Consider the following 119,002-nt stretch of genomic DNA (forward strand, 5'->3'; position numbering starts at 1 on the left):
GTTTCTGTTGAGAGAGAGGTGGGAAATGCAGTCAGTGTGTTACACTGGACCATAATAAGATCTGGGCCGGAGTTTCACATTCCACATGCGGAGCCCATTAGGAGTGAGGCAGGGCACACTGTTTCTATTTGATTCCCCTTCACACCAGACAGAGGGAGCAGAGGCTTCTCTCACATGATGGTCTTCCTTTTAGACAAATCCCCCAACAAAGCATCCAATATTGTTTCATTGTAAAATGTCTTTCCCCGCAGAAGGGAAAGGTGTGTGGGGATACAGATCCATCTGTCCTACCAATAAGAGTTTCACCATAAATACATTGTAGAGGAGGTAAAGGTATGGACATATCTTTAATAATGTCCTCCGACACATTGAGTAAATGTGCATCTACATAAGCTGGATACATTCAGATTTCTAAATTGATATTTACATTCAGATTTTGACTGGATAACAGAGCTAGTCAAACTGACACTGTGGTTTTCTAATAGCTCAACTAGTATAATCCCTGTGCTAGCCTTATTGGTCAATCAACCTCAGCAAAGTGGCAAACATAGATGAAATCTACTCAAGCTGCAAGAGGCCTAATGTGAAGTAGCCACTGAAGTGGAATGATGCCTATACAGGTTATAAGTGTTCTCTCTTGCTGTCTAGCTAGTTAGAGTGGACGCTGGTGGCCATCTCCCCGTGCTTGTTCTTGGCTCTGCAGATGTATCTTCCAAAGTCGATGGTCTCCAGGTCATCGACGGCCATGACGCTCTGGAAGACGCGGGTGGTGTGTCTCACAAGCTGAAGAGACGAAACACCAAGGTCAAGCATCACTGAGAAATGGTGACATCCAGTTTACCTGGCCAGGATAAGTCCATGTGAAGCTGACGTCCATCTCTGGCTCTCCCAGGACAGTACAGGTGATGTTGATGTTGTCTCCTCCCCTTGAAGAGGAAAGGGACGCTTCAATGGTAACGTATGATGGGCCACTAGGCACTGCCAACAGAGTTAAGGAAGGACAAACCACATTTATTATAGGATATCTATTGGACAAACAATGTTATTGACCAAGTGCTGTCCAGATGGCTACGTGGTTACAGCTGTCACTGACTGTTTTAGGATAGAACACATTTCTAGTGGACAGTAAGGATTGGAAACATACTTCCTTGGTCGACTTCCACCTAAACCTTAATACTGGTCTCTCCGCCTTCCTGTCAAAACTGAAGTGAGAGATTGATATCACCAGGGCCCAGTTTTTCAAAAGGTATCTGATCGGATTTCGGCAATCGGATAGGATTAAATGCATAGAAATAGAATGAATAGCATTGACTTGAATGGGATTCTATTTCTATGGATTTAATCCTATCCGATTGCCAAAATCCTATCAGATAACCTTTTAAAAACTGGGCCCTGAACCACAGTGTTTCCATTTCATAAATTCACCACTGATCCATCCCACTTAAAGCAGCCAAAATGGGTCCATGTTTCCACTGCCGTAGGCACAGGTCCACTTAAACAAAGTGTGCTCTTGTGTCATGGAGCAACTGCCTTTTATTTATCACCCTAATAATATCATGTAATTTTATTGGACTAAATGCAGTTTGTATGTGCTGCCCTGCCCTGATCCATTTAAATAATAGACAGTGCGTTTCCCTCAAAATATATGTGTCATGGAGCAACTGCCTTTTATTTATCACCCTAATAATATACTGTATTTTTATTGGACTAAATGCAGTTTGTATGTGCTGTCCTAACCTGATCAAATTAAATAATAGACAGTGCATTTCCCTGAAAATATAGGCAGTACATTCAGCCTTTGTTTTTAGTCGGTTCATTAAGTTGCATGGAAATACGAATCACTGATACATTTTGTTCATGTCTTTATATAGTGTACCAAGAGTTGTTCACTCGCTTACAGCCATACCATCCTGAATACACCCGATCTCGTCTGATCTCGGAATTTAAGCAGGATTGGGTCTGGTTAGTACTTGGATGGGAGACCGCCTGGTAATACCAGGTGCTGTAAGCTTTTTGTCCCAGTAGAGCGTGCTCTTGTGTCATGGAGCAACTGCCTTTTATTTATCACCCTAATAATATCATGTATTTTATTGGACTAAATGCAGTTTGTATGTGCTGCCCTGCCCTGATCAAATTAAATAATAGTCAGTGCGTTTCCCTCAAAATACATGTGTCTGTCTCGGTCTGCTTTTGCAAAGTGTCATGCTCTTTGGAATAAAACCAGCAGGTCAACCATGGCTCATGAAACAGTGGAACGTGAATGCAAGCTGCTGTTTCTCCGACCCAATCAGACACGCTGGAGCTCCCTGTTCCTCGCTGTAGAAAGGATTGTGCGCATTCACCGAGAGCAAGGAAACAAGCAATTCGCAATGTCTGCACAGCATTAAAGATAAAGATGTAAGTTGACAAAATTTATATTTTGTTTTAAAAGAATAATAAAAATTAATAAGCCTTGCTGATTAATGGATGAATCCACTTGTCTCAAGTAACTAAGTTTTCTTTGCATGGTGGTGTGACAATTGTGGATGACTTGAATGAAATAATTTAACTAATTTATTTTATTATTTTTTTATTTGTGTATTTAACAGCTACCCCCCCCCCCCCCAGGAGGACCATGTGGTCATGTTAACCCTGTACCCCCATTTCTACACAGTTTTGATTAGGTTTTAGTAATTTCAATGTCGATTTTAAGATTGTTTATCTCCCCAAAAAGCAAATAAAAAATACATAGAAGATAAATTAATACACATACTAAATACTCAAATCTCCAGCGGGGATGGAATGGGCCCCCTGGTCTAAAGCTACAGTCAGTCTGACATGCATCTGAGATTCGACAACCGGCAATTAAATTAGGTTCGTACATATGATAAAATTGACCATGCAGACTTTCGCTTTTCTGCAGCTATGGACTGTAGGAAGGTGGGGAAAAAAAACAATGTCTGTTAAACTTGCAATATGTAAATGTTTGTGCAACCTGACCAAATGCACATAGAAATCTGAGTTATAGATCTGTCGTTCTCATTGAAAGCAAGTCTAAGAAGCGGTAGAGATCTTCTATGTGCGCTTTTTCTATGCTCCCCGTAGATGGTACAATGGTTCTCTACACTATACTGGCTTGTTTTGTCATATAAACTGAAATTAGGCAAACTATTAGAATTTTAGCATCCAGGAAATGGCGGAGCGATTTCTGCATATTGCGCCTTTTCAAAGGTACAGGTATCTAAGTGTTGTGTTGTGGTCAGGTCTGGACGTGGCAGCGGTCACTAAGATGGTGATGGAGAACATCAGAGAGAGAGACACTGAGGAGTTCGCTCATCATGACCTCACCCCTGCACTGGACACTGGCACCTCAGTGGTACGAAACACACACACTGGCACCTCACCGCTACGAAGGAGAAACACCAACACCATGTGGTCATGTTAACCCTGTACCTCCCTACCCCCCCCCCCCCCAGGAGGACCATGTGGTCATGTTAACCCTGTACCTCCCTACCCCCCCCCCCCCCCCCCAGGAGGACCATGTGGTCATGTTAACCCTGTACCTCCCTACCCCCCCCCCCCCAGGAGGACCATGTGGTCATGTTAACCCTGTACCTCCCTACCCCCCCCCAGGAGGACCATGTGGTCATGTTAACCCTGTACCTCCCTACCCCCCCCCCCCAGGAGGACCATGTGGTCATGTTAACCCTGTACCTCCCTACCCCCCCCAGGAGGACCATGTGGTCATGTTAACCCTGTACCCCCCCCCCCCCCCCCCAGGAGGACCATGTGGTCATGTTAACCCTGTACCTCCCTACCCCCCCCCCAGGAGGACCATGTGGTCATGTTAACCCTGTACCTCCCTACCCCCCCCCAGGAGGACCATGTGGTCATGTTAACCCTGTACCTCCCTACCCCCCCCCCCCCCCCAGGAGGACCATGTGGTCATGTTAACCCTGTACCCCCCTACCCCCCCCCCCCAGGAGGACCATGTGGTCATGTTAACCCTGTACCTCCCTACCCCCCCCCCCCCAGGAGGACCATGTGGTCATGTTAACCCTGTACCTCCCTACCCCCCCCCAGGAGGACCATGTGGTCATGTTAACCCTGTACCTCCCTACCCCCCCCCCCCCAGGAGGACCATGTGGTCATGTTAACCCTGTACCTCCCTACCCCCCCCCCCCCAGGAGGACCATGTGGTCATGTTAACCCTGTACCTCCCTACCCCCCCCCCCCCCCAGGAGGACCATGTGGTCATGTTAACCCTGTACCTCCCTACCCCCCCCCCCAGGAGGACCATGTGGTCATGTTAACCCTGTACCTCCCTACCCCCCCCAGGAGGACCATGTGGTCATGTTAACCCTGTACCTCCCTACCCCCCCCCCCAGGAGGACCATGTGGTCATGTTAACCCTGTACCTCCCTACCCCCCCCCCCCCCAGGAGGACCATGTGGTCATGTTAACCCTGTACCTCCCTACCCCCCCCAGGAGGACCATGTGGTCATGTTAACCCTGTACCTCCCTACCCCCCCCCCCCCCCCAGGAGGACCATGTGGTCATGTTAACCCTGTACCCCCCTACCCCCCCCCCCCAGGAGGACCATGTGGTCATGTTAACCCTGTACCTCCCTACCCCCCCCCCCAGGAGGACCATGTGGTCATGTTAACCCTGTACCTCCCTACCCCCCCCCCCCAGGAGGACCATGTGGTCATGTTAACCCTGTACCTCCCTACCACCCCAGGAGGACCATGTGGTCATGTTAACCCTGTACCCCCTCCCCCCCCCCCAGGAGGACCATGTGGTCATGTTAACCCTGTACCCCCCCCCCCCCCAGGAGGACCATGTGGTCATGTTAACCCTGTACCTCCCTACCCCCCCCCCCCCCCAGGAGGACCATGTGGTCATGTTAACCCTGTACCCCCCTACCCCCCCCCCCCCCAGGAGGACCATGTGGTCATGTTAACCCTGTACCTCCCTACCCCCCCCCCCAGGAGGACCATGTGGTCATGTTAACCCTGTACCTCCCTACCCCCCCCCCCCCAGGAGGACCATGTGGTCATGTTAACCCTGTACCTCCCTACCCCCCCCAGGAGGACCATGTGGTCATGTTAACCCTGTACCTCCCTACCCCCCCCAGGAGGACCATGTGGTCATGTTAACCCTGTACCTCCCTACCCCCCCCCCCCCCAGGAGGACCATGTGGTCATGTTAACCCTGTACCTCCCTACCCCCCCCCCCCCCCCCAGGAGGACCATGTGGTCATGTTAACCCTGTACCTCCCTACCCCCCCCCCCCCCCCCAGGAGGACCATGTGGTCATGTTAACCCTGTACCTCCCTACCCCCCCCCCCCCAGGAGGACCATGTGGTCATGTTAACCCTGTACCTCCCTACCCCCCCCCCCCCCTCCAGGAGGACCATGTGGTCATGTTAACCCTGTACCTCCCTACCCCCCCCCCCCCCCCCCAGGAGGACCATGTGGTCATGTTAACCCTGTACCTCCCTACCCCCCCCCCCCCAGGAGGACCATGTGGTCATGTTAACCCTGTACCTCCCTACCCCCCCCCAGGAGGACCATGTGGTCATGTTAACCCTGTACCTCCCTACCCCCCCCCCCCCAGGAGGACCATGTGGTCATGTTAACCCTGTACCTCCCTACCCCCCCCCCCCCAGGAGGACCATGTGGTCATGTTAACCCTGTACCTCCCTACCCCCCCCCCCCCCCAGGAGGACCATGTGGTCATGTTAACCCTGTACCTCCCTACCCCCCCCCCCAGGAGGACCATGTGGTCATGTTAACCCTGTACCTCCCTACCCCCCCCAGGAGGACCATGTGGTCATGTTAACCCTGTACCTCCCTACCCCCCCCCCCCAGGAGGACCATGTGGTCATGTTAACCCTGTACCTCCCTACCCCCCCCCCCCCAGGAGGACCATGTGGTCATGTTAACCCTGTACCTCCCTACCCCCCCCAGGAGGACCATGTGGTCATGTTAACCCTGTACCTCCCTACCCCCCCCCCCCCCCCCCCCCCCCAGGAGGACCATGTGGTCATGTTAACCCTGTACCTCCCTACCCCCCCCCCCCAGGAGGACCATGTGGTCATGTTAACCCTGTACCCCCCCCCCCCCCCAGGAGGACCATGTGGTCATGTTAACCCTGTACCTCCCTACCCCCCCCAGGAGGACCATGTGGTCATGTTAACCCTGTACCTCCCTACCCCCCCCCCCCCCAGGAGGACCATGTGGTCATGTTAACCCTGTACCTCCCTACCCCCCCCCCCCCCCCAGGAGGACCATGTGGTCATGTTAACCCTGTACCCCCCTACCCCCCCCCCCCCCAGGAGGACCATGTGGTTATGTTAACCCTGTACCTCCCTACCCCCCCCCCCAGGAGGACCATGTGGTCATGTTAACCCTGTACCTCCCTACCCCCCCCCCCCAGGAGGACCATGTGGTCATGTTAACCCTGTACCTCCCTACCCCCCCCAGGAGGACCATGTGGTCATGTTAACCCTGTACCTCCCTACCCCCCCCAGGAGGACCATGTGGTCATGTTAACCCTGTACCCCCCTACCCCCCCCCCCCCAGGAGGACCATGTGGTCATGTTAACCCTGTACCTCCCTACCCCCCCCAGGAGGACCATGTGGTCATGTTAACCCTGTACCTCCCTACCCCCCCCAGGAGGACCACGTGGTCATGTTAACCCTGTACCTCCCTACCCCCCCCCCCCAGGAGGACCATGTGGTCATGTTAACCCTGTACCTCCCTCCCCCCCCCAGGAGGACCATGTGGTCATGTTAACCCTGTACCTCCCTACCCCCCCCAGGAGGACCATGTGGTCATGTTAACCCTGTACCTCCCCCCCCCCCCCCAGGAGGACCATGTGGTCATGTTAACCCTGTACCTCCCTACCCCCCCCAGGAGGACCATGTGGTCATGTTAACCCTGTACCTCCCTACCCCCCCCAGGAGGACCATGTGGTCATGTTAACCCTGTACCCCCCCCCCCCCCCCAGGAGGACCATGTGGTCATGTTAACCCTGTACCCCCCCCCCCCCCCCCCCCAGGAGGACCATGTGGTCATGTTAACCCTGTACCTCCCTACCCCCCCCCCAGGAGGACCATGTGGTCATGTTAACCCTGTACCCCCCCCCCCCCCCAGGAGGACCATGTGGTCATGTTAACCCTGTACCTCCCTACCCCCCCCAGGAGGACCATGTGGTCATGTTAACCCTGTACCTCCCTACCCCCCCCAGGAGGACCATGTGGTCATGTTAACCCTGTACCTCCCTACCCCCCCCAGGAGGACCATGTGGTCATGTTAACCCTGTACCTCCCTACCCCCCCCCCCCCCCCCAGGAGGACCATGTGGTCATGTTAACCCTGTACCTCCCTACCCCCCCCCCCCCAGGAGGACCATGTGGTCATGTTAACCCTGTACCTCCCCCCCCCCCCCCCAGGAGGACCATGTGGTCATGTTAACCCTGTACCTCCCTACCCCCCCCCCCCCAGGAGGACCATGTGGTCATGTTAACCCTGTACCTCCCCCCCCCCCAGGAGGACCATGTGGTCATGTTAACCCTGTACCTCCCTACCCCCCCCCCCCAGGAGGACCATGTGGTCATGTTAACCCTGTACCTCCCCCCCCCCCCCCAGGAGGACCATGTGGTCATGTTAACCCTGTACCTCCCTACCCCCCCCAGGAGGACCATGTGGTCATGTTAACCCTGTACCTCCCTACCCCCCCCCCCCAGGAGGACCATGTGGTCATGTTAACCCTGTACCTCCCTACCCCCCCCAGGAGGACCATGTGGTCATGTTAACCCTGTACCTCCCTACCCCCCCCAGGAGGACCATGTGGTCATGTTAACCCTGTACCTCCCTACCCCCCCCCCAGGAGGACCATGTGGTCATGTTAACCCTGTACCTCCCAACCCCCCCCCCAGGAGGACCATGTGGTCATGTTAACCCTGTACCTCCCTACCCCCCCCCCCCAGGAGGACCATGTGGTCATGTTAACCCTGTACCTCCCTACCCCCCCCAGGAGGACCATGTGGTCATGTTAACCCTGTACCTCCCTACCCCCCCCCCCCCAGGAGGACCATGTGGTCATGTTAACCCTGTACCTCCCTACCCCCCCCAGGAGGACCATGTGGTCATGTTAACCCTGTACCTCCCTACCCCCCCCAGGAGGACCATGTGGTCATGTTAACCCTGTACCTCCCTACCCCCCCCCCCAGGAGGACCATGTGGTCATGTTAACCCTGTACCTCCCTACCCCCCCCAGGAGGACCATGTGGTCATGTTAACCCTGTACCTCCCTACCCCCCCCAGGAGGACCATGTGGTCATGTTAACCCTGTACCTCCCTACCCCCCCCAGGAGGACCATGTGGTCATGTTAACCCTGTACCTCCCTACCCCCCCCAGGAGGACCATGTGGTCATGTTAACCCTGTACCTCCCTACCCCCCCCAGGAGGACCATGTGGTCATGTTAACCCTGTACCTCCCTACCCCCCCCCCCAGGAGGACCATGTGGTCATGTTAACCCTGTACCTCCCTACCCCCCCCAGGAGGACCATGTGGTCATGTTAACCCTGTACCTCCCTACCCCCCCCAGGAGGACCATGTGGTCATGTTAACCCTGTACCTCCCTACCCCCCCCAGGAGGACCATGTGGTCATGTTAACCCTGTACCTCCCTACCCCCCCCAGGAGGACCATGTGGTCATGTTAACCCTGTACCTCCCTACCCCCCCCAGGAGGACCATGTGGTCATGTTAACCCTGTACCCCCCCCCCCCCCCCAGGAGGACCATGTGGTCATGTTAACCCTGTACCTCCCTACCCCCCCCAGGAGGACCATGTGGTCATGTTAACCCTGTACCCCCCTACCCCCCCCAGGAGGACCATGTGGTCATGTTAACCCTGTACCTCCCTACCCCCCCCAGGAGGACCATGTGGTCATGTTAACCCTGTACCTCCCCCCCCCCCCCCCAGGAGGACCATGTGGTCATGTTAACCCTGTACCTCCCTACCCCCCCCAGGAGGACCATGTGGTCATGTTAACCCTGTACCTCCCTACCCCCCCCAGGAGGACCATGTGGTCATGTTAACCCTGTACCTCCCTACCCCCCCCAGGAGGACCATGTGGTCATGTTAACCCTGTACCCCCCCCCCCCCCCCCAGGAGGACCATGTGTACATGTTAACCCTGTACCCCCCCCCCCCCCCCCCCCAGGAGGACCATGTGGTCATGTTAACCCTGTACCTCCCTACCCCCCCCCCAGGAGGACCATGTGGTCATGTTAACCCTGTACCCCCCCCCCCCCAGGAGGACCATGTGGTCATGTTAACCCTGTACCTCCCTACCCCCCCCAGGAGGACCATGTGGTCATGTTAACCCTGTACCTCCCTACCCCCCCCAGGAGGACCATGTGGTCATGTTAACCCTGTACCTCCCTACCCCCCCCAGGAGGACCATGTGGTCATGTTAACCCTGTACCCCCCCCCCCCCCCCAGGAGGACCATGTGTACATGTTAACCCTGTACCCCCCCCCCCCCCCCCCCAGGAGGACCATGTGGTCATGTTAACCCTGTACCTCCCTACCCCCCCCCCAGGAGGACCATGTGGTCATGTTAACCCTGTACCCCCCCCCCCCCAGGAGGACCATGTGGTCATGTTAACCCTGCACCTCCCTACCCCCCCCAGGAGGACCATGTGGTCATGTTAACCCTGTACCTCCCTACCCCCCCCAGGAGGACCATGTGGTCATGTTAACCCTGTACCTCCCTACCCCCCCCCCCCAGGAGGACCATGTGGTCATGTTAACCCTGTACCTCCCTACCCCCCCCAGGAGGACCATGTGGTCATGTTAACCCTGTACCTCCCTACCCCCCCCCCCCCCCAGGAGGACCATGTGGTCATGTTAACCCTGTACCTCCCTACCCCCCCCCCCCCAGGAGGACCATGTGGTCATGTTAACCCTGTACCTCCCCCCCCCCCCCCAGGAGGACCATGTGGTCATGTTAACCCTGTACCTCCCTACCCCCCCCCCCCCCAGGAGGACCATGTGGTCATGTTAACCCTGTACCTCCCCCCCCCCCAGGAGGACCATGTGGTCATGTTAACCCTGTACCTCCCTACCCCCCCCCCCCCAGGAGGACCATGTGGTCATGTTAACCCTGTACCTCCCCCCCCCCCAGGAGGACCATGTGGTCATGTTAACCCTGTACCTCCCTACCCCCCCCCCCCCCAGGAGGACCATGTGGTCATGTTAACCCTGTACCTCCCCCCCCCCCCCCAGGAGGACCATGTGGTCATGTTAACCCTGTACCTCCCTACCCCCCCCAGGAGGACCATGTGGTCATGTTAACCCTGTACCTCCCTACCCCCCCCCCCCAGGAGGACCATGTGGTCATGTTAACCCTGTACCTCCCTACCCCCCCCAGGAGGACCATGTGGTCATGTTAACCCTGTACCTCCCTACCCCCCCCAGGAGGACCATGTGGTCATGTTAACCCTGTACCTCCCTACCCCCCCCAGGAGGACCATGTGGTCATGTTAACCCTGTACCTCCCTACCCCCCCCAGGAGGACCATGTGGTCATGTTAACCCTGTACCTCCCTACCCCCCCCCCCCAGGAGGACCATGTGGTCATGTTAACCCTGTACCTCCCTACCCCCCCAGGAGGACCATGTGGTCATGTTAACCCTGTACCTCCCTACCCCCCCCCCCCCCAGGAGGACCATGTGGTCATGTTAACCCTGTACCTCCCTACCCCCCCCCAGGAGGACCATGTGGTCATGTTAACCCTGTACCTCCCTACCCCCCCCCCCCCCCCAGGAGGACCATGTGGTCATGTTAACCCTGTACCTCCCTACCCCCCCCCAGGAGGACCATGTGGTCATGTTAACCCTGTACCTCCCTACCCCCCCCCAGGAGGACCATGTGGTCATGTTAACCCTGTACCTCCCTACCCCCCCCCCCAGGAGGACCATGTGGTCATGTTAACCCTGTACCTCCCACCCCCCCCAGGAGGACCATGTGGTCATGTTAACCCTGTACCTCCCTACCCCCCCCCCAGGAGGACCATGTGGTCATGTTAACCCTGTACCTCCCTACCCCCCCCAGGAGGACCATGTGGTCATGTTAACCCTGTACCTCCCTACCCCCCCCCCCCAGGAGGACCATGTGGTCATGTTAACCCTGTACCTCCCTACCCCCCCCAGGAGGACCATGTGGTCATGTTAACCCTGTACCTCCCTACCCCCCCCCAGGAGGACCATGTGGTCATGTTAACCCTGTACCTCCCTACCCCCCCCAGGAGGACCATGTGGTCATGTTAACCCTGTACCTCCCACCCCCCCAGGAGGACCATGTGGTCATGTTAACCCTGTACCTCCCTACCCCCCCCCCAGGAGGACCATGTGGTCATGTTAACCCTGTACCTCCCTACCCCCCCCCCCCCCAGGAGGACCATGTGGTCATGTTAACCCTGTACCTCCCTACCCCCCCCCCCCCCCCCAGGAGGACCATGTGGTCATGTTAACCCTGTACCTCCCTACCCCCCCCAGGAGGACCATGTGGTCATGTTAACCCTGTACCTCCCTACCCCCCCCAGGAGGACCATGTGGTCATGTTAACCCTGTACCTCCCTACCCCCCCCCCAGGAGGACCATGTGGTCATGTTAACCCTGTACCTCCCTACCCCCCCCCCCCAGGAGGACCATGTGGTCATGTTAACCCTGTACCTCCCTACCCCCCCCCCCCCAGGAGGACCATGTGGTCATGTTAACCCTGTACCTCCCTACCCCCCCCAGGAGGACCATGTGGTCATGTTAACCCTGTACCTCCCTACCCCCCCCAGGAGGACCATGTGGTCATGTTAACCCTGTACCTCCCTACCCCCCCCAGGAGGACCATGTGGTCATGTTAACCCTGTACCTCCCTACCCCCCCCAGGAGGACCATGTGGTCATGTTAACCCTGTACCTCCCTACCCCCCCCAGGAGGACCATGTGGTCATGTTAACCCTGTACCTCCCTACCCCCCCCAGGAGGACCATGTGGTCATGTTAACCCTGTACCTCCCTCCCCCCCCCCCCCCCAGGAGGACCATGTGGTCATGTTAACCCTGTACCTCCCTACCCCCCCCCCCCCCAGGAGGACCATGTGGTCATGTTAACCCTGTACCTCCCTACCCCCCCCAGGAGGACCATGTGGTCATGTTAACCCTGTACCCCCCCCCCCCCCCCCAGGAGGACCATGTGGTCATGTTAACCCTGTACCTCCCTACCCCCCCCCCCCCAGGAGGACCATGTGGTCATGTTAACCCTGTACCTCCCTACCCCCCCCAGGAGGACCATGTGGTCATGTTAACCCTGTACCTCCCTACCCCCCCCAGGAGGACCATGTGGTCATGTTAACCCTGTACCTCCCTACCCCCCCCCCCCAGGAGGACCATGTGGTCATGTTAACCCTGTACCCCCCCCCCCCCCCCCCCCAGGAGGACCATGTGGTCATGTTAACCCTGTACCTCCCTACCCCCCCCAGGAGGACCATGTGGTCATGTTAACCCTGTACCCCCCCCCCCCCCCCCCAGGAGGACCATGTGGTCATGTTAACCCTGTACCTCCCTACCCCCCCCCCCCCAGGAGGACCATGTGGTCATGTTAACCCTGTACCTCCCTACCCCCCCCCCCCCCAGGAGGACCATGTGGTCATGTTAACCCTGTACCTCCCTACCCCCCCCAGGAGGACCAGAGGAAGATTGATGTGATAGGCCCTTTTCACGTGACGTCAGACAACTTCCGTTCTGCCGCGATGCAGGTTATGTTTACATCCGGTGTCGCTTAGGAACGCTTAGCTAGTAGCACATCATTATGGAGTTCACCCAGTCCCTTTCACATCTGCCACCAATACGACTTAACGACGTAGAACGACTTGCTGACAAGTGGTCCCTTACTTCAAGATCGAAGCTTGATAAAGGCTACAAGTTCTTCGTTGAAGGTTACCTGTTTGATTATGAAGGTACGTGTTTATCTTTATTTAGCTTAAATTAGCCCTATGCTAGCGAAGGTTATGAGCTGACGAGTTTCTGTTTTGCAGCCTCTTTTTAATATTACTGCTGTTTGTATCGACCGTAAGATAAGAGTCAGTAATGTATTAATGGCTAATGCTGCGCCCTTTCTCCCAATCACTGTATTGAAACAGTCTCAAGTGTAGTTAACGGTGAGGTGACAGTGAGAGGGCGATGTTACAGGTCCATGAAGAAAAATGAGGAGGCTCATCGGCTTCAGGTTTCTCAGATAAACAGTTCTCTAACATTATGATAAGATAGGTTAAGATAGATAAGTTTTCTTTTTGTTGTGTTTTGCTGCGGTTGCAGATTTAATAAGAATGATTCCACAAAGTTCCACTGTGGATCAGTTTGTTTCTCAGTCTGAGCTCTGATTTTGTATCATTAAACTTAATACACAACGAAATTCTTACAAACCGATGTGGGTTGTTGACGGCAATAAAGACTGGGAAAGATTCTGTGATAACTCAAAATGTTCAAATTTTCGATAAGTGTTGGCACTACTTGTCAAAGGTTTCAGAACAGCCAATTTTTCTTAATTAAAAAAAGAAATTGGGTTTTGAAAATTGTGTACAGTAGTTTATAATGAAACGCAGAAAAAATGTTTTGTAAGTACAGCACTAATTGTTATGTCTCTATGAACAGGTTACACTAGACTCTGCAGAGGTTCCTGTGGTACTCAATCACATGTCATGTTCCTGCTCTGCTGGGAAAGCACTATGTAATCACATAGTAGCACTTCTTTTTCAAAGTGCTCACTATGTTACCATGGGCTTTAAGACAGTGCCATTGCCTCTGTCATGCACCAGCGCACTGCAGACCTGGCACCGGCCTAGGACACAGGTCAGATATTATTTGTTACACTGATGCAGAACTTTGCAGTTTGTATTGACTTTTGACAATGTATTGTTCATCATTATTATATCACAGGGAATTGTACCAGAGGCCACCAATGATATGGCGGTGTGTAAACCAGCGGCTAAGAAAAAAACAAGTGTCAGAGCTGGAGTGAAGTGCACACTGTACCGAGCCTATGATGGTGAGTCTGAATGAGCCCCCGCCTGTACTAGAGCACAAAGACTTTAGTGCATTTCTAAAATAATACAAACATAAAAGTGATTATTATTTGTTACTTTTTATATAGACTTTCAGTGGATATTTCTTTATTTGTATTAGAAGCATGTACGAGACTGGATGAGTGTGGTTGTCTTTTTTAGTGAAAAAGATAAGGTGGCATTTAATGAAATCTAAACTTGACATATCTCACTTTCATGCCAGGGCCTATTCCGGATCCTCACGTCATGGCCAGTGCTGAGAAACTGAAAGACATCCGTCCACAACCAGGGATTTGCAAATTGCTGCACGGGCTTGAGGGCCTTAATTTGGTGGACTCTAAATTTGGCCCTGTGCCATTTGGGTCTGTGCTTTCTTACCAGTGCCCTCTAGAATTAAGTAGAGATATTATTAAACACCCTGGTGCCAGTGAGTTTCCTCAGTTGCCTATTGAAGGTTACAACTTTAAATTTCCCATTGATTTTGAGCCCAACTACATACAACAATGTCATTTGGACAGCCTGATTGTGTCAGAGGAGATGTCTGCTGCTATTGAAGCAGAAACAAGAATGCAGTCAGAATGCCAGCTGTGGAGCCAGGTACGCAAACCCCGACTGACAGCCAGCAGATTCCGTGAAATATGCCATGTTCGTGGGGAGTTGTCTGCCAAGGCTTTGGCAACCCGCATTCTGAGAGGAACTCCTCAGACAGCTGCTATGAGAAGAGGGTTGGATCTGGAACCTGAGATACTGAGGCAATATTCTGATTTTTGTGATGTCTCTCTGAAACAATGCGGGGTCATCATCCACCCTGATTCACCTCACCTTGCAGCCAGCCCGGATGCTAAAGTCTTCTGCCCAACAGAAGCACCACCATTTGGTCTTGCTGAGGTTAAGAGTTGCGATGTTGAAAATGTTACCCAAGTTAAACACCTGATCACAGTTAAAGGCCAGGCCTGCCTTAAGAAGAGCCACAAATACTACTATCAGGTTCAAGGCCAACTCGCCTTAAGCGGACTTCAGTGGTGTGACTTCATTACAGATACCCGCACTGACTTCACAGTTGAGAGAATCTTTAGGGATGAGGAGATTATCCACTCAATGCGACAGAAGCTTGATCATTTCTATTATAACATCTACATGGATGTCTTCTTAAGTTATAAAACATAAGGCAGAATTTTATGTGTAAATAGTGTTAAGGTAAATGTGGAAGGTGAACCTTTGACATTTTTTTCTTTAACTGCAAATTAACTTGTCATATACTGTATATCTCCTATGTACTGAAACACACATTTTGAAAAGGATTGTGATGTAAATGTCGACATGTTTTTCTTTAACTGCAAATGAACTTAATTGTGTTATATACTGTATATCTATGTATTGAAATACAAATTTTGAAAAGGATTGCGATGTTGTAAATGCTCTTACCAAAATCAAAAAGGATTGGAAGCAGTTGCTTGCAAACATATATTTAATAGTTCCATCAGTGCCATGACACATAAGCACATAACATGGTTAATAGTTGGATATTTTTACAATATATCACATTAGGTTCATTAATAGCTATGAAAAAGTTATTACCCTTAACAAAAACATACAGTATAACATTAGATCAATTAAATTACCAACAAAGTTAATTCATATTTACATTTTTTTGTACATACAATACAGTAATATAAAAGTACTTCTATTTACAGCCCATCTAGCTTACTCAGGAAATATACAACTTCCAGTTGACAAAAACATCAGACTGGTTTGTCTCCTTTAATGTCAAGAGGTCCCTGATAGTTCGACATGAGGCAGCAGATGGCCCACAGCTGATTCACTGAACCCACTGTGGAAAGAGGAACAAGCCCATCCCAGATATGGTACTCCTTCACCCTCCGTATGGCCCTCTCGACTAAAATCCTCAGCCGGGCGATGGCCTGGGTCTTAAGAGTGTCCTCCCTGCTGAGCTGAGGAGATTTTTTCAGTGGAGGGATGACGAGTGTTGCCCCCACTTCTGACAACATCCTCTCGATCAGGAAACCCTTGTCCGCCATTAATTCATCTCCGGGCTGAAGTAAATGCAAGATCTGACATTTCCGTGTTATTTCCATGTCGGAGATGGAGCCTGTGTAGAGCTTTGATACAAATGTGATAACACCACATGGAGCTACACCAATCAGCCCTTTAAAGGTGGTGTGATTTTTGTAGCTCGAAAAGGTTTCTGACTGTAGTGAGAGGGAGGATGGTGTTTCACAGCGGATCTCGGTGCAGTCTACTATAACTCTCACCTGAGGGCAGTAGAGCTTGAACTTATCAGGCATTGTGGCCTGCACCTGCTCTCTTGTCATCCACACCGGCAGTGAGCCAAGAACCTGGTAAAGGTAGCTAGTCCATGTTAAAATGATGCGGCTAACTGTGGACAGGCTGACCTCAAAGATGGTAGACAATGTTTTCTCCTGAAGCCCAGCTGCAACACGACACAGAAACATAAATAGTTCATCAATAAGTGGAAGTTTTCGGTGAGGGCTAGGTGTCACATGTGCCGTTTGCTGTGCCTTAGACCAGTATACAAGCCGTGAAGCAGAGGGATAAACAGAATCCCAAAACACAGTGAAGACCTCCTTTGAGCTGAATCGTGTGTAGTAGCGATAGTCCTCATCTGTGACACAAAAATTAAAAAGGAGTGGATGCTGCTTCTTAACTGTCAGGTGCTGGATCTCAATTTCTAGGGACAACACTTGCAGCTCCAAATCTCGAATTCTTTGAGTAGCACTGTCCAGTTTACCTTAAGGGGAAGAAAAAGCATACATGTTGGTAGGTTAGTTATTACTCATCTATCCCATCCCATTTTCAATAAATAACACTGAAGAAGCTTCTAAGATGGATGAGGTTTAAAACGCCAAGTCTTTTCACAGAGAGACCAGTTACTCCAAATCGTAGTATAAAATAGTATTTTTACTTAACTGCCATATACTTTTACTTTTTTTGCCAAACAGATACATGGTTACTCTTATTTGTAATACTAACCAGGAGAAGGACGGCAGGCATAGTCGTGATCGTTTGTCACTGCAGGCAAAGCACCCTCTGTGCTGTCAGGCATCTCATGATCAGAATCATCCAGGACAGCAACACCAAGACGCTTTCTTGCTCGCTGGTAAACTGACTCCCGAGCTTGTGAGCCGCCTCCTATATGTGTGAAATTAACCATATGCTTGTCATGATACATTTTGGTAATCACTTTTCAGTCCCTAAAATGACAAAATGTAGCAGCTATATTGCATCAGGATTAAATTATTAAACATTTTGTACAAGTAATATATTATTGGATTACAGTAGTATTACGTTTAACGCTGTCTACCTATCCTTACCCCAATCATTCCAGTGGAATCTAGACGGCACTGATCCCTGTTTAATACGGATCCGTCCACTGGCCGATGTGTATCTATCCTCAGGGGGAAAGTGCTGACTGCAAACAAAGGTGCTCCCACGAAGAATCTTAAAACTTGGTCCCTCATCTCTCCTGATCGCCCTCACCCAACGGGCACGTATTTCTCCATCAACAGGGAAATCGTGAAAACTCAGATACGGGAATTTCTGTTTGTTGTTTGAACAAAATGGTACACTGCAATAGCATCTTCTCGAAGATTGTGCCATGCTTCGGTGTTGGATGGGATACTGTTGCGATACAGACACCGGGAGAAAAGAAACAGCTAAATTAACATTCAGCTTTGACCAGGAATCAATATTTATCTAGCTATCATGCACAACAGTATTTGAATAGGTGAGTTACTATACATTCATGAATAAACTAACTGCCTAACAAAGGGTTAGATAGCTAGCTAAGTAAACTTGTTACATTACAGCCAGGCAGCAATGTAACGCTACCTTTTAACGTTATCGGTATCTGGTACTAAGTTGTTGTTAGCTAACGTTAGCCCACTTTTAAGTAACTAAGGCAGTGAACAATTATGAATTAACAATAACGTTAGCAAGTTACAAACCATTGCATATACGTAAACATTATTACTCTTAACTTTACTAATTTAACTTAAACGTACCTTTTGGAATTTCTTCAAGTAGCTAGCTTGCTAGTTAGTGGTCAACAGTTGTATTTTCGTTGAGAAGTCTCAGGTTACGGGCGAACGGAAGTGAAGTTAACCTGCTACGCGGAAAGGCGGAAGTTAGATGACGTCATCGTGAAAAGGGCCTATTGATTGGCTGGTGTTTGACCCCGCCCAGAGAGCTGAGGCCCTCAAACAGAGCAACGCCATCATGAGGAAGTTCCTGGGTACGTTACACACACACTCACGGTTCTGAAACAGATCACATGCCCATACAAACATTGCATTGTATTGGCTACCTTTTGAAAATCTCCCTCTTTTTCAACCATGCTGTTGACCCATTGCTATCTCTCCTCTCTCTCTCATCTCCTCCAGCCTCTAAGAAACACGATGCAGCCAAGGAGGTGTTTGGTAAGGTCCCAGAGGACTCAATGAGGGAGATATACAGCCAGTGGGAGGAGCTAGGCCTGGACACGCCCCTTCCTGCAGAGGATGAGAACGCCATCAGGGAACACCTGTGTATCCGCGCTTACCTGGTGAGGGGACAAGCTCTCGCAGCACTGTGATTGACTCGTCTGTTTATTAAACGTTTTTAGAGGGGACTCCTGTAGTTGTATAAGGTGTGTGTGTGTGTTACCCCCCCCAGGAAGCTCATGAGGCGTTCAATGAGTGGTTCCATCACATGAACTCCCCCCCTCAGAAGCCCAGCCCCCCGGCCCAGGCCAAGTTCACTGAGAAGGTGGCCTTCGAGATGAAGGAGAAGGAGTACCAGGTACACAATACACTCTGATCCCAGATCAGTCTCTGTGTTACGGTAGAACTGGTGAGGAGTTTAATTAGTTAGAGTAGCTGATCCCAGATCAGTCTCTGTGTTACGGTAGAACTGGTGAGGAGTTTTAATTTGTTAGTGTAACTGGTCCTGGATCAGACGAAGAACGCTAATGCTAGCAACGCTATTATTTAGCGTAACAGCCTATTGACTAAATTTTAAAAAAAAAAGGTGTGTTAAAGTGTGACCTCCTCTCCTGTAGATGGAACACGACAACTGGACCGGCCGTCTGGAGGCTCTGACTGAAGACGTGAAGGAGAGAATCTACAACGTCCTGCTGTTTGTGGACGGGGGCTGGATGGTCGACGTCAGAGAGGTGTGTGTCTGTCTGTATCTGAGTATTACCGTTAGTGATTGGTGGCGTGAGGGGCTCAGCGCTAGGTTAGCGTTTGAGCCTGTATTAGCTCTGTCTCCAGTACAACTGTGTTATTTCTAGGTACACATTATTACTTCTACCACTTGTTCTATTCCAGGATACGGAGGAGGACCCAGAGAGAGGCCACCAGATGGTGCTGCTCCGTAGACTCTGTCTGCCCATTAGATTTAGATTTAGATTTTAGTCATTTAGCAGACGCTCTTATCCAGAGCGACTTACAGTTAGCACATACATTATTTTATCGAACCCACAACCCTGGCGTTGCAAACGCCATGCTCTACCAACTGAGCTACATCCCCTGCCGGCCATTCCCTCCCCTACCCTGGAAGACGCTGGGCCAATTGTGCGCCGCCCCATGGGTCTCCCGGTCGCGGCCGGCTACGACAGAGCCTGGATTCGAACCAGGATCTCTAGTGACACAGCTAGCACTGCGATGCAGTGCCTTAGACCACTGCCCATGATGTCCTTCCTGTTGCAGACAGTACTGCAGAGAACACAACGCCACCAGGAGAATCTCAGACTGGCTGATATCATCGCCTCAGACCAACACCGCCTCTATGAGGTCTGTACTGTTAGTCTAGAAATTATATTTCTATGGTCTGCGCTGGAGTCTGACCTGGGCTGAGGGCATCTCAATTCAGTCTACAGTGGCTTCATCCTCTCCCCTCTCTGTCTCCTTTCCTTTGTCTGCCACCATCTGCTTCTCAAGTCTACTGTGACTTCAAGGAAACACTATTGAGATTCACCTAATAGTCTAGTGTGGCTTCCTCTCTTCCACGTCATCTGACACCTGTCCAGTTCTTTCACATCAGTGCTGATGAAGCGTTATAGCTCAATACAATATCAACACCATCTCACAGCATTATAGCTCAATACAATATCAACACCATCTCACAGCATTATAGCTCAATACAATATCAACACCATCTCACAGCATTATAGCTCAATACAATATCAACACCATCTCACAGCATTATAGCTCAATACAATATCAACACCATCTCACAGCATTATAGCTCAATACAATATCAACACCATCTCACAGCATTATAGCTCAATACAATATCAACACCATCTCACAGCATTATAGCTCAATACAATATCAACACCATCTCACAGCATTATAGCTCAATACAATATCAACACCATCTCACAGCGTTATAGCTCAATACAACACCATCTCACAGCATTATAGCTCAATACAATATCAACACCATCTCACAGCGTTATAGCTCAATACAATACAACACCATCTCACAGCGTTATAGCTCAATACAATATCAACACCATCTCACAGCATTATAGCTCAATACAATATCAACACCATCTCACAGCGTTATAGCTCAATACAATATCAACACCATCTCACAGCATTATAGCTCAATACAATATCAACACCATCTCACAGCATTATAGCTCAATACAATACAACACCATCTCACAGCATTATAGCTCAATACAATATCAACACCATCTCACAGCGTTATAGCTCAATACAATACAACACCATCTCACAGCGTTATAGCTCAATACAATATCAACACCATCTCACAGCATTATAGCTCAATACAATATCAACACCATCTCACAGCGTTATAGCTCAATACAATATCAACACCATCTCACAGCATTATAGCTCAATACAATATCAACACCATCTCACAGCATTATAGCTCAATACAATACAACACCATCTCACAGCATTATAGCTCAATACAATATCAACACCATCTCACAGCATTATAGCTCAATACAATATCAACACCATCTCACAGCATTATAGCTCAATACAATATCAACACCATCTCACAGCATTATAGCTCAATACAATATCAACACCATCTCACAGCATTATAGCTCAATACAATATCAACACCATCTCACAGCATTATAGCTCAATACAATATCAACACCATCTCACAGCGTTATAGCTCAATACAATATCAACACCATCTCACAGCGTTATAGCTCAATACAATATCAACACCATCTCACAGTGTTATAGCTCAATACAACACCATCTCACAGCATTATAGCTCAATACAACACCATCTCACAGCATTATAGCTCAATACAATACAACACCATCTCACAGCATTATAGCTCAATACAATATCAACACCATCTCACAGCATTATAGCTCAATACAATATCAACACCATCTCACAGCATTATAGCTCAATACAATATCAACACCATCTCACAGCATTATAGCTCAATACAATATCAACACCATCTCACAGCATTATAGCTCAATACAATATCAACACCATCTCACAGCATTATAGCTCAATACAATATCAACACCATCTCACAGCGTTATAGCTCAATACAATATCAACACCATCTCACAGCGTTATAGCTCAATACAATATCAACACCATCTCACAGCATTATAGCTCAATACAACACCATCTCACAGCGTTATAGCTCAATACAACACCATCTCACAGCGTTATAGCTCAATACAACACCATCTCACAGCGTTATAGCTCAATACAACACCATCTCACAGCATTATAGCTCAATACAATATCAACACCATCTCACAGCATTATAGCTCAATACAACACCATCTCACAGCATTATAGCTCAATACAATATCAACACCATCTCACAGCATTATAGCTCAATACAATATCAACACCATCTCACAGCATTATAGCTCAATACAATATCAACATTTACATTACATTTTAGTCATTTAGCAGACGCTCTTATCCAGAGCGACTTACAGTTAGCACATACATTATTTTTATCGAACATATCAACACCATCTCACAGCATTATAGCTCAATACAATATCAACACCATCTCACAGCATTATAGCTCAATACAATACCAACACCATCTCACAGCATTATAGCTCAATACAATATCAACACCATCTCACAGCATTATAGCTCAATACAATATCAACACCATCTCACAGCATTATAGCTCAATACAATATCAACACCATCTCACAGCATTATAGCTCAATACAATATCAACACCATCTCACAGCATTATAGCTCAATACAACACCATCTCACAGCGTTATAGCTCAATACAATATCAACACCATCTCACAGCATTATAGCTCAATACAACACCATCTCACAGCATTATAGCTCAATACAATATCAACACCATCTCACAGCATTATAGCTCAATACAATATCAACACCATCTCACAGCATTATAGCTCAATACAATATCAACACCATCTCACAGCATTATAGCTCAATACAATATCAACACCATCTCACAGCATTATAGCTCAATACAACACCATCTCACAGCATTATAGCTCAATACAATATCAACACCATCTCACAGCATTATAGCTCAATACAATATCAACACCATCTCACAGCATTATAGCTCAATACAATATCAACACCATCTCACAGCATTATAGCTCAATACAATATCAACACCATCTCACAGCGTTATAGCTCAATACAATATCAACACCATCTCACAGCATTATAGCTCAATACAACACCATCTCACAGCATTATAGCTCAATACAATATCAACACCATCTCACAGCATTATAGCTCAATACAACACCATCTCACAGGTGTTGATATTGTATTGAGCTATAATGCTGTGAGATGGTGTTGATATTGTATTGAGCTATAATGCTGTGAGATGGTGTTGATATTGTATTGAGCTATAATGCTGTGAGATGGTGTTGATATTGTATTGAGCTATAATGCTGTGAGATGGTGTTGATATTGTATTGAGCTATAATGCTGTGAGATGGTGTTGATATTGTATTGAGCTATAATGCTGTGAGATGGTGTTGATATTGTATTGAGCTATAATGCTGTGAGATGGTGTTGTATTGAACTATAATGCTGTGAGATGGTGTTGATATTGTATTGAGCTATAACGCTGTGAGATGGTGTTGTATTGAGCTATAATGCTGTGAGATGGTGTTGATATTGTATTGAGCTATAATGCTGTGAGATGGTGTTGATATTGTATTGAGCTATAATGCTGTGAGATGGTGTTGATATTGTATTGAGCTATAATGCTGTGAGATGGTGTTGATATTGTATTGAGCTATAATGCTGTGAGATGGTGTTGGTATTGTATTGAGCTATAATGCTGTGAGATGGTGTTGATATTGTATTGAGCTATAATGCTGTGAGATGGTGTTGATATGTTCGATAAAAATAATGTATGTGCTAACTGTAAGTCGCTCTGGATAAGAGCGTCTGCTAAATGACTAAAATGTAATGTAAATGTTGATATTGTATTGAGCTATAATGCTGTGAGATGGTGTTGATATTGTATTGAGCTATAATGCTGTGAGATGGTGTTGATATTGTATTGAGCTATAATGCTGTGAGATGGTGTTGTATTGAGCTATAATGCTGTGAGATGGTGTTGATATTGTATTGAGCTATAATGCTGTGAGATGGTGTTGTATTGAGCTATAACGCTGTGAGATGGTGTTGTATTGAGCTATAACGCTGTGAGATGGTGTTGTATTGAGCTATAACGCTGTGAGATGGTGTTGTATTGAGCTATAATGCTGTGAGATGGTGTTGATATTGTATTGAGCTATAACGCTGTGAGATGGTGTTGATATTGTATTGAGCTATAACGCTGTGAGATGGTGTTGATATTGTATTGAGCTATAATGCTGTGAGATGGTGTTGATATTGTATTGAGCTATAATGCTGTGAGATGGTGTTGATATTGTATTGAGCTATAATGCTGTGAGATGGTGTTGATATTGTATTGAGCTATAATGCTGTGAGATGGTGTTGATATTGTATTGAGCTATAATGCTGTGAGATGGTGTTGATATTGTATTGAGCTATAAAGCTGTGAGATGGTGTTGTATTGTATTGAGCTATAATGCTGTGAGATGGTGTTGTATTGAGCTATAATGCTGTGAGATGGTGTTGTATTGAGCTATAACGCTGTGAGATGGTGTTGATATTGTATTGAGCTATAACGCTGTGAGATGGTGTTGATATTGTATTGAGCTATAACGCTGTGAGATGGTGTTGATATTGTATTGAGCTATAATGCTGTGAGATGGTGTTGATATTGTATTGAGCTATAATGCTGTGAGATGGTGTTGATATTGTATTGAGCTATAATGCTGTGAGATGGTGTTGATATTGTATTGAGCTATAATGCTGTGAGATGGTGTTGATATTGTATTGAGCTATAATGCTGTGAGATGGTGTTGATATTGTATTGCGCTATAATGCTGTGAGATGGTGTTGTATTGTATTGAGCTATAATGCTGTGAGATGGTGTTGATATTGTATTGAGCTATAATGCTGTGAGATGGTGTTGATATTGTATTGAGCTATAATGCTGTGAGATGGTGTTGATATTGTATTGAGCTATAATGCTGTGAGATGGTGTTGATATTGTATTGAGCTATAATGCTGTGAGATGGTGTTGATATTGTATTGAGCTATAATGCTGTGAGATGGTGTTGTATTGAGCTATAATGCTGTGAGATGGTGTTGATATTGTATTGAGCTATAACGCTGTGAGATGGTGTTGTATTGAGCTATAATGCTGTGAGATGGTGTTGATATTGTATTGAGCTATAATGCTGTGAGATGGTGTTGATATTGTATTGAGCTATAATGCTGTGAGATGGTGTTGATATTGTATTGAGCTATAATGCTGTGAGATGGTGTTGATATTGTATTGAGCTATAATGCTGTGAGATGGTGTTGGTATTGTATTGAGCTATAATGCTGTGAGATGGTGTTGATATTGTATTGAGCTATAATGCTGTGAGATGGTGTTGATATGTTCGATAAAAATAATGTATGTGCTAACTGTAAGTCGCTCTGGATAAGAGCGTCTGCTAAATGACTAAAATGTAATGTAAATGTTGATATTGTATTGAGCTATAATGCTGTGAGATGGTGTTGATATTGTATTGAGCTATAATGCTGTGAGATGGTGTTGATATTGTATTGAGCTATAATGCTGTGAGATGGTGTTGTATTGAGCTATAATGCTGTGAGATGGTGTTGATATTGTATTGAGCTATAATGCTGTGAGATGGTGTTGTATTGAGCTATAACGCTGTGAGATGGTGTTGTATTGAGCTATAACGCTGTGAGATGGTGTTGTATTGAGCTATAACGCTGTGAGATGGTGTTGTATTGAGCTATAATGCTGTGAGATGGTGTTGATATTGTATTGAGCTATAACGCTGTGAGATGGTGTTGATATTGTATTGAGCTATAACGCTGTGAGATGGTGTTGATATTGTATTGAGCTATAATGCTGTGAGATGGTGTTGATATTGTATTGAGCTATAATGCTGTGAGATGGTGTTGATATTGTATTGAGCTATAATGCTGTGAGATGGTGTTGATATTGTATTGAGCTATAATGCTGTGAGATGGTGTTGATATTGTATTGAGCTATAATGCTGTGAGATGGTGTTGATATTGTATTGAGCTATAATGCTGTGAGATGGTGTTGTATTGTATTGAGCTATAATGCTGTGAGATGGTGTTGTATTGAGCTATAATGCTGTGAGATGGTGTTGTATTGAGCTATAACACTGTGAGATGGTGTTGATATTGTATTGAGCTATAACGCTGTGAGATGGTGTTGATATTGTATTGAGCTATAATGCTGTGAGATGGTGTTGTATTGTATTGAGCTATAACGCTGTGAGATGGTGTTGATATTGTATTGAGCTATAATGCTGTGAGATGGTGTTGATATTGTATTGAGCTATAATGCTGTGAGATGGTGTTGATATTGTATTGAGCTATAATGCTGTGAGATGGTGTTGATATTGTATTGAGCTATAATGCTGTGAGATGGTGTTGATATTGTATTGAGCTATAATGCTGTGAGATGGTGTTGATATTGTATTGAGCTATAATGCTGTGAGATGGTGTTGTATTGTATTGAGCTATAATGCTGTGAGATGGTGTTGATATTGTATTGAGCTATAATGCTGTGAGATGGTGTTGATATTGTATTGAGCTATAACGCTGTGAGATGGTGTTGATATTGTATTGAGCTATAATGCTGTGAGATGGTGTTGATATTGTATTGAGCTATAACGCTGTGAGATGGTGTTGATATTGTATTGAGCTATAATGCTGTGAGATGGTGTTGTATTGTATTGAGCTATAATGCTGTGAGATGGTGTTGATATTGTATTGAGCTATAATGCTGTGAGATGGTGTTGATATTGTATTGAGCTATAACGCTGTGAGATGGTGTTGATATTGTATTGAGCTATAATGCTGTGAGATGGTGTTGATATTGTATTGAGCTATAACGCTGTGAGATGGTGTTGTATTGTATTGAGCTATAACGCTGTGAGATGGTGTTGATATTGTATTGAGCTATAATGCTGTGAGATGGTGTTGATATTGTATTGAGCTATAATGCTGTGAGATGGTGTTGAATTGAGCTATAATGCTGTGAGATGGTGTTGATATTGTATTGAGCTATAATGCTGTGAGATGGTGTTGTATTGAGCTATAATGCTGTGAGATGGTGTTGATATTGTATTGAGCTATAACGCTGTGAGATGGTGTTGATATTGTATTGAGCTATAACGCTGTGAGATGGTGTTGATATTGTATTGAGCTATAATGCTGTGAGATGGTGTTGATATTGTATTGAGCTATAATGCTGTGAGATGGTGTTGATATTGTATTGAGCTATAATGCTGTGAGATGGTGTTGATATTGTATTGAGCTATAATGCTGTGAGATGGTGTTGATATTGTATTGAGCTATAATGCTGTGAGATGGTGTTGATATTGTATTGAGCTATAATGCTGTGAGATGGTGTTGATATTGTATTGAGCTATAATGCTGTGAGATGGTGTTGATATTGTATTGAGCTATAATGCTGTGAGATGGTGTTGATATTGTATTGAGCTATAATGCTGTGAGATGGTGTTGATATTGTATTGAGCTATAATGCTGTGAGATGGTGTTGATATTGTATTGAGCTATAACGCTTCATCAGCACTGATGTGAAAGAACTGGACAGGTGTCAGATGACGTGGAAGAGAGGAAGCCACACTAGACTATTAGGTGAATCTCAATAGTGTTTCCTTGAAGTCACAGTAGACTTGAGAAGCAGATGGTGGCAGACAAAGGAAAGGAGACAGAGAGGGGAGAGGATGAAGCCACTGTAGACTGAATTGAGATGCCCTCAGCCCAGGTCAGACTCCAGCGCAGACCATAGAAATATAATTTCTAGACTAACAGTACAGACCTCATAGAGGCGGTGTTGGTCTGAGGCGATGATATCAGCCAGTCTGAGATTCTCCTGGTGGCGTTGTGTTCTCTGCAGTACTGTCTGCAACAGGAAGGACATCATGGGCAGTGGTCTAAGGCACTGCATCGCAGTGCTAGCTGTGTCACTAGAGATCCTGGTTCGAATCCAGGCTCTGTCGTAGCCGGCCGCGACCGGGAGACCCATGGGGCGGCGCACAATTGGCCCAGCGTCTTCCAGGGTAGGGGAGGGAATGGCCGGCAGGGGATGTAGCTCAGTTGGTAGAGCATGGCGTTTGCAACGCCAGGGTTGTGGGTTCGATAAAATAATGTATGTGCTAACTGTAAGTCGCTCTGGATAAGAGCGTCTGCTAAATGACTAAAATCTAAATCTAAATCTAATGGGCAGACAGAGTCTACGGAGCAGCACCATCTGGTGGCCTCTCTCTGGGTCCTCCTCCGTATCCTGGAATAGAACAAGTGGTAGAAGTAATAATGTGTACCTAGAAATAACACAGTTGTACTGGAGACAGAGCTAATACAGGCTCAAACGCTAACCTAGCGCTGAGCCCCTCACGCCACCAATCACTAACGGTAATACTCAGATACAGACAGACACACACCTCTCTGACGTCGACCATCCAGCCCCCGTCCACAAACAGCAGGACGTTGTAGATTCTCTCCTTCACGTCTTCAGTCAGAGCCTCCAGACGGCCGGTCCAGTTGTCGTGTTCCATCTACAGGAGAGGAGGTCACACTTTAACACACCTTTTTTTTTTTAAATTTAGTCAATAGGCTGTTACGCTAAATAATAGCGTTGCTAGCATTAGCGTTCTTCGTCTGATCCAGGACCAGTTACACTAACAAATTAAAACTCCTCACCAGTTCTACCGTAACACAGAGACTGATCTGGGATCAGCTACTCTAACTAATTAAACTCCTCACCAGTTCTACCGTAACACAGAGACTGATCTGGGATCAGAGTGTATTGTGTACCTGGTACTCCTTCTCCTTCATCTCGAAGGCCACCTTCTCAGTGAACTTGGCCTGGGCCGGGGGGCTGGGCTTCTGAGGGGGGGAGTTCATGTGATGGAACCACTCATTGAACGCCTCATGAGCTTCCTGGGGGGGGTAACACACACACACACCTTATACAACTACAGGAGTCCCCTCTAAAAACGTTTAATAAACAGACGAGTCAATCACAGTGCTGCGAGAGCTTGTCCCCTCACCAGGTAAGCGCGGATACACAGGTGTTCCCTGATGGCGTTCTCATCCTCTGCAGGAAGGGGCGTGTCCAGGCCTAGCTCCTCCCACTGGCTGTATATCTCCCTCATTGAGTCCTCTGGGACCTTACCAAACACCTCCTTGGCTGCATCGTGTTTCTTAGAGGCTGGAGGAGATGAGAGAGAGAGGAGAGATAGCAATGGGTCAACAGCATGGTTGAAAAAGAGGGAGATTTTCAAAAGGTAGCCAATACAATGCAATGTTTGTATGGGCATGTGATCTGTTTCAGAACCGTGAGTGTGTGTGTAACGTACCCAGGAACTTCCTCATGATGGCGTTGCTCTGTTTGAGGGCCTCAGCTCTCTGGGCGGGGTCAAACACCAGCCAATCAATAGGCCCTTTTCACGATGACGTCATCTAACTTCCGCCTTTCCGCGTAGCAGGTTAACTTCACTTCCGTTCGCCCGTAACCTGAGACTTCTCAACGAAAATACAACTGTTGACCACTAACTAGCAAGCTAGCTACTTGAAGAAATTCCAAAAGGTACGTTTAAGTTAAATTAGTAAAGTTAAGAGTAATAATGTTTACGTATATGCAATGGTTTGTAACTTGCTAACGTTATTGTTAATTCATAATTGTTCACTGCCTTAGTTACTTAAAAGTGGGCTAACGTTAGCTAACAACAACTTAGTACCAGATACCGATAACGTTAAAAGGTAGCGTTACATTGCTGCCTGGCTGTAATGTAACAAGTTTACTTAGCTAGCTATCTAACCCTTTGTTAGGCAGTTAGTTTATTCATGAATGTATAGTAACTCACCTATTCAAATACTGTTGTGCATGATAGCTAGATAAATATTGATTCCTGGTCAAAGCTGAATGTTAATTTAGCTGTTTCTTTTCTCCCGGTGTCTGTATCGCAACAGTATCCCATCCAACACCGAAGCATGGCACAATCTTCGAGAAGATGCTATTGCAGTGTACCATTTTGTTCAAACAACAAACAGAAATTCCCGTATCTGAGTTTTCACGATTTCCCTGTTGATGGAGAAATACGTGCCCGTTGGGTGAGGGCGATCAGGAGAGATGAGGGACCAAGTTTTAAGATTCTTCGTGGGAGCACCTTTGTTTGCAGTCAGCACTTTCCCCCTGAGGATAGATACACATCGGCCAGTGGACGGATCCGTATTAAACAGGGATCAGTGCCGTCTAGATTCCACTGGAATGATTGGGGTAAGGATAGGTAGCCAGCGTTAAACGTAATACTACTGTAATCCAATAATATATTACTTGTACAAAATGTTTAATAATTTAATCCTGATGCAATATAGCTGCTACATTTTGTCATTTTAGGGACTGAAAAGTGATTACCAAAATGTATCATGACAAGCATATGGTTAATTTCACACATATAGGAGGCGGCTCACAAGCTCGGGAGTCAGTTTACCAGCGAGCAAGAAAGCGTCTTGGTGTTGCTGTCCTGGATGATTCTGATCATGAGATGCCTGACAGCACAGAGGGTGCTTTGCCTGCAGTGACAAACGATCACGACTATGCCTGCCGTCCTTCTCCTGGTTAGTATTACAAATAAGAGTAACCATGTATCTGTTTGGCAAAAAAAGTAAAAGTATATGGCAGTTAAGTAAAAATACTATTTTATACTACGATTTGGAGTAACTGGTCTCTCTGTGAAAAGACTTGGCGTTTTAAACCTCATCCATCTTAGAAGCTTCTTCAGTGTTATTTATTGAAAATGGGATGGGATATATGAGTAATAACTAACCTACCAACATGTATGCTTTTTCTTCCCCTTAAGGTAAACTGGACAGTGCTACTCAAAGAATTCGAGATTTGGAGCTGCAAGTGTTGTCCCTAGAAATTGAGATCCAGCACCTGACAGTTAAGAAGCAGCATCCACTCCTTTTTAATTTTTGTGTCACAGATGAGGACTATCGCTACTACACACGATTCAGCTCAAAGGAGGTCTTCACTGTGTTTTGGGATTCTGTTTATCCCTCTGCTTCACGGCTTGTATACTGGTCTAAGGCACAGCAAACGGCACATGTGACACCTAGCCCTCACCGAAAACTTCCACTTATTGATGAACTATTTATGTTTCTGTGTCGTGTTGCAGCTGGGCTTCAGGAGAAAACATTGTCTACCATCTTTGAGGTCAGCCTGTCCACAGTTAGCCGCATCATTTTAACATGGACTAGCTACCTTTACCAGGTTCTTGGCTCACTGCCGGTGTGGATGACAAGAGAGCAGGTGCAGGCCACAATGCCTGATAAGTTCAAGCTCTACTGCCCTCAGGTGAGAGTTATAGTAGACTGCACCGAGATCCGCTGTGAAACACCATCCTCCCTCTCACTACAGTCAGAAACCTTTTCGAGCTACAAAAATCACACCACCTTTAAAGGGCTGATTGGTGTAGCTCCATGTGGTGTTATCACATTTGTATCAAAGCTCTACACAGGCTCCATCTCCGACATGGAAATAACACGGAAATGTCAGATCTTGCATTTACTTCAGCCCGGAGATGAATTAATGGCGGACAAGGGTTTCCTGATCGAGAGGATGTTGTCAGAAGTGGGGGCAACACTCGTCATCCCTCCACTGAAAAAATCTCCTCAGCTCAGCAGGGAGGACACTCTTAAGACCCAGGCCATCGCCCGGCTGAGGATTTTAGTCGAGAGGGCCATACGGAGGGTGAAGGAGTACCATATCTGGGATGGGCTTGTTCCTCTTTCCACAGTGGGTTCAGTGAATCAGCTGTGGGCCATCTGCTGCCTCATGTCGAACTATCAGGGACCTCTTGACATTAAAGGAGACAAACCAGTCTGATGTTTTTGTCAACTGGAAGTTGTATATTTCCTGAGTAAGCTAGATGGGCTGTAAATAGAAGTACTTTTATATTACTGTATTGTATGTACAAAAAAATGTAAATATGAATTAACTTTGTTGGTAATTTAATTGATCTAATGTTATACTGTATGTTTTTGTTAAGGGTAATAACTTTTTCATAGCTATTAATGAACCTAATGTGATATATTGTAAAAATATCCAACTATTAACCATGTTATGTGCTTATGTGTCATGGCACTGATGGAACTATTAAATATATGTTTGCAAGCAACTGCTTCCAATCCTTTTTGATTTTGGTAAGAGCATTTACAACATCGCAATCCTTTTCAAAATGTGTATTTCAATACATAGATATACAGTATATAACACAATTAAGTTCATTTGCAGTTAAAGAAAAACATGTCGACATTTACATCACAATCCTTTTCAAAATGTGTGTTTCAGTACATAGGAGATATACAGTATATGACAAGTTAATTTGCAGTTAAAGAAAAAAATGTCAAAGGTTCACCTTCCACATTTACCTTAACACTATTTACACAAAATTCTGCCTTATGTTTTATAACTTAAGAAGACATCCATGTAGATGTTATAATAGAAATGATCAATCTTCTGTCGCATTGAGTGGATAATCTCCTCATCCCTAAAGATTCTCTCAACTGTGAAGTCAGTGCGGGTATCTGTAATGAAGTCACACCACTGAAGTCCGCTTAAGGCGAGTTGGCCTTGAACCTGATAGTAGTATTTGTGGCTCTTCTTAAGGCAGGCCTGGCCTTTAACTGTGATCAGGTGTTTAACTTGGGTAACATTTTCAACATCGCAACTCTTAACCTCAGCAAGACCAAATGGTGGTGCTTCTGTTGGGCAGAAGACTTTAGCATCCGGGCTGGCTGCAAGGTGAGGTGAATCAGGGTGGATGATGACCCCGCATTGTTTCAGAGAGACATCACAAAAATCAGAATATTGCCTCAGTATCTCAGGTTCCAGATCCAACCCTCTTCTCATAGCAGCTGTCTGAGGAGTTCCTCTCAGAATGCGGGTTGCCAAAGCCAGAAATTTAAAGTTGTAACCTTCAATAGGCAACTGAGGAAACTCACTGGCACCAGGGTGTTTAATAATATCTCTACTTAATTCTAGAGGGCACTGGTAAGAAAGCACAGACCCAAATGGCACAGGGCCAAATTTAGTGTCCACCAAATTAAGGCCCTCAAGCCCGTGCAGCAATTTGCAAATCCCTGGTTGTGGACGGATGTCTTTCAGTTTCTCAGCACTGGCCATGACGTGAGGATCCGGAATAGGCCCTGGCATGAAAGTGAGATATGTCAAGTTTAGATTTCATTAAATGCCACCTTATCTTTTTCACTAAAAAAGACAACCACACTCATCCAGTCTCGTACATGCTTCTAATACAAATAAAAAAATATCCACTGAAAGTCTATATAAAAAGTAACAAATAATAATCACTTTTATGTTTGTATTATTTTAGAAATGCACTAAAGTCTTTGTGCTCTAGTACAGGTGGGGGCTCATTCAGACTCACCATCATAGGCTCGGTACAGTGTGCACTTCACTCCAGCTCTGACACTTGTTTTTTTCTTAGCCGCTGGTTTACACACCGCCATATCATTGGTGGCCTCTGGTACAATTCCCTGTGATATAATAATGATGAACAATACATTGTCAAAAGTCAATACAAACTGCAAAGTTCTGCATCAGTGTAACAAATAATATCTGACCTGTGTCCTAGGCCGGTGCCAGGTCTGCAGTGCGCTGGTGCATGACAGAGGCAATGGCACTGTCTTAAAGCCCATGGTAACATAGTGAGCACTTTGAAAAAGAAGTGCTACTATGTGATTACATAGTGCTTTCCCAGCAGAGCAGGAACATGACATGTGATTGAGTACCACAGGAACCTCTGCAGAGTCTAGTGTAACCTGTTCATAGAGACATAACAATTAGTGCTGTACTTACAAAACATTTTTTCTGCGTTTCATTATAAACTACTGTACACAATTTTCAAAACCCAATTTCTTTTTTTAATTAAGAAAAATTGGCTGTTCTGAAACCTTTGACAAGTAGTGCCAACACTTATCGAAAATTTGAACATTTTGAGTTATCACAGAATCTTTCCCAGTCTTTATTGCCGTCAACAACCCACATCGGTTTGTAAGAATTTCGTTGTGTATTAAGTTTAATGATACAAAATCAGAGCTCAGACTGAGAAACAAACTGATCCACAGTGGAACTTTGTGGAATCATTCTTATTAAATCTGCAACCGCAGCAAAACACAACAAAAAGAAAACTTATCTATCTTAACCTATCTTATCATAATGTTAGAGAACTGTTTATCTGAGAAACCTGAAGCCGATGAGCCTCCTCATTTTTCTTCATGGACCTGTAACATCGCCCTCTCACTGTCACCTCACCGTTAACTACACTTGAGACTGTTTCAATACAGTGATTGGGAGAAAGGGCGCAGCATTAGCCATTAATACATTACTGACTCTTATCTTACGGTCGATACAAACAGCAGTAATATTAAAAAGAGGCTGCAAAACAGAAACTCGTCAGCTCATAACCTTCGCTAGCATAGGGCTAATTTAAGCTAAATAAAGATAAACACGTACCTTCATAATCAAACAGGTAACCTTCAACGAAGAACTTGTAGCCTTTATCAAGCTTCGATCTTGAAGTAAGGGACCACTTGTCAGCAAGTCGTTCTACGTCGTTAAGTCGTATTGGTGGCAGATGTGAAAGGGACTGGGTGAACTCCATAATGATGTGCTACTAGCTAAGCGTTCCTAAGCGACACCGGATGTAAACATAACCTGCATCGCGGCAGAACGGAAGTTGTCTGACGTCACGTGAAAAGGGCCCATTGGAGGGTTCCATCTACTAAAGATGCGCGGGAAAAAATATGTTATGTCAAGAAGGTCTTTGTTTTGCTAACGTTAGCGGCCTTGTGAACATTAGCTATATATATATTTATTTATTTTCTCCGATAGCTGAGTGTACACGGACAGAAATGGACTCCAAATACCCACATCTGGTAACTATGTATTTTCGTTGTAACTAACTAGCTAGCTAAGGAACGAAGAAGCTACGTTTTGCTAGCAAACAAACGTTACATAATAATGTACCGTATGCAGTGAAAAACTAGCTAACGTTAGCTACCTGACTGACTTTAGTTAGCTAACTTGTTAGCTATCCCAGCTGACAATCACTCATGCAAAATGTCAATCTATCTTTTTCACAGGCGAGACCTCAGAAGAAGCTCCGTAAAGTGAGGTAAGAAACCTCTTCTAGGGAACTTGGTATAGTGATAAATAGTAATGGCAAACTTTTGTAGGCACTAACTCTGCCATGGTTCGTTCGTTGGACAAAGCCTATGAGGAAAATAAATGCGTTTTTGGATTAACGCCGAAAATCAGGTCTGTGTTAAACACAAGTTTAGGAGATATAATACGTTTGGTTCTATGAGATAATCTTCATCAGCTGACGTCACTTTTTGTGAGTTACATTGAATTTATGTAATCATTAAAATCACGATGGCTTCGTAATTAATACAGCTAATGTTCGCATAGAATGAAACGTATAAAATCTCCTAAACCTGTGTTAACCTCAGACCGTAGTGCCTGGACACAGCCCTTAGCCGTGGTATATTGGCCAAATACCACAAACCCCAGAGGTGCCTTATTGCTATTATAAACTGTTTACCAACGTAATTAGAGCAGTACAAATCTGTTTTGGCTGTACCCATGTTATACGGTCTGATATCACGGTTTTCAGGCAATCAGCATTCAGGGCTCAAACCACCCAGTTTATAATGGAGTTAGGTATCTATCTAGCACCTATGTGAAGTTGGCCACAATAAGGATGAGCCACAATAGTGGAATTTAATTGAATGTGATGCAAATGTATACAAATAGTGGACTAGATAATGCTTGACAAGGTTGGAATGTTATATAAATTCAACAAAAATATAACATTTTGTTAATTTGACAAAAATAAATAAATCAGTTGAAATTGCACTGGATGCATTAGACTTAAGAATTGCATTGGGGGCATACTGACGTCTACATTTATATTGCACTATACAGTCTTACCCCATTTCATGGATCAACAATCCTTAGGTATCAGTCTACTCAGTGACACACAACTATCAGTGTCGTCGCTCTTATTTCCGGGCTTTGACTGTGGGAAATCACCTCCCTGTCAGCTTATTGTGCATATTGACAAGTACATTTTTAGTATTTATTAGGATCCCCAATTAGCTGTTGTCAAGGCAGCGGCTACTCTTCCTGGGTTCCAAATGTTCTTACGTTACACCCTTATTCTAAAATGTATTAAATGTTTTAGTCATCCATCTACACACAATACCCCATAATGAGAAAGCGAAAACAGGTTTTTATAAATTTTTGCAAATGTATTACAAATAAAAAAACAGAAATACATTATTTACATAAGTATTCAGACCCTTTGCTATGAGACTTGAAATTTAGCTCAGGTGCATCCTGTTACCATTGATCATCCTTGAGATGTTTCTTCAACTTGATTGGAGTCCACCTGTGGTATATTCAATTGATTGGACGTGATCTGGAAAGGCACAGACCTGTCTATATAAGGTCCCACAGTTGACAGTGCATGTCAGAGCAAAAACCAAGCCATGAGGTCGAAGGAATTGTCCATAGAGCTCAGAGACGGGATTGTTTCTAGGCACAGATCTGGGGAAGGGTAACAATACATTTCTGCAGCATTGAAGGTCCCTACGAACACAGTGGCCTCAATCATTCTTAAATGGAAGAAGTTTTAAAACACCAAGACTCTTCCTAGAGCTGGCCGCCCGGCCAAACTGAACAATCGGGGGAGAAGGGCCTTGGTCAGGGAGGTGACCAAGAACCCGATGGTCACTCTGACAGAGCTCTAGAGTTCCTCTGTGGAGATGGGAGAACCTTCCAGAAGGGCAACCATCTTTGCAGCACTCCAATAATCAGGCCTTTATGGTAGTGGCCAGACGGAAGCCACTCTTCTGTAAAAGGCACATGACAGCCCGCTTGGAGTTTGCCAAAAGGCACCTAAAGGACTCTGTCCATGAGAAACAAGATTCTCTGGTCTGATGAAACCACGATTCAATTCTTTGGCCTGAATGCGAAGTGTCACGTCTGGAGAAAAACTGGCACCATCTCTACGGTGAAGCAAGGTGGTGGCAGCATCATGCGGTGGGGATGTTTTTCTGCTGCAAGGACTGGGAGACTATTCAGGATTGAGGGAAATATGAACGGAGCAAAGTGCAGAGAGATCCTTGATGAAAACCTGCTCCAGAGCGCTCAGGACCTCAGACTGGGGAGAAGGTTCACCTTCCAACAGGACAACGACCCCAAGCACACAGCCAAGACAATGCAGGAGTGGCTTCGGAACAAGTCTCTGAATGTCCTTGAGTGGCCCAGCCAGAGCCTGGACTTGAACCCGATCGAACATCTCTGGAGACCTGACAGAGCTTGAAAGGATCTGCAGAGAAGAATGGGAGAAACTCCCCAAATACAGGTATGCCAAGCTTGTAGCGTCATACCCAAGAAGACTTGAGGCTGTAATCGCTGCCAAATGTGCTTCAACAAAGTACTGAGTAAAGGGTCTGAATACTTAAGTAAATTATAAATTGGTGTTCTTTTATAAATTTGCTGTTTTTGCTTTGTCATTATGGGGTGTTGTTTGTAGATTGATGAGGATTTGTATTTATTTAATACATTTTATAATAAACGTAACAATGTGGAAAAAGGAAAGGGGTCTGTATACTCTCTGATTGCACTTCATACTGTAACACTACATTTACAATTGATCCATTCAACAAACGCTCCCATCCAGAGAGACCCACAGCTAGTGCCTTCATCTTAAGAGACAACCACATATCATAGTCGTATCCCAAACACATATCACAGTCGTATCCAAACCACATCTCAAATCATTTCTGTGTCTCTCTTCAGTCCCTGTCGTGCCTTAAGGAGTACAGCCTTACCTATGGATTGTGGATCAATGAAATGGTCCAGTTGTGTTCTGTGGGTGTCACTGAGTAGATTGATACCCCATTTCATGGATCTACAACAGGGGTGTCAAACTCATTTTAGCTCAGGGGCCACATGGAGGAAAATCTATTCCCAAGTGGGCCGGACCGGAAAAATCATAGTATATATATAACTTAAAAACAACAACTTCAGATTGTTTTCTTTGTTTTAATACCATCAACATACAACATAAAGCTGGAGCCTGAGGACAGTGTGTCCAAAATAGTACAAGTACAACATCACTATTAATCATAAAACACGTCAAGTTTATTTGAAAATTCTAAAGAAAAAGAACAAACAATGCCTCAGTGATTAACAGAACTGTTTCACAGATGACAGAACTATATCAGGGTGTCATTTCTCAGGCAGAAATGTAGATAAAAATAATGAAATCCTGTTCCCCAAACAAGTGCAAGAACCACAGAGTCAAGAATAGGTTAAATATAAAAATAAAATAAAATCATGCTGTCATAATACTGCGTGACAACTTTGTTGCGCCCTTGCAGCTGTTTGTTCAAGTTATTCAGGTGCTCTGTAACATCCACCATAAATGCAAGGTCCGGCATCCATTCTGCGGAATGAAATTCTAACACTGGTTTGCCCTTTTCTTCCATGAACTGTTCAATTTCTTCTCGTAAATCAAAGAAACGCCTCAGCACAGCACCCCACAACGGCTTAACCATCTTACCTCAGTGTGGAATGGCAGGCCATAGATGTGGTCTTTCTCTCTGAGAAGGCTGTCAAACTGACGGTGATTCAGGCTTCTGGATCGGATGAAATTAACAGTTTGGATGACCACCTTCATGACGTTATCCATCTTTAATGACTTGCAACACAAAGCCTCCTGGTGCAAAATACAGTGAAAAGTCAAAAAATCACGTCCTCCATTTGCAGATTGCACTTTCTCTCGGAACTTTGTCACAACGCCTGCTTTTTTTCCCGATCATTGAGGGCGCACCATCTGTAGCCAGGCTGACAGCGTGGGACCAGTCCACTCCGACCCTGTCCAGCGCGCCGACGAGTGCGGTAAAAATATCAGCTGCTGTCGTTGTATCTGTCATCGGCACCAACTCCACGAACTCCTCGTGACGGTCAACAGTTGTGCAACATCTGTAATGTCCGTGCTTTCATCAATTGCAACCGAAAACGCAATAAATGACTTTACTTTTTGCTTCAACTGGCTGTCCAAATCCACTGAAAGATCGGAAATCCTGTCTGCAACTGTGTTTCTTGTCAGGCTGATATTTGCAAAAGCCTGCCGCTTTTCAGGGCACACAATCTCCGCTGCCTTCATCATGCATGTTTTTACAAATTCACCCTCACTAAATGGTTTTGAAGCCACTGCGATTTCATTAGCAATGAGGTAGCTAGCTTTCACTGCAGCGTCACTGATGTCTCGGCTGTGAGTAAACACAGACTGCTGTTTCTTCAGACCCGCCAACAGTTCATTCACCTTCTCTCATCTCCGCTGTCCTTGAAAGTTGTCATATTTGTCGGCATGAAGACTCACATAGTGGCGACGAAGGTTATATTCTTTCAGCACTGCAACATGCTCTGAACACACCAAACATACAGCTTTCCCATTCAATTCCGTGAATAAATAGGATGACAATTTTTCTTGGAACACTCTGCACTCTGTGTCCACTTCTCTCTTTTTTGACAGAGACATATTGGGGCAATGAGGGTGCCAAAGCACATAATGTTAAAAGTAGAAGCCGTAATAAATATCGCGGGCAAAACAAAGTAGCTCATTTGCTGCAAGTGCTTGACCTACTTGCTCTGCCCCGGTATAAACAGTTTGCTTGCTTAACACAATTGCTATTGCGCCATCCAGTGGATGCAATTGGAACAGCAGCTTATTTTATTGAAAAATTGCAGCGCATTTTTATACTTTACAAATTATTATTTATTATAAATATTTTTTTTCGAAATCATCTCGCGGGCCGGACATTTGACACCCCTGATCTACAATCTGTAGGAAAGGCAGTACACCTGCAGTACAGTGAAATATAATTATGCCCCCCCCCCATTTCAACAGATTTTTGTCAAATTAACTAATTATTGTTTTGTGTTGAAATTATATAACATTCCAACCTTGTTTTGTATCATTTAGTCCAAATATGGCATGATAACACTATTTGTATCACTTTCAAAGGGGACTTTTATTTTGAAGGTGAACCGCAAATTCCACTATTGTGGCTAATCCTTATTTTGGCTAGCTTCACATAGGCCTAGCTAGCCTCTTTTAGAATCTGAGCGTGAGATACTTACTCTCGTTTCTGACATGTAGGCTCAGCAGTCCAGAAAGTCCCATTACAAGTCAGAATGTTAAACAAACATACTTTCAATTTACTTTACCTGTTGTCCACTGATTTTTGTTCCTATGTCTGTGGTAATCTGAGACCAAATATCTACAGGGAAGCATTATCAACCGACCTTCAGTACGCTCAAATCAAATGTTATTATTTGTCACATGCTTCGTAAACAACAGGTTACTTACGGGCCCTTCCCAACCATGCAGAGAGAATGCTAGAAAAATAATCCACAATGAGTAACGATGACTATATACACGGTACCAGTACCCAGTCCGTGTTACAGGGGTACGAGGTATTTGAGATGATATGTACATATAACTAGGAATAAAATGACAGATATTAAACAGTAGCAGCAGTGTATGTGATGAGACAAAATACTTAGTGCAAAAGGGGGTAGCTATTTGGTTAATTATTTAGCAGTCTTATGGCTTGGGGTAGAAGCTTTTCAGGATCCTGTTGGTTCCAGACTTAGTGCATCGCTATCGCTTTGACTGCGGTAGCAGAGAGAACAGTCTATGACTTGGGTGGCTGGTGTCTTTGACAATTTTTAGGGCCTTCTTTTGACAATGCCTGGTATAGAGGTCCTGGATGGCAGGGAGCTCAACCCCAGTGATGTACTGGGCTGTACACACTAGGCTTGGGCGGTATACCGTATATACCCTATACCGGGGTATTTGGAAGAAGCCACAGGATGGTTTTTCAATACCGTTAACTATTTCTTAGATATAAAATTGAATATTTGTAGCTACTTTTTAAGTAAATACCTGCAGTCAAGTTGTGCAATACGTTAGATGATAAAGAACAGTGCGTTCTTCATTTCACTTGTCACATTATTATGTAGTTTACGGTAGTGCCCTGTCACGTCTCAAGTTGTGTTTGTTTACAAGCGCACAACAAGAGACCGGAGCCTTGAGTCACTCACTGTTGTGCAGCATGCGCCAGGTGATCTAATTTCTAGGGCTGTCCCTGACAAAAAAGAAATCTTGGTCGACCGAGAGTTGTCTGTTCTTTCGACCAATCGATTGGTCAAAATATTAAAATGTATATTTTTCCATATATAGACACACCCTATGTTTGATTAAATTAACCAAATGTTGGCTACTGAACTTGTCTGATGCTTTAAGCGCCGTGATTAAAAATGAAGACACACAAATTATTAAAGAGGGAGCCAGAGATCAATATAGCCGAACCAGAATAAATGAACCTGTTACCGCCCTCCCTCTGCCTGCTGCTGCTGGCCTTAGCATATTATGCTCCTGAAGCGGTCGGCAACCTTTTCCATTTGGAGTGCCAAGTTATCGTACCAGTTCTACTGATCTGCGTGCCATTTCTGATTTTCATATGCAAATTGTCGTTGGAACAATTTAATTTATAATAAAGTCTTAATGTCTCAAAATCAATGTAATGTGGTTAATCAAAATTATATCTAAATGAAAATGATTAAATTCTAAAATTACCTTCTATTGCCATAAAACCAACCTACATACAGCCAACAAATAAAAACATTGGCCTGCAGGTAGAAATATGATGATAAAAATACATATATTATAAATCACATTGGCTACGCATGGCCTGTCTGCAAGGAGAGCTGGAAAGATTTTTCTCCTTTGTCATTTCCCCCGGACGACGGCAGATGCTGTAGGTAAGTGGAATGACAGAAATGCAATTGGAGTCATAAGGGCATGTGTTAGACTTGGTGGAATTACCCATTTAGGGATGGACTAATAATCTAATCGGTTAATCGAATATCCGGATGTCCAAACTGACGTTATTATTCAAACACTTGTGAGAAAATTCAATGAAAAAGCTTAGTCTAAATTTAAACTGTCCATCCATGTTACATTGTGGCTCCAAACAAAGCAGCACACCTTGCCCTTAACTACACACAGAACTAACACCAACAACATGCATGATAGTCTTTACATTTACGTCATTTAGCAGACGCTCTTATCCAGAGCGACTTACAAATTGGTGCATTAGCACCCTATAGCCAGTGGGATAACCACTTTACAATGTGTTTTTTTTTTTGGGGGTAGAAGGATTACTTTATCCTATCCCAGGTGTTCCTTAAAGAGGTGGGGTTTCAAATGTCTCCGGAAGGTGGTGAGTGACTCCGCTGTCCTGGCGTTGTGAGGGAGCTTGTTCCACCATTGGGGTGCCAGAGCAGCGAACAGTTTTGACTGGGCTGAGCGGGAACTGTGCTTCAGCAGAGGTAGGGGAGCCAGCAGGCCAGAGGTGGATGAACGCAATGCCCTCGTTTGGGTGTAGGGACTGATCAGAGCCTGGAGGTATGGAGGTGCCGTTCCCCTCACAGCTCCGTAGGCAAGCACCATGGTCTTGTAGCAGATGCGAGCTTCAACTGGAAGCCAGTGGAGTGTGCGGAGGAGCGGGGTGACGTGAGAGAACTTGGGAAGGTTTAGGAGAAATGTACTACTTCTCTTCTAGTCAAGAAACATTTGTGTGTTGAAAATGCCTAACCACATGTATAATCTATTTGCATACACTTCAACCAGACAGACACACACCACCAGACTCTTCAACCAGACAGACACACACCACCAGACTCTTCAACCAGACAGACACACCCCACCAGACTCTTCAACCAGACAGACACACCCCACCAGACTCTTCAACCAGACAGACACACCCCACCAGACTCTTCAACCAGACAGACACACCCCACCAGACTCTTCAACCAGACAGACACACCCCACCAGACTCTTCAACCAGACAGACACACCCCACCAGACTCTTCAACAAGACAGACACACCCCACCAGACTCTTCAACCAGACAGACACACCCCACCAGACTCTTCAACCAGACAGACACACCCCACCAGACTCTTCAACCAGACAGACACACCCCACCAGACTCTTCAACCAGACACACACCCCACCAGACTCTTCAACCAGACAGACACACCCCACCAGACTCTTCAACCAGACAGACACACCCCACCAGACTCTTCAACCAGACAGACACACCCCACCAGACTCTTCAACCAGACAGACACACCCCACCAGACTCTTCAACCAGACATGCGCTATGGGTTTCTTCACTGTACCCAAACCAAAAACAGATTTCATGTGTTGCTCAGTTATGTATAGAGTCATGTCATCGTGGAATGCTCTGCCACCAGAGGATACTCAGTTATGTATAGAGCCATGTCATCGTGGAATGCTCTGCCACCAGAGGATACTCAGTTATGTATAGAGTCATGTCATCGTGGAATGCTCTGCCACCAGAGGATACTCAGTTATGTATAGTCATGTCATCGTGGAATGCTCTGCCACCAGAGGATACTCAGTTATGTATAGAGCCATGTCATCGTGGAATGCTCTGCCACCAGAGGATACTCAGTTATGTATAGAGCCATGTCATCGTGGAATGCTCTGCCACCAGAGGATACTCAGTTATGTATAGAGCCATGTCATCCTGGAATGCTCTGCCACCAGAGGATACTCAGTTATGTATAGAGCCATGTCATCGTGGAATGCTCTGCCACCAGAGGATACTCAGTTATGTATAGAGCCATGTCATCGTGGAATGCTCTGCCACCAGAGGATACTCAGTTATGTATAGAGCCATGTCATCCTGGAATGCTCTGCCACCAGAGGATACTCAGTTATGTATAGAGCCATGTCATCGTGGAATGAAAAAAATAAAATAAAGAAAATGAATTTAAAAAAAGCTGGTTTAGCTTAAAGATCTAATTTAACTGTACTGTATATAACAATTATGAATATGTATATCTCCTACTAACGTTACAGCAGGTATTTGTTAAATTTTTAGATTTCCGATGATGACCTATTAGTGGTCAGGCTAACCCTAACCCTATTAGTGGTAGTTGAGTGATAACTGTACTGTGATTTTAATTTTGTGAGAACAGGTTTTATTTCGGGTAGGGATTTTTTCTTAACGTTAATGATCCCAATTTCGTTTAAGGGTCTTTCTATAAATAAATGGGGCCAATGTGTGACATTGGGATAAACATTTCTAAATGCTTTGAAAGAAAAATAGAAATAAAATCACATTTTATTTGTCACCTGCGCCGAATATAACAGGTGTAGACTAACAGTAAAATGCTTACTGACAAGCCCTTAACCAACTATGCAGTTAAGAAAAATAAACTAAAAAGTAAAATATAAAAGAGCAACAATAAAATAACAATAACGAGGCTATATACAGGGGGTACCGGTACCGAGTCAATATACAGGCTATATACAGGGGGTACCGGTACCGAGTCAATATACAGGCTATATACAGGGGGTACCGGTACCGAGTCAATATACAGGCTATATACAGGGGGTACCGGTACCGAGTCAATATACAGGCTATATACAGGGGGTACCGGTACCGAGTCAATATACAGGCTATATACAGGGGGTACCGGTACCGAGTCAATATACAGGCTATATACAGGGGGTACCGGTACCGAGTCAATATACAGGCTATATACAGGGGGTACCGGTACCGAGTCAATATACAGGCTATATACAGGGGGTACCGAGTCAATATACAGGCTATATACAGGGGGTACCGAGTCAATATACAGGCTATATACAGGGGGTACCGAGTCAATATACAGGCTATATACAGGGGGTACCGGTACCGAGTCAATATACAGGCTATATACAGGGGGTACCGGTACCGAGTCAATATACAGGCTATATACAGGGGGTACCGGTACCGAGTCAATATACAGGCTATATACAGGGGGTACCGGTACCGAGTCAATATACAGGCTATATACAGGGGGTACCGGTACCGAGTCAATATACAGGCTATATACAGGGGGTACCGAGTCAATATACAGGCTATATACAGGGGGTACCGAGTCAATATACAGGCTATATACAGGGGGTACCGAGTCAATATACAGGCTATATACAGGGGGTACCGAGTCAATATACAGGCTATATACAGGGGGTACCGAGTCAATATACAGGCTATATACAGGGGGTACCGAGTCAATATACAGGCTATATACAGGGGGTACCGAGTCAATATACAGGCTATATACAGGGGGTACCGAGTCAATATACAGGCTATATACAGGGGGTACCGAGTCAATATACAGGCTATATACAGGGGGTACCGAGTCAATATACAGGCTATATACAGGGGGTACCGAGTCAATATACAGGCTATATACAGGGGGTACCGAGTCAATATACAGGCTATATACAGGGGGTACCGAGTCAATATACAGGCTATATACAGGGGGTACCGAGTCAATATACAGGCTATATACAGGGGGTACCGAGTCAATATACAGGCTATATACAGGGGGTACCGAGTCAATATACAGGCTATATACAGGGGGTACCGAGTCAATATACAGGCTATATACAGGGGGTACCGAGTCAATATACAGGCTATATACAGGGGGTACCGAGTCAATATACAGGCTATATACAGGGGGTACCGAGTCAATATACAGGCTATATACAGGGGGTACCGAGTCAATATACAGGCTATATACAGGGGGTACCGAGTCAATATACAGGCTATATACAGGGGGTACCGAGTCAATATACAGGCTATATACAGGGGGTACCGAGTCAATATACAGGCTATATACAGGGGGTACCGAGTCAATATACAGGCTATATACAGGGGGTACCGAGTCAATATACAGGCTATATACAGGGGGTACCGAGTCAATATACAGGCTATATACAGGGGGTACCGAGTCAATATACAGGCTATATACAGGGGGTACCGAGTCAATATACAGGCTATATACAGGGGGTACCGAGTCAATATACAGGCTATATACAGGGGGTACCGAGTCAATATACAGGCTATATACAGGGGGTACCGAGTCAATATACAGGCTATATACAGGGGGTACCGAGTCAATATACAGGCTATATACAGGGGGTACCGAGTCAATATACAGGCTATATACAGGGGGTACCGAGTCAATATACAGGCTATATACAGGGGGTACCGGGTCAATATACAGGCTATATACAGGGGGTACCGGTACCGAGTCAATATACAGGCTATATACAGGGGGTACCGGTACCGAGTCAATATACAGGCATTATACAGGGGGTACCGGGTCAATATACAGGCTATATACAGGGGGTACCGGTACAGAGTCAATATACAGGGGGTACCGGTACCGAGTCAATATACAGGCTATATACAGGGGGTACCGGTACCGAGTCAATATACAGGCTATATACAGGGGGTACCGGTACCGAGTCAATATACAGGCTATATACAGGGGGTACCGGTACCGAGTCAATATACAGGCTATATACAGGGGGTACCGGTACCGAGTCAATATACAGGCTATATACAGGGGGTACCGGTACCGAGTCAATATACAGGCTATATACAGGGGGTACCGGTACCGAGTCAATATACAGGCTATATACAGGGGGTACCGGTACCGAGTCAATATACAGGCTATATACAGGGGGTACCGGTACCGAGTCAATATACAGGCTATATACAGGGGGTACCGGTACCGAGTCAATATACAGGCTATATACAGGGGGTACCGGTACCGAGTCAATATACAGGCTATATACAGGGGGTACCGGTACCGAGTCAATGTATGGGGGTACAGGTGTGTCGAGGTAATTTAGGTAATATATACACTACCAGTCAAAGGTTTTAGAACACCTACTCATTCAAGGGTTTGTCTTTTATTTTTACTATTTTCTACATTGTAGAATAATAGTGAAGACATCAACACTATGAAATAACATGGAATCATGTAGTAACCAAAAAAGTGTGAATCAAATCAAAATATATTTTATATTTGAGATTCTTCAAATATCCACCCTTTGCCTTGATGACAGCTTTGCACACCCCTGGCATTATCTCAACCAGTTTCACCTGGAATGCTTTTCCAACAGTCTTGAAAGAGTTCCCACATATGCTGAGCACTTGTTGGCTGCTTTTCCTTCACTCTGCGGCCCAACTCATCCCAAACCATCTCAATTTGTTTGAGGTCGGGGGATGGAAAGGCCAGGTAATCTGATGCAGCACTCCATCACTCTCCTCCTTGGTCAAATAGCCCTTACACAACCTGGAGGTGTGTTGGGTCATTGTCCTGTAGAAAAACAAATGATAGTCCCACTAAGCCCAAACCAGATGGGATGGCGTATCGCTGCAGAATGCTGTGGTAGCTATGCTGGTTAAGTGTGCCTTGAATTCTAAATAAAATCACAGACATCGTCAACAGCAAAGCAATGGTGGAAATGTGTACTTTGGTCTGGAGTCCAAATTTGAGATTTTTGGTTCCAACCGCTGTGTCTTTGTGAGACGCGGTGCGAGTGAATGGATGATCTCTGCATGTGTATTTTCCACGTAATGCATGGAGGAGGAGGTGTTATGGTGTGAGGGTGATATGCATCTTTCAAATGATTTGCCACAGATATAAAGAGCTCCGCACACCATCAACCATCAAAGGCAAGCGATAGTAGTGAAGTCCTGTATGGCAACACTGAGGAAGTCCTGTATGTATAGCAACACTGAGGAAGTCCTGTATGTATAGCAACACTGAGGAAGTCCTGTATGTATAGCAACACTGAGGAAGTCCTGTATGTATAGCAACACTGAGGAAGTCCTGTATGTATAGCAACACTGAGGAAGGGGGTGAACCGGTACCGGGGGTACCGGTACCGAGTCAATATACAGGGGGTACCGGTACCGAGTCAATATACAGGGGGTACCGGTACCGAGTCAATATACAGGGGGTACCGGTACCGAGTCAATATACAGGGGGTACCGGTACCGAGTCAATATACAGGGGGTACCGGTACCGAGTCAATATACAGGGGGTACCGGTACCGAGTCAATATACAGGGGGTACCGGTACCGAGTCAATATACAGGGGGTACCGGTACCGAGTCAATATACAGGGGGTACCGGTACCGAGTCAATATACAGGCTATATACAGGGGGTACCGGTACCGAGTCAATATACAGGCTATATACAGGGGGTACCGGTACCGAGTCAATGTATGGGGGTACAGGTGTGTCGAGGTAATTTAGGTAATATATACACTACCAGTCAAAGGTTTTAGAACACCTACTCATTCAAGGGTTTGTCTTTTATTTTTACTATTTTCTACATTGTAGAATAATAGTGAAGACATCAACACTATGAAATAACATGGAATCATGTAGTAACCAAAAAAGTGTGAATCAAATCAAAATATATTTTATATTTGAGATTCTTCAAATATCCACCCTTTGCCTTGATGACAGCTTTGCACACCCCTGGCATTATCTCAACCAGTTTCACCTGGAATGCTTTTCCAACAGTCTTGAAAGAGTTCCCACATATGCTGAGCACTTGTTGGCTGCTTTTCCTTCACTCTGCGGCCCAACTCATCCCAAACCATCTCAATTTGTTTGAGGTCGGGGGATGGAAAGGCCAGGTAATCTGATGCAGCACTCCATCACTCTCCTCCTTGGTCAAATAGCCCTTACACAACCTGGAGGTGTGTTGGGTCATTGTCCTGTAGAAAACCAGATGGGATGGCGTATCGCTGCAGAATGCTGTGGTAGCTATGCTGGTTAAGTGTGCCTTGAATTCTAAATAAAATCACAGACATCGTCAACAGCAAAGCAATGGTGGAAATGTGTACTTTGGTCTGGAGTCCAAATTTGAGATTTTTGGTTCCAACCGCTGTGTCTTTGAGACGCGGTGCGGGTGAATGGATGATCTCCGCATGTGTATTTTCCACGTAATGCATGGAGGAGGAGGTGTTATGGTGTGAGGGTGATATGCATCTTTCAAATGATTTGCCACAGATATAAAGAGCTCCGCACACCATCAACCATCAAAGGCAAGCGATAGTAGTGAAGTCCTGTATGGCAACACTGAGGAAGTCCTGTATGTATAGCAACACTGAGGAAGTCCTGTATGTATAGCAACACTGAGGAAGTCCTGTATGTATAGCAACACTGAGGAAGTCCTGTATGTATAGCAACACTTTGAGGAGTTAAATGAGTAGGTGGTGAAATGCAAACTTTGCGAGGTGGAATTGAGGTACGGTAATGGTAGTACAGATGCAATGCTTCACCATCTGAAAGGGTGAACAAACCGTTGCTGGCGGCAGCACAGGCCCTAGACTGCTTCACACTATTGAAGTGTGATAAGGGAGTGAGAAAATCACAGCGCTGATTCCAGAAATGACTGCAGTTGTAATGCAGCCATTGTCAATGGCAGAGGATGTTGACTTCAATACCCTGATGGCATATCCAGAACCAGACTACCAGATGCCATGTTGAAAAACCATGATGGCCTTGGTGGAGAAATTGTACAATGATTAGTCTGCAAGTACAAAGCGCAAGCTCTCAAACTATTTTTCTCATGAATCATTGCTAGTTAGTGTGTTTTTGTCTCATAATATGAAGTGACAGACTACCGGTAGCCTACTGTGTCTAGGACTGTGGTACGTAATAGGACCATATTCTGCATTGGGATTTCATCTGGAATTGTATCACTTGTTCTTATTGTTCTAAAGGAAACTGGACAAAAATGGCAGTTTAAATGTTAAGAATTTGACACATCCCTATTGTGTTAATTGTGTTAATTCTCCATGAAGTTGACACTGTCCCTCTGCAGCACAGAGAAAGTGGAACCCAAAGAACAACCAGCACCAGAGAAGAGGAGTCTGGCCCAACCACCAGAGAAGGAGGCAACACAGGAAAGGAAAGCCACATCCTCCTTTCTCCAGAAGCTGAGAGAGGCTGGTCAGTCAAAGCCTGCCTGGTGAGTCCACATCTGTTTTCATTTAACCCAATGAATGATTAGAACTGTCCTGTTTACAATATCCACAGTAGTGGCCCTCCCTGAGTCTCTTTTTTTTAGTATTTTACCCCCTTTTTTCTACCCAATTTCAGGGTATCCAATTGGTAGTTACAGTCTTGTCCCATCGCTGCAACTCCCGTACGGACACGGGAGAGGCGAAGGTCGAAAGTAGTGCGTCCTCCGAAACACAACACAACCGAGCCGCACTGCTTCTTGACACAATGCCCACTTAACCCGGAAGCCAGCCGCACCAATGTGCCGGAGGAAACACTGTACACCTGGCGACTGAGTCAGCGTGCACTGCCGGCAAAACCCTCCCCTACCCTGGACGGCGCTTGGCCAATTGTGCGCCGCCCAATGGGTCTCCCGGTCAAGCCTGGACTCGAACCAGGATCTCACAGTTAATTGCCTTTGACCACTGTGCCACTCGGAAGGCCCCTCCCTGAGTTTCTAAACCCAGATGCCCAACATCGCAATACTTCCGGGAATGCTTGCGAAGTATACCTGGCTGGAGTTTGGGGTTTGAGAAGTCAATGAGAGAAGTGAAATATTCTTCCTTAGTTGTTAATTGTCTCGAAAGATAAAGGCACAACCTGGATTAGAGCCAATGTCTTCAGTAATTGATCATGGTATTACTCCAACTTCCTGAAAGTGACAAACTGACACGTAGCCAATGTCGTCTACAAGCGTGATTGGGGATTTACATTTTAGTCATTTAGCCGACGCTCTTATCCAGAGCGACTTAGTTAGCTAGGTGGGACAACCACATATCACAGGGTGACTTAGTCAGTGCATTCATCTTCAGATACAGTGAGGGAAAAAAGTATTTGATCCCCTGCTGATTTTGTACGTTTGAACACTGACAAAGACATGATCAGTCTATAATTTTAATGGTAGGTTTATTTGAACAGTGAGAGACAGAATAACAACAAAATAATCCAGAAAAACGCATGTCACAAATGTTATAAATTGATTTGCATTTTAATGAGGGAAATAAGTATTTAACCCCTCTGCAAAACATGACTTAGTACTCGGTGGCAAAACCCTTGTTGGCAATCAGAGGTCAGACGTTTCTTGTAGTTGGCCACCAAGTTTGCACACATCTCAGGAGGGATTTTGTCCCACTCCTCTTTGCAGATCTTCTCCAAGTCATTAAGGTTTCGAGGCTGACGTTTGGCAACTACTGGCTAGGCCACTCCAGGACCTTAATGTGCTTCTTCTTGAGCCACTCCTTTGTTGCCTTGGCCATGCTGGAATACCCATCCACGACCCATTTTCAATGCCCTGGCTGAGGGAAGGAAGTTCTCACCCAAGATTTGACGGTACATGGCGCCGTCCATCGTCCCTTTGATGCGGTGAAGTTGTCCTGTCCCCTTAGCAGAAAAACACCCCCAAAGCATAATGTTTCCACCTCCATGTTTGACGGTGGGGATGGTGTTCTTGGGGTCATAGGCAGCATTCCTCCTCGTCCAAACACGGCGAGTTGAGTTGATGCCAAAGAGCTCGATTTTGGTCTCATCTCACCACAACACCCAGTTATCCTCTGAATCATTCAGATGTTCATTGGCAAACTTCAGACGGTCCTGTATATGTGCTTTTTTGAGCAGCGTAGTGTGTTATCAATTGTTTTCTTGGTGTCTATGGTCCCAGCTGCCTTGAGATCATTGACAAGATCCTCCCGTGTAGTTCTGGGCTGATTCCTCACCGTTCTCATGATCATTGCAACTCCATGAGGTGAGATCTTGCATGGAGCCCCAGGCCGAGGGAGATTGACAGTTCTTTTGTGTTTCTTCCATTTGCGAATAAACGCACCAACTGTTGTCACCTTCTCACCAAGCTGCTTGGCGATGGTCTTGTAACCCATTCCAGCCTTGTGTAGGTCTACAATCTTGTCCCTGACATCCTTGGAGAGCTCTTTGGTCTTGGCCATGGTGGAGAGTTTGGAATCTGATTGATTGCTTCTGTGGACAGGTGTCTTTTATACAGGTAACAAGATGAGATTAGGAGCACTCCCTTAAAGAGTGTGCTCCTAATCTCAGCTCGTTACCTGTATAAAAGACACCTGGGAGCCAGAAATCTTTCTGATTGAGAGGGGGTCAAATACTTATTTCCCTCATTTAAAATGCAAATCAATTTATAACATTTTTGACATGCGTTTTTCTGGATTTTTTTGTTATTCTGTCTCTCACTGTTCAAATAAACCTTCCATTAAAATTATAGACTGATCATTTCTTTGTCAGTGGGCAAACGTACAAAATCAGAAGGAGATCAAATACTTTTTTCCCTCACTGTAGCTAGGTGGGACAACCACATATCAAATCAAATCAAATCAAATTGTATTGGTCACATGCGCCGAATACAACAGGTGCAGACATTACAGTGAAATGCTTACTTACAGCCCTTAACCAACAGTGCATTTATTTTAAACAAAAAAAAGTAAGAATAAAACAACAACAAAAAAAGTGTTGAGAACCAGGATCTCTAGTGGCACAGTTAGCACTGCGATGCAGTGCCTTAGACCACTGCGCCACTCAGGAAAGAAAAGAAGGGATACAGGTCTATAGTTTTTGACGTCAGAGGAGACGAGTGTTTGTTTCTTGAGGATGGGAGCGACTGGGGCAATTTGAAGTCAGAGGGGACGCAGCCAGTGGTCAGGGGTGAGGAATGGGAGAACGGATTTAAGTTTCCTTTCATCTATATTTTTCATAGCTGTCTATTTACCACCACAAACCAATGCCGGCATTAAGATAGCTCTGAATGAGTTGTACAAGGCCATTAATCAACAGGAAAACGCTCATCCAGATGCAGCGCTCCTAGTGGCCGGGGACTTTAATGCAGGGAAACAGACTACAAAGGGAAGCACAGCCGCGAGCTGCCCAGTGACACAAGCCTACCAGACGAGCTAAACCACTTCTTAGACCTGTATTGACTCTTTGCCTGTTTGATGGTTCGTCGGAGGTCATAGCGGGATTTCTTATAAGCGTCCGGGTTAGAGTCCCGTTCCTTGAAAGCGGCAGCTCTACCCTTTAGCTCAGTGCGGATGTTTCCTGTAATCCATGGCTTCTGGAATGGGAGAAGGTCTCCAGAGATGGTCTGGAGGAGGGGATGGGGTCGAGCGGGCAGAACTCACTAGTCGCAGGATGTCATCTGGAGAGAGAGGGGAGAAAGAGGTCAAGGCGTAGGGTAGTTCTGTGTGAGTGGGACCAGTGGACTCAATAGGCTGAGTGAATGAGGAGCAGATGTCATCAACCTTCTTTTTAAAGTGGTTAACAAAGTTGTCTGCAGAGAGGGAGGGGGTGGAGGATTAAGGAGGGAGGAGATGGTGGAAAAGAGTTTCCTAGGGTTAGAGGCAGAAGCTTGAAATTTAGAGTGGTAGAAAGTGGCTTTAGCAGCGGATACAGAGGAAGAGAATGTAGAGAGGAGGGAGTGAAAAGATGACAGGTTCTCTGGAAGTTTGGTTTTCCTCCATTTTCTCTCAGCTGCCCGCAGCCCAGTTCTGTAAGCTCGCAATGAGTCACTCAGCCATGTTGCAGGAGGGTGGGCCGAGCCGGCCGGGAGGAAAGGTGTGGACTTGACTGCACCACTATGTAAAAAATACAACCAGTATTAATGATATTTACAAAATTAATTAATTTGCACTTAATCACTTAATTCAAGTTTTTAGATTGCAGGAAATGGCAGTTACAGGTGTTCAAAGCACCTCCCCCTCGACTGACTTATCAGCACCACCTTGTTTAAAACTCCTGGGGGGACCCTGAATGCCGTGTTTCTGTTCAGCTCTATGAAAGGGTTAGAGGTTAGAGGTTAGGGTTAATGATGTGTTTCTGTTCAGCTCTATGAAGGGGTTAGAGGTTAGGGTTAATGATGTGTTTCTGTTCAGCCCTATGAAAGGGTTAGAGGTTAGGGGTAATGATGTGTTTCTGTTCAGCCCTATGAAAGGGGTTAGAGGTTAGAGGTTAGGGTTAATTATGTGTTTCTGTTCAGCTCTATGAAAGGGTTAGAGGTTAGGGTTAATGATGTGTTTCTGTTCAGCTCTATGAAGGGGTTAGAGGTTAGGGTTAATGATGTGTTTCTGTTCAGCTCTATGAAAGGGTTAGGGGTTAGAGGTTAGGGTTAATGATGTGTTTCTGTTCAGCCCTATGAAAGGGTTAGGGGTTAGATGCTAGGGTTAATGATGTGTTTCTGTTCAGCTCTATGAAAGGGTTAGGGGTTAGGGTTAATGATGTGTTTCTGTTCAGCCCTATGAAAGGGTTAGGGGTTAGAGGTTAGGGTTAATGATGTGTTTCTGTTCAGCTCTATGAAAGGGTTAGAGGTTAGAGGTTAGGGTTAATGATGTGTTTCTGTTCAGCCCTATGAAAGGGTTAGAGGTTAGGGGTAATGATGTGTTTCTGTTCAGCTCTATGAAGGGGTTAGAGGTTAGGGTTAATGATGTGTTTCTGTTCAGCTCTATGAAAGGGTTAGGGGTTAGAGGTTAGGGTTAATGATGTGTTTATGTTCAGCTCTATGAAAGGGTTAGGGGTTAGGGTTAATGATGTGTTTCTGTTCAGCCCTATGAAAGGGTTAGGTGTTAGATGCTAGGGTTAATGATGTGTTTCTGTTCAGCTCTATGAAAGGGTTAGGGGTTAGAGGTTAGGGTTAATGATGTGTTTCTGTTCAGCTCTATGAAGGGGTTAGAGGCTAGGGTTAATGATGTGTTTCTGTTCAGCTCTATGAAAGGGTTAGAGGTTAGGGTTAATGATGTGTTTCTGTTCAGCCCTATGAAAGGGTTAGAGGTTAGGGTTAATGATGTGTTTCTGTTCAGCTCTATGAAAGGGTTAGGAGTTAGAGGTTAGGGTTAATGATGTGTTTCTGTTCAGCTCTATGAAAGGGTTAGGGGTTAGAGGCTAGGGTTAATGATGTGTTTCTGTTCAGCTCTATGAAAGGGTTAGAGGTTAGGGTTAATGATGTGTTTCTGTTCAGCTCTATGAAAGGGTTAGGGGTTAGGGTTAATGATGTGTTTCTGTTCAGCCCTATGAAAGGGTTAGGTGTTAGATGCTAGGGTTAATGATGTGTTTCTGTTCAGCTCTATGAAAGGGTTAGGGGTTAGGGTTAATGATGTGTTTCTGTTCAGCCCTATGAAAGGGTTAGAGGTTAGGGTTAATGATGTGTTTCTGTTCAGCCCTATGAAAGGGTTAGAGGTTAGGGTTAATGATGTGTTTCTGTTCAGCTCTATGAAAGGGTTAGGGGTTAGGGTTAATGATGTGTTTCTGTTCAGCCCTATGAAAGGGTTAGGTGTTAGATGCTAGGGTTAATGATGTGTTTCTGTTCAGCTCTATGAAAGGGTTAGGGGTTAGATGCTAGGGTTAATGATGTGTTTCTGTTCAGCTCTATGAAAGGGTTAGGGGTTAGATGCTAGGGTTAATGATGTGTTTCTGTTCAGCTCTATGAAAGGGTTAGGGGTTAGGGGTTAGGGTTAATGATGTGTTTCTGTTCAGCTCTATGAAAGGGTTAGGGGTTAGATGCTAGGGTTAATGATGTGTATTCAATCATTTTATCTGATCTGCTCGAGCGCGTCAACGAGCGTCTGCGTAGCCAGGCGCTGAAATAGAACTCGGTTGTATTTGTGACGCTTGACTCGCTCCTCATTGGTTTTTAGTAGTATGGATTACATTTTAAATGTTCCTCATCAATCTACACACACTACCCCATAATGACAAAGCAAAAAGACATTTTTCAAAATTTGCAAATTTATAAAAAAATGAATAACCGATATTACATTTGTATAAGTATTCAGACCCTTTGCTATGAGACTCGAAATTGAGGTATTTCTGTTTGCAAAAATGTCAAAACTTTTTTTGCTTTGTTATTATGGGGTATTGTGTGTACAGTGCTGAGGAAACATTTGTATTTAATCCATTTTAGAATAAGGCTGTAACATAACAAAATGTGGAAAAAGGCAAGGGGTCTGAATACGTTCCGAAGGCACTGTATATCCCAGGACCAATTAGCTAGCAACAGCAAGCTAACTAGCTAAATGTTCATGAATGTTTAATGTGTTTCGACCTGTCCCCAAATTAATATAGTAGGTTCAGAGTTCGCTTTGATATTTCAACCTGCGTGTCCTGATCGCGTCTGGTGTGGATGCGTGCGACGGTCTTGTCAGCATGTTAGAGGTTAGGTTAATGATTTGTTTCTGTTCAGCCCTAGGAAAGGGTTAGGCATTTAATGTTTATCATATAAATAATGTAGCCAGCTACAGTTCCAATGTTTTGTTTCAAGTAAATCTTGAATTTTATGGAGAAAAGTAGACTGTCTACACTGAGAAAAGTACCTGAGAAAAAACCTCCACATCAGTCAGAGCGCTGTCTGCCAGTTCCTGAATCTCATCAGTCAGAGCGCTGTCTGCCAGTTCCTGAATCTCATCAGTCAGAGCCCTGTCTGCCAGTTCCTGAATCTCATCAGTCAGAGCGCTGTCTGCCAGTTCCTGAATCTCATCAGTCAGAGCGCTGTCTGCCAGTTCCTGAATCTCATCAGTCAGAGCGCTGTCTGCCAGTTCCTGAATCTCATCAGTCAGAGCGCTGTCTGCCAGTTCCTGAATCTCATCAGTCAGAGCGCTGTCTGCCAGTTCCTGAATCTCATCAGTCAGAGCGCTGTCTGCCAGTTCCTGAATCTCATCAGTCAGAGCGCTGTCTGCCAGTTCCTGAATCTCATCAGTCAGAGCGCTGTCTGCCAGTTCCTGAATCTCATCAGTCAGAGCGCTGTCTGCCAGTTCCTGAATCTCATCAGTCAGAGCGCTGTCTGCCAGTTCCTGAATCTCATCAGTCAGAGCGCTGTCTGCCAGTTCCTGAATCTCATCAGTCAGAGCGCTGTCTGCCAGTTCCTGAATCTCATCAGTCAGAGCGCTGTCTGCCAGTTCCTGAATCTCATCAGTCAGAGCGCTGTCTGCCAGTTCCTGAATCTCATCAGTCAGAGCGCTGTCTGCCAGTTCCTGAATCTCATCAGTCAGAGCCCTGTCTGCCAGTTCCTGAATCTCATCAGTCAGAGCGCTGTCTGCCAGTTCCTGAATCTCATCAGTGCAAAGTGCAATTGAAGCACAAAAATAGTCTGATGCAGAAATGACAATAAGAACCATTTTAGATCTGCATTTAGAGATTTCTTACACGTTTTATATTTGTTCCTTTCGTGAAAAAGTGGTCCTCTGTAGCTCAGCTGGTAGAGCACGGCGCTTGTAACGGGTTCGATCCCCAGGACCACCCATACACCATTTTTTTTTTTTATAATGTACGCACGCATGACTGTAAGTCACTTTGGATAAAAGCGTCTGCTAAATGGCATATTATATTATAAAAATGAGGAATTCTGCGTTAACTAGCAAGTTAAACTTAGGGGTCACGTTATCTTAGTACGTTTCTGAATTAATAAGGTGACGGTGCATCTTATTGTGTAAGCTTTCTGCCGTATTTGAGAGGTCAAAGCCCTTTGGATGAGTTCTCTGTACAGCTGCCAACATTTTTAATTTCCTTGCATTTTCTCTCCTCTGTTCTCGGGCCAGTCTGCTCCTCCCCCATCTTCTCTCAGTCAGGCCCGTTGCCCTACCGACTCCAGACACAGCGTGTACACATGCTGCATTTTAATTAATTAATTAAATACTTAATTAATTAATATGCCATTTAGCAGACGCTTTTATCCAAAGCGACTTACAGTCATGCGTGCATACATCTTTGTGTATGGGTGGTCCCGGGGATCGAACCCACTACCTTGGCGTTACAAGCGCCGTGCTCTACCAGCTGAGCTACAGAGGACATCAGAGCAGACAAGCATCAAAACCTTTTCATTCTCTTGTAAATGACCAAACTCACCATAAATGCCATTCAGTCCTGAACTAAAACATAAACGCAACATGTAAAGTGTTGGTCCCATGTTTCATGAGCTGAAATAAAAGATCCCAGAAATCTTTCATATGCACAAAAAGCATATTTTCTCAAATGTTGTGCGCACATTTTGACATCCCTTTTAGTGAGCATTTCTCCTTTGCCCAGATAATCCATCCACCTGACAGGTGTGGCATATCAAGAAGCTGATTAAACAGCATGATCATTACACAGGTGCACCTTGTGCTGGGGACAATTAAAGGCCACTCTAAAATGTGCAGTTTTGTCACACAACACAATGCCACATGTCTCAAGTTTTGAGGGAGTGTGCAATTGGCATGCTGACTGCAGGAATGTCCACCAGAACTTTTGCCAGAATATTTAATGTTCATTTCATTACCATAAGCCACCTCCAACATTGTTTTAGAGATTTTGGCAGTACGTCCAACCGGCCAGTCTAGGACCTCCACATCCGGCTTCTTCACCTGCGGGATCGTCTGAGACCAGCCACCAGGACAGCTGATTAAACTGGGTTTGCACAACCGAATAATTTCTGCACAAACTGTCAGAAATGGTCTCAGGGAAGCTCATCTGCGTGCTCGTCGTCCTCACCAGGGTCTTGACCTGACTTCAGTGGGCAAATGCTCACCTTCAATGGCCACTGGCACACTGGTGAAGTGTGCTCTTCAGCGATGAATCATGGTTTCAACTGAAACGGGCAGACGGCGTGTATGGCATCTGACATAGAGGGACCAGGTGAATCCAGGTGAAAGCTATGATCTCTTATTGATGTCACTTGTTAAATCCACTTCAGTCAGTGTAGATGAAGGAGAGGAGACCGGAGTCATGCCAGGCACACCAGTTTGTGTCAAGAACTGCAACGCTGCTGGGTTTTTCATGCTCCGTAGTTTCCTGTGTGTATCAATAATGGTCCACCCCCCAAAGGACATCCAGACAACTTGAGACAACTGTGGGAAGCATTGGAGTCAACATGGGCCAGTATCCCTGTGGAACGCTTTCGACACCTTGTAGAGTCCATGCTCCGATGAATTGAGGCTGTTCTGAGGGCAAAAGGGGGTGCAACTCAATATTAGGAAGGTGTTCTTAATGTTTTGTACTGTCAGTTTATATTTTATGTGTGACCAAAAGAACACTGCATGGCTAAATGCATATAATTGCAGGAAATTAGCTTTAAAACCGCAACATTTTCTCTTTGCTACAGGGCAGAATACAGGGAGCTCAAAGTATTGGGACAGTGACAATTATTTAGTTGTCTTGCCTCTGTACTCCAGCACTTTGGATTTGAAATGATACAATGACTGAGGTTAAAGTACAGACTGTCAGCTTTAATTTGAGGGTATTTTCATCCATATCGAGTTTAGACCGTTTATAAATTACTGCCCTTTTGACGTTGTCCCCCCATTTTATGGTAAATAATTGTCATTTTGGAGACACTTCTTTTGTAAATCAGAAGAGAATATGTTTTGAAACACTACTACATTAATGTGGATGCTACCATGATTACGGATAGTCCTGAATGAATCATGAATAATGATGAGTGAGAAAGTTAGACGCACAAATATCCCACCAAGACATGCTAACCTCTCACCATTACAATAACAGGGGAGGTTAGCGTTTTTGGGGTATGATATTTGTGCGTCTAACTTTCTCACTCATAAGCCCTAGGAAAGGGTTAGAGGTCAGAGGCTGTGGTCAATGCTGTGTTTCTGGTCAGCCCTAGGAAAGGGTTAGAGGCTAGGGTTAGAGGTCAGAGGCTGTGGTCAATGCTGTGTTTCTGGTCAGCCCTAGGAAAGGGTTAGAGGCTAGGGTTAGAGGTCAGAGGCTGTGGTCAATGCTGTGTTTCTGGTCAGCCCTAGGAAAGGGTTAGAGGTCAGAGGCTGTGGTCAATGCTGTGTTTCTGGTCAGCCCTAGGAAAGGGTTAGAGGCTAGGGTTAGAGGTCAGAGGCTGTGGTCAATGCTGTGTTTCTGGTCAGCCCTAGGAAAGGGTTAGAGGTCAGAGGCTGTGGTCAATGCTGTGTTTCTGGTCAGCCCTAGGAAAGGGTTAGAGGCTAGGGTTATAGGTCAGAGGCTGTGGTCAATGCTGTGTTTCTGGTCAGCCCTAGGAAAGGGTTAGAGGCTAGGGTTATAGGTCAGAGGCTGTGGTCAATGCTGTGTTTCTGGTCAGCCCTAGGAAAGGGTTAGAGGCTAGGGTTAGAGGTCAGAGGCTGTGGTCAATGCTGTGTTTCTGGTCAGCCCTAGGAAAGGGTTAGAGGCTAGGGTTAGAGGTCAGAGGCTGTGGTCAATGCTGTGTTTCTGGTCAGCCCTAGGAAAGGGTTAGAGGCTAGGGTTAGAGGTCAGAGGCTGTGGTCAATGCTGTGTTTCTGGTCAGCCCTAGGAAAGGGTTAGAGGTCAGAGGCTGTGGTCAATGCTGTGTTTCTGGTCAGCCCTAGGAAAGGGTTAGAGGTCAGAGGCTGTGGTCAATGCTGTGTTTCTGGTCAGCCCTAGGAAAGGGTTAGAGGTCAGAGGCTGTGGTCAATGCTGTGTTTCTGGTCAGCCCTAGGAAAGGGTTAGAGGTCAGAGGCTGTGGTCAATGCTGTGTTTCTGGTCAGCCCTAGGAAAGGGTTAGAGGCTAGGGTTAGAGGTCAGAGGCTGTGGTCAATGCTGTGTTTCTGGTCAGCCCTAGGAAAGGGTTAGAGGCTAGGGTTAGAGGTCAGAGGCTGTGGTCAATGCTGTGTTTCTGGTCAGCCCTAGGAAAGGGTTAGAGGCTAGGGTTAGAGGTCAGAGGCTGTGGTCAATGCTGTGTTTCTGGTCAGCCCTAGGAAAGGGTTAGAGGCTAGGGTTAGAGGTCAGAGGCTGTGGTCAATGCTGTGTTTCTGGTCAGCCCTAGGAAAGGGTTAGAGGCTAGGGTTAGAGGTCAGAGGCTGTGGTCAATGCTGTGTTTCTGGTCAGCCCTAGGAAAGGGTTAGAGGCTAGGGTTAGAGGTCAGAGGCTGTGGTCAATGCTGTGTTTCTGGTCAGCCCTAGGAAAGGGTTAGAGGCTAGGGTTAGAGGTCAGAGGGTTAAAGCCCTGTTTCTGTTCAGTCCTAGGAAAGCCCTGGCGTCTCCAGTGAGAGAACCTCCTCTCACCGAGCTGGAGGATGACTTCCTGATCCTGGAGGATTATGAGCCTCCCTGGTTCTCCCATCGCTGGAAGTTTGACCCCATCAGGACCACAGCCAAACCACGACCAAAGCAGCAGAACCAATCACACAGTAGTGACAATGCCTCAGCAGACATACTCACCAAGGCTACAGCCAATCAGAGATCAGGAGGGACAGACAGACCTCGGACAACTAAAGAGAAGAAGGGAAAGAATCCTACAACCAGGAAGGAGAGGGACTCTAGTCCCCCGGGGGTAGGACCTCAGGGTGATGGGCCTGTTAATCATGTTGACCTCGAGGCAGACGACATAGAACAAGAAAAGAAGAAAGTCAACAACCTGTTATCTGAACCAACGACAGCAGGTGACCTGGAACAAGAGGCACCAGGAGGAGGGGCCAAGCCTAAACCTAGCCACACCAAAACAGAAAAGAAAGTTCCCAGAATCTCTAAATCCAAAGCTGGTATCCAAGGTGACAAGGTGAACCCCAAGACGAGCCGAGGACGAGGCCGGCAGTCTGGGAAGACCAGGAGACTGTCAGGTCGAGCTGGGGAGGAGCCCGTCACCATGGAGGAGGAGAGTGAAGCGGCTGCAGACCAGGATGTTTCTCCAGGTAATATCCCCTGACAGCTGACATCACACATCATGATGGTTTTTCTGACTACAACGTTCATCACAAGTTCAAGTTGTATCATGCCATTTGTAGGTATAGGAATATGTTTTGTAAGAGCTCTCAACAAATAAAAAAATATATAAAAAACATTCACAAAACAATCAATGGGAAAAAATGTAGTTTACATAAAAGGCTAGATGTAATGTTGTCTTTCCTCCACAGTTCTACAGTCGGCACCAACAGGACAGAGACGAGTCATCTCTAAGGTTCCAGCCAATTGTAAGGCCCAGGAGGTCTGCCCCGCCCCTACTGGTGAGGCTGACTCCTCCCAGTTAGCAGGGAAGTGGAAGAGGACCGAGCCTGGTCCCTGGTGGCTCATCAGTCCTGTCAACACACAGCTCACAGAGACAGACAACAAGTCCAAACAGAATAACAAGACAACTACATCTAAACCAGCAAGACATTCCTCTGTGGAGTCAGGGCAGGAGGACGGGCCATCAAAACCCTTGTTTAATCAGAACGCAAAGAAGAAACCCTCGTCCAATCAGTCAGCAGCAAATAAACCCTCGTCCAATCAGACCACAGAGAAGAAACCGTGGTCCAATCAGACTGCAGAGCAGAAAGCAGAGAAGCCCAAGAAGGGCAGACCTAAGAAGCAGACGATAGCCAGTACAGAGGAGCCAGCGAGGCCTGAAGGTCAGAGAGAAGAGGAACAGGAGGCCATGCCCAGCCCTCTCAGACAGCATACACTCACCTCAAGTAAGGCTTCATATTAACGCCATCCATTTTCCTTCAAGGGAATATAGTTCACTCATAAATCAAGCTTAGTAATATACAAAATATGTACTGTCATCTCAAACAGCTGTTATTGAAATATGTGGTGATTTGTGTTCTGCTTGTGTCTCTTCTCAGGTGAGAAGGTGTTTGACTGGCTCTACAACTGCACTCCCAAGTGTAAACCCCAGAGTGATGCCACACCCACTAACATTACCCCCCACTCTGCTACCGTTACCCCCAGCAGGCAGCAGCACCAGGCCAGGGAGGCTCCAGAGAAACGCAGGAGGAGGAAAGCTCCAGTGAACTGGTGGGAGACCAACAACCCCCCAGAGAATGCTGGCCGCACCTTTTCCTTCCCTCAACAACCCCAGCCTAACCCAAAAACACCTTCACCCCATCAACCCCAGCCTAACCCAAAAACACGCAAGGTGGTGAGAAGTAAGTCCAAGCCCAGACCAGTCCGGACCAGGCCTGCTAAGTCCCTGCGACCTCCTCAGAACGCCTCCTCACCTCGACCTGGAGCAGGTCAGACCCTGGTGAAGAGGAAGGACCTCTCCACTCCCAAGACGGTCAAGCGCTCTCTGGCCACCTTTGGCGCCATCTTCTCCTCGGGCAGAGAAGCGCTCCCGGTGGCCACTGTCAGAAGCACGTTGCAGACTTCAGGGAGGAAAGCCCTATTCCCTGAAGAGCAGTCAGCCCAGAGTCCCAGCGTCAGCCTCAGCACTGGTCCAGCTAAGGACCCCTCCCAGGACCCAGCCAGTGACAGGAGCTCCAGCCTTGTGGATCTGAGTGCCAGTACTGTCTGCTATATAGAGCCTGTTGGAAAGCTGGGGGAAAAGACCAGACGCCAAGACTTCTCCCAAAGCAACAACCGACTCTCAGACAACACGTAAGTACACTCCTAAACACTGTTACTTCTGACTGTTGCTTCTCAACACTTACTTCTGTTTGTTGCTTCTCAAAACCTTTACATCTAAATGTTCCTTCTAAACACTGTTACTTCTGACTGTTGCTTCTCTTTTCAACACTGTTACTTCTGACTAGGCGATATATCAAATGAATTTGATTAATTAGAATGTGCGTTTTTGAGCGATATTCCAAATGCCTGCATCGCATGAATCATGGTTTAGTTTTTAGTTTTTATCAGCTTTTTCTCATTGTTTTTTTCTGGTCTCTTTTGCTCAGAGATCTGTATACTGACGAGATGCACGTCTCCTCCCTAACAATGGGAGTCGTCATCCAAGAGGTGGGAAGGCAGGCAAAAAGAATAGGTCCAAAATAAGCCCATATAAACACATTACCCTTATTTTTGGACAGATTCTAGCGCTTCGCCTCTTCCTCTATGGTTTACACACCAAGCCCCTCCCCCTGCCTCTCACGCCAACAAAGTTGTGATATCACATCTTCCTCTCTGACGAGCGGTTTCAACTCGCTATTTGCATTTTGAGGTTTGGTCCAACAGAATCGGTCATATGGACACAAACACATTGAGACATTTTACTATAATAGAGAAGTTACGTTTTTTAACGATACGCTTTTTATGTCTCAACTCCTCAAATTGCGCACAGAGCAGACACGACTAAAACCAGAGTATCAATGAACATTGATTCTGGAAAATTAATGCTCAGTTTGTCGCGCGCGGCATTGTGGTACCACGTACCGTTAGCAGCATTTTAGCCAAAGACTGTTATCCTAGCTGTCTAGTCTGTTTATAAATGTGCATAAGCATAAAACAATTATATAAGGAATTGGCAACTCGTTCTCATTCTGAGAAATAAGGTAGGCCACTTGATTTCAACATCTGAACAAAGTGGACAGGCTAGCATGCTGTTCAAACAGTTGGAGACAGACAGAAGGGTGTGGTCGTAACAATTCAACTGTTGAACCTTGTTAGCAAGCAAATACATCCAGGTAAAGATTAGCTGGCTATTCACTAGCACGTGGGCTTGAGAGATTGTTCTCTAGCCTCTAATGCCTGCTACAAGAAGTTAGTCATTATTAGTTAATGTGTTTATTCATGGTTCAAGTTACATTTGTAACAAAAAAGGGCATTTTCATAAACTGACTTGAAAGACAGAAAGCGGCACAGGTCCTAATCCAGGCACTTGTCATCTCCCGTCTGGATTACTGCAACTCGCTGTTGGCTGGCCTCCCTGCCTGTGCCATTAAACCCCTACAACTCATCCAGAATGCCGCAGCCCGTCTGGTGTTCAACCTTCCCATGTTCTCTCACGTCACCCCGCTCCTCCGCACACTCCACTGGCTTCCAGTTGAAGCTCGCATCTGCTACAAGACCATGGTGCTTGCCTACGGAGCTGTGAGGGGAACGGCACCTCCGTACCTTCAGGCTCTGATCAGTCCCTACACCCAAACGAGGGCACTGCGTTCATCCACCTCTGGCCTGCTGGCCCCCCTACCTCTGCGGAAGCACAGTTCCCGCTCAGCCCAGTCAAAGCTGTTCGCTGCTCTGGCACCCCAATGGTGGAACAAGCTCCCTCACGATGCCAGAACAGCGGAGTCACTCACCACCTTCCAGAGACACTTGAAACCCCACCTCTTTAAGGAATACCTGGGATAGGATAAAGAAATCTTTATACTAAAGTTTTACACGCTTCAGCAGTCGGCGGTCCCGTTCTGTGAGCTTGTGTGGCCTACCACTTCATGGCTGAGCTGTTGTTGCTCCTAGACCTCTTCACAATAACAGCACTGACAGTTGACCGGGGCAGCTCTAGCAGGGCGAACTGACTTGTTGGAAAGGTGTCATCCTATGACGGTGCCACGTTGAAACTCGCTGAGCTCTTCATTAAGGACATTCTACTGCCAATGTTTGTCTATGGAGATTGCATGGCTGTGTGCTCGATTTAATACAACAAATTTACCAACTTTTTAGTTTTGTCCTCACTCATCTTTTTTCGTTAAACTTTTTCACCCCGGACGTTTATCCCGAGACAGAAGAGTCATTTTCCTGTGCGTTTTAGCTGCCAACTTTACGTTATTTTCCTTTTTTCCATCGCAACTTTTTTCCCTTATTCAACTTTTTCACTCCGGACGCTTTATCTGGACATGGTTCATCAACATCTTCAACAGCCGAAGCTAAGTAGTAACATTAACATGATGTCTTCAAATTGCAGTCGCTGTACTCATAATATACAGGAGAATTCTCGCCTTACGGCGAGAATAGCTGTGCTACAAGCCCAGCTTCAGACGCAATCGTTAGGCAAGAGTAATATCAGTGTAGGAAAGGAAGAAACAGCGTCTGTGCCACCAGTAAGTACAGACAGTAACGTTAGTATAAATCCCCCCGCACAGTCCCCGCAGCCGGACAACTTTCTCATGGCTTCTGGAGGGAAATACTGTTGGAATGCTCAACCGGTGTCGCTCATTCAGCCGACAGAAACCTTCAACCGGTTTTCCCCATTATGTAGCGAGTCGGAGTCTGAGTCTGAGTCTTCTCTAGTCTCTACTCCTCCCGTTACGGGGTCTGAGACTCCGAAGGCTCCCACCATTAGCTCTGACAAATTGAAAACCCTAGTCATTGGCGACTCCATTACCCGCAGTATTAGACTTAAAACGAATCACCCAGCGATCATACACTGTTTACCAGGGGGCAGGGCTACCGACGTTAAGGCTAATCTAAAGATGGTGCTGGCTAAAGCTAAAACTGGCGAGTGTAGAGAGTATAGAGATATTGTTATCCACGTCGGCACCAACGATGTTAGGATGAAACAGTCAGAGGTCACCAAGTGCAACATAGCTTCAGCGTGTAAATCAGCTAGAAAGATGTGTCGGCATCGAGTAATTGTCTCTGGCCCCCTCCCAGTTAGGGGAAGTGACGAGCTCTACAGCAGAGTCTCAGCACTCAATCGCTGGTTGAAAACTGTTTTCTGCCCCTCCCAAAAGATAACATTTGTGGATAATTGGCCCTCTTTCTGGGACTCACCCACAAACAGGATCAAGCCTGACCTGCTGAGGAGTGACGGACTCCATCCTAGCTGGAGGGGTGCTCTCCTCTTATCTACCAACATAGATAGGGCTCTAACTCCTCTAGCCCCACAGTGAAATAGGGTGCAGGCCAGGCAGCAGGCTGTTAGCCAACCTGCCAGCTTAGTGGAGTCTGCCAATAGCATAGTCAGTGTAGTCAGCTCAGCCATACCCATTGAGACTGTGTCTGTGCCTCGACCTAGGTTGGGCAAAACTAAACATGGTGGTGTTCACCCTAGCAATCTTATTAGGATAAAGACCTCCTCCATTCCTGCCATTATTGAAAGAGATCGTGATACCTCACATCTCAAAATAGGGTTACTTAATGTTAGATCCCTCACTTCAAAGGCAGTCATAGTCAATGAACTAATCACTGATCATAATCTTGATGTGATTGGCCTGACTGAAACATGGCTTAAGCCTGATGAATTTGCTGTGTTAAATGAGGCCTCACCTCCTGGTTACACTAGTGACCATATTCCCCGTGCATCCCGCAAAGGCGGAGGTGTTGCTAACATTTACGATAGCAAATTTCAATTTACAAAAAAAAAAATGACGTTTTCATCTTTCGAGCTTCTAGTCATGAAATCTATGCAGCCTACTCAATCACTTTTTATAGCTACTGTTTACAGGCCTCCTGGGCCATATACAGCGTTCCTCTCTGAGTTTCCTGAATTCCTATCAGACCTTGTAGTCATAGCAGATCATATTCTAATTTTTGGTGATTTTAATATTCACATGGAGAAGTCCACAGACCCACTCCAAAAGTCTTTCGGAGCCATTATCGACTCAGTGGGTTTTGTCCAACATGTCTCTGGACCTACTCACTGCCACAGTCATACTCTGGACCTAGTTTTGTCCCATGGAATAAATGTTGTAGATCTTAATGTTTTTCCACAAAATCCTGGACTATCGGACCACCATTTTATTACGTTTGCAATCGCAACAAATAATCTGCTCAGACCCCAACCAAGGAGCATCAAAAGTCGTGCTATAAATTCTCAGACAACACAAAAATTCATTGATGCCCTTCCAGACTCCTTCTGCCTACCCAAGGACGTCAGAGGACAAAAATCAGTTAACCACTTAACTGAGGAACTCAATTTAACCTTGCGCAATACCCTAGATGCAGTTGCACCCCTAAAAACGAAAAACATTTGTCATAAGAAACTAGCTCCCTGGTATACAGAAAATACCCGAGCTTTGAAGCAAGCTTCCAGGAAATTGGAACGGAAATGGCGCCACACCAAACTGGAAGTCTTCCGACTAGCTTGGAAAGACAGTACCGTGCAGTACCGAAGAGCCCTCACTGCTGCTCGATCATCCTACTTTTCCAAATTAATCGAGGAAAATAAGAACAATCCAAAATTTCTTTTTGATACTGTTGCAAAGCTAACTAAAAAGCAGCATTCCCCAAGAGAGGATGGTTTTCACTTCAGCAGTGATAAATTCATGAACTTCTTTGAGGAAAAGATCATGACCATTAGAAAGCAAATTACGGACTCCTCTTTGAATCTGCGTATTCCTCCAGGGCTTAGCTGTCCTGGATCTGCACAGCTCTGCGAGGGCCTGGGATCGGGAGAGACACTTAAGTGTTTTAGTACTATATCTCTTGACACAATGATGAAAATAATCATGGCCTCTAAACCTTCAAGCTGCATACTGGATCCTATTCCTACTAAACTGCTGAAGGAGCTGCTTCCTGTGCTTGGCCCTCCTATGTTGAACATAATAAACAGCTCTCTATCCACCGGATGTGTACCAAACTCACTAAAAGTGGCAGTGATAAAGCCTCTCTTGAAAAAGCCAAACCTTGACCCGGAAAATATAAAAAACTATCGGCCTATATCGAATCTTCCATTCCTCTCAAAAATTTTAGAAAAAGCTGTTGCGCAGCAACTCACTGCCTTTCTGAAGACAAACAATGTATACGAAATGCTTCAGTCTGGTTTTAGACCCCATCATAGCACTGAGACTGCACTTGTGAAGGTGGTAAATGACCTTTTAATGGCGTCAGACCGAGGCTCTGCATCTGTCCTCGTGCTACTAGACCTTAGTGCTGCCTTTGACACCATCGATCACCACATTCTTTTGGAGAGACTGGAAACCCAAATTGGTCTACACGGACAAGTTCTGGCCTGGTTTAGATCCTACCTGTCGGAAAGATATCAGTTTGTCTCTGTGAATGGTCTGTCCTCCGACAAATCAACTGTACATTTCGGTGTTCCTCAAGGTTCCGTTTTAGGACCACTATTGTTTTCACTATATATTTTACCTCTTGGGGATGTTATTCGAAAACATAATGTTAACTTTCACTGCTATGCGGATGACACACAGCTGTACATTTCAATGAAGCATGGTGAAGCCCCAAAATTGCCCTCGCTAGAAGCCTGTGTTTCAGACATAAGGAAGTGGATGGCTGAAAACTTTTTACTTTTAAACTCGGACAAAACAGAGATGCTTGTTCTAGGTCCCAAGAAACAAAGAGATCTTCTGTTAAATCTGACAATTCATCTTGATGGTTGTAAAGTCGTCTCAAATAAAACTGTGAAGGACCTAGGCGTTACTCTTGACCCTGATCTCTCTTTTGACGAACATATCAAGACTGTTTCAAGGACAGCTTTTTTCCATCTACGTAACATTGCAAAAATCAGAAATTTTCTGTCCAAAAATGATGCAGAAAAATTAATCCATGCATTTGTTACTTCTAGATTAGACTACTGCAATGCTCTATTTTCCGGCTACCCGGATAAAGCACTAAATAAACTTCAGTTAGTGCTAAATACGGCTGCTAGAATCCTGACTAGAACCAAGAAATTTGATCATATTACTCCAGTGCTAGCTTCCCTACACTGGCTTCCTGTTAAGGCAAGGGCTGATTTCAAGGTTTTACTGTTAACCTATAAAGCGTTACATGGGCTTGCTCCTACCTATCTTTCCGAGTTGGTCCTGCCGTACATACCAATACGTACGCTACGGTCACAAGACGCAGGCCTCCTAATTGTCCCTAGAATTTCTAAGCAAACAGCGGGAGGCAGGGCTTTCTCCTATAGATCTCCATTTTTATGGAACAGTCTGCCTACCCATGTGAGAGACGCAGACTCGGTCTCAACCTTTAAGTCTTTACTGAAGACTTATCTCTTCAGTAGGTCATATGATTGAGTGTAGTCTGGCCCAGGAGTGTGAAGGTGAACGGAAAGGCTGGAGCAACGAACAGCCCTTGCTGTCTCTGCCAGGCCGGTTCCCCTCTCCACTGGGGTTCTCTGCCTCTAACCCTGTTGCAGGGGCTGAGTCACTGGCTTGCTGGTGCTCTTTCATGCCGTCCCTGGGAGGGGTGCGTCACTTGAGTGGGTTGAGTTACTGACGTGATCTTCCTGTCTGGGTTGGCGCCCCCCCCTTGGTTTGTGCTGTGGTGGAGACCTCTGTGGGCTATACTCGGCCTTGTCTCAGGATTGTAAGTTGGTGGTTGGGGATATCCCTCTAGTGGTGCGGGGGCTGTGCTTTGGCGGAGTGGGTGGGGTTATATCCTTCCTGTTTGGCCCTGTCCGGGGGTTTCATCGGATAGGGCCACAGTGTCTCCGGACCGCTCCTGTCTCAGCCTCCAGTATTTATGCTGCAGTAGTTTATGTGTCGGGGGGCTGGGGTTAGTTGGTTATACCTGGAGTACTTCTCCTGTCTTATCCAGTGTCCTGTGTGAATTTAAGTATGCTCTCTCTAATTCTCTCGTTCTCTCTTTCTCTCTGAGAACCTGAGCCCTAGGACCATACGTCAGGACTACCGGGCATGATGACACCTTGCTGTCCCCAGTCCGCCTGGCCTTGCTGCTATTCCAGTTTCAACTGTTCTGCCTGCGGCTACGAAACCCCTACCTGTCCCAGACCTGCTGTTTTCAACTCTAAATGATCGGCTATGAAAAGCCAACTGAGAGACCTGAGCCCTAGGACCATACGTCGGGACTACCGGCCGTGGTGACTCCTTGCTGTCCCCAGTCCGCCTGGCCTTGCTGCTATTCCAGTTTAAACTGTTCTGCCTGCGGTTATGGAACCCCTACCTGTCCCAGACCTGCTGTTTTAAACTCTAATGATCGGCTATGAAAAGCCAACTGAGATTTATTCCTGATTATTATTTGACCATGCTTGTCACTTATGAACATTTTTGAACATCTTGGCATGGTTCTGTTATAATCTCCACCCGGCACAGCCAGAAGAGGACTGGCCACCCCTCATAGCCTGGTTCCTCTCTAGGTTTCTTCCTAGGTTTTGCCTTTCTAGGGAGTTTTTCCTAGCCACCGTGCTTCTACACCTGCATTACTAGCTGTTTGGGGTTTTAGGCTGGGTTTCTGTACAGCACTTCGAGATATTAGCTGATGTAAGAAGGGCTATATAAAATAAAATTGATAAAATTGATTGAATACACCTGTCAGCAACGGGTGAGGCTGAAATAGCAGAATCCACTAATTTGAAGGGGTTTCCACATACTGCTGTATATATAGGGTATTTCTTACTGTTGCTTCTCTTCTAAACAACGTTATGAGTGACTGTTGTCCAACGTGATGTCAGGAGATCCATTCCTTTTTGTCAACAGGTTAGAAAGTTTCGAAAGCGGACCGTCTTCCATGATTGAACTGGAGGATTGTGAAGAGCGTGAGGACATCTGTAAGTGCAGAGCATTGTACCTTACTGCTTCCTGTTTGCTTACTGCTTCCTGTTTGCTTTGACTTTTTTAATTAGATTGTTTTCATTTAAAGTGTGTTGGGATTTTAAATGCACTTTAAATAAAGTTTGATTTAATTTAACACATTTAAACTACAGTGCCTTCAGAAAGTATTCAAACCCCTTGACTTATTTTGTTGTGCTACAGCCTGAGTTAAAAATGGATCCAAATTAAATCTCCCCCATCTACACACAGTACCCCGTAATGACAAAGGGAAAACATATTTTTAGAAATGGTTGCTAATTTATTGACAATGAAATACTGAAATGTCTAATTCACATAAGTATTCACACCTCTGAGTCAATACTTTGTAGAAGTACCTTTGGCAGCGATTACAGCTGTGAGTCTTTCTGGGTAAGTCTCTAAGAGCATTCCACACCTGGATTGTACAACGTTTGCCCATTATTCTTTTCAAAATTCTTCAAGCTCTGTCAAGTTAGTTGTTGATCATTGCTAGACAGCCATTTTCAGGTCTTGCCATAGATTTAAGTAGATTTAAGTCAAAACTGTAACTAGGCCACTCAGGAACATTCACTGTCTTCTTGGTAAGCAACTCCAGTGTAGATTTGGCCTTGTGTTTTAGGTTATTGTCCTGTTGAAAGGTGAATTCACCTCCCAGTGTCTGGTGGAAAGCAGACTGAACCAGGTTTTCCTCTAGTTAATTACTTTACCAAATTTTTTGCAGTTTTACTTTAGTGCCTTATTGCAAACCGGATGCATGTTTTAGAATATTTGTATTCTGTACAGGCTTCCTTCTTTTCTTTTCACACTGTCATTTAGGTTAGTATTGTGGAGTAACTACAATGTTGTTGATCCATCCTCAGTTTTCTCCTATCACAGCCATTAAATAGTATTAAGATGGTCTGGTCCATTAAATAGTATTAAGATGGTCTGGTCCATTAAATAGTATTAAGATGGTCTGGTCCATTATAGTATTAAGATGGTCTGGTCTGGTCCATTTAAATAATATTAAGATGGTCTGGTCTGGTCCATTAAATAGTATTAAGATGGTCTGGTCTGGTCCATTAAATAGTATTAAGATGGTCTGGTCTGGTCCATTAAATAGTATTAAGATGGTCTGGTCTGGTCCATTAAATAGTATTAAGATGGTCTGGTCTGGTCAATTAAATAGTATTAAGATGGTCTGGTCAATTAAATAGTATTAAGATGGTCTGGTCCATTAAATAGTATTAAGATGGTCTGGTCTGGTCAATTAAATAGTATTAAGATGGTCTGGTCTGGTCAATTAAATAGTATTAAGATGGTCTGGTCAATTAAATAGTATTAAGATGGTCTGGTCTGGTCAATTAAATAGTATTAAGATGGTCTGGTCTGGTCAATTAAATAGTATTAAGATGGTCTGGTTTGGTCAATTAAATAGTATTAAGATGGTCTGGTCTGGTCAATTAAATAGTATTAAGATGGTCTGGTCTGGTCCATTCAACTCTAACTGTTTTAGTCACCATGGCCTCATGGTGAAATCCCTGACCGGTACAGAGATGAGGTAGTCATTCAAAAATCATGTTAACACTATTATTGCACACAGAGTGAGTCCACGCAACTTATGTGACTCGTTAAGCAAATTGTTACTCCTGAACTTATTTAGGCTTGCCATAACAAAGGGGTTGAATACTTATTGACTCAAGACATTTCAGCTTTTCATCTATTTGTAAAAATTTTTTAAACATAATTCCACTTTGACATTATGGGTTATTGTGTGTAGGCCAGTGACAAAAAAAATCTCTATTGAATCCATTTTAAAATCAGGCTGTAACAACTAAATGTGGAAAACGTCAAGGAGTGTGAATACTGTCTGAAGGAGTGTGAATACTGTCTGAAGGAGTGTGAATACTTTCTGAAGGAGTGTGAATACTTTCTGAAGGAGTGTGAATACTTTTTGAAGGAGTGTGAATACTTTCTGAAGGAGTGTGAATACTGTCTGAAGGAGTGTGAATACTGTCTGAAGGAGTGTGAATACTGTCTGAAGGAGTGTGAATACTGTCTGAAGGAGTGTGAATACTGTCTGAAGGAGTGTGAATACTGTCTGAAGGAGTGTGAATACTGTCTGAAGGAGTGTGAATACTGTCTGAAGGAGTGTGAATACTGTCTGAAGGAGTGTGAATACTGTCTGAAGGAGTGTGAATACTGTCTGAAGGAGTGTGAATACTGTCTGAAGGAGTGTGAATACTTTCTGAAGGAGTGTGAATACTTTCTGAAGTACTGTCTGAAGGAGTGTGAATACTTTCTGAAGGAGTGTGAATACTTTCTGAAGGAGTGTGAAAACTGTCTGAAGGAGTGTGAACTTTCTGAAGGAGTGTGAATACTGTCTGAAGGAGTGTGAATACTGTCTGAAGGAGTGTGAATACTGTCTGAAGGAGTGTGAATACTGTCTGAAGGAGTGTGAATACTGTCTGAAGGAGTGTGAATACTGTCTGAAGGAGTGTGAATACTGTCTGAAGGAGTGTGAATACTGTCTGAAGGAGTGTGAATACTATCTGAAGGAGTGTGAATACTTTCTGAAGGAGTGTGAATACTTTCTGAAGGAGTGTGAATACTGTCTGAAGTACTGTCTGAAGGAGTGTGAATACTTTCTGAAGGAGTGTGAATACTTTCTGAAGGAGTGTGAAAACTGTCTGAAGGAGTGTGAAAACTGTCTGAAGGAGTGTGAAAACTGTCTGAAGGAGTGTGAATACTGTCTGAAGGAGTGTGAATACTGTCTGAAGGAGTGTGAATACTGTCTGAAGGAGTGTGAATACTGTCTGAAGGAGTGTGAATACTGTCTGAAGGAGTGTGAATACTGTCTGAAGGAGTGTGAATACTTTATGAAGGAGTGTGAATACTTTCTGAAGGAGTGTGAATACTGTCTGAAGGAGTGTGAATACTGTCTGAAGGAGTGTGAAAACTGTCTGAAGGAGTGTGAAAACTGTCTGAAGGAGTGTGAAAACTGTCTGAAGGAGTGTGAAAACTGTCTGAAGGAGTGTGAAAACTGTCTGAAGGAGTGTGAAAACTGTCTGAAGGAGTGTGAAAACTGTCTGAAGGAGTGTGAAAACTGTCTGAAGGAGTGTGAATACTGTCTGAAGGAGTGTGAATACTGTCTGAAGGAGTGTGAATACTGTCTGAAGGAGTGTACTAACCCTTTCTGAAGGACTGTAGTTAGAAACATTGGACCGATCTGGTTCCAAGATGAATGTAGAGCCAACCCAGAAACGTTACAATCCTTTATTTATATAATACTATCTTGTTATTCCTCTGACCTCTAAACCTGACCTCTAACCCTGACCTCTAACCCTGACCTCTAACCCTGACCTCTCCATGACAGGGCTCCCGTCATCCAGAGTGGCGCCCCATCTGTCTGTCCATCCGTCTGTCCATCCGTCTGTCCATCCGTCTGTCCCTCCTGGTATCGTGCTGTCAGATCCTGAGGCTGTGACTGTGGCTGTTTGTGCTCCTCCTCTTAGAGCCATCACACTGCAGCTGGAGGACAAGGCCAACCTCGCCGACTGGCTGGCTCTGCTCTGGCCTGCCACCGGGAAACGTACGTACAAACAGACAGAGATGGGGCAATAGGTCAACAATAGTGTAATGTTGTGTTGTGTTGTTGTCGTCAGAGGGAGGCCAGATCAGCCCAGATCATTTCCAGTGGTTCTCGTACCGAGACAGAGCTCTGGGTTACAAGATGGACCTGCTGGCTGAAACCTTCTCTAATGGAAAGATCCTGCTGGGCTCCTACATGAAGAAACCTCTGCTGGTGGACCACAGCGCTACCACTGTGAGTAACCTTTAACCCCTAACCCTCTGCTGGTGGACCACAGCGCTACCACTGTGAGTAACCTTTAACCCCTAACCCTCTGCTGGTGGACCACAGCGCTACCACTGTGAGTAACCTTTAACCCCTAACCCTCTGCTGGTGGACCACAGCGCTACCACTGTGAGTAACCTTTAACCCCTAACCCTCTGCTGGTGGACCACAGCGCTACCACTGTGAGTAACCTTTAACCCCTAACCCTCTGCTGGTGGACCACAGCGCTACCACTGTGAGTAACCTTTAACCCCTAACCCTCTGCTGGTGGACCACAGCGCTACCACTGTGAGTAACCTTTAACCCCTAACCCTCTGCTGGTGGACCACAGCGCTACCACTGTGAGTAACCTTTAACCCCTAACCCTCTGCTGGTGGACCACAGCGCTACCACTGTGAGTAACCCTGACCTCTAACCTTTAGGTGCGCTACATGACCAAAAGTATGTGGACACCTGCTCATCTAACATCTTATTCCTAAATCATGGGCATTAATATGGAGTTGGTCCCCCCTTTGCTGCTATAACAGCCTCCACTCTTCTGGGAAGGCTTTCCACTAGATGTTGGAACATTGCTGCGGGGACTTGCTTCCATTCAGCCACAAGAGCATTGGTGAGGTCGGGCACTGATGTTGGGCGATTAGGCCTGGCTTGCAGTCGGTGTTCCAATTCATCCCAAAGGTGTTCGATGGGGTTGAGGTCAGGGCTCTGTGCAGGCCAGTCAAGTTCTTCTACACCGATCTCGACAAACCTTTTCTGTATGGACCTCGCTTTGTGCACAGGGGCATTGTGATGCAGAAACAGGAAAGGGCCTTCCCCAAACTGATGCCACAAAGTTGGAAGCACAGAATCGTCTAGAATGTCATTGTATGCTGTAGCGTTAAGATTTCCCTTCACTGGAACTAAGGGGCCTAGCCTGAACCACGAAAAACAGCCCCAGACCATTATTCCTCCTCCACCAAACTTTACAGTTGGCACTGCATTCGGGCAGGTAGCGTTCTCCTGGCGTCCGCCAAACCCAGATTTGTCCGTCGGACAACCAGATGGTGAAATGTGATTCATCACTCCACAGAATGTGTTTCCACTGCTTCAGAGTCCAATGGTGGCGAGCTTTACACCACTCCAGCTGGCGCTTGGCATTGCGAATGGTGACCTTACGCTTGTGTGCGGCTGCTCGGCCATGGAAACCCATTTCATGAAGACTCCCGACGAACAGTTCTTGTTCTGACGTTGCTTCCGGAGGCAGTTTGGAACTCGGTAGTGAGTGATGCAACCGAGGACAGACCATTTTTACGCGCTATGTGCTTCAGCACTCGTGTTCCCGTTCTGTGAGCTTGTGTGGCCTACCACCTTGCGGCTGAGCCGTTGTTGCTCCTAGACGTTTCCACTTCATAATAACAGCGCTTACAGTTGACCGGGGCAGCTCTAGCAGGGCAGAAATTTGACGAACTGACGTGTTGGAAAGGTGGCATCCTATGACGGTGCCACGTTGAAAGTCGCTGAGCTCTTCAGTAAGGCCATTCTACTGCCAATGGTTGTCTATGGAGATTGTGTGGCTGTGTGCTCGATTTTATACACCTGTCAGCAACAGGTGTGGCTGAAATAGCCGAATCCACTAATTTGAAGGGCTGTCAACATACACTATATATACAAAAGTATCTATCTGTACCCATTTCTGATGAGTGTGTCCACATACTGCTGTATATATAGTGTTTATCATATCAGAATGAGAATATCAGTTCAGAGTGTTGTCAGATACGTCATATCAGAATGAGTGTAGGGCTGGGCAATATATCGAATGAATGTTTTAGAGCGATGTTCCAAATGCCTATCACTCCACAGACACCAAGCCCCTCCTCCTTATCACTCCACAGACACCAAGCCCCTCCTCCTTAACACTCCACAGACACCAAGCCCCTCCTCCTTATCACTCCACAGACACCAAGCCCCTCCTCCTTATCACTCCACAGACACCAAGCCCCTCCTCCTTAACACTCCACAGACACCAAGCCCCTCCTCCTTAACACTCCACAGACACCAAGCCCCTCCTCCTTAACACTCCACAGACACCAAGCCCCTCCTCCTTAATACTCCACAGACACCAAGCCCCTCCTCCTTAAAACTCCACAGACACCAAGCCCCTCCTCCTTAACACTCCACAGACACCAAGCCCCTCCTCTTTAACACTCCACAGACACCAAGCCCCTCCTCCTTAACACTCCACAGACACCAAGCCCCTCCTCCTTAACACTCCACAGACACCAAGCCCCTCCTCCTTAACACTCCACAGACACCAAGCCCCTCCTCCTTAACACTCCACAGACACCAAGCCCCTCCTGCAGAGAACACAACGCCACCAGGAGAGTCTCAGACTGGCTGATATCATCGCCTCAGACCAACACCGCCTCTATGAGGTCTGTACTGTAGTCTAGAAATTATATTTCTATGGTCTGCGCTGGAGTCTGACCTGGGCTGAGGGCATCTCAATTCAGTCTACAGTGGCTTCATCCTCTCCCCTCTCTGTCTCCTTTCCTTTGTCTGCCACCATCTGCTTCTCAAGTCTACTGTGACTTCAAGGAAACACTATTGAGATTCACCTAATAGTCTAGTGTGGCTTCCTCTCTTCCACGTCATCTGACACCTGTCCAGTTCTTTCACATCAGTGCTGATGAAGCGTTATAGCTCAATACAATATCAACACCATCTCACAGCGTTATAGCTCAATACAATACCATCTCACAGCATTATAGCTCAATACAATATCAACACCATCTCACAGCATTATAGCTCAATACAATATCAACACCATCTCACAGCATTATAGCTCAATACAATATCAACACCATCTCACAGCGTTATAGCTCAATACAATACAACACCATCTCACAGCATTATAGCTCAATACAATATCAACACCATCTCACAGCATTATAGCTCAATACAATATCAACACCATCTCACAGCATTATAGCTCAATACAATATCAACACCATCTCACAGCATTATAGCTCAATACAATATCAACACCATCTCACAGCATTATAGCTCAATACAATATCAACACCATCTCACAGCGTTATAGCTCAATACAACACCATCTCACAGCATTATAGCTCAATACAACACCATCTCACAGCATTATAGCTCAATACAACACCATCTCACAGCATTATAGCTCAATACAACACCATCTCACAGCATTATAGCTCAATACAACACCATCTCACAGCATTATAGCTCAATACAACACCATCTCACAGCATTATAGCTCAATACAATATCAACACCATCTCACAGCATTATAGCTCAATACAATATCAACACCATCTCACAGCATTATAGCTCAATACAATATCAACACCATCTCACAGCATTATAGCTCAATACAACACCATCTCACAGCATTATAGCTCAATACAACACCATCTCACAGCATTATAGCTCAATACAACACCATCTCACAGCATTATAGCTCAATACAACACCATCTCACAGCATTATAGCTCAATACAACACCATCTCACAGCATTATAGCTCAATACAACACCATCTCACAGCATTATAGCTCAATACAACACCATCTCACAGCATTATAGCTCAATACAATATCAACACCATCTCACAGCATTATAGCTCAATACAACACCATCTCACAGCATTATAGCTCAATACAACACCATCTCACAGCATTATAGCTCAATACAACACCATCTCACAGCATTATAGCTCAATACAATATCAACACCATCTCACAGCATTATAGCTCAATACAATATCAACACCATCTCACAGCGTTATAGCTCAATACAATATCAACACCATCTCACAGCGTTATAGCTCAATACAATATCAACACCATCTCACAGCATTATAGCTCAATACAATATCAACACCATCTCACAGCATTATAGCTCAATACAACACCATCTCACAGCATTATAGCTCAATACAACACCATCTCACAGCATTATAGCTCAATACAATATCAACACCATCTCACAGCATTATAGCTCAATACAATATCAACACCATCTCACAGCATTATAGCTCAATACAACACCATCTCACAGCATTATAGCTCAATACAATATCAACACCATCTCACAGCATTATAGCTCAATACAATATCAACACCATCTCACAGCATTATAGCTCAATACAACACCATCTCACAGCATTATAGCTCAATACAACACCATCTCACAGCATTATAGCTCAATACAATATCAACACCATCTCACAGCATTATAGCTCAATACAATATCAACACCATCTCACAGCATTATAGCTCAATACAATATCAACACCATCTCACAGCATTATAGCTCAATACAACACCATCTCACAGCATTATAGCTCAATACAACACCATCTCACAGCATTATAGCTCAATACAATATCAACACCATCTCACAGCATTATAGCTCAATACAATATCAACACCATCTCACAGCATTATAGCTCAATACAACACCATCTCACAGCATTATAGCTCAATACAATATCAACACCATCTCACAGCATTATAGCTCAATACAATATCAACACCATCTCACAGCATTATAGCTCAATACAACACCATCTCACAGCATTATAGCTCAATACAACACCATCTCACAGCATTATAGCTCAATACAATATCAACACCATCTCACAGCATTATAGCTCAATACAATATCAACACCATCTCACAGCATTATAGCTCAATACAATATCAACACCATCTCACAGCATTATAGCTCAATACAATATCAACACCATCTCACAGCATTATAGCTCAATACAACACCATCTCACAGCATTATAGCTCAATACAACACCATCTCACAGCATTATAGCTCAATACAACACCATCTCACAGCATTATAGCTCAATACAACACCATCTCACAGCATTATAGCTCAATACAACACCATCTCACAGCATTATAGCTCAATACAACACCATCTCACAGCATTATAGCTCAATACAACACCATCTCACAGCATTATAGCTCAATACAATATCAACACCATCTCACAGCATTATAGCTCAATACAACACCATCTCACAGCATTATAGCTCAATACAACACCATCTCACAGCATTATAGCTCAATACAACACCATCTCACAGCATTATAGCTCAATACAATATCAACACCATCTCACAGCATTATAGCTCAATACAATATCAACACCATCTCACAGCGTTATAGCTCAATACAATATCAACACCATCTCACAGCGTTATAGCTCAATACAATATCAACACCATCTCACAGCATTATAGCTCAATACAATATCAACACCATCTCACAGCATTATAGCTCAATACAACACCATCTCACAGCATTATAGCTCAATACAACACCATCTCACAGCATTATAGCTCAATACAATATCAACACCATCTCACAGCATTATAGCTCAATACAACACCATCTCACAGCATTATAGCTCAATACAATATCAACACCATCTCACAGCATTATAGCTCAATACAATATCAACACCATCTCACAGCATTATAGCTCAATACAACACCATCTCACAGCGTTATAGCTCAATACAATATCAACACCATCTCACAGCATTATAGCTCAATACAACACCATCTCACAGCGTTATAGCTCAATACAATATCAACACCATCTCACAGCATTATAGCTCAATACAATATCAACACCATCTCACAGCATTATAGCTCAATACAATACAACACCATCTCACAGCATTATAGCTCAATACAATATCAACACCATCTCACAGCATTATAGCTCAATACAATATCAACACCATCTCACAGCGTTATAGCTCAATACAATATCAACACCATCTCACAGCGTTATAGCTCAATACAATATCAACACCATCTCACAGCATTATAGCTCAATACAATATCAACACCATCTCACAGCATTATAGCTCAATACAACACCATCTCACAGCATTATAGCTCAATACAATATCAACACCATCTCACAGCGTTATAGCTCAATACAATATCAACACCATCTCACAGCGTTATAGCTCAATACAATATCAACACCATCTCACAGCGTTATAGCTCAATACAATATCAACACCATCTCACAGCATTATAGCTCAATACAATATCAACACCATCTCACAGCATTATAGCTCAATACAACACCATCTCACAGCATTATAGCTCAATACAATATCAACACCATCTCACAGCGTTATAGCTCAATACAACACCATCTCACAGCATTATAGCTCAATACAATATCAACACCATCTCACAGCATTATAGCTCAATACAACACCATCTCACAGCGTTATAGCTCAATACAATATCAACACCATCTCACAGCATTATAGCTCAATACAATATCAACACCATCTCACAGCATTATAGCTCAATACAACACCATCTCACAGCATCTCTCCCTGTCACTGTATTGCTGTCTCCTCTTCCACTCTTCTACTTTCCCATCCTCTTCTTTTTGCTAACTATGTTCTGTCTCTTCTCTCTCTCTGTCTCAGGTGTTCTCCAAAGATGTGCTGAGGAAGTTCCTTCAGAAGATGAGGGAGTCGTCTCTTCTCTTATTGGATAAGAGTCTGGACCCGCTGGGGTACGAGATCCAACCATAAATACACCCCACCTGGACATTTGTTTTCTTTTCTTTTTTGTGTTCTTTTAATTTTTTTTGCCAAATTTTATGTAATGGAGTGAATGATTTTCTGCATTTTCGTATACAATAAAAGTGACTTGACTGAAATATTGTTTGTCTTTGGGCCGTGCACAGGCTGGATGCAAATCCGTATCTGAATCTAGAAGAGTATAAGGAAGGTTTGAGAGACCTTGTATATGTCTAGAATAAATAGTTTAGGTTATCGCCTTCAACTTTCCAAAGTCTCCACGGGGATGCGCTGTAGGGCACTGACGTGGCTAGTTCTCTTCGCAGAAAAAACGGAAGTAAAGGTCACTTCATCTGACGTCACTACTCCCGTTAAGTTGCAGCCAGGCTCTTTTTTTTTCCCTATATGATCAACATGCGATGGGAAAAGTATGAAAGCGTTGCACAACTGGCAGAGGGTAGACATTTTTACTTGAATTTGTTGGTTTACATTAGCAAGCTAGCTTCATACTATACAGTACTACTGAACCCTATAGGTAGATTTTACAGGACGGTTATCAAGAGGACCATGGCTAACCGACTTTCACACCTTTTCTCGAACAGCCGCCTCGTCATTGGATTATTGGCCAATTTGCTGTCGTCGATATGCATCGTTCTCATCAACAAATGGATCTATGTTCACTATGGCTTCCCAAACATGACTAACGCTGATCCATTTCGTGGTGACATGGCTTGGACTATGGGTATGCCAGAAGATGGACATATTTGCCACCAAAATTATCTGGCTCGCTCTCAGCTTCTGTGGCTTTCACCAATATGTCCTTACAAAACAACACCATTGGCACTTACCAGCTGGCCAAAGCGATGACAACTCCTGTGATCATTGTCATACAGACTGTGTTACAAGAAGACATTCTCCACCAAGATCAAATTGACTTTGGTATGTAGTGGTTACAATGTACCAATGCTGCTGCCTGCTACAATGTAGCTAGCATTCCATACAGAATGGTCAGATTGGCATTTATTGAGATGACTTTTTTTTGTTTAAAAATTAAATACTTTAATTGTACAAACATATACCGAAGTTGAATTATACATTCAAAATGAACATTTAGCAAAGTACATAATCAAGCACACAGGTTTAAGAAAACAAACTTTTACAAACATCACAGAGGTCTTATATACATAAAATTAGACATATGTATGTTTCAAAGGTAGCAGTGAGTTTCCGGTCATGTTTGTTTTTAACCAATCTTAATGATTGCAAAAAAATATCAAGCTGTCTTTCAAAAATAAATAAGGGGGTAGCCTTCAAAAATCTGTATTTGTGTATGAAGAATTTGGTTAATACAAATACATTTTTGACCATCTTGGAATAAACCAAATTTGACGACCTATGTGAAATTGGCAATAATAATATAATTTGAAAATAATAAATCATAACCACCCAGAAATTGGTAATATGATCACAACTAAATAAATTATGTTCCGTAGTTCCAATGTCATTCCCACAAAAATGTACAGGGATTACGCTCTACAATGAATAGAGATGATCGATATACTGGAGGCAGCTCTGCAGAGTGGTCACTAGCTGGCAAAGTCAGAAAATCTCTGTGTCCAGTATGAAGGACATTAGAGGTACTTTCACGAGCAGATATCCATAGACTTCTAGTCATTGCGCTAATGCTAGTTAGCGACTTCCTTCAAACTGCATGCATTAGCCATACAAATGGTATCCACGAGTTCATCTGACTCCGGGGAAGTAGATAAAGGGCCTCATTGCCAACATCCCCAAGTATCCCTTTAACCCTAACCACACACTAACCCTAATGCCTAACCCAAACTTTTTTCATGAATTTTTATGATTACAGTTACAGTAACGCTATTTACCTGATGTGTCTGTCTTTTCCCACTACTAGGTGCCCATAACATTAGGTGTGATCCTGAACTCCTACTATGATGTGAAGTTCAACCTCCTGGGGATGATCTTTGCCACACTAGGGGTGTTGGTCACCTCCCTCTATCAGGTGGTAAGTAGTGATGCTTTGAAGTGCACTTGGGACCTGGTGAACCCGGGATTCAACAAACATGGCTGTCTCCCAAATGGCACCCTATTCCCTATGAGCCCTGGTCAAAAGTAGTGCACTAGAAAGGGAATAGGGTGCTAGTTGGAATGCAGACATAGACTAGAACACGTTACTTATTCCTCTTAAAGGGGATTCCTCACCTTTCAGCATGACAATGCCCCTGTGCACAAAGTGAGGTCCATACAGAAATGGTTTGTCGAGATAGAACTTGACTGGCCTGCACAGAGCCCTGACCTCAACCCAATCGAACACCTTTGGGATTAATTGGAACACCGACTGCGAGCCAGGCCTAATCGCCTAACATCAGTGCCCGACCTCACTAATGCTCTTGTGGCTGAATGGAAGCAAATCCCCGCAGCAATGTTTCAACATCTAGTGGAAAGCCTTCCCAGAAGAATGGAGGCTGTTATAGCAGCAAATGGGGGACCAACTCCATGTTAATGCCCATGATTTTGGAATGAGATGCTTGACGAGCAGATATCCACATGCTTTTGGTCATGTAGTGTATCTTGGTAATTACTTAGCTGAGTGTTGGACCACTCTTCGTAGACCAGTTTCATACGCTAATGATACTGTCTGTGTGTGGTGATTCAGTACTGACTCTCAAAGGATCAGAGTGTTTGGTAAGGGGGGGGGGGCTGCTGATTTCAGGGGGGAAAAGTGCTGCTTCCTGGCCACCCCACTCCTGTTTCTGTGAGAGCATGGGGTCTACCTTTGTCTGTGTGACATGGCTGGGCGACAGGAGCCAGTCACTCCTTATCAGTGTCACATGGTCCAGAGCTTTGTCATACACCAACCCGCAGATTGTGTCTGTACATGTGCATGTGCAACAACCACTGTTTGTGATATATTATGTATATTATGTAAATGGTGTGTGTGTGTGTGTCACCATCTCATACTGAGAGATATGGGGTTGAGAGAAGCAGAGAAGAGCGAAAGGTAGTGAAATGGTTGCCTGACGAGAAAATGTGGGCCATTGTACAAAACAAAGTCATGAGCAATTGGATCGTCTCTAACCAATCAGAGTATACAAGCCAGTGACGTGATTTATGAATCATGTTGGCCCAACCTGTCGGTTTCTTGGACCAATCAGAATGGTCAGAATGTGATCGCTAGAAGACGTCGGAGAGGAAAACAAATCCAGACTCGTGGTAGAGAAGAAACGCAAGTGGGCGTGGCGTTGGGCCAGAGCCATGGTGGGTGGGTAGTCAGGCTAGCGAAATGGCTCTTTGATGGGAAAATGACCCAATCAAAGAGCCAGCATTACCAATGTTCTAGTAGAGTAGAAGATCTGTAGATCACAATGCTCCTTCAGCCACCCTACAGAGGCATATGTTCAGAATTCCTCTGGGACTCATGAAACTGTCCTTCAGGCTCATTGTATAAGCTGTTGTCTCTGGCCGCTGGGTTTCAGTGTCAAACTGCTCTAAAAGGCCATGGCAGACTTGAAGGTCATGGTCATAATGAATGATAGAGACATCTAGTGGCCAAAAGGCCGTCTTAGCATGTGCAGCGCCATTGAGGGCTTCCATCATTTTAATGTAGTCAACTGGGTGGGACTTCCAGCTTCATTGGCTGATCCTTCCTGGTGACCCTGTTGGAGTCACGTCCAACCGGGTCATCAGGAGGGATCAGCCAATCGTGAAGAAGAAAATGTCCTACTTCAAAATGGAGATAGCCTCAATGGCACTTGCCATGCTGTCACAGCCGCTATAATGGCACAGATACAAAGATGGTCACGACACATACATCATATCGACCTCTGCATCTTTGTGGACACAGGGAAGGTATTGCTGTTATCAGGTACAGAAGACACTCGCTGCAGATGTTGGCAAACACAATCATGGAACTGGCCTGATTTGGCATGGGAAAAAAAGAGAATATCTGAAAATTGTCCGAATCAGATCAATTAAAGTAAGTTACTGTAGTATGCCTCGTATGACTCATACACGACCACTGTTGACCTAAACAGGGTAGGTAAACACCTGATTGTGTGAAAGTCTAATGACTTCAATTGTGAGGTTTCATTTGGAGAAGTGTCCCAGTGTTGCTGGAGTTCAATAAATCAGAGAAATAAATGACCAATGTGATAATCTGTCCTGGAAAGGGCAGCTAAAAGATGTATCATCTGCTTAGAGCACAAAGGCCATCTGATACATACTCACAGTCAAAGGCTGTCTCCTTTCAACTCACAGTCATTCCTGTCCATGTTGGCTGGTTTCACAGAATTCCAACCCTTTTTTATACCCTGAGGTCACAAGATGCACTGAGAAAATTAAAGATGTGATTTTGGAAAATGTTCAAATTTAGGATGGGCGATACGCTATTCACTAAATCTAAATCTCTACAACTGACTTTAGTATAAGGACCAATCAGGAATACATCAGAAGTGGGTCATACTCAAAATGTCACATTTAATGTCAGAACTATTTTTGGACTAATAAGTCAAATAACTGTTCACAACAAATAATGGAATGAGACAGATTCCTAGTTCATTTTTTCAGTATTTAGGCCATACAAATGTAAATAAATGTTTAACAGATTGTGTGGCAAGCAAATACAAATCAAGAAGTGGACCTTCTTGTTAAAATACTATAGTGACCTTAGTTCAACACCTGGCAACCAACTTTAAGAGATGATAGCCTCTTGGGGATGCTAAAAGAGGCATAATTCAGCCATAATCCAAGAGGAAGTTGTGTATCTCTTTACTGGAAGCATCCTCTAATCGTGCACTTTTTCAGTACAATGGGCCTCAGGATCACTTTTTCAGATATTAATTTTATTTTTGATTAAATTGAAGAGGGGAATCCGTTCAACATTTAAGTAAATGTGTATGGCCTTACTTTAAGAACCTATCTAGAATAAGAACGCTTCTGTGAAGGTGAGAAATAGTGACCATAATCCAATTGGACAGAAAATCCCAATCAACAGTTATCAGTCATTTGAGCGGCCAACATGTTGATTGTTTGACTCAGTGGTAGCCTAGGGCATCGCATCTTCTTCTTTGTATACTCTACATATATGAATAATATTTTTCTCCTTTACACTACAATCTATTATTGGAAGATATAAACAGGGGGCGGTTGAGAGGGGGAGGAAAAGTGCTAGTTACACTGAACAAAAATATAAACGCAACATTCAACAATTTCAACGATTTTACTGAGTTACAGTTCATATAAGGAAATCAGTCAATTGAAATAAATTAATTAGGCCCTAATCTATGGATTTCACATGACTGGCAATACAGATATGCATCTGTTAGTCACAGATACCTTTTTTTTTAAAGGTAGGGGTGTGGATCAGAAAACAAGTCAGTATCTGGTGTGACCAACATTTGCCTCATGCAGCGCGACATCTCCTTCGCATAGAGTTGACCAGGCTGTTGATTGTGGCCTGTGGAATGTTGTCCCACTCCTCCTCAATGGCTGTGTGAAGTTGCTGGATATTGGCAGGAACTGGAACACGCTGTCATACACGTCAATCCAGAGCATCCCAAACATGCTCGATGGGTGACATGTCTGGTGAGTATGCAGGCCATGGAAGAACTGGGACATTTTCAGCTTCCAGGAATTGTGTCCAGATCCTTGCTACATGGGGATGTGCATTATCATGCTAAAACATGAGGGTTTTGCGGCAGATGAATGGCACAACAATGGGCCTCAGGATCTCGTCACGGTATCTCTGTGCATTCAAATTTCCATTGATAAAATGCAATTGTGTTCGTTGTCCGTAGCTTATACCTGCCCATACCATAACCCCACCACAGGGCACTCTGTTCACAAACGTTGACATCAGCAAACCGTCTGCCCACACAGGCGCAATACACGCTGTCTGCCATCTGTCCGGTACAGTTGAAAACTGCACATTTTAGAGTGGCCTTTTATTGTTCCCAGCACAAGGTGCACCTGTGTAATGATCATGCTGTTTAATCTACTTCTTGATATGCCAAACCTGTCAGGTGGATGGATTATCTTGGCAAAAGAGAAATGCTCATTAAGAGGGACGTAAACAAATTTGTGCACACATTTTGAGATAAGCTTTTTGTGCATATTGAACATTTCCGGGGTCTTTTATTTCAGCTCATTAAACATGGGACCAACACTTTACATGTTGCGTTGATATTTTTGTTCAGTGTAGTTCCACCCCCGAGGGCGTTGCCCAGAGCAGGAGGGGGAAGTCACAAAAATGGCTACTTGTCACCACGGCTGGCAGGACACATGCCGGAACGGTCAACTGCACATTGACATTTTGTGTAGCAGGCAGCAATAGAGAGCAACCCCAGGATAGAGGTGCACAGAGGGAGCTGACACAACTGTGGCCAGACACCGATGGACTGGGAGGACGTGCACTGAGAGGAAGGCTAATTGGAAAAACCACTGATGTATTGGGTCTGCAGGAGAAAAACAAAGGCATCTCTTTTGAGTGACAGCAAAATGCTTTTAATGCACAGAGAGCATTATGTTTCACTATTGAAAGATGATACAATTGTGAAATAAGTTGGCCCGTTGCTTTACCATATAGACTTTGAGCAAGCACCACTGATTATTTCAGGCAGCAGATAAGGCCTATGAAATCAATTTTAGTGAGACTGGGGAGAAATTGTGTTTGTATTACCCAGAGACTTTTTAATTGAACGTACAGTATAGTATCGCTGTTACATTTCTCAATTATTAAATGCCCCCAATATGTGAAAAACACATGAACTTTACAGATAAGCCTACACATCCAATTTGATTTTATTGGAGAATACCAGTAATTTGTTTGACATGATGTAGCCTTTAGTCTGCATAAAAAATGAGGGTCGTCAACTTATCATGGACCTCATGAGTTACTTTTAGACAGGTGTGATTTGGCTCCACTAAGATGGGCATACAGAGGAACCATAAAACAAATTGCACCTCATTCTAAACTGTTAGAATAATGGGTCTGTTGTCAGTCGGATATAGCACATTATCAAACCCTCAGTAGAGTAATCCACTGAGCGGCTATCCTGAGCAATGTACTGATGATATCTTAATTGCCTGAAATCATTGACCATGAAGGGAGTATGAATCACTGGTGTCAATGTGTAAAGAATGTCCGTTTTCAGCTATGCCTAGTCTTCAACTCCTTAAGGTTAACAATGCATCTTTCCAGATAGTGAGTAATCGGAGGATTTCAGAGAAGCATATGAAATTCTGTGCAGTGTGTGGGAGAGGAGCAAGAGGAGAGAGCCATAGTTGAGGTTAATCATTTGCAGCTTGGTGGAAATTCATTTGTAATTAAAAAGTAATGCATTTTCATGAATTCATTGGCATCAATGGCTTCATTACTCCTTTATAAAAGAGGTGACATGTTGAGGCCGAAGACCTTTGTTAAAGCCACAAGACTGGACTACCAATTACATTGGAAAATACATTGCAGTATGGCACCAATGGATGAATGGCTTAGTTTCACCAGTTGTCAGCTCTTTTGAAGCAAGTGGCATTGTGACATGCTCGGCTTGATTAAATTCAGAAAATAAGTTTGTGCATGCATGCGCGTTTTCTGGCGGTATGTAGCTTAGAAAAATAAATTGGGAGAAAAACAAAACAATTTAGAAAATCGCAAAAGATAAATTTATTTCAACAATATAAATATTTACATTTCACATTTAACAGACAAATATATTTACGGACGGATATTCCATTAAGAAATATAAAATGAATGTACAATTCAGGTAAACATTCTGTTTTTGGCTTCCAGTAAGATTGTCGCTTTCTGACGACAAATGCCGAATACCTGGCATCACGGGATTGTCACAGAATACAATGTGTTCTAATACAGGGTATTCCAATAGCCGAGATCCCTTTGGTATGTGGAGAGGAGGCAGTGGGCTAAAAGGTCCATGAATAAAACTACTAAATAATAGTTAAAATTTAGTTGGTTTTTAAAAAAGGTGCGTTATTGAGTCTTCATCCAGGGCGGCGTTGATCTCACAGGCGCCTGACGTTCCTCTTGCTGCGAGCGCTGCCGATGAGGATGGCTCTGGAGCTGCTAGGCCCCCGGGCCAGCCCTGTGTGGCAGGCTGAGGAGCCATGAAAAGGGCCCTGGCACAGGGTGCAGAAGTCAAAGGCACAGCTGAGGCGGGTACAGGTGGCCCTCATGGCATCTGCGTTGTGCTTGGCAGGAGAGCCGCAGCGCTTACAGGGCTTCAGCGACTCGTGCTGCTTCAGCAAACTGGCAGCCTAGAGAACACAAGCAAAGAATGTATAAGGCTATGGAGCATAACTCACTCATTGTATCATTTGTAACATGAACATGTCAATTACTTTCTTAGAACTGATTGAAGGGTGACACCAACTCTCAATAAGTACACACACTGAGCACCATCTGAACCTTTACATGCAAAGTGAATAGCGCAACCGTCACCGCTTGGTATTCTCTGAAGCGAGATTGCTGGGAGCAGTACAGCGACGGTGTGCCTTCTCTCTGGGAGAGCATCCTATAGCTAGACTTATGGATAAGGGGTTGAAGCTACCCTCTGCATACAGGTCATTACAACCCGGGACAGGGCGGCGTCTCGTGTCAAAGAGCCGACATTCTCCAGTCCTACAGAAGTTCTTGGGTCCTACAACAAAAACGGACATTGCCATTTACCAAACAATATTCATGCAGTGGATTACCCTATGGTTAGGTAATTAAGATTGAAGTACTTGAAGGAGCCCCTGTAAATGAATCCAGATTAAGAACATATCAGCATAAGGGATTAGCAAAGTTTGGAGCCTCTGCAAGCTAAAAAAAACAAACCATCAATGTGGTTCAAAACCATTGACACCTGATAAAGGGTATACAATGACTAAAGGAACCCCAGTTAAATGTTAGCGCTTACCCTGAGTCTCTGTTTAGCCTGGTCGCATCTACGGAGTGCAGACTTGTCTTGGTAGATTTTTCTCCAGGTCTTGCTCACTTTTCTACAGCTGTGAAGAAAACCACCATGAATGAATACATGATAAGAGTATAAAAACATTTCCATGTTGAAAAACCTGTACAATTGTCATAGGACCAGTAAAGGTCACATGTTTACCTTATTACATTTGTCATTTACCTTATCAAGTCGACATCTCCTAGCAGATGCAGGATCCTGGTGAGGATGTGCTTCATGTCCCTCTCCAGCAGTGCTTTTAAAACAGCCATACATTCAAGGCCCATGTTCCCACCCAAAACCCTTTCAAGGCCGGAGTCCTCTGCTAGCCGGCTAATGACAGACCAGTCATAGCTATGGGTCCTCTTGAAACTGTTGGCGAGATCTTGGCATACAGCGTGTTGAAACTTCAGTATGGGGAGTTTTGAGGCAGTATGCTTAGCCTTGTGATAATCAGCAACTGGAGTACATGGGGAGAATATATCCTGTCCTGGAGACTGTTCTAGTTCCTTTATGTTATCAACGTCCTCTATCTGGCTGTTCTGTAAAGAGAGGAAACCGATGTCCTCGAATGCTTCACAGCCTAGGTTTACCTCGTCAAGTACCCCATCATGTTGGTTGTTCTCCTTATTGTGAACACCTTTCACATCATCCTTGAGGCAAAAGTTGGCAGCGGTGGTGACACATGGTGAGAGCTGTGGTTTGACTACTACTTGGACGCATTCCTTTAGTGGGGAGGTTTTCAGGCCCGACTCCTTGTATTTTTTTTTTTTTTTTTTTTTTAATTTTTGTCATTTAGCAGACGCTCTTATCCAGAGCGACTTACAGGAGCAATTAGGGTTAAGTGCCTTGCTCAAGGGCACATCGACAGATTTGTCACCTAGTCGGCTCAGGGATTAGAACCAGCGACCTTTCGGTTACTGGCACAACGCTCTTAACCACTAAGCTACCTGCCGCCGTATGTGACATGTTTCTCCATGTTGCATGGAAACCGGGGTTCCTCGTAGTTGGACGGACACTTCATTTTTAAATGACTGATTGTGGTCCCAAATTGTAGCCCTGAGGAAGAGAAAATAAAACGGTGCATTAGCCAGTTTCATCTCAATCAAAACGCGACAAACTGGCTAGCTACAGTAGCTACATAACACGTTGTATCAAACCACCGTGGATTGCACACTCATACTAGAGTTAGTTACATTCTCTAAAATGTAACATTAGCTAGATATTGTTTTGGTTGATGAAAAAGTTAGGACAATTTAGAGCTGCAATCCCTCCAAATCAAAGGGCGCCCTACCCTAGTTCCCCCCAATTTAGCTTGCAGCATAGCTAACTAGCTAGCCAGGTTAGCTAACCGGCTAGCCAACTAATTTAGAGTAAAATATTATAGTTAACTACTATTGGGGATTTATTATTCTCCTAAATTGATGGGATGACTAACTTAGAAAGAATGCATTCTTGACTGGCCTAATGTAGGCTGTGACACCTGGCAAGGCTGTGATTGATGTGAAGAGCTGTTTTAGGGGGTAAAATAAGATAAGGATTGTGTCTTCAAATGCTAGACTATACTGGTTCTTTGTGATCTGTGAACCTTCCTTGGACATAGGAATGATGTCTAAGGGAGCTGGCTCTTCTCACTATGATAGGTTGTTATGATAATCTTGTGCCTGGCTGAAGTGTGCAACAAATGGCGCCGAGGAGATGAGACCAACCCCTGAACCAACGGATTGGCTGAGAAAGTTTAAACCACGCTCAAGTCTTTACTCTAATTGGCCAGCAGAGAAGTGGGAAACTTTCTCTGTCAGAGTATTTGAGTATTGAATCTGGAACAATGTTTTTAGTTGTCTGGGGTGTCCTGCGAGACATCTCAGAGAGCCCGTATATACGAAACATCATATTTACCATCAGGGGCGGTGTGTTCATTAGGGCGATATGGGCGACGCACTGCCAAACGGGAAAAGGGATTTTTTTTCAAATCAATTATATCACAGCAACAGTAGTTATCAGTGTTCTAATCTAGACGTCTGATCTGCCACTAAATGTCCAATCAGGCTAAAGTCGTGCTTCAAATGGCCCCGCCCCTTTTGGGGCGATTTCAGTCAGGTTGAAAATCGCCCCAGAAGTCTGTCATAGCCTCTCATGTAAAATCTTTTTTTTTTTTCAAATATCAGAGCTTTCAATACAATCTCTATGGGTTTCTGAGGGCTTGCACTTACGCGCTTTCGTCATACGGAACATAACCATGAACGTAACTAAGAAAAGAGTGGGTAGCAGCGTCAATCAATTCACGTACTACTATCAAAAGATGGCTAGCGTTCAGAGCTACTGGAGTGTATGCTAGCGGTCATGAGGGAACATATTGTGGAGGAGGTGAAGTCGGCGAACTTCGTAGCTATCCAAGCTGACGAGACCACGGACGTTTCTACACAGACACAGCTGGTGCTTGTGCTGAGGTACATAGATAGCAACCACAAAGTGCAGGAGCGCTTTTTTGAGTTCCTTCCCATCTCGGAATCAACCTCAGTCTCAATCGCCAGTGTGCTTTTGGAGAGACTGAACGGTCTTTTTGCCGATGACGAGAAAGTCAAACCGTGGTGCACTGGCACTGTACCAGGTTCTCATGAGCTACAACCTCCAGGAGACGTTCTCTGAGACTGTGACTCTGTTGAACATCCTCATAACTACTCCCATGACAACAGCTGAAGCTGAGAGATGTTTCTCAACTTTGACACGAGTTAAGACATTCCTGCGAAATTCAATGGGCCAGGAACGTCTGAATGCACTGGCCATGCTTTCCATGGAGAGGGAACTAGTCCTCAGCATGCCTGATTTCAATGAGAAAGTCATTGACCGCTTTGCTGCATTGAAAGAGAGAAGAGAACAGTTTCAGTACAAGTAATGTAGCCTCTCTCTCTCTTTGTCCCTCCCTGTCTGTCTCTTTAACACACACACGCCCAAATCAGTTCACAGTTGATGTTGTTTAAAATAGTTATTTTTAATTTTAAAAAAAGTTTTAAAAAAATTATAATCTGTTCATGTTCATTTTACAAATCTATACAATTGGCCAGAATATGGTTGTTCATATTTACAAATCTATACAATTGGCCAGAATATAGTTGTTCATTTTTACAAAGCCATACAGATAGCTGTGTTTACCTTTTCTAGAAATTATTTTCAAATTCTGTTTTCAGGCAAAATGTCTATCACTGTTCATTTTCACAAATCTATACAAGAGGGCAGAATATGGAAGTCTATAAAAATTTCTTATTACCAATAACTTGCATCAATGTTTTCAGTAGCCTCTATCAAAAGCTCCTGCTTGCTTGTTGTGAATTATGCTCAGGTGCACATATTTCCAATTCAACCATGAGGCAAAAAATGTGGTAAAAGCTCTTGTTGATCCTGCAATCTGAACAAATACCAAGATGCTGTATTTTCAGCTGATATTTCATTTGTTTATGGAAATGCATATTGTTTATGCAGTGTTGAGGAATGTGAAAGAACACCCTTGATTGTTTTTACTGTGATAACTTATTTTGCTTTTGTAAGCCAACACTTTTGAGATCAGTCAATAAATGCTTCTGGCATTGACTTATATGCTGCCCCTGTCTTCATGTTGTTGCTGGACATACAGTGGGGGAAAAAAGTATTTAGTCAGCCACCAATTGTGCAAGTTCTCCCACTTAAAAAGATGAAGCCTGTAATTTTCATCATAGGTACACGTCAACTATGACAGACAAAATGAGAAAAAAATTCCAGAAATTCACATTGTAGCATTTTTAATGAATTTATTTGCAAATTGTGGTGGAAAATAAGTATTTGGTCAATAACAAAAGTTTCTCAATACTTTGTTATATACCCTTTGTTGGCAATGACACAGGTCAAACGTTTTCTGTAAGTCTTCACCAGGTTTTCACACACTGTTGCTGGTATTTTGGCCCATTCCTCCATGCAGATCTCCTCTAGAGCAGTGATGTTTTGGGGCTGTCGCTGGGCAACATGGACTTTCAACTCCCTCCAAAGATTTTCTATGGGGTTGAGATCTGGAGACTGGCTAGGCCACTCCAGGACCTTGAAATGCTTCTTACGAAGCCACTCCTTCGTTGCCCGGGCGGTGTGTTTGGGATCATTGTCATGCTGAAAGACCCAGCCACGTTTCATCTTCAATGCCCTTGCTGATGGAAGGAGGTTTTCACTCAATCTCACGATACATGGCCCCATTCATTCTTTCCTTTACACGGATCAGTCGTCCTCGTCCCTTTGCAGAAAAACAGCCCCAAAGCATGATGTTTCCGCCCCCATGCTTCACAGTAGGTATGGTGTTCTTTGGATGCAACTCAGTATTCTTTGTCCTCCAAACACGACGAGTTGAGTTTTTACCAAAAAGTTATATTTTGGTTTCATCTGACCATATGACATTCTCCCAATCCTCTTCTGGATCATCCAAATGCACTCTAGCAAACTTCAGACGGGCCTGGACATGTACTGGCTTAAGCAGGGGGACACGTCTGGCACTGCAGGATTTGAGTCCCTGGCGGCGTAGTGTGTTACTGATGGTAGGCTTTGTTACAGCTCTCTGCAGGTCATTCACTAGGTCCCCCCGTGTGGTTCTGGGATTTTTGCTCACCGTTCTTGTGATCATTTTGACCCCACGCGGTGAGATCTTGCGTGGAGCCCCAGATCGAGGGAGATTATCAGTGGTCTTGTATGTCTTCCATTTCCTAATAATTGCTCCCACAGTTGATTTCTTCAAACCAAGCTGCTTACCTATTGCAGATTCAGTCTTCCCAGCCTGGTGCAGGTCTACAATTTTGTTTCTGGTGTCCTTTGACAGCTCTTTGGTCTTGGCCATAGTGGAGTTTGGAGTGTGACTGTTTGAGGTTGTGGACAGGTGTCTTTTATACTGATAACAAGTTCAAACAGGTGCCATTAATACAGGTAACGAGTGGAGGACAGAGGAGCCTCTTAAAGAAGAAGTTACAGGTCTGTGAGAGCCAGAAATCTTGCTTGTTTGTAGGTGACCAAACACTTATTTTCCACCATAATTTGAAAATAAATTCATAAAAAATCCTACAATGTGATTTTCAGGATATTTTTTTCTCAATTTGTCTGTCATAGTTGACGTGTACCTATGATGAAAATTACAGGCCTCTCTCATCTTTTTAAGTGGGAGAACTTGCACAATTGGTGGCTGACTAAATACTTTTTTCCCCACTGTATCTTTTTTTTAAATGTGTGTAGGTCACCTAAATCATCAGAAAAATTGCCCCCCCTGAGAATTTTTTCAGGAGCCTCCACTGTTTACCATTGAAGGTTTTTGCATTAATTAAAATAACTAGTATATCTTAGAAGTCGTGTTGACCTCTTTTGTTCCTAATACCAGATTTGAATTGACGCGACTTTGACACTACTAAACGATAATTGTTAACATTAATCGTAGGCAGCATCAGATCAGTCCAGTAACGTTAACCTTAACTATATTAAAGATAATAGTAATGTTAACTCTGTGGATATTATATTCATAGGATAGCCAACGCTAGCTAACCTCTAATTTTACGCGCGTACGTTTTGCGCTTAAAACGACAATATGTAATATTGACATTAACGTTATTGGAAAACGTATAGCTACTAAGCAGTTTAACTAGTTACCTAACCATGGGCGGTGTGTTCAATAGGGCGATATGGGCGACGCACTGCCAAACGGGAAAAGGAAGGGATTTTTTTTCTAATCAATTATATCATGGCAACAGTAGTTCAGTGTTCACGTCTGATCTGCCAGCCACTAAATGTCCAATCAGGCTAAAGTCGTGCTTCAAATGTCCCCGCCCGTTTTGGGGCGATTTCAGTCAGGTTGAAAATCGCCCAGAAGTCTCTCACAGCCTCTAATGTAAAATATTTATTTTTCAAATTTCTGAGCTTTCAATACATTCTCTATGGGTGTCTGAGGGCTTGCACTCACGCGCTTTCGTCATACGTAACGTAACGTAACCATGAACGGCAGACAGCAACGCTTGGACAGCGACTGGTGTAACCGACATGCACCATCTTTCAGAAAAGATTAAGAAAAATGAGCTGTCAAAGACCCACATTGATAGCTGTTTGAGATTGTCTGCTTTGGTGAGAGTGAATATTGCCACTCAACTGGATGAGGGATACAGGCTAGCTGTCCGCCGCCACAACGATGAGGTTAGCAACAGCAGAGTCGTGAACACTGTCTACGAGAATCGAGACGACCTCATAGAATGTTTTGAAGCCATCCGGACGGGTTCATTGGGTTCATTTGACCAGCCCACCGTACCAGAAGCTACAGAATAAGGACATCGATGCTGTCTTTATCAAACGTGCCCTCGACAGCTTCGCAAGCAGTGTGCAGGCCATAAGGTAAGATAAAGATTAAACAATATCATTCGATCTTTCTCAAAGCAGAGCTTTATTTGAAAATGTATGCATGAAAGGAGACTGCATTTGTGTTTGAAATTACATTATTGTCATTATATATGGCCAGTGGTGTAATCTATCTTATTTTATATACTATGTGTACTGTACAGTGGTGCTCATAAGTGTATGAACACATTCTAAAGCTGACTAAAAAGAGGAATAAAAAAATTAAAAAATCATCTTTTGGAAATTGATCTTAATGACTTAATTAAAAAAGTTGGAAAATCCAACCTTTAAGGACACCAATTTTCTTTTCTTTTTTATTCCTCTTTTTTAGTCAACTTTAGCATGGGATCATAAGCTTATGAGCACCACTGTATACTGTGCTGAACATCCAGGCTATGTGAGACACAAAGGCTAACTTAAACACTAAAGACTTTATGCATCCCTGCCCATTTTAAGTGGAACTGAAGTATTTGTACTATACATGGATACATTGCATATACCTGTGCATCACATAGACAACAATACTGTACAAAGCCAACAAACACATTGGTCTGTTTGCCTTCAGGGACTCCTCTCAACAGCAGCTGCAAGAAGCAACAGGAGCCAAAAGACCCAGAACAGCTTTGAGAGAAGAGGAGAAGCAGAGGCTGTCTGAAGAGGTCTGCAACACCATCCTGGATCACACCAAAGAAAGGTTATCTTTCTCTGGCCACCTTGTGAGTGCTACCTTACTGCAAGCAGACATGTTTGAAAGGTACTGCCATTCAAAAAAATAAAAAATCTGTTCATGTTCATTTTTACAAATCTATACAATTGGCCAGAATATGGTTGTTCATATTTACAAATCTATACAATTGGCCAGAATATGGTTGTTCATTTTTACAAAGCCATACATATTGTTTATGCAGTGTTGAGGAATGTGAAAGACCACCCTTGATTATTTTTACTGTGATAACTTATTTTGCTTTTGTAAGCCAACACTTTTGAGATCAGTCAATAAATGCTTCTGGTATTGACTTATATGCTGCCCCTGTCTTCATGTTGTTGCTGGACATATCTTTTTAAAAATGTGTGTAGGTCACCTAAATCATCAGAAAAATTGCCCCTCCTGAGAATTTTTTCAGGAGCCGCCACTGTACCTAACGTTAAATGAATATTCAACTCCATTGCTAGTTAGCTAAGCCAGACAGTTATGGCTAGTTAGCTAGTCAAATTGGTTGACATTAACTAACGTTAGCTAACATTGCAACAAACTAGCCAGCCTGCATCAAATGAAATGCGACACATCATAGCCTAACACAATATCTAGCTATAATAGCAAGCTTAATTGAGGTAAAGTAACAAAATATTTCATACCTGTAACGTTAACTTTAAAAATGACTCCTTGTTTCCCACCTTTGTCTACTGTTTAACCTTTGCTAATGACATTAGCTAGCTAACCGGGGTTCCCCAAACTCCAGACCTACTTGAAACCCAGAGTAATTCCTGTTGGATTGACAGATGTCTGATTAAAGAGACATTTCATGTATCACTTACATCCCAAACAACAACAACAACAACAACAACGGCAGAACAGGACATTTCTAGGTATTTTCATGTCTCCTTATATACCAGCCTGCATTCAATTCATTTCCTATTAACATCTGCACAGGTATGATAATAACTGTTAACTTTTGTATGAATTAGCAGATGTTCCACTGTCATTAACTGAATCTATTATTGTAGAATAACCACGCTCGAAAAAACACCTAGCAATGTAATAAACTCAATTACGTTCCCATTTTATAGAGCTTTTTTTTTATAGAGTTTCTTAGTAATATAGAACATTAGCAACTTAACTCTTCGATTTATATATGTGTTTAGGAACATCAATTAACCCTCTACACTCATGGGAATTGGCCTATATGGATAGGGCTAAATTGAAATGTTTCTTACAGAAGAAATATGAAACATATGCATAAACCTGGTAGCAATTGAAAGGGAACAGTTTGGAGATAACGGGGAAATTATTAGACCAAAGTTGAGGACACAACAGTTCACCTGACACAAGACTGAATCCAAACATTACACTTGATTCTGTGTGCATTTTACATTTACTGTACTTTTCGCAGCATTTGTTGATAACGAAATCTGAAAATACTCTGTATACATTCAGAAACATGATAAGAATATTCCTGGAAAATGTGGGGTAGGTGCAACATAAGACAAAAAAATGACAAGGGCTTGAATGAGAGGACTAACTGGTGTCTCCAAGTGGCTACACAGTTCCTAAGTCATTTCAATGCACTTTTATGACTCAAAGAAGAGTCTTCAACTATAAGGTGTTTTTTTTTTAGCTCTCCTAGATGTGCTGTTGAGGAACTAAAGCAAGTACACTTGTAAATGTTTTGTTTAGAGCACAACCTTGCATCCCCGCCACCACACAATTAGTTGTTATTTACTCAATCCCAAAACGGACCATTATATATCGCAATCTGGGTCAGGTGGGCATCATTTGAAAGCTTGTTGTATTTCCAACACGACTAGCTACATTATAAAATACGATCTTACAGTGTTAGGCTTTCACAAGGCAATTCAGAGAAACAGATCATAATGTTGGTGGGCATAGAAAGGAGGCATTAGTGCATTTAGGTGTGTGTTCCGCAGCAAAGTTTCTTCTCAATAGACAAACATAGGCTCATTCTGTTCAGAACAACTCAGGGTATGACGCCATGTCATCTTGTAACTGTACATCAAACATAGTGATCATAAACGTTGACACTGTTTATGACATGAGTTTTATGATATGGAGACGTGATGCATTCACATTTCCATATCATAAACCTCATGTCATAAACAGTAAGAATAGCCTCCTGGTCTAAAGAGTGAAATGAGAAGTTATTTTTACATGCTGTGGATATTGACGAGGCCTCACTGTCTCTCTCTCTCTCTCTCTCTCTCTCTAACTCTGTCTCCCCACCCCTACGGCAGTGCAGTAAAAAAGAAACCTAACCTCAATATTTTCTCTCACAGTGCTGGGACTTGCTGGCCCATTAAATTATCCTTCCCATGTGTCATCTTGCACATTTCCTCCATGAAATGTTCGTATAATTACACTTTCTTAATGATTTATAAGATATAATAATAGCCGTAAGTATTTCAGAGCAGGTTAAACTGACACCCTTTAAGTGTACGCGGGTGATGACCCTGTTTTAACATCGTTTCGGATGGGTGACTCCCGGCTGGAGAGAAGGAGGGATGGATGAAGGGAGAGAAGGAGGGAGGCAGGGGAGAGAGAGGTAGAGACCCTGGTGTCGTAACTCAGGGTGATAGTGACATGTAGGAGAACCCAGGGCCTCTTGAACCCAGGGAGGGAAGGAGGGTCACCCTCACACACACAGACAGAAAGTCAGACAGACACGGGCCAGTCTGCTACCAGTGGCACACACACACACACACACACACACACACACACACAAGCACACACAGATGTTTGCTCTCTGCTTCCTCTCTCACGGCGAGGCTGATATGATTGGCACTTAGGAAATCAGTGTGTTTTCACACCACACAACTCTGCCAAAGCTAACGTGTTAAATATCCACAACGCGGCAATGCTGCAGCAGCCCTGTCCATCTCCACTCACACAGACTCACTGCTCCCTTCACAAGAGAGAGCTGCAACATGTTGTCACTGAAATAAACAGTATCACTGTCAACTGTCAGTACACAAGTGTCCCAAACTATAAGCTCATGAGTTTATAAACGGTCTTATTAAACTATATTTCACCTCAGACAGTGTCGCTCCTAACCAGGGAGGAGTTACAAGATAATCACAGCTTGTTTCCCTTAAATCCAGAGACGCCATTCCCTGAGCACACTGGCAGGTCAGGTAAGTTTCAAGTTTTATTAGCCATACATACAGGATACACATGGTATACACCATGCAACAACAATAGAAAATCATCAAAGATAAGAATACGTAAGGGAAAGGGGATACCTAGTCATTTGCACAACTGAATGCATTCAACAGCAATGTGTCTTAAGCATTTAACCCAACTCCTCTGAATCAGAGAGGTGCAGGGGGCTGCCTTAATCGACGTCCACATCATCGGCGCCCTGTCGCTGCCTTGCTCAAGAGCAGAACGGCTGATCTTTCCACTTTGCCCGGCTGGGGGAGTCGAACCAGCGACCTTTCGGTTACTGGCACAATGTTCTTAACCACTTAAGGGTAAGGTAAGTGTGTGTGTGTGTTTGTGTGACACCCCCCTAAAGGGCTTTCTGCGTTGGACTCTCAGGGGAGGCATTTTGTTTAAACTTTCAGGGGCACTCGGCCCATCTCTGAGACATGGCTCAAATGGAAAAAAAAGAAGAAGAAAACGATTGTGACAAAAGACTTCTTCCTCCCTTCAGTTATCAGCCTTCTTTATATTTTCTACCATTGCCTATTGTAAGTTGCCTCTCTGTGTTTTACTGTGTTGTGTAATACTCCGCAGGTAGCATTATGCCATTAATACAGCCCTTCCTTTGTTAATAGCGTTGTTGCTCTACTTGTGCTATCAGTTATTGTGCATATTCATTACCCCTGTTATCTGTCCATTACAGGACCACTATCATTCCACTACCTTTCCATGTCCATTTCATCCGTGTGTGTCAATAAAGTATCCTTGAATGTAACTCTGAGGTTGCCTTATTCCCCTCTTACCGGGGGAGGTGAAAGCGCAACCTGGTCTCAGAACATTTCGTATTATTCTGTATGTACAAAGCTGTGATCAAGGCAAAGGGTGGCTACTTTGAAGAATCTCAAATCTGAAATATATTTTGATATGTGTAACACGTTTTGGGTTACTACATGATGCCATATGTGTTATTTAATAGTTTTGATGTCTTCACTATTATTCTACAATGTAGAAAATACACAAGACACAGAGGAGGAGAAACTATCCATCACCCTGGGAGAGAGAACGAGTGACCTCAGTCGAACTCACAGCCAGAAAGATGGGTTAGATACAGGAGAGGAGGAGGTTACCCCGGATGCCATCACCCCTGCTCCTGTGAACAAGGAATGAGAGGGGAAGCCTTCTAATCAGGCCAACGGGCAGGCGGAGCGAGAGGTCATAGTGATAGTGATTCACACACAGAGAGAGACAGACAACCCATACAACCTCTTGGCTGAGATTAACCACACAGAGGTAGAGGCAGAGGGCCTTCAGGGCAAGCCAGTCAGTCTGCCTGCTCTGATCCTCAAGTCAATTGTATTTAAATTCATATTCATTAAAGATTTTTAGTCAAGACTTGAAAAGTGCCATTTATTTCAAATGATAATTATTCAGTGTCTGCAACCCTCAAGAACCAGGGTGAGTCTGGGTCCCCCTTTAACTGGGCAAACACAACTTGCATATTGTCATAGACTAGGCCGAAACGTTAATCTTTTAACCTTGCTTATATAAAACAATGCATTTTTAATAGTGAGCAAGAGTTTTCTATGATGATTAAAGTTTTTTTAGTCGCGCCCTCCACTTTTTTGTCAAATAATACATCTAAAAAAAATGTTATAAGTTAATTATTAAAAGCATTAAAATTGGGATTGGGATGTTTCCCACCTATTTATACAACCTACTCCACAAAGTTTAGAGAAATGTTCTGAAATTAATTAAGAATTAAACAGAAGAAAATCAGAATTGAAGGCAACTATAATGCAAAGAATTTAATGGTATATGGTTCAATCCTGTTTCTGGTCTAATGAATAGTTAATATTGTTCCTCCTCTTCCTTGTGGCAAGCGCAGCAGCACACTGCCCTCCAAAGCCTGCAAAAAAAACGCTGGACTGCCCCTTTCCTCGCCCTGGACGGAACATCCAGGGTCACGTCCTTGGTGACGTGTGGGGTGACGTCCAGGGTGACCACAGCAACATCCTCTGGAAAGGGACAAAAGCGGGACAGAATGTAAATAAATGCAAACCGTAGGTTCTAAATACTGGCCAGTTGAATGGGATCTTTTATTTCAGCTCATGAAACATGGGACCAACACTTTACATGTTATCATGATGAACGCCACCTGTCAGAGTGCTTTCTATAAGTCTTACTCACCTGCTTGGATGTCAGATGGCAGAGTGGCGTAGACGGCCACCATGAGAGGCTTTTCTTCAGGTGTGACGTCCACAACCTCCAAGAGTGAAGAAGCAGGGTATGCATCTGTGTTTGGGGTGATGTCCACAACCTCTAGGTGGGAAGAAGCCGGGTCTGCATCTGTGTTAGGGGTGATGTCCACAAACTCCAGGTGGGAAGAAGCAGGATCTGCCTCTGTGTTAGGGGTGATGTCCACAAGCTCCAGGTGGGAAGAAGCAGGATCTGCCTCTGTGTTTGGGGTGATGTCCACAACCTCTAGGTGGAAAGAAGCCGGGTCTGCATCTGTGTTAGGGGTGATGTCCACAAACTCCAGGTGGGAAGAAGCAGGATCTGCCTCTGTGTTAGGGTTGATGTCCACAACCTTCAGGTGGGAAGAAGCCGGGTCTGCCTCTGTGTTTGGGGTGATGTCCACAACCTCCAGGTGGGAAGAAGCAAGGTGTGCCTCTTTGTTAGGGGTGATGTCCATAAGCTCCAGGTGGGAAGATGCCGGGTCTGCCTCTGTGTTAGGGGTGGTTTCCACAACCTCCTGATAGGAAGAAGCCGGGTCTAACTCTGTGTTAGGGGTGATGACCACAAACTTCAGGTGGGAAGAAGCCGTCTCAGCCTCTGTGTTAGGGGTGATGTCCACAAGCTCCTTGTGGGAAGAAGCCAGGTGTGCCTCTTTGTTAGGGGTGATGTCCACAACCTCCAGGTGGGAAGAAGCAAGGTGTGCCTTTTTGTTAGGGGTGATGTCCACAACCTCCAGGTGGGAAGATGCTGGGTCTGCCTCTGAGTTATGGGTGATGTCAACAACCATACGGTGGGAAGAAGCAGGGTCTGACTCTGTGTTAGGGGTGATGTCCACAAACTTCAGGTGGGTAGAAACCGTCTCAGCCTCTGTGTTAGGGGTGACGTTCACAACCTCCAGGTGGGAAGAAGCCAGGTGTGCCTCTTTGTTAGGGTTGATGACCGCAATCTCTAGGTGGGAAGAACCCGGGTCTGCCTCTGTGTTTGAGGTGATGTCCACAAGCTCCTGATGGGAAGAAGCCAGGTGTGCCTCTGTGTTAGGGGTGATGTCCTCAACTTCCAGGTGGTAAGATACCGGGTCTGCCTCTGTGCTACGGGTTTTGTCAGCAGCCTCCAGGTGGGAAGAAGCCAGGTGTGCCTCTGTGTTAGGGGTGATGTCCACAACCACTATGTGGGAAGAAGCCGGGTCTTCCTCTCTGCTACGGGTGATGTCAACAACATCTAGGTGGGGAGAAGCTGGGTCAAACTCTGTGTTAGGGGTGAATCCCTCAACCTCCAGGTGGGCAGAAGCCGGGTCTTTCTCTGTGTTAGGGGTGATGTCCACAACCTCCGGGTGGGAAGAAGCTGGGTCTGCATCTGTGTTAGGGGTGACAATTAAAATCCTGATTGGCTTTACTACTACAAGGCACCAGGATGTCATGACAAAAGGCATCTGTCAGAGTGCTTTCTATGAGTGCTACTCACCTGCTTGGATATCAGCTGGTAGTGTGGCGGAGAAGGCCACCACTAGGACAGGGGGAACTCGCAGGGTGTCTGCAGTAGGCTGGAAGTAGCTTTTCACCTCGTCCGCCACAAAGGCACAGACAGAGCTCATAAAAAAGGGGTCTTGATGTCATCCAGGGAGAAGGACTGGCTGATTCTCCCGAGGATCGACCTCACAGAGTCAAAAGCAGCAGCCCGGGAGAAAGGGGTGTGAGGAGAAGAGGCCTTCAACATGCTGGAGAGCTTCTCCCCTACGGCCACCACCATACTCACAGCCATCCCGCTTAGGAGGATGGGGTGATCTGAATGGCCTTCCTCTGGCTGAAGCCACAGGGCCAGGAGGATCCTGGGCACCAGCTCCACCACCACCTGGGATGGGCTGAGCAGGTTGCTACAGGGCTTATTGGACAGCTTGTCCTGAATGCTCCTCACAGCTCTCTCCATGATGATGTGGACCTTGGGGTCGCTGAAATCAACAAAAAGCAGCAGAGAAAGCTAAACAATGTGCAATGTTCACACAGAGAACACTGCCCTAGTTTTTTTCTGCATAGCTCCAGATGTGTAGATGAATGGAGCAAGCCGTATGCGGGGCAGTACATGGAACTCACATGTCAGCGCCAGCTGGAGAGGTGGGGTGCATAGAGCGGCGGAGCTTGCAGACAGCCTTGTGCTCCATGTCAATCATTTTTAGGCAGGTGTTTACTTCCCAGGTCTGCCGTAGGAAACAGGAAGTCCCATTAGTGTAATTTCACAACAGATATATTCTGCTGTACTGACTAGTTGTTGAAAGGCTAGAAAGGAGCTCACTGACTGATAGTCTAAGTCTCTAACTCTCATTCTCTTACCAGCCGAGCGAGTTCGTTCCCCTCCTCCAGGGTTTCCTTCCACACCCTTCAAATAAAACACAAAGCATTTCAACTTTCCTGGCTTCCTATTTATCTGTTGTTTATTTTACCCACACCTCCTGGAGTGCTGCTGGTGACAGAGAATGGCAGTGAAGGTGAGAGCTGACGTGGTACTCACCTCTCCCTAAGGGATTTTTTGCCCTGAGACACCAGCCAGTCGCTCATGTGCTCCATGGTGACATGGGGCAAGACCTGGCCTCGACTCTGGAGCAGCAGATAGTGGACCATGAACTTCTTCTGCAAGATGAGGTAAGGTGTGAGACCGTGCCACTAAAGACCATATAATGTGCTTTCAGAAGGGCCTCTCGCAACATTTCACAACTGCTCATGTCTCACAATTTGCAAGTGATATTAAAAACTCTTATGACCATCTTCTCTAAACTGTCTTGAAATAAAACTCTTGTTTTGGGATTAAATCTATCTCTTTTTTTCTGTGGTTACTTTTTTTGTGGGATGAATCTTACCTGTTTATTGTAATATGCTTCCTCGCAGCAGGCCTGCAGAGTCTGAAAATAAAGGCTGCTTCTACAGAATTCCTTTGAAGATAATTAAAACAATTATGCTTTATTAGGTACATTATGCACAGGCATTTACAGTATGCCAAAAGGAATATCTCCTAAGATTACCTTAGTGGGACCATAAGTGAACTCAGGAATGCTCCCAACCCTATCCATGGTCAGAGGGGGACGAAATGCAGCGCTATAAATATACGGGATGCTCTAGAGATAACAGGAATGACTTAAAGTCGCGAATGATCAATGCCTGTGGAGTCGTCCAATATGCTGCGCTGAGAATTGAGTTGTAGGCGATATTTGGTTATGTTTGGCGCAACATACATGTTTACATTCTATTGCCATGGAGAAATTGAGTTTCTAGAACCTGTTTTCTTCTATATCTTTATTTCGTGAAATATTAAGATCTTTATTTTGTCATAATGTGTATATGAGGACGTTGGAGCCCGTTCCGATTCATGACGCGGTTATCCAGGTGCAAGTTGCATAGACCTACTAATCCAACCTTGGCTTACAAGTTAAATTAAATTAGTATATATGCCTATACAAATCTATTGACCACATCCATTTAAATCAATGATTGTCAATTGAAAATGTGGTAGTTGTGTTATCCTGTTGTGCGTGTCAGGGCTCCTCTTAAGCACGTTATTCCAATATTTCCTAGAATTGACGCAGGTTACACTTTTGCAAAACTACTAGGTTAAAAATAAGAGCATGAATGACAATAAAGGTATAACTTGAATTATATGTGTAGTAGTGTGATGTTGTTCCCCTAGATTATGCTCCAAATTGCACACAAGGACAGTTCGAGTAGGCCAGGTCAAGAGGGGATGTTAATAAATTAATAATAATAATAATTCAATGTGGTTTCTTTATTTAATTACAGCTGCATAGCTAATGTTATTTTTTGGTGTACAAACATTTTTATGTATCTATATTGCAAATACACCTAATTGTAAAAGTTGTGTATATTTTGGTTTGGTCCATCGCGGGTTATCTGTATTTATGTACCCTCTTATTGTTGTCTTTTGCCTGACCTTCAACTAGCAAGGTATGTTGTCCTTGGCGCCGTAATTTGTCGATATAAAACTGTGGTAAAGTAACACAAAGTGCTGTTACGCAACTACAGGTTTTGTTACAATGTGGACAATATAAAGATGTATGTTAACAACTTTCACCGAGCTCGCTAATTAGGGTACCTATTGTAACTCGGGAGTATTTGGGGCAGTGTTTGAGTGAGTTTCTATGTGCTCACGCAGGTGCCCGAGAGCGGTGGCTGCACCAAGGGCTAAACTATTGTGTGTTGTCTCTTCGTGTACAGGTATGTCATTTATTTTGTCAGAATTATGTTGTATATCATTTTACTTGTATTGTATAGTGTGTTGTTAGGCACTGAATGTGTGCATGCAGCACCTGTTCTCTTTTGCCTGACCTTCAACTAGCAAGGTGCCCGAGAGCTGTGGCTGCACCAAGAGCTAACATATTGTGTGTTGTCTCTTCGTGTGCAGGTCGAATAAAAATTATCCAACCATCAGAATTCCAGTTGTGGCAGTGTCCTAATTACGTGACCTGCCGACTGGTCAGCTCAAGCCGACCGCCGGAGCTGTGCATGTGGATGAGGTGCACGACCTGCGCATGTGAATTTGTTGATGGCTTACTGTAAGTGAATATATACTGTGAACAGTGAAAGTGAATGTAGCATATTCATTAGATACAGGTATTCGTGCTTATTTGTATGTTTTGGATGAATTTTTTTATTGCATTAATTTTTTTGGGTATTTGAATGCACTAAATTACATTGTATTTTAGTGCTCTGTTGAGCCATGGAAGATTCTCAAATCCATAAGACGTGTTATGCTGGGGATTTTAGTGTGGGTAGAGGGAGGGGTGTCCTTCCATTTACACCAATTGTACAGTCAGCTCCTGGGAGTAGAGCGTTTGCTAGTCTTGAGTTTGCAAGCACTGGGAGGGGTAGGCTGTTTGTTCCACCTGACCAGGGTATCCCACCTCTGTCTTTTGATGTACCATCATCCACAGTACTCGGTGATAATGGGACGCCTCCGAGTCAGCTTAGTGACCTTATTAAGCAGATTGGTTCAGAGATAGGAGAATCTATCAGAGCGAGTTTACTGCAGCCTGGGGTTTCAAGTCTTTCTCCTGCCCGTCCCCCTCACCAACCCCAGCAGTTTCCCCTGCCTGAGCAGTGTGGGTCAACCTTTATTGATGCGTCCAAGCTGAATCTGGTTGTGAAGTCAGATGTTAGTGCTCCACCTCTTTTTAGGGGTGATGGCTCAGATAAGTACTCTGTCCTGGAGTGGGAGGAGTTAATGGAAGTCTACCTAGAGAAGAGGGGTTACACTGGGTCTGGGAATGTTGGGGAGGTGATGTCTAGGCTCATGGGGAGGGCACGGGATGTGACCAAAGTCTGGAAGCGTAACAACCTTGTTGTCACAGATGTTAAGGCGGTGTTCAGTGTTTTCAAGCAACACTTTGGGGATACTGTCTGCTCAGGTATGCCATTAGCTGATTTCTATTCAATCAAACCATATGCTAATGAGGGTCCAATAGATTTCTGGATTAGGCTTAACAAAGCTGCAGAGGCAGCCGAACAGTACCTTGTGAGTGAGGGCAGGACCTTACCCAATCAGTGCTCAGAGTTGGCAGTCATGTTTGTATGCAACTGTCCTGATAAAGAGTTGGCCCAAGTGTTCAAGAGCAAACCCATTGGTGACTGGACAGCCAGTGAGGTACAGGATCGGTTGGATGAACTGTTAAGGGAACGTAAAGCATGTAGAACACAACTTCCACAGCAGGTGGCTGCCGTTTTTGACTGCCCTCAGGAGGGTCCTGTGAAAAGACCTAATGTGTCATCTTTTTCTCAATGTGGCCGTGAACCAGACCAGGCACCATCTGTATCTGAGGGTGGGACATTAAAGAACGTTTTGACTTTGTTAGAGAAGGCTCTGGTCAGCAATACTCAGCAATACTCAGTCTGTGAGTGGCGCAGTGGTCTAAGGCACTGCATCGCAGTGCTAGCTGTGCCACTAGAGATCCTGGTTCAAATCCAGGCTCTGTCGTAGCCGGCCGCGACCGGGAGACCCATGGGCTACAGTTCCGAATGTTTTGTTTCAAGTAAATCTTGAATTTTATGGAGAAAAGTAGACTGTCTACACTGAGAAAAGTACCTGAGAAAAAAGCTCCACATCAGTCAGAGCGCTGTCTGCCAGTTCCTGAATCTCATCAGTGCAAAGTGCAATTGAAGCACAAAAATAGTCTGATGCAGAAATGACAATAAGAACCATTTTAGATCTGCATTTAGAGATTTCTTACACGTTTTATATTTGTTCCTTTCGTGAAAAAGTGGTCCTCTGTAGCTCAGTTGGTAGAGCACGGTGCTTGTAACGGGTTCGATCCCCAGGACCACCCATACACCATTTTTTTTTTTTATAATGTACGCACGCATGACTGTAAGTCACTTTGGATAAAAGCGTCTGCTAAATGGCATATTATATTATAGAAATGAGGAATTCTGCGTTAACTAGCAAGTTAAACTCAGGGGTCACGTTATCTTAGTACGTTTCTGAATTAATAAGGTGACGGTGCATCTTATTGTGTAAGCTTTCTGCCGTATTTGAGAGGTCAAAGCCCTTTGGATGAGTTCTCTGTACAGCTGCCAACATTTTTAATTTCCTTGCATTTTCTCTCCTCTGTTCTCGGGCCAGTCTGCTCCTCCCCCAGTCTGCTCCTCCCCCAGTCTGCTCCTCCCCCAGTCTGCGCCTCCCCCAGTCTGCGCCTCCCCCAGTCTGCTCCTCCCCCAGTCTGCTCCTCCCCCAGTCTGCTCCTCCCCCAGTCTGCTCCTCCCCCAGTCTGCTCCTCCCCCATCTTCTCTCAGTCAGGCCCGTTGCCCTACCGACTCCAGACACAGCGTGTACACATGCTGCATTTTAATTAATTAATTAATTAATTAATTAATATGCCATTTAGCAGACGCTTTTATCCAAAGCGACTTACAGTCATGCGTGCGTACATTTTTGTGTATGGGTGGTCCCGGGGATCGAACCCACTACCTTGGCGTTACAAGCGCCGTGCTCTACCAGCTGAGCTACAGAGGACATCAGAGCAGACAAGCATCAAAACCTTTTCATTCTCTTGTAAATGACCAAACTCACCATAAATGCCATACAGTCCTGAACTAAAACATAAACGCAACATGTAAAGTGTTGGTCCCATGTTTCATGAGCTGAAATAAAAGATCCCAGAAATCTTTCATATGCACAAAAAGCATATTTTCTCAAATGTTGTGCGCACATTTTGACATCCCTTTTAGTGAGCATTTCTCCTTTGCCCAGATAATCCATCCACCTGACAGGTGTGGCATATCATGAAGCTGATTAAACAGCATGATCATTACACAGGTGCACCTTGTGCTGGGGACAATTAAAGGGCACTCTAAAATGTGCAGTTTTGTCACACAACACAATGCCACATGTCTCAAGTTTTGAGGGAGTGTGCAATTGGCATGCTGACTGCAGGAATGTCCACCAGAACTTTTGCCAGAATATTTAATGTTCATTTCATTACCATAAGCCACCTCCAACATTGTTTTAGAGATTTTGGCAGTACGTCCAACCGGCCAGTCTAGGACCTCCACATCCGGCTTCTTCACCTGCGGGATCGTCTGAGACCAGCCACCAGGACAGCTGATTAAACTGGGTTTGCACAACCGAATAATTTCTGCACAAACTGTCAGAAATTGTCTCAGGGAAGCTCATCTGCGTGCTCGTCGTCCTCACCAGGGTCTTGACCTGACTTCAGTGGGCAAATGCTCACCTTCAATGGCCACTGGCACACTGGTGAAGTGTGCTCTTCAGCGATGAATCATGGTTTCAACTGAAACGGGCAGACGGTGTGTATGGCATCTGACATAGAGGGACCAGGTGAATCCAGGTGAAAGCTATGATCTCTTATTGATGTCACTTGTTAAATCCACTTCAGTCAGTGTAGATGAAGGAGAGGAGACCGGAGTCATGCCAGGCGCACCAGTTTGTGTCAAGAACTGCAACGCTGCTGGGTTTTTCATGCTCAGTAGTTTCCTGTGTGTATCAATAATGGTCCACCCCCCAAAGGACATCCAGACAACTTGACACAACTGTGGGAAGCATTGGAGTCAACATGGGCCAGCATCTCTGTGGAACGCTTTCGACACCTTGTAGAGTCCGTGCTCCGATGAATTGAGGCTGTTCTGAGGGCAAAAGGGGGTGCAACTCAATATTAGGAAGGTGTTCTTAATGTTTTGTACTGTCAGTTTATATTTTATGTGTGACCAAAAGAACACTGCATGGCTAAATGCATATAATTGCAGCAAATTAGCTTTAAAACCGCAACATTTTCTCTTTGCTACAGGGCAGAATACAGGGAGCTCAAAGTATTGGGACAGTGACAATTATTTAGTTGTCTTGCCTCTGTACTCCAGCACTTTGGATTTGAAATGATACAATGACTGAGGTTAAAGTACAGACTGTCAGCTTTAATTTGAGGGTATTTTCATCCATATCGAGTTTAGACCGTTTATAAATTACTGCCCTTTTGACGTTGTCCCCCCATTTTATGGTAAATAATTGTCATTTTGGAGACACTTCTTTTGTAAATCAGAAGAGAATATATTTTGAAACACTACTACATTAATGTGGATACTACCATGATTACGGATAGTCCTGAATGAATCATGAATAATGATGAGTGAGAAAGTTAGACGCACAAATATCCCACCAAGACATGCTAACCTCTCACCATTACAATAACAGGGGAGGTTAGCGTTTTTGGGGTATGATATTTGTGCGTCTAACTTTCTCACTCATAAGCCCTAGGAAAGGGTTAGAGGTCAGAGGCTGTGGTCAATGCTGTGTTTCTGGTCAGCCCTAGGAAAGGGTTAGAGGCTAGGGTTATAGGTCAGAGGGTTAAAGCCCTGTTTCTGTTCAGTCCTAGGAAAGCCCTGGCGTCTCCAGTGAGAGAACCTCCTCTCACCGAGCTGGAGGATGACTTCCTGATCCTGGAGGATTATGAGCCTCCCTGGTTCTCCCATCGCTGGAAGTTTGACCCCATCAGGACCACAGCCAAACCACGACCAAAGCAGCAGAACCAATCACACAGTAGTGACAATGCCTCAGCAGACATACTCACCAAGGCTACAGCCAATCAGAGATCAGGAGGGACAGACAGACCTCGGACAACTAAAGAGAAGAAGGGAAAGAATCCTACAACCAGGAAGGAGAGGGACTCTAGTCCCCCGGGGGTAGGACCTCAGGGTGATGGGCCTGTTAATCATGTTGACCTCGAGGCAGACCACATAGAACAAGACAAGAAGAAAGTCAACAACCTGTTATCTGAACCAACGACAGCAGGTGACCTGGAACAAGAGGCACCAGGAGGAGGGGCCAAGCCTAAACCTAGCCACACCAAAACAGAAAAGAAAGTTCCCAGAATCTCTAAATCCAAAGCTGGTATCCAAGGTGACAAGGTGAACCCCAAGACGAGCCGAGGACGAGGCCGGCAGTCTGGGAAGACCAGGAGACTGTCAGGTCGAGCTGGGGACGAGGCCGGCAGTCTGGGAAGACCAGGAGACTGTCAGGTCGAGCTGGGGAGGAGCCCGTCACCATGGAGGAGGAGAGTGAAGCGGCTGCAGACCAATCATCAGCTGAAGACCAGGATGTTTCTCCAGGTAATATCCCCTGACAGCTGACATCACACATCATGATGGTTTTTCTGACTACAACGTTCATCACAAGTTCAAGTTGTATCATGCCATTTGTAGGTATAGGAATATGTTTTGTAAGAGCTCTCAACAAATAGAAAAATATATAAAAAACATTCACAAAACAATCAATGGGAAAAAATGTAGTTTACATAAAAGGCTAGATGTAATGTTGTCTTTCCTCCACAGTTCTACAGTTGGCACCAACAGGACAGAGACGAGTCATCTCTAAGGTTCCAGCCAATTGTAAGGCCCAGGAGGTCTGCCCCGCCCCTACTGGTGAGGCTGACTCCTCCCAGTTAGCAGGGAAGAGGAAGAGGACCAAGCCTGGTCCCTGGTGGCTCATCAGTCCTGTCAACACACAGCTCACAGAGACAGACAACAAGTCCAAACAGAATAACAAGACAACTACATCTAAACCAGCAAGACATTCCCCTCTATCTAGGTTTACAATGAACTACTACCCCTCTATCTAGGGTTACAATGAACTACTACCCCTCTATCTAGGGTTACAATGAACTACTACCCCTCTATCTAGGGTTACAATGAACTACTACCCCTCTATCTAGGGTTACAATGAACTACTACCCCTCTATCTAGGGTTACAATGAACTACTACCCCTCTATCTAGTTACAATGAACTACTACCCCTCTATCTAGTTACAATGAACTACTACCCCTCTATCTAGTTACAATGAACTACTACCCCTCTATCTAGGGTTGCAATGAACTACTACCCCTCTATCTAGTTACAATGAACTACTACCCCTCTATCTAGGGTTACAATGAACTACTACCCCTCTATCTAGGGTTACAATGAACTACTACCCCTCTATCTAGTTACAATGAACTACTACCCCTCTATCTAGGGTTACAATGAACTACTACCCCTCTATCTAGGGTTACAATGAACTACTACCCCTCTATCTAGTTACAATGAACTACTACCCCTCTATCTAGGGTTACAATGAACTACTACCCCTCTATCTAGGGTTACAATGAACTACTACCCCTCTATCTAGTTACAATGAACTACTACCCCTCTATCTAGTTACAATGAACTACTACCCCTCTATCTAGGGTTACAATGAACTACTACCCCTCTATCTAGGGTTACAATGAACTACTACCCCTCTATCTAGTTACAATGAACTACTACCCCTCTATCTAGGGTTACAATGAACTACTACCCCTCTATCTAGGGTTACAATGAAATACTACCCCTCTATCTAGGGTTACAATGAACTACTACCCCTCTATCTAGGGTTACAATGAACTACTACCCCTCTATCTAGGGTTACAATGAACTACTACCCCTCTATCTAGGGTTACAATGAACTACTACCCCTCTATCTAGTTACAATGAACTACTACCCCTCTATCTAGGGTTACAATGAACTACTACCCCTCTATCTAGGGTTACAATGAACTACTACCACTCTATCTAGGGTTACAATGAACTACTACCCCTCTATCTAGGGTTACAATGAACTACTACCCCTCTATCTAGGGTTACAATGAACTACTACCCCTCTATCTAGGGTTACAATGAACTACTACCCCTCTATCTAGGGTTACAATGAACTACTACCCCTCTATCTAGGGTTACAATGAACTACTACCCCTCTATCTAGGGTTACAATGAACTACTACCCCTCTATCTAGGGTTACAATGAACTACTACCCCTCTATCTAGGGTTACAATGAACTACTACCCCTCTATCTAGGGTTACAATGAACTACTACCCCTCTATCTAGGGTTACAATGAACTACTACCCCTCTATCTAGGGTTACAATGAACTACTACCCCTCTATCTAGGGTTACAATGAACTACTACCCCTCTATCTAGGGTTACAATGAACTACTACCCCTCTATCTAGGGTTACAATGAACTACTACCCCTCTATCTAGGGTTACAATGAACTACTACCCCTCTATCTAGGGTTACAATGAACTACTACCCCTCTATCTAGGGTTACAATGAACTACTACCCCTCTATCTAGTTACAATGAACTACTACCCCTCTATCTAGGGTTACAATGAACTACTACCCCTCTATCTAGGGTTACAATGAAATACTACCCCTCTATCTAGGGTTACAATGAACTACTACCCCTCTATCTAGGGTTACAATGAACTACTACCCCTCTATCTAGGGTTACAATGAACTACTACCCCTCTATCTAGGGTTACAATGAACTACTACCCCTCTATCTAGTTACAATGAACTACTACCCCTCTATCTAGGGTTACAATGAACTACTACCCCTCTATCTAGGGTTACAATGAACTAGTACCCCTCTATCTAGGGTTACAATGAACTACTACCCCTCTATCTAGGGTTACAATGAACTACTACCCCTCTATCTAGGGTTACAATGAACTACTACCCCTCTATCTAGGGTTACAATGAACTACTACCCCTCTATCTAGGGTTACAATGAACTACTACCCCTCTATCTAGGGTTACAATGAACTACTACCCCTCTATCTAGGGTTACAATGAACTACTACCCCTCTATCTAGGGTTACAATGAACTACTACCCCTCTATCTAGGGTTACAATGAACTACTACCCCTCTATCTAGGGTTACAATTAACTACTACCCCTCTATCTAGGGTTACAATGAACTACTACCCCTCTATCTAGGGTTACAATGAACTACTATCCCTCTATCTAGGGTTACAATGAACTACTATCCCTCTATCTAGTTACAATGAACTACTACCCCTCTATCTAGGGTTACAATGAACTACTACCCCTCTATCTAGGGTTACAATGAACTACTACCCCTCTATCTAGGGTTACAATGAACTACTACCCCTCTATCTAGGGTTACAATGAACTACTACCCCTCTATCTAGGGTTACAATGAACTACTACCCCTCTATCTAGGGTTACAATGAACTACTACCCCTCTATCTAGGGTTACAATGAACTACTACCCCTCTATCTAGGGTTACAATGAACTACTACCCCTCTATCTAGGGTTACAATGAACTACTACCCCTCTATCTAGGGTTACAATGAACTACTACCCCTCTATCTAGGGTTACAATGAACTACTACCCTCTATCTAGGGTTACAATGAACTACTACCCCTCTATCTAGGGTTACAATGAACTACTACCCCTCTATCTAGGGTTACAATGAACTACTACCCCTCTATCTAGGGTTACAATGAACTACTACCCCTCTATCTAGGGTTACAATGAACTACTACCCCTCTATCTAGGGTTACAATGAACTACTACCCCTCTATCTAGGGTTACAATGAACTACTACCCTCTATCTAGGGTTACAATGAACTACTACCCCTCTATCTAGGGTTACAATGAACTACTACCCCTCTATCTAGGGTTACAATGAACTACTACCCCTCTATCTAGGGTTACAATGAACTACTACCCCTCTATCTAGGGTTACAATGAACTACTACCCCTCTATCTAGGGTTACAATGAACTACTACCCCTCTATCTAGGGTTACAATGAACTACTACCCCTCTATCTAGGGTTACAATGAACTACTACCCCTCTATCTAGGGTTACAATGAACTACTACCCCTCTATCTAGGGTTACAATGAACTACTACCCCTCTATCTAGGGTTACAATGAACTACTACCCCTCTATCTAGGGTTACAATGAACTACTACCCCTCTATCTAGGGTTACAATGAACTACTACCCCTCTATCTAGGGTTACAATGAACTACTACCCCTCTATCTAGGGTTACAATGAACTACTACCCCTCTATCTAGGGTTACAATGAACTACTACCCCTCTATCTAGGGTTACAATGAACTACTACCCCTCTATCTAGGGTTACAATGAACTACTACCCCTCTATCTAGGGTTACAATGAACTACTACCCCTCTATCTAGGGTTACAATGAACTACTACCCCTCTATCTAGGGTTACAATGAACTACTACCCCTCTATCTAGGGTTACAATGAACTACTACCCCTCTATCTAGGGTTACAATGAACTACTACCCCTCTATCTAGGGTTACAATGAACTACTACCCTCTATCTAGGGTTACAATGAACTACTACCCCTCTATCTAGGGTTACAATGAACTACTACCCCTCTATCTAGGGTTACAATGAACTACTACCCCTCTATCTAGGGTTACAATGAACTACTACCCCTCTATCTAGGGTTACAATGAACTACTACCCCTCTATCTAGGGTTACAATGAACTACTACCCCTCTATCTAGGGTTACAATGAACTACTACCCCTCTATCTAGGGTTACAATGAACTACTACCCCTCTATCTAGGGTTACAATGAACTACTACCCCTCTATCTAGGGTTACAATGAACTACTACCCCTCTATCTAGGGTTACAATGAACTACTACCCCTCTATCTAGGGTTACAATGAACTACTACCCTCTATCTAGGGTTACAATGAACTACTACCCTCTATCTAGGGTTACAATGAACTACTACCCCTCTATCTAGGGTTACAATGAACTACTACCCCTATCTAGGGTTACAATGAACTACTACCCCTCTATCTAGGGTTACAATGAACTACTACCCCTCTATCTAGGGTTACAATGAACTACTACCCCTCTATCTAGGGTTACAATGAACTACTACCCCTCTATCTAGGGTTACAATGAACTACTACCCCTCTATCTAGGGTTACAATGAACTACTACCCCTCTATCTAGGGTTACAATGAACTACTACCCCTCTATCTAGGGTTACAATGAACTACTACCCCTCTATCTAGGGTTACAATGAACTACTACCCCTCTATCTAGGGTTACAATGAACTACTACCCCTCTATCTAGGGTTACAATGAACTACTACCCCTCTATCTAGGGTTACAATGAACTACTACCCCTCTATCTAGGGTTACAATGAACTACTACCCCTCTATCTAGGGTTACAATGAACTACTACCCCTCTATCTAGGGTTACAATGAACTACTACCCCTCTATCTAGGGTTACAATGAACTACTACCCCTCTATCTAGGGTTACAATGAACTACTACCCCTCTATCTAGGGTTACAATGAACTACTACCCCTCTATCTAGGGTTACAATGAACTACTACCCCTCTATCTAGGGTTACAATGAACTACTACCCCTCTATCTAGGGTTACAATGAACTACTACCCCTCTATCTAGGGTTACAATGAACTACTACCCCTCTATCTAGGGTTACAATGAACTACTACCCCTCTATCTAGGGTTACAATGAACTACTACCCCTCTATCTAGGGTTACAATGAACTACTACCCCTCTATCTAGGGTTACAATGAACTACTACCCCTCTATCTAGGGTTACAATGAACTACTACCCCTCTATCTAGGGTTACAATGAACTACTACCCCTCTATCTAGGGTTACAATGAACTACTACCCCTCTATCTAGGGTTACAATGAACTACTACCCCTCTATCTAGGGTTACAATGAACTACTACCCCTCTATCTAGGGTTACAATGAACTACTACCCCTCTATCTAGGGTTACAATGAACTACTACCCCTCTATCTAGGGTTACAATGAACTACTACCCCTCTATCTAGGGTTACAATGAACTACTACCCCTCTATCTAGGGTTACAATGAACTACTACCCCTCTATCTAGGGTTACAATGAACTACTACCCCTCTATCTAGGGTTACAATGAACTACTACCCCTCTATCTAGGGTTACAATGAACTACTACCCCTCTATCTAGGTTACAATGAACTACTACCCCTCTATCTAGGTTACAATGAACTACTACCCTCTATCTAGGGTTACAATGAACTACTACCCCTCTATCTAGGGTTACAATGAACTACTACCCCTCTATCTAGGGTTACAATGAACTACTACCCCTCTATCTAGGGTTACAATGAACTACTACCCCTCTATCTAGGGTTACAATGAACTACTACCCCTCTATCTAGGGTTACAATGAACTACTACCCCTCTATCTAGGGTTACAATGAACTACTACCCCTCTATCTAGGGTTACAATGAACTACTACCCCTCTATCTAGGGTTACAATGAACTACTACCCCTCTATCTAGGGTTACAATGAACTACTACCCCTCTATCTAGGGTTACAATGAACTACTACCCCTCTATCTAGGTTACAATGAACTACTACCCCTCTATCTAGGGTTACAATGAACTACTACCCCTCTATCTAGGGTTACAATGAACTACTACCCCTCTATCTAGTTACAATGAACTACTACCCCTCTATCTAGGGTTACAATGAACTACTACCCCTCTATCTAGGGTTACAATGAACTAATACCCCTCTATCTAGGGTTACAATGAACTACTACCCCTCTATCTAGGGTTACAATGAACTACTACCCCTCTATCTAGGGTTACAATGAAATACTACCCCTCTATCTAGGGTTACAATGAACTACTACCCCTCTATATAGGGTTACAATGAACTACTACCCTCTATCTAGGGTTACAATGAACTACTACCCCTCTATCTAGGGATTACAATGAACTACTACCCCTCTATCTAGGGTTACAATGAACTACTACCCCTCTATCTAGGGTTACAATGAACTACTACCCCTCTATCTAGGTTACAATG

General features: G+C 44.5%; 6 protein-coding genes, 1 long non-coding RNA gene and 1 pseudogene across 11 annotated transcripts; 5 read left to right on the forward strand and 3 right to left on the reverse strand.

The window, feature by feature from the left end:
* Window positions 1-13,767: 13,767 nt before the first annotated feature.
* On the forward strand, window positions 13,768-15,510 carry LOC311125067 (uncharacterized protein). Its single transcript, XM_084199141.1, has 2 exons — window positions 13,768-14,093; window positions 14,333-15,510. Exons 1-2 carry the CDS (start codon window positions 14,012-14,014, stop codon window positions 15,274-15,276), a joined length of 1,026 nt encoding a protein of 341 aa, XP_084055267.1. The 5' UTR covers window positions 13,768-14,011; the 3' UTR covers window positions 15,277-15,510.
* Window positions 15,511-15,559: 49 nt separating this feature from the next.
* LOC311125068 lies at window positions 15,560-17,318 on the reverse strand. Its single transcript, XR_014612833.1, has 2 exons — window positions 17,122-17,318; window positions 15,560-16,879 (listed from the first exon to the last, which is right to left on the reverse strand). It is a non-coding gene; the product is annotated as an uncharacterized lncRNA (long non-coding RNA).
* Window positions 17,319-18,253: 935 nt separating this feature from the next.
* Window positions 18,254-20,152, forward strand: LOC311125069 (nuclear pore complex protein Nup107-like). Of its 2 annotated transcripts, none has more exons than XM_084199142.1 (5): window positions 18,254-18,382; window positions 18,531-18,691; window positions 18,802-18,927; window positions 19,187-19,300; window positions 19,458-20,152. In XM_084199142.1, exons 1-5 carry the CDS (start codon window positions 18,367-18,369, stop codon window positions 19,542-19,544), a joined length of 504 nt encoding a protein of 167 aa, XP_084055268.1. In that variant the 5' UTR covers window positions 18,254-18,366; the 3' UTR covers window positions 19,545-20,152. The 2 variants fall into 2 exon arrangements, with proteins under 2 accessions (XP_084055268.1, XP_084055269.1); XM_084199143.1 differs by having other exon boundaries at window positions 19,187-19,310; window positions 19,458-19,537.
* A 7,221-nt stretch (window positions 20,153-27,373) lies between these two features.
* On the reverse strand, window positions 27,374-29,263 carry LOC311125077 (nuclear pore complex protein Nup107-like). 2 transcript variants are annotated; one of them, XM_084199147.1, is made up of 5 exons: window positions 29,139-29,263; window positions 28,830-28,990; window positions 28,594-28,719; window positions 28,221-28,334; window positions 27,374-28,063 (listed from the first exon to the last, which is right to left on the reverse strand). In XM_084199147.1, exons 1-5 carry the CDS (start codon window positions 29,152-29,154, stop codon window positions 27,977-27,979), a joined length of 504 nt encoding a protein of 167 aa, XP_084055273.1. In that variant the 5' UTR covers window positions 29,155-29,263; the 3' UTR covers window positions 27,374-27,976. The 2 variants fall into 2 exon arrangements, with proteins under 2 accessions (XP_084055273.1, XP_084055274.1); XM_084199148.1 differs by having other exon boundaries at window positions 27,984-28,063; window positions 28,211-28,334.
* A 939-nt stretch (window positions 29,264-30,202) lies between these two features.
* On the forward strand, window positions 30,203-31,961 carry LOC311125071 (uncharacterized protein). The gene is made up of 2 exons (XM_084199144.1): window positions 30,203-30,399; window positions 30,642-31,961. Exons 1-2 carry the CDS (start codon window positions 30,219-30,221, stop codon window positions 31,667-31,669), a joined length of 1,209 nt encoding a protein of 402 aa, XP_084055270.1. The 5' UTR covers window positions 30,203-30,218; the 3' UTR covers window positions 31,670-31,961.
* Window positions 31,962-34,614: 2,653 nt separating this feature from the next.
* On the forward strand, window positions 34,615-75,169 carry LOC311125076 (uncharacterized protein). The gene is made up of 9 exons (XM_084199146.1): window positions 34,615-34,740; window positions 34,948-34,979; window positions 49,669-49,815; window positions 60,785-61,455; window positions 61,678-62,214; window positions 62,368-63,121; window positions 70,798-70,868; window positions 74,246-74,461; window positions 74,535-75,169. Exons 1-9 carry the CDS (start codon window positions 34,717-34,719, stop codon window positions 74,708-74,710), a joined length of 2,628 nt encoding a protein of 875 aa, XP_084055272.1. The 5' UTR covers window positions 34,615-34,716; the 3' UTR covers window positions 74,711-75,169.
* A 6,556-nt stretch (window positions 75,170-81,725) lies between these two features.
* Window positions 81,726-112,958, forward strand: LOC311125075 (solute carrier family 35 member E3-like; annotated as a pseudogene). The gene is made up of 4 exons: window positions 81,726-82,248; window positions 83,228-83,338; window positions 111,647-112,385; window positions 112,608-112,958. The product of its transcript is annotated as a solute carrier family 35 member E3-like (transcript).
* LOC311125066 (F-box only protein 5-like) lies at window positions 88,912-90,650 on the reverse strand. 2 transcript variants are annotated; one of them, XM_084199139.1, is made up of 4 exons: window positions 90,462-90,650; window positions 90,246-90,333; window positions 89,895-89,984; window positions 88,912-89,601 (listed from the first exon to the last, which is right to left on the reverse strand). In XM_084199139.1, exons 1-4 carry the CDS (start codon window positions 90,563-90,565, stop codon window positions 89,350-89,352), a joined length of 534 nt encoding a protein of 177 aa, XP_084055265.1. In that variant the 5' UTR covers window positions 90,566-90,650; the 3' UTR covers window positions 88,912-89,349. The 2 variants fall into 2 exon arrangements, with proteins under 2 accessions (XP_084055265.1, XP_084055266.1); XM_084199140.1 differs by lacking the exon at window positions 89,895-89,984 and having other exon boundaries at window positions 88,913-89,601.
* Window positions 112,959-119,002: the final 6,044 nt, after the last annotated feature.

The sequence above is a fragment of the Coregonus lavaretus genome (genome assembly GCF_964263955.1).
Source record: "Coregonus lavaretus genome assembly, contig: HAP1_SCAFFOLD_875, whole genome shotgun sequence".
Taxonomy (NCBI): domain Eukaryota; kingdom Metazoa; phylum Chordata; class Actinopteri; order Salmoniformes; family Salmonidae; genus Coregonus; species Coregonus lavaretus.

Coding starts and splice junctions, on each gene's coding strand:
- LOC311125076 (XM_084199146.1), top strand. CDS start 34,717: ATGGACTCCAAATACCCACATCTG. Junction 34,741..34,947: donor ACTCCAAATACCCACATCTG/GTAACTATGTAT, acceptor TCTTTTTCACAG/GCGAGACCTCAGAAGAAGCT. Junction 70,869..74,245: donor TGAAGAGCGTGAGGACATCT/GTAAGTGCAGAG, acceptor TCTCCATGACAG/GGCTCCCGTCATCCAGAGTG.
- LOC311125066 (XM_084199139.1), bottom strand. CDS start 90,565: ATGGGCCTTGAATGTATGGCTGTTTTAAAAGCACTGCTGGAGAGGGAC. Junction 90,334..90,461: donor GGAGATGTCGACTTGATAAG/GTAAATGACAAA, acceptor TTTTCTTCACAG/CTGTAGAAAAGTGAGCAAGA. Junction 89,985..90,245: donor AGGCTAAACAGAGACTCAGG/GTAAGCGCTAAC, acceptor TTTTTGTTGTAG/GACCCAAGAACTTCTGTAGG.
- LOC311125071 (XM_084199144.1), top strand. CDS start 30,219: ATGGTTAATTTCACACATATAGGAGGCGGCTCACAAGCTCGGGAGTCA. Junction 30,400..30,641: donor TGCCTGCCGTCCTTCTCCTG/GTTAGTATTACA, acceptor CTTCCCCTTAAG/GTAAACTGGACAGTGCTACT.
- LOC311125077 (XM_084199147.1), bottom strand. Junction 28,720..28,829: donor TGTGTATCCGCGCTTACCTG/GTGAGGGGACAA, acceptor TACCCCCCCCAG/GAAGCTCATGAGGCGTTCAA. Junction 28,064..28,220: donor GGATGGTCGACGTCAGAGAG/GTGTGTGTCTGT, acceptor GTTCTATTCCAG/GATACGGAGGAGGACCCAGA.
- LOC311125069 (XM_084199142.1), top strand. Junction 18,692..18,801: donor TGTGTATCCGCGCTTACCTG/GTGAGGGGACAA, acceptor TACCCCCCCCAG/GAAGCTCATGAGGCGTTCAA. Junction 18,928..19,186: donor TGAAGGAGAAGGAGTACCAG/GTACACAATACA, acceptor CCTCTCCTGTAG/ATGGAACACGACAACTGGAC.
- LOC311125067 (XM_084199141.1), top strand. CDS start 14,012: ATGGCGGTGTGTAAACCAGCGGCTAAGAAAAAAACAAGTGTCAGAGCT. Junction 14,094..14,332: donor ACTGTACCGAGCCTATGATG/GTGAGTCTGAAT, acceptor CTTTCATGCCAG/GGCCTATTCCGGATCCTCAC.